The sequence below is a fragment of the Equus asinus genome, chromosome 23 (assembly GCF_041296235.1).
Source record: "Equus asinus isolate D_3611 breed Donkey chromosome 23, EquAss-T2T_v2, whole genome shotgun sequence".
In the NCBI taxonomy this organism is placed as follows: Eukaryota; Metazoa; Chordata; class Mammalia; order Perissodactyla; family Equidae; genus Equus; species Equus asinus.
The window spans coordinates 29302092-29446270 of NC_091812.1; positions in this window are offsets into that span (position 1 = coordinate 29302092).

The window sequence follows — 144179 nt, forward strand, 5'->3', positions numbered from 1 at the left end:
AATTATTACTATAATCTCACTTAATGTCATAGAATCCACACTTCTTTCAAATGTAAACTGAATGTCTGCATATATAAATATTCTTATCCTGTTTGTATTCAAAAAGTAAACAGGAAATTGTGGCTTTTTATTTTTATTTTTGCTTTTTGATGAGGAACATTGGCCCTGAGCTAACATCTGTTGCCAATCTTCGTCTTTTTTTTCCTGCCCAAAGCCCCAGGACATAGTTGTATCTCCTAGCTGTAGGTCATTCTAGTTCTTTGGGGTGGGATGCCACCACAGCATGGCTTGATGAGCAGCGTGTAGGTCTGAGCCCAGGATCCGAAGTGGCGAACCCCAGGCTGCCAAAGCAGAGCACATGAACTTAACCACGCAGCCACAGGTTCAGCCCCGTGTGTCATTTTTCAAATGCCATTAAATGAGTGAAGCTAGTCTTTTTATTCACAAAAGCTTGGTTTTCACAACTGCAGACACTGGATAAACTCTATTAATTTAATACTGGATTCTGGAATTCCACTATGCCTCTGCCTTGCTAGTTCTCTCCGAAGCAGCAGAAGCAGCCATTTCAATGAGAGGCTGTCATTGCCTGTTAGTGACATCTCTCTCTTATTCCCTATTTTTCAGTCCTTGTTATTATGGACTGAATTATGTTCCCCCCAAATTCATATGTTGAAACCCTAAACCCAATGGGACTGTATTTTGAGACAGGGCCTTTAACGTGGTAATTAAGGTGAAAAGAAATTATAAGGGAGGGCTTCTAAGCAGATAGGACTGGTATCTTTATAAGAAAAGGGAGAGAAGCAGACAACTCTCTCCCTCCTTGAGCACTGAGGAAAGGCCATGTGAGGACAAAGCAAGAATGCAGCTTTCTAACAAATCAGAAAGAGAAATCTCACCAGAAGCCAATCTAGAAAGTGCCTTGATCTTGGACCTCTGCTCTCTAGAAGGGTGAGAAAATATATTTCTCTTGTTTAAGCCACCTGTTCTGTGATATTCTGTTATGGCAGCCTAAGCAGAACGAGCATGTATATCCACTTTTTCATAACTTTTGTGATGTGTAGACATGGTCTTTTATTTTTCTCTTTATGTTAATCTTCTCAGAAGTGCTATTTCTTGCTGCCTGGTAGTGTATTTACCATTCTACTTTCCACAGAAAGAAAATCCAAACTAATGAAATTAGAAATGACACTAAATTCTAATAACCATATTGGAAAATAAAGAAGAGAATAACTAGCCGTCAAAAAACAAACTTATGAAATCTCTATCAAAACTCCAATGTCACTTTTGGCAAAAATAGAAATATCCATCTTAAAATTCATATGGAATTTCAAGGGATCCTGAATAGCCAACACAATCTTGAAAAAGAAGAATAAAGTTGGAGGTCTCACAATTCCTGATTTCAAATTTATTACAGCTGATACACTAGTTACACTAACACAATGTTATACGTAAATTTTATCTCAATGAAAAATAGAAGGTGTAGCTGTCAAAATTTCAAATATGTTTCTATATATACGTAGAGTAACTGAATTACAAAATTTTTGTGACAAAGATGATGTTGAATGCAAAATAATAATAATCAGCATGGTAATGTATGCTTTCTTTCTTTGCTACCCACACATATTAGATTTTAGAAATGTTTGAAGTTTTGGGTTTTCCAGTGGCATAAGATTTTTGTGTGTATGCAAAGAATTCTTTAAATTTTGATTGCATTTTTTCAAACTCTATTGAAAATCTTCAAAGTATTTAACAAATAGAGAATCAAAATATTTAGGCTTTTAACAAATTGTAATGATTGAAATAAATCCTGCTGACAGAAGTCATTAAAACATATTTGTACAAATGCATCAGAGAAACTAAACAAAATAAATGATGAAACTTCAGATCGTGTACATGATTTAACTTTGAGATTCCATTATTGTGTTTTGGGATATCTTGACTTGTGAGAAGAGTCTTTGGATGGCACTTCTATTTTTAATTGGATAAATCCATTTATTCTTCACTAAATGAATTTAAATTGATGAAGCTTACAATTTTGCAGCATCTAAACTTGGTGACATTCAAAGATCACAAAAAAAGAGACAATTTTTTGTATAAGTTTTGTCTTATAAAATATTTGTTGAAGATACCTGGAGGCAAAATGATAGTATCTGTTAAAAATTACTTGGACTTAAATACTTACACGTTTATAATATCCACAAGAAGAGATGAGAGTATTTTCCCATTTAGCAGAATTTGCTCAGAATCTATAAAAAGAGTAGTTGTCAATTAAAAATATTATGGCTTAGAGCTAATGAGTTGATTTATATGTCAACATTTTCAAATTATCAACCACAAAAATGCAACATTAAAGAAAATTTCAATGAATTTTATGAAAAAATAAAAACAAAACAGCTTTAACGTACATTCTTTAGATAAACATCAGTGACAAAGTCTTAAAGAGAGATACAGCTAAGATACTAATAAAAATGTATAAATATATACAAGAAAAAATCATTACAATGTTACAGTAACCAAAACAGTGTGATACTGGCATAAAGATAGACATACACATAAAGGGAATAGAATAGAGAATACAGAAATATACCCATGTCTACAAGGCCAAATGATTTTCAACAAAGGTGCCAAGACTATTCAATGGAAAAAGGAAAGCCTTCAACAAATGGTATTGGGAAAACTGAATATTCACATACAAGAGAATGAAGTTTGATGGGCACTTACCTTACAACACAGAAAAAAAATTAACTCAAAATAGATAAAGACCTAAATGTAAGAGCTAAAACTATAAAACTCTTAGAAAAAACATAGGGGCAAGGCTTCATAACACTGGGCTTTGAAATAGTTTCTTGGATATGACATTAAAAACACAGGCAACAAAAATTTAAACAGATAAATTGGATTACATCAAAATTAAAAACTGTGCATCAATGAACACAATCAACAGCATGAAAAGGCAACTTGCAGAATGAAAGAAAATATTTGCATAGCATATATCTGATAAAGGATTAATATCCAGAATACCTAAAGAACTCCTACAACTCAACAACAAAATAATCTTATTAAAAAATGGGCAAAGATTTTGAACAGAGGTACATCTTCAAGAAAGATATACAAATAGCCAAGAAGCATATGAAAAGATGCTCACCATTACTATTAGGAAAATCAATCAAAACCACAATGAGATACCACCTCACACCCACTAGGATGACTGCTATCAAAAAAAAAACAAAAATAACAATTGTTGTCAAGGTTGTTAAGAAAAGGAAACCCTTGTGCACTGTTTGTGGGAATGTAAAAAGGTGATGTCACTACGAAAACAGTATAGCGTTTCCTCAAAAAATTAAAAACAGAATTACCATATGATTTAGCAATTGCACTTCTGGGTTTACACCTGTTGTTGGCTGAATTGTGTCCTCCCAAAATTTACATATTGAATTCCTAATCCTTAGTACCTCAGAATGTGATTGTGTTGATATAGAGAGTCTTTAAAGAGGTAATTGAGCTAAAATGAGTTTGGCCCTAATCTGACTGGTGTCTTTATACGAAGAGGAAAGTAGGACATAGACCTACACAGAAGGAAGACCATGTAACAACACATGGAGAAGAAGGTGACCTACAAGCCAAGGAGAAGAGCCTCAGAAGAAACCAATTGCTTTGGTCTGAATGTTTGTGTCCTCCTAGTACTCACATGTTAGAGTTCCAATGCCAACGTGATGGTGTGAGGAGGTGGGGCCTTTGGGAGGTGAAGAGGTTGAGGATGGAGACCTCGTAAATGGAATCAGTGCTCTTATAAAAGAGATCTCACAGAGTTCCCAGCCCCTTCTAGTATGTGAGGACACAGTGAGAAATATGTGACCCAGAAGAGGGCCCTCACCTGACTGTGTTGGTGCTCTGATATGGGACTTCCACCTCCAGAACTATGAGAAATAAATTTCTGTTGTTGCTGGCACTCTGATCTCAGACTTTCAGCCTTGAGAACTGTGAGAAATAAATTTCTGCTGTTTGTAAGCTACCCAGCCTGTGGTATTTTGCCATAGCAGCCTAAAAGGACTAAGACACCAACCCTATAGCATTACTCACAATAGCCAAAAGGTGGAAACAACCCGAGTGTCCATTGACAAATGAATGGATGAACAAAATGGCATATTATTCAGCCTTAAAAAAGGAAGCAAATTCTGACACATGCTACAATATGGATGAACCAGAAGAATACTGTGCTAAGTGAAATAGGCCAGTCACAAAAAGGTAAATGCTGTATGATTCCACTTATATGAGGTACCTAGAGCAAATTCATAGAGGCAGAAAGTAGAACGGTGCTTGCTAGGGGCTGGAGGTGCGAGGGGAGTGGGGAGTTGTTCAATGGCTATAGAATTTCAGTTTTGCAAGATGAAAGTTCTGGAGACTGATTGCACAGCAATGTGAATTTACTTAACACTACTGAATTGTATTCTCAAAAATGGTTGAGATGAAAGATTTTATGTTGTGTGTTTTTTTACCACTATCAAAAAAAATAGATTTATGCAATGTGATGATCCTGTTTAGCTGTTAGTGGCTGCTATTGTTTTGAAAATATAGCAGTATAAGTATTGATTTGGCTGTAGTATTAGAGATATAAAAATTGGAGTTTCCAGGTAAAGCACAAGATAACCAGTAAAATTTGAATTTCAGATAAAAAGTAGATAATTCTTAGTTTACATGTTTCCCAAATATTTCAAGGCATATACTTATAATAAAAATAATATTTGTTGTTTATCTGAAATTTAAACTTAATTAGGTACTCTGTATTTTTATTTGCTAAATCTGGCAACTCTAATAAAAATATCTGTTTTCATGATATTTTGCCATAGAAGAGTACATTCTATTCTGTTTAAAAGAAATATAGTAACTTATACTTGAACCTTTTGAATTTTAAAGTGAGGGGCTTTTTGGGATGTCAGATTTACCAGTGACACTTTAATGCTGTAGGTGGCCCTGGTAAAAGAATTTCTCTCGGAAATAGCAATTATAACTTCCAGTTTTTACTCAGTTTCTTGCTCACTCTCCTGTGGCAATTCAAATATTTCAACATTTAAACCTACTTGTTTTTGAAATACAATTTTTTTTTGCTAGGAGTAATATCTTGAAAGTATTTCCTGAGATGTAAAGCAATTGCTTTACACACACGCATACCCACGCGCACACACATGCATACACACTTATTTCTGTGACCAAATAAATCTATTAAATATTGAATCAAATCAATTAAACTTTGAAAAATTCTACATTAACTGATTCCTATTCACTATCATCTTAATTCAGATTAGTGAATTAAACAAAATAGTCATATACAAATAAGGGACAGCAGAAAGCACATGCAATTCGTAATCAGAAAGTCTGTGTTTGAATCTTGGCTTTGCTATTTTTTGGCCTGGCGATCTTAGACAAGTCATAGAGCCTCTTTAGTAACATTAGAATATTAATAATACCTACTTCTCAGGATTATTGTGAAAATTGAAAATGAGTGTAAAAATTATATATCAACCTATCTCGTGATGTGAAAACATGTGGAAAGCTATTAGGACACAAGGAGTTTGAGGGGCATAAAGGAGGATGGGCTTGACTGTCTGAGCCTTTGGAGACTGGGAAGAAGTAGGGATAGGTACTTAGGAAGCAAAGAAAAGAAGTAGGCTTTAAAAGGTAGAAATGCATTAGAGGGACAATGAAGACCAATCATGGGCTTCCTATAAATATTTTGGTCTTTCTCATTTTGGACAAAACAAGTTAACAGAGAAACAGAGCCAGCTGTTTAGAGTAAAGGAGTTAAGTAGAGGAGAGATTTTGGATTATTTTTCTCTTCTTATTTTACAGATTAATGCACTGAATATACTCTGGAACACAAGGGAGAAAAAGGAAATAACGTATATTTAACAACTAATAGGAGCTGGATACTTTATTAAGTTTTTAACACATATACTTATTCAATACCTAAAATGATATGGCTATTGTTATCTCCCTTTTGCAGCTGAGGAAACTCAGGGGTAGTGTGGTTAAGGAGCCTAAGATCACACAGCTCATTAAGCGGCGCAACATAGATCCAAACCCAGACTATCTAAATTTAAAGTGAGTGTTTTTATGTATGACACACGTAGCCTTCCTGAATGTTCTTTCTTCCTGTTGTAACCAAAGAAATAATAGGTGTACACATTGTACATGAGCCTAAAATATCACAAAGCTCACTTTTGCCTAGCCTTGCAAAACATAGAAAGATAACACACACACAAATATACCTAAATATATGTGTATATAATACATAATGTATCCAAGAACATACATATTCCCATATAAACACACGTGTATATATGCACAATATATAATATTAATGTATTCTTATTATATTTTGGATTATATATTATATACCAAAACATATATAATTATATGTAATATGTATTTATTTATATATTATATATATTATTATTATTATTCGGCATACATATATATATGAATGCTTGTGAAAATGACTGATTTCGTGGTTGACAAAGGCTGAAATACTGACATGGTTGAAAACTAATGTTTGTTTTCCATACATACTAAATTCAGAAGAACTGTATCCATATGAGGAGAAAGAATTTATGAATCTCATCTTCACACTTAACCAACTTGCATTAGTAAATTAGAGGACAACCAAATTTAAATGAAAAAATACTATTAAAAAACAGTTTTAAACATTGCGTTTTGGGTGCCATATTGAATATCTTACCCATGTAATGAAGCTAATACACCAACTAAGGTAGATGTATTTATTGAGAAGAGGATGGGCTATTTGATAAGCACCATTGAAACAGCAATGTATCAACTGGGGAGGAATAAAAATGGATCCTTGCCTTACACTATTTACAAAAATTAATACCAGTTGAATTAAAGAACTGGTTCTTTTTTTTTTTTTTTGAGGAAGATGAGCCCTGAGCTAACTGCTGCCAATCCTCCTCTTTTTGCTGAGTAAGACTGGCCCTGAGCTAACATCCATGCCCATCTTCCTCTACTTTATATGTGGGACACCTACCGCAGCACGGCTTGCCAAGCGGTGCCATGTCCACACCTGGGATCCAAACCAGTGAACGCCAGGCCGCCAAAGTGGAACGGGTGCACTTAACCACTGCGCCACCCCAAATAGCCAAAGGATTCCTGAGAAAAAAGAACCAAGCTGGAGGTATCACATTCCCTGATTTCAAAATATACTACAAAGCCATAGTAACCAAAACAGCATGGTACTGGCATAAAAACAGACACACAGAACAATGGAACAGAATCGAGAGCCCAGAAATAAACCCACACACTTATGGACAGCTAATATTCGACAAGGGAACCAAGAGCATACGATGGAGAAAGGAGAGTCTCTTTAATAATGGTGTTGGGAAAACTGGACAGCCACATGCAAAAGAATGAAAGTAGACCATTCCCTTATACCATGCACAAAAATCAACTCAAAATGGATTAAAGACTCGAATATAAGACCCAAAACCAGGAACTTTCTAGAAGAAAACATAGGCAGTACGCTCTTTGATATCGGTCTTAGCAGCATATTTTCAAGTACCATGTCTGACCAGGCAAGGGAAACAAAAGAAAAAATGAACAAATGGGACTACATCAAACTAAAAAGCTTTTGCACAGCAAAGGAAACCATCAATAAAATGAAAAGACAACCTAACAATTGGGAGAAGATATTTGCAAACCATATATCAGATAAGGGGTTAATATCCAAAATATACAAAGAACTCATACATCTCAACAACAAGAAAACCAAAAACTGAATTAAAAATGGACCTTGCATTATGTTAAGCGAAATAAGCCAGACAGAGAAAGACGAACTCTATATGACTCCACTCATAGGTGGAAGTTAACATATAGACAAGGAGAAGGAGAACTGATCGGTGGTTACCAGGGGAAAGGGGGGGTGGGGGGAGGGCACAAAGGGTGAAGTGGTGTACCCACAACATGACTAAAAATAATGTACAACTGAAATTTCACAAGACTGTAAACTAGCATAATCTTAATAAAAAAATAAATGGGCAAAAGATCTGAACAGAGATTTCTCCAAAGAAGATATATGGATGGCCAACAAGCATATGAAAAGATGCTCAACATCATTAGCTACCAGGGAAATGCAAATCAAAACTACAATGAGGTATCACCTCACTCCGGTCAGAATGGCTATAATTAACAAGACAGGAAACAACAAGTGTCGGAGAGGATGTGGAGAGAAGGGAACCCTCGTACACTGCTGGTGGGAGTGCAAACTGGTGCAACCACTATGGAAAGCAGTATGGAGTATCCTCAGAAAATTAAGGATAGATCTACCATATGATCCAGCTATCCCACTGCTGGATATTTATCCAAAGAACTTGAAAATGCAAAGGCATAAAGATACATGCACCCCTATGTTCATTGCAGCATTATTCACCATAGCTAAGACTTGGAAGCAACCTAGGTGCCCATGAAGGGACGAATGGATAAAGAAGATGTGGTATATGTACACAATGGAAGACTACTCAGTCATAAGAAATGATGAAATCTGGCCATTTGTGACAACATGGATGACTTTGAGGGTATTATGCTAAGTGAAATAAGTCAGAGGGAGAAAGTCAAATACCGTATGATCTCACTCATAGGTTGAAGATAAAAACAATGACAAACAAACACATAGCAGTGGAGATTGGATGGGTGATTACCACAGGGGAGGAGGGGAGGGCAAAAGGGGTGATTAGGCTCACATGTCAGGGGATGGACTATAATTAGTTTTGGGGTGGGGAACATGACGTAATCTACACAGAATTCGAAATATATTACCATGTACATCTGACAGCTATATGTTGTTATAATCCAATGTTACTGCAATTAAAAAAATAATAAAAAATTAGAAAAAAGGAACTGGTTCTTTTCTTGTAATATTGCAAGAAAATCTAGGTAGTTAATGGACAATACTAGAAACTAAAAGTATCTGGAAACTCAGAATTTACCAAATAAAGTATAAACTATTTGCACGGCAAAAAAATAACAGGCAAGATCATCAGACACATGATGTATCTTGGAAAAAATGACATTGCAAATAGCAGGTAATGAGTTCATTTCAGTATCAGACAAAAAGGCAAGAACAAAAGAGAAAACACACAGCATAAAAATGGACAAACCATATGAATACACAGTATACCAGGAGCAAATCCAAATGACTAACACACTTAAGAAAAGGAAAATTCACTAGTTATTAGGAAAATAGAAATTCGTATAGCAATGATTTAACCTGAGAAAATGTGCAGGTGCTCTAAAACCTAATGCTGGTATGAATATTAGACGGAAGATACTGTCTCAGGTGGCTGACTGACCTAAATGTAATTTAACCTGGTTTAGCCTTCTGTTTCCAAGGTCTCAGTATATTAATCTGTAAAATGAGAATCTGAAAATATCTACTAAAAAATGCTATTCCTTTCCTAGAGACCTATTCTGTAGAAGCAATGTAGCAATCTGTAAGAACTTATGTATAAAGACATTTATTGCAGAGTTATTTAGGGTAATGAAAAACAAAAAGAAAAACAGTAACAAAAACCAAGCTCTGTATATGTGTGTATGAGTACGTATATTAATGTGTATATGATTAAAATGTGGAGAAAAATACATATGGACACACCCTAAAGTTTTAATATTGGATTATGTAAGGGGGAGGGGGCTGAGGATGGGTGACTGTCATCAGGAAAATGAAAGGGAAGAAGAGAGAAAGGTGTCCATGCTCAAACAATGTAATTCCACTCATAAGGAAGAAAAAAAAGCAAAAGGTAAAAATCCTCCTTGTTAGAGCATTGGAAACTAAAGGTTTGGGTGTTTTTTGTTTTTTCTTTTTTTTTAACCTATTTTAGATCAAGTAGAAAAAATAACATATCACTATTTAGAAGACTCCTATTTAAGACGTGAAAACTAAAAATCAAATTAATAAAACCACATCATAAATTGGATAATTTTTTAAGTACAGCTGTATATAAAAGCAATAAACTCTACTTTTTTTCAAAGCTTATTAAAAATAAGTCCAAAAATAGTGAATAAAATAAATGAAAAAATGGTTTTTGAAATTCAGTTAGCCATCCCTATCTTCTCATAATAATACTGTATTTGAAATTTCGTGAAAGCCAGCAAACTGTTCCTAGCTAATAATTAGCTAATTGATAGTGAATGATCTATAAATCTGTTCTTTTAAATTAGGTTGTGATCCACCTTAAAGGAAAACTAGAAATTTTCAGTAAAGTTGCTTTTAAAGTTAAACTGTCTTTTTTTTTTTTGGAGTTTGCTTGGCTTCACTTTAAACTGCTGGACGCTGATCCTTTTTATGTCCATATTTAAGGAAGTGCTGAAGGTCACAAGGCTCAAAGCCAACCCCATCAGGCATCCTGCCAAGATAATCTGTGAAGAGGTCAGAGGTGGGAAAGACACAGAGAAGAGCCAAATGTTGCCAGTCCAGTTCAAGGGATTTCTCGCTCTCTTCATTAGGGGACCTCTTTTCAGTGGAAAGGGAAAGTGTTGTGCTAAGAAGAGAGTGGAATTCTCCCTAGTTTGTGTAGATTTATTTTTTCACGAGATTGAAGTATTTATATTCTTTACATGGAAGATAATGTTTTGTTGAAGGTAAAACATTTATTTGGGTTTTACTGGTGCTCGACTGAATTATGCATCCCTTCAATTCCTACGTTGAAATCTTAACCTCCAATGTGACTCGGTTTGGAGATAGGGCCTGTGAGGAGGTGGGAAAGATTAAATAAGGTCATAGTGTGGGGCCCTAATCCAATAGGAATGGTGCCCTTTTAAGAAGAGGAAAAGATATCAGAGCTCTCTCCATCTTGTAAAGACATGGAGAGAAAGTGGCCATATGCAAGCCAGGAAGAGATCTCTCAGCAGAAACTAAACACTGCAGGAACGTTGATCTCGGACTTTCCAGCCACTAGAACTATGAGAAAATAAATGTCTGCTGTTTAAGCCACTCAGGCTATGGTATTTTGTAAAGGCAGCCTGAGCAAACTAAGACAACTAATAAAACAATGTGTCTGTTTTCTCTTTCATTTGTGGTCCCCTGATTCTTTTGATACCTAACAAAGGTGACGAATATTCATTTGAGTCAACAATTTCAATGTAACCATTATTTTTCTAATTTAACGAGTACCCTCTATATCAAATTCAGCATGTTTGAAAGCCACTATGATTTTATATTGCAATTTCTTCTCAAATTTTTTGTGAGTATTTGAAAAATAAGAATTTGGCATTTTCTATTTTTTACACTTAAAAATTACATTTACACAGTTTTTCCAGTGTGGAATTTGAGATGTGACAGTTAAAGCGGAGTTGACACGAAATCCAGCATCTCCTTTATGTTTAAAGACAGATGTTTGAGTTAGTCTCTGAGATTCAGGATTTCAAACTTAGAAGTATAAGGAGTTGTTGAACCTCAACTCCAAGATTTTTATTATACAAATGAAACCATTGACTCCAGGGAATTTAAATGACTTACCCTCAGTTATAAAGTTTGTCAGTGGTGTGAAAGGGAAAAATTTGCTGGCAAAGTGGCTGTGAAAGAATAAATGAGAATTGAAACAGAAACCACAGCTTGCAAAATGTACCCTGAATCACAAAGTGGATAAAGGGTGCCAGAGCAAATCATGATGTTTATCACATGCTATCTAAAAACGCTCAGTCTTTTAGCACCAGTTTATTTAGATCCATGTGGTTTAGATAAGACCACATACAAACTGATCAACAGCGATTCCACATGGATTCATAAATCCTAAAGACAAAGACCTCTGACGGTTCCAGTAACTCCCTAGGTTACACAATCTGACCAGTCCCTCCCCTCCCAAGGTCATCCTTTGACTCCAGCACCCAAAACCCAGAAGCACTCTTTCTCTAACTTCACCCACTTCTTTTTGAAGTATCCTACGATTCCCCATGGTGTGTGGTCTCTTTTGCTGCAGCGAATAATAACTTACTTTTTTTGACCACTGATGTGTTCCTGGTGTCTTTTTATGGATGGAAATTAAGAATAGTTGAACCAAGAATGAGAAATTATAGAATTCTTTAGATTCTGTTCCAGAAAAACTCCCTCTTCCTCTCCAGGATTTTATCCTGCGGAAAGTCTATGACCTTTTCCATATCTGATTTCTGGTTAAAATAAATCTTATCTTTCTATTTTGGCCTTTATTATTAATTTATTTATTTTCTATTTTGAAGATTACAAAGGGAGAACATCTTAAAGTATATCACTTTCTGAACTCAGCACCTATGGCAAAAATTGCATATAAGCAAAATACCCTAGAAAAGCTACATTAATTTGTGATTAAAAATATATGCATTGTAGGGGCTGGCCTGGTGGCACAGCAGTTGAGTTCTTAGTCCCACTTCAGCAGCCCAGGGTTTGCCATTTCAGATTCCGGGTGTGGACCTACACACCACTTGTCAAGCCATGCTGTGGTAGGCGTTTCACATATAAAGTAGGGGAAGATGGGCACGTATGTTAGCTCAGGGCCAGTCTTCCTCAGCAAAAAGAGGAGGACTGGCGGCAGATGGTAGCTCAGGGCTGATCTTCCTAAAAAAAAAAAATATATATATATATATACATACACATTTTTTGATATGCAAATTTATTTAATACAATAAATTTATACATGATTTAATTATATAACCTTATACTATAATATAATGCACCAATATTGTACATTGTACATATTCATGTTATAGTTTTATAGATCTATTTAAATTGTTATCCTTTTTCTATTTGTTTTCCATGAGCTTCCATAGGTGTATTCTTGTTAAGTGAAATTCACAGATGATATAACTGTATTGTAATACTGATAGTCTACATCCTTCTGATGAATTTCTATACAGTCATACATCTTTGTTTAATGATGGGGATATGTTCTGAGAAATACGTCGCTAGATGATTTTGTCGTTGTGTGAACATCACAGAGTGTACTTACACAAACCTAAATGGTATAGCCTACTACACATCTAGGCTGTATGATACTAATCTTGTGGGACCACTGTCGTATATGCGCTCCATTGTTGACCAAAACGTTGTTATGCAGCACATGACCTTATAAGTTTTTGTTTTATTTGAATTCATAATATTTCCTAGGCAATATGCACAGCTATACCCTAACACAATGCATTAGGAACAATTTTAAATATTTATTAAAAAGTCATGCTAAGTGAAAGTGTGGAAGATCTATAAAAGCCACCATGCTGGATAAGTCCAGTCACTACTGGCATCTAACCGCCTTAAAGAACTCCAAACATACATTTTCAAATTACCTTGGAATCACACAAAAATCAGAAATACTTAAAATATACAATAATTCCATAAGTGAGAGCACTGTATTTTTCTCAGAATGTGAATATCGGAAGAGCATTTTAGTATACACTGGATTATGCAATGAAAATATACAACAATATAATAGAATGACATCTAATATTTGAGTCAAAGTAGTATTTAAATTTGCCTATTTCAAATTTTTGCACTATTATCTCGGGCAAGTTGCCTGAATACTCTGAGATAATATTGGCTCATTACATTAATAGATGCCCTGTATTCTTTTCAGGTTCAGTGGGGATGATGCAGACATGGAGTTATTCTATAAGCTATATTAAGAAGCTATTTATATATTCAGTTAAAATCAGAAGTTCTAAAGTCATAGAGCAAAGTAATAAGTACATTTTAAAAAGTCAAAATATTACATAGTAGAAGTTACCTTTTCCTTGAACATAAATATTTTTTGTCATGTGTTAACTATGACGTCAGCTTAAATATTGCTTGGCAAGATGTAGTGAGAAACACATCTTTACCACACGGAAGCTAAATGACCTTAGTAAAATCACTTAGCCTCTCCCAGCCTTAGTTTTGTCATTTGCAAGTTCGGGATAGAGAAGAAAAGAGCAGAAAACTGCAATCGGATGAGGCTACTGGTCATAGTGACAGAGGTGGTAAAAGACTGCCTGATCCCTTCTACTCTCCCTTCAATTGCCGGGTGTGTCAGTGTGCCCCTCTTCTCTTTCTGTGCCTTCCCTCTTCTCGCCATGAATTATCCTCTACTCTCCATGCCAAAACAAAACAAAAAATCAAGTTAACTTCCCAGGCCTCTGGACAAATTCTCATCATTCTTTCAATACAGTTCAGCCTAGGCATACTTATGTTCCCTTATGACAGGCTCTGTTCCACTTGATAAAGAATTATCAGCCTTTCCTTGCTATACAAATTAAAGGTATAAAAACAGAGAATATAAAGAGATGGCTTAACGTTAAAAAATATAATCTTCCCTAAATTTTCAATACTTGCCGTCTCATCAAATGTTCTTGTTTATTATTTGGAAGATTACAAGACGCTGTAACTATATATCTTCACGATAAACTTATCTATTTTCATTCAAATGAGACTTTCTTACTACTCAATGCAATATTGACTTTTGGAAGCCAAACAAAAGTGACAAACCAGGGTTAGCACACATTATGTTGTCCTCTTAACTGAGAGTCAAATAAATCTTCTGCATTGGTGTTGATATAGTAAATATCCTTACATTGCCATGTTTTGCTCAGAAATCAGATGCATTACTACTACAGATGACAGAATATCCTTTGCTACATCTCAACCTTCAGTATGAAATTACAAATTATAAAACAATTGTTTTTAGGGTTTTTCTTTATCATGGCTAGTATGAATTACCTTTGTATTTTCTAAAATAAACTTTGATAGGAAAGACTAAAACATTGTCTTAATAGCTTGTCTATTGTAACAGATAGGAAAACATACCCAATTAAACAAGAATTGAGAAGCATAAGCACTGAGTTGACATAAATAAAGCCAGAGAATATTTAATTACGTGGTAAATTCATAGTATGTAGGCAATATTGGAAATTATGAGAGAGAAATCCCAAAACATTTTTCCCCTTTTGGTGGCAGAATTTTTAAGTTGTGAATTAATGAGATTGTTTTTAGCTTTCCATCATATTGCCTTATTTTAAATCTCCATAAATCATGTCTAAATTTTTCTAGCCAAGAATGAATGAAATGACAAAAGCTTTTAATAATTCATAAAACGGTAAAAGAAACAACCGAAGATTGTATTCATCCAGGAAAGACGGAAACTCTGTGATTGCTTTTTTTGATTGATATCCACGTTTTCATAGTAATTATAAAGTAAAACATATGGCTAGTTCACATGGATTATTTAGTTTCGAGTACTTTCCAGAGACTCTGATTTTTTGCAGACATGTAGAACTATAGTTCAGATTTGTATTGGGAAAAATCTAATTATACCAAATATTTTGATTGGCACGAGTGGTTGAGTTTTAATAAATGTGACTTGTTTATATTGATAGTCTACTACAAATGAAGATTTCTTTAGGATTCACTTACTTCTGGTCTCAAATGAAACTCCAGAGATGTTTGTATAATCATTAGTTTTAAATCTTAACAGTAGGCTATGTCATGTTTGGCTTCAGACCTACAGGGAGGCAATCAAGAAGTTTAATTGGGGGCCTGCCTCATGGCCGATTGGCTAAGTTTGCACGGTCTGCTTTGGTGGACCAGGATTTCACTGGTTCAGCTTCTGGGCGCAGACCTAGCACTGCTCATCAAGCCACGCTGAGGTGGTGTCCTACATAGCAGAACTAGAAGGACCTACAACTAGAATACACACCTATGTATTGGGGGGCTTTGCGGAAAAGTAGAGAGAAAAGTAAAAAAAAATGTTGGCAACAAATGTTAGCTCAGGTGCCAATCTTTTGTTTTTTAAAAAAGAAGTTTAACTGATTTTAAGGAAAACTGTGTGAAAGCTTTAGATGTCACTCTCCTAATCCAGGTTTCTGTGTCAATGGTTTCCTAATTATAACTGAATTAAATCCTAAATCTCAGCCTCCACTGAAAGTTTTTCACTTTGGGGACAGTTATGGGCTAAATTGTGTCCCTTCGAAATTCATATGTTAAAGCCCTAAACTCAATGTGACTGTATTTAGAGATAAGAACTTTAAGGAGGTAGTTAAGGTTAAATGATGTCATAACGTTGGGACCCTAATCCTATAGCACTGTGCCCTTGTAAGAAGAAATAGAGACAGCAGAGCTCTCTCTCTCCACGTGCACATGAGGACACAGCAAGAACGTGGCGTCAACAAGGCAGGAAGAAAGGTCTCACCAGAAACCAAATCTAGTGGCGACCCTGATCTTGGATTCCTAGCCTCCAGAGCTGTGAGAATACAAATTTTGGTTGTTTAAGCCACGCAGTCTGTGGCATTTTGTTATGGAAGCCCAAGCAGACTAATACAGGGACCTAGTCTCTCTTTCAAGTCTTATCTCCTCCTATTGTAACTACATTCATTTCAGTATCTTTCACTTATAGTCTTACTTCTTATCTCCCACATTTGACTGCTAGAATTTTACCTCAGCTTTAACACCTATGTCAAATCCACCCTGAAAATACTTTTGTTTCCTCTTTCCCATATATCCCCCTCCCCCCAAAGCATATAATCTCTCCTGCATTAACATCTCCCATATCTCCAGTGTAGACAGATATGCTGACTCACATTTTATCTATTTGGACATTTGTGTCATCTTCTATATTAGATTAGTTGAACACATAAATTAGTTAACTCTTTGGGAGGGTGTACTAAGTGCCAATTTATGATTACCTTCTAGGTGTTTTTGTTAGATAGAAGTTAGAGAAACGAAAATTATTACTACTATTATTAGGTAGAAATTAGAGAAAGGCAAATTTCAACTAATATAAGTGCGTTTTTTCTCACAGTCATAAGAGCTAAAAAGTAAGCAATAGTATCTCATCATCACAGTAGTTTTCCAATGGAAATCATTTATAGGGAACAATGGAATCAGATTACCTCCATATTTCTTTTTAACTACTGTATACAGGACCTTGAATACAGAAAGTATTAAACAATATTTAATTCTATTTATTCGAGCTTGGTGTGTATCAGGCTAGATAACTAGTATAATCCATATGCAATTATCAGCAAATAGCAAGATATGTAACTAAACACAGGTCAGCAACACAAACTAATTTATATCTCACTACACTGTATGGCTTCCTTTATGCTGGAATCCATTATGTAGAACTCACGTGAGCTCACTATTGAATTTGTGGGGATAAGAATCAATTCTCTCATTTAGAAAGAGGAAGCTATGTAAAATTTTGCCCCAGATTCCTTACTTAAAATAGTTCCCAGGAAAGAACATTTTCTTTCTAAATTTTCTTCTCACTCCAGCTGCCTAAATATCTTTTTTCCCCTTGCTATCATTTTATGAATTGTCTGCCCTTAATATAAGATTTCATGAAAAAATAGGATATATAGATATATCCAGAGATATCTCTATCTCTAGATATATCTATATTCTAATAGAAATTTAGGAATTCAAAATAAAACATTAGTAGGTCAAAAACTACTGACTTGAAGATAGTTTTTATGATATTTCTTTTACAAGTTATGTTGATAACTTAGATATGTTTCAGGTAACCTACTGGACACATTATTTTAAGTTAATTACTAATTATTCTTATCTTTTAAAGCATATGTGAAAAATAGAGCTATTTTTTTCTTAGATGAGGTTTGCATCTATAGTAGAAAATTTGTTTTGACACAGTCTATATTTCACAATGTACATCAAATCAAATTGAGTTTCTTCCTAATTAACCTAGAGCCTGAGAATTTTCTGATTATTATAGTGTAAAATTGTACATTTATTTACTCCAGCCTTTGGAAGATTAAATATCAATGCCTTTTGTCATGTAACATGTCTGCCTCCTGGAGAAGAACTATACTTCTCCACCAAGTTGAATTAGACTTTTCCATGTGACTAACTTTGACCAATAAAATATGAGCAAAAGGATAGCATGCCAGTTCTGAGCAGAAGCTTTAATCGTCATTGCATTTGTCTGTCAGTTTCTTATTCCTGCCCTTTCCCTGAAAGAATAGCATATACTGAGAGAGGCTGCTCCTTTATTTTTGGTTCCATAATGAGAAAACATGAAGAGCAGACTCACAGTTCCAAATCAGAAAATCCAAGTCTGACACACAGCCTTAAGTAGAACCATAGCTGACCTGAAGACCATTTTGTAAGACAGACAGAAGTTTGCTGTTGTAAGCCATTGAAATTTGGGATTATTTGACTAATACAAAGAGTTCATATGTTATAATGACCCATTTTTAAATACCTACCAAAGACAATTTTCACTACTCAAGATGTGACAAATAATTGGGATTCAAGAGACATCCAAGTCTAGCTTATACTGATGAATTTATCTCTGGTTAGAATATTTAAAAATTTAACAAGTTTTTTTTAGGCTTACATCCTTTAAAATTTCCCCCAGACACGCACACACACAGGCCAGGACTGTGTCAGCAATGTGTGTGGCCATTGGGGTGGGGCTTGTCAGCTGCAGAAGACTTGTGCTTCTCAACCAGTCACATCGGAGATTTGTTCCACCTTCCAAAGCCTGAAACAATTGGATACTCCTTTGCCTGGGGCCAGCCCCACTCAGCTGCAATCCTGAGAGAGCTGTCAGCAGCCTTGCAGGCTGGAGGTCTACATCAATTATAAGCCCCTGAGCCTAGTAACCAGCCACACTGAGGGCCTACTCACTTAACAGAAAAACTGCAACAGGAATGTTCTATTAGACCTTGTAGCCAACTGTGCTGGGGCTCCTCATGCCCAATAAAGTGATGAAAGGTCCATAGTAACCACACATAGTTGAGCATTACAACCAGCTGGCCAGGGAGCAGCCTAGCCTCCCTGGGCACCTGCAGCAAGAGCAATCCTGTCACAACAGAGGGACACATATAGCCCACACAGAGGTGACCCCTGGAATGTTTGGAATGGGTGACAAGAGGGAAGCACACTGCTGGGCCTCATAAGGCATCTCTTACGTAAGGCCACTTCTCCAAAATCAGGAGACATAGCTGACCTACATTGTACATAGATATAAGCACAGAGAAAGAGACAAAATGAGGAAGTAAAGGAATGCATTCCAAGTAAGAAAACAAGACAAAATGTCAGAAAAAGAACTAAATGAAACAGAAATAAACAATCTACTTGACAAAGAGTTCAAATAAAAAGTCACAAGGACGCTCACTGATCTTGGGAGAAGAATGGATGAGCCCAGTGAGAAATTCAACAAAGAATTGGAAAATATAAAAAAGAACCAACCAGAAATGAAGAATACAATACTGGAAATGAAAATCCACTAGAGGGACTCAATAGCAGAGTAGACGATATAGAAAAATGGATCAGCAAGCTGGACAAAAGACTAGAGGAAATCACTCAAGCTGAACAGACAAAAGAAAAAAGAATTGAAAAGAATGAGATCAGTCTAAGTCTAAGAGACCTCTGGGACAACATCAAGTGCACTAACATTCGTATTATAGGTGTCCTAGAAGAAGAGAGACAAAGGGGCAGAGAATCTATCTGAAGAAATAATAGCTGAAAACGTTCCTATTCTATGGAAGGAAACAGACATCCAGGCACGGGAAACAGAGAGAGTACAAAATAAGGTAACCCCAAAGAGGCCCACAGCAAGATGCATCATAATTAAAATGTCAAGAATTAAGATAAAGGGGCAACAAGTTACACACAAAGGAAACCTTATAAAGCTATCAGCTGACTTCTCAGCAGAAACCTTACAGGCTAGAAGGGAGTGTCACAATATATTTAAAGTGCTGAAAGGAAAAACACTACAGCCAAGAATACTCTACCCAGTAAGGTTATCATTCAGAACGGAAGGAGAGAGAAAGAGTTTCCCAGGCAAGCAAAAATTATAGGAGTTTATCACAAAGAAGCCACCCTTACAAGAAATGCTAAAGGGACTTACTTAACTGGGAAATAAAAGACCACAAATTGGAATAAGAAAAATATGACAAAAAAAAGCAATAAAATGACTGGTAAAGGCAAAAATACAGTAAAAGTAGCAGATCAACCACCTATAAAGATAATATGAAGGTCAAAAGTACTAAAGTTACTTATTTCCATGATAAGAGGGTGATGGATACATATATAAAGAAAAAGAGGTTAGATATGATATCAAAAACATAAACTGTGGGAGGAGGGGAGTAAAAGAGTACAGCTTTTAGAAAGAGGTCAGACTGAAGAGACCACCAACTTAATATAGATTGCTATATATGTAGGTTATTATATATGAACCTCATGGTAATCACAAACCAGAAACCTATAAGACACAAAAAATTAAGAGAAAGGAACCCAAACATAATACTAAAGAAAATCATCAAACCACAAGAGAAGAGAGCAAGAGAAGAAGAAAGGAACAGAGAAGAACTATTAAAACACTCAGAAAAAAAAGTAATAAAATGGCAATAAGTACATATTTGTCAATGGCTACTTTAAGTGTCAATGGACTAAATGTTCCAATCAAAAGAGATGGTGTGGCTGATTGGATAAAATTTGCCCCAGAGACTTACACTTCTTAATAAATAGATTAGATATCTTTTTCTCTATTCTTCCCACTAAGTGCAAATAAAAACCTAGACATTATATTCAAAACACCCATAGGAAGACTCTGAAAGATGGAGAGAAGGAGATAGACTGTTTGGGAACTTCAGAAACTGAGGAACAACAGTGGAGAGAGTACACTGGGTTTTCTTTTTGCCTCATGTATCTCAGACTTGAAGCTGAAGAAACTGGCAACAAGGAAATATCAATGAGCACAGAAAAAAAAAAAAAAGCCTGACAAAAGCCTACTCTCTCTAGTCAAAGGAATAGGAAAGGGACAGCCTAGCAAGACAGAAAACTTTTAGACAATAACTGCTTTATTCCAGCAAAACACTACAGAAAAAACTGTGGCTCCACTCCAAACACACCAGCTAAGGCTGAGAGGGGAACCTAGACTTCCACACCTGCAAGGCTGTAATGAGGCAACTCAACATCTCCACTGGGATGATGTCAGAGAATGCCAAATAGGGAGTTGGGAATTTCATCCCTGCTGGATGGTAACAAAGAGTCAGCCTTGCCCCCTCCCCACTAGACTAACATCAAAGGAGGCCTAGACGAGAGTCAGAATGTTTACCATTGGTCAATTGTAACGAAGCCACTCTCACCATGATGCCAGTGGAGCCCACAGGAGGACTTGGAACTTCTACCCTGCCCAGTAGTAACAAAGACCCCTTCTTACCCTTGAATACCACTTCATATATAACAGTATAGGCTAGTTGAAAGTCAAAAGACAGAAGAAAGATATTCAATGCAAAGGCTTATCAAAGGTGAGTAAGAGTGGCTATATAAATATGAGATAAAGTAGATTTCAGAGCCAAAAAATTACCAGAGATGGAGATGGATATTATATAATGATAAAAGAGTCAATCCTCCCCACCAAGAAGACACAGCCATCATAATTGTGTATGCACCAAACTGTTGAGCTGCAAAATATGTGAAATAAAATCTGAAAGAACTGGGAAAAAAAAAACAAATCATAATTGGTGACTTCAACATTCGTTTCTCAAATACAAATAGAATGAAAATCAGCAATTATTTAGAATTTAACACCACCATTAATCAACAGTATCTAACAGACATTTATAGAACATTTCACCCAACAATAGCAGAAAACACATTCTTTTCAAGAGCCCATGGAACATACACCAACATAATCCATATTTGGGGCCATAAAATAAACCTCAACAAATTTTAAACATGAAATCATATAGAGTGTGCTCTCTGACCACAATGGAATAAAACTAAAAATCAGTAACAGAAAAATAACAAGAAAATTTCCAAACACTTGAAAATTAAATCACACAATTTTAATAATCCGTTAATCAAAAGAGAGGTCTTAAAGGAAATAAAAAAATGAATCGAGCTGAATGAAAACACAGCAAATCAAATGTTCTGAGTTACAGCTAAAGCAGTGTTGAGAGGGAAATTTATAGCATTAAATGAATACATTAGAAAAGAATAAGTTTCAAGACAATAATCCAAGCATCTACCTCAAGAACATAGAAAAGAAGAGTAAAAGAAACCTGATGAAAACAGAAAAAGGAAATAATAAAGATGAGAAGAAATCAATTAAATTGAAAACGAAAAACCAGTAGAGAAAATTAATGAAACTATGAGCTGGTTCTTTGAAAAGTCCAAAAAAATGGACAAATCTCTAGGAATACTGACAAAGGAAAAAAACAGATGATGCAAATTACAATATCAGAAATACGAGATTTTGTTACAGGCAGTCTAGACTTCAGAAGGATAATAAGGGCATACTCCAAATAACTCTACTTACCTGGTGTGACAATTTATACAAAATGGACCAATTTCTCAAAAAACACAAATAGCCACAACCCATCCAATATAAAATAGATAAATTGAATAGGCCTATAACTATTAAGAAAATTGAGGGGCCAGCCCTGTGGCTGAGTGGTTAAGTTCACGTGCTCTGCTTCAGCGGCCCAAGGTTTTGCCATTTCAGATCCTGGGCACGGACATGGCACTGTTCATTAGGCCATGCTGAGGCAGTGTCCCACATGCCACAACTAGAAGGACCCACAACTAAAATATACAACTATGTACTGGGGGTATTTGGGGAGAAAAAGCAGAAAAATAAAAAAGAAGATTGACAACAGTTGTTAGCTCAGGTGCCAATCTTTAAAAAAAAGAAAAGAAAAGAAAAGAAAATTGAATTTGTAATTTAAAAACTCACAGAAGAGAAATTTCAATGCCCAGATAGTTTCATTGGAAAATTCTACAAACATTTAAGAAATAATTAACACCAATTCTATCCAATCTCTTGAAGAAAATAAAGGAGGATGGAACACTTCCCTATTCATTTTATGAAGTTAGCATTATCTTGATAACAAAACCAGATAGAAAACCAGAAAAAAAGAAAAAAGAAAACTAAAGATAAATAGCTCTCATAAATATAGACACAAAAATCCTTAAAATGTTAGAAAATAGAATTAAGTAAATATAAAAATATTATACGGCATGACCAAATACCCTGGGATATAGTCAAGATCAATGTTTGAAAATCAATCAATGTAATCCACCATACTAACAGATTAAAGAAGAAAAATCACATGATCATGTCATTCAATCTAGAAAAAAACCCGGCAAAATTCACCACCCATTCATGATAAAAGCTCTCAGAAAAGTAGAAATAGAGGGGAAATTTCTCAATTGGTCTGAAAAAAAAAATACAGCTATCATACTTAATGGTGAAAGACTGAATGCTTTCCTCCTAAGATTGGGAACAAGGTAAGAATACCTACTCTTACCACTGTCATTCAACACAGTGCTAGAAGTTCTAACAAGTGCAATAAAGCAAGAAACAGAAATTTGCCCCATATTGAACCTTTATTGTCATCTCGTTAGTCTTGTTCCAATGGGTTTCATGAAAACATGGTATGAGAGTGCTAACAAAAGTCATCGCACTTAAGAGTTTTCAACTATCTTCACCTGTTTTATTCCTAACATGTTCAACACTATTTGAAGTAAATATTTAGTGTTATGATGCTTTGAAGTTACGAGAAGAGATTATTCAGATCCTTCTGCTGTTGTTGTTTAAGGCAGTGTCAGCCTCAAGCCTCAAGGCGCATTCCCTAGCCTAAGAAATAAAAGGTGGTCTACTAGAGAGTGACCCATAGAGAGGGGAAGAAAAAGAAGGATGGATGGAATCAAGAGAAATTTATAGACCCATTCAGAGGCCAACCTCCTAAGAATTTAAAGGCCACCAATGAGAAGTGTAAAGGAAAGGTTGGATTCTATTTTGGAAGTTGAGCATCTTTTGGAATCCAGGCTTGTTTATGATCAGCTATAATTTTTACTTGATTATGGATTATCTCTGCATACCCTTCTAGATGCTGCTGAGAACAATGCAAGGTTAGAAAAATAAAACTGTTAGAAATATTGAAATGGGAGCTAAATTTTGCTGCTTTCCATTCTTTCATTCGAAAGAAAGCTTTAATCCCATAGCTTCAAACTTGGACAGTCTGACTCAGCTTTCTTTCTTTTGACTGAAGTCATGACGTTCTCTTCAGTGCACGCCTGAAAGTGGGAGCAATATTCTTTCATTCAGCTAAGCATTTTCCTGGGCCAAAGGTATACTGTGTAAATAAAACGAGCTCTGCTTATAACATGTAAAAAGAGTTTTATACAAAACTATTCTGCCAAAATCTGGAATGTCCATTTTTTTCTTATTGTACATTTGCACCCAGACAGCAACTTAGATCTTTAGCGTGATTTGAATATATTTAGAAATCACATTTATAAATCCTCATTGTAATTTATATGCTTATTGACTGAGTGTAAGTTCAAGCTGGAGAACAAAATTATTTGGTACTTTACATCAATTATCCAAGGCAAATAAGAAAAATATATGTTTGCATTAGATAATGCCCAAAGCAATAAGAAAATGATGACTTGTTAACTAAAGTCCCCTTAGAGTCTTAAAAAAAAGTCTTCATTAAAGGGCAATTTTGGGTTACAGTTAGATATATATGTATGTTTATATAAGGAGAGAAAGAGAGAACACAAACATTTTAAGTGTAAAATGGTAACATTTAAAGAATCTTGGTGAAATCTTGGTGAAGGGTATATGGGAATTCTCTTGTACGATATTTGCAATTTTTCATTGTTTAAATTTTAAGTTTAAAATTATTTATAAATTTTTAAAAAGTGATGTTTTGAAAATGAAACTTTATGAAAGCTCTCCCAAATTAAGATTTATCGAGGGGCAAAGGTGATAGTGGGCATCACCCGTGGTGTACAAATATATAAGTAGAATAATACTTATGTTATTAATGCTATTAACATGTAGACAGCTTCATGAAGATTGAACTTTCCATCATTTTAATGATAGGGGCAATCTTTCATATAGATTATAGAAAACAATAGAATTATTTATCAGAATGGCAATAATGTCATGCTTTAAAGGTAATATACATGTAACAAAAGTAGCACTGCATTGGCATTCCATCCTTTCCCATCCATCCAAGTTAAGAGAATACATGAATCACTTTGGCATAGCATCGAGTCATTTTGTTTGCTGCAATGGCTTATTTATGTGTACATAAGTAATATTATTTTTGTAGGGAGAAAATGGGTATGTCGATAAATAAAAGTGAGGTTATAAAACACATAATATATAACTGACATTGATTTTAAGGAACCAGGTACCTATAATGATGCAGGGTTGGTGAGCCGAGGAGTCGAAAGAAAGATTTCTTGGACTCTCAAGGTCTGGCAGTAGTGCTCTTTTATTTAGAGAATAGTATGGAATAGCATGGGGACAGGACCTATGGGCAGTGAAGAGCTGCAGGCATGGGGACAGGACCCATGGGCAGTCAAAGCTGCTGCTACCCCGAGTTGAGGGTTAGGGCTAAATTTATAAGGCACAGGTACGTGACTTATTTTTACTGGAAAAAGAAAAGATGATGTAAAAAGTCATTAAATGATTTCAGTGCAGATGGGGTCTGGTTATTGTGTGGTCATATAACTTTAGATACGAATCTGGTCAGACACATCGGCGTGTAGGCCAGGTCACCTTGGGCTTCTCTACCTGGGACAGCCTTAATCCACATCATATAATATGCTCTGAAAATGGCAAAGCTCATTTTCTCAACCAATTCAGGAAAATTAAAAATGAAAATAACGATTTATTCTATCAGATTTGTCCATCTTAAAATCCAAATATAAGCCAAACAAGGAAAACCAAGATTTAAGGGTTGGGCTTCTTTAGTAGATTCTGGTTTTTAAGGAATATTTATTAACTAGCAAATGAATGAATATTGATGATGTTTCTTCAACTTGAACATAGGCCACTAATTTTATTTTTGGATCCTGGAGAGTAATGAGAAATGAAGGAAATGTTTCCTATTTATTTTAGTTGGTTTTCTTTTTACCACAACTTCCTACTGTATTCAGGAAATTAAGACTATTAAACCCTGAGAAGGTCAAAAGATATTGTAATTAAAAGAATTATCAGAATTAAATAAGTGCTTTCTACAGAACAGCTACTTCATTATGTGAGGTTTAGCTCCTGAATGGAACAGATAGACACGAAACCTGAAATCTGCAAGAAAGAATCATTTCAATAGTGTTTCAGTCTCTTATATACTTATTCAGCTTTGGGGATTTTATTTTAATATTTAACAATTTTCTTCTTGTTCGAGAATTCATCCTACCAGCAATTAAAACCACCACTCTTTGTGTTTAGCAGAAGCCATTTCCATGTTAAATAGGTTAAATTATTTCCACTCCAGACTTTAACTCTAACATGTAGTTTTGTACCAAGCTTAAAATAACCTAAAACAAACTGGACCACCACTCCAGCCTTGATTTATGTTTAGAGCTTTAAACAAAAAGTTTGCATCTGTTACCCTTAAAGTCTGTAATTAGTAGTTGAACCACACAAAGAATCAACATGATGTCATGTCTAGACAACATGTAAATTAATATGAAAGCAATTGATTTACAAACTCTATACTAATACAAATTAATCTGAATTAAGTTTAATCCCCAGTTATTAACTGATTAAGTGTGTCTGTTGATAGCGACAGAGTGGTGATTTTCATCTGGGAATTTTAGGGACACAACTTAATCACTGATTCTGTGAGGAGAGACAGTTAAAGCATAGACCATAATCAGTGATGCTCCATGACTGTTCCCTGAGCAGAAGAGCTGGAGAAGCAAAACTGAAATACACAATTTAAAAACATGTAGGAAGCTTTCCTTAAGTGTCATAATTAACTTTTGGCAAAGGGGATGTTTCAGGCGTGTTGACTCTGGCTGTGACTGGCACACCATCCCTCTTAGAAAGTGCATTCATCTGTTCTGAGGGAGAATTTGCTCTTGCTTTGAGCAAACATGAAATCAAAATTGCCAATATGTTCTTTCTTTTTTAGCAGAATTATTATGACTTAGTGTGGACAGGAAAACACAGTATTACTAAGTACTGATCTCTGTGAAAGATGCTTGGGCTTTGGGCTAACAATATTCCCAAGATTGGAGCAAATCAACAGGTGCTTATTCTCAAACCAGAGTAGTTATTAGTTGATCATCTCATATGTACTGAGAGTGCCAGAAGAAGTGTTGTATTTGTCCCATTTACTAAGATATATATTTATTTGTCTTTAAATAATATGGGCCCTCCTCAAGTTGCTTTTTTTATCATTATTTTTGTTTTGTCTTGCTTCTTTTTTTAAGGAATATTTGTTCAAGTAAAATTAGCTTCCACGCATTTTAGAGTGTCAAAAACTCAACATGAATACCATCAGAATACAACAAAAATGTTCGTTTTGCTTCCATTAGCCAGTTCCCATAATTGCATTAATAATATTTTTCAGATAATTGGAAACCAAGAACAATCCTATCAAATTATGAAAAATGTTTTACTCTGTTTGAACATGACTCGTTTTGGTCATGTTCACTTAGCTTGTCAGAAACCTCTATAGCTTATGTCGGAACAAAATTCAGGAGTGTTTTATGACTATAATATACATAAGTTTGATAATTAAAAAGCAACTATGTTATATCAAAACGAGGGTCGTTGTATTTATATAGACTCTTTTATAGACATTCGACTCATTGTCATAATAACTGAGGCTGTCATGACCATGGTCTGTGCCTCTCATGAAGCCCTAAACAATTCTGACAGGCTGCAGCTCATTAAGGGACAGTCATTTTGTTGAAATGTCTATCAGTTCGCCAGGATGCACCAAGATGAATAGGTTCAAAACAATAGGCCCATTTGTTAGAGCAGTAGCTTCTCTAATACATGATGAGACAATCAAGCCAAGCTGCCTTCGGCACAAAGACATAATTAATCAAATGGACAAATGGTTCAAAAATTGCTCTAGTATATTCTGTAGTGGACAGAGGTTTCCATGGAAACATTGGCGTTTGCATCACAGTTAATGACCTTTCTGTACAATGAAGTCTCCCCCTTCGCACACACGTCTTTACTCCCTCTCCACTACGCCTGCTCACCTCACTCCTCCAACCATTAAAAAAAACCAACCTGGAGAAAAACAAACAAAATGGAGAGAGTGAGGAAGCATAAAGGAGAAACTTGAGTATCTGATTTCCCTATCAGAAAATCAAATAGTTCTATTTCGTCATTTATGAAACTCATTGTGAATTTTTTATTGCATTTTCAGTAGTTAAAAAAAACACATATGTAGAAAACCAGGCTTAAATCATGACTTCTAATGCTATTAAGTAATTACAGTGACTTCACTGAAGTATTTACAGATACGTCTTAGGTTACCATAATGATTTAAAATGTATTCGAAGAAAACTTAAATTGTAACATGTCTAAAATGTTAGGTGAAAATTTAGTAAAGCCTTGCAAGAAACGAAGATTTTAAATTTATCCTCAGTCTCCGGAAAAGGATTATGTAAATAGTTCTTAAGTATGAGTATGACTGCTTTTTACCTTGTGTTTGGAAGCACCATTGATTAATATTTAATCAAGCTAAGGGCAACCACTACTTCGGTACCAAATAAAACATATTCCCTATAGCTAACTGAATCTATTCTTCTTTGAAAGTAGTTCGTTGTTGCTCTATGATGGCTTTTGAGATTTTAAGCATTGCTCTCTATCTTCCCCCCAAAAGAGAGCTTCTCAAAGTATTCTCTCCAATCACAAAAAGGATAATCTTCAGAGATGAGGTGTCCTGATCAAATATCTTCCATCTTCCATCTTGATAGTTTAAGAAGCAAAAAAAAAAAATGGCTAAGTTCATGCCTATTCTGGGGTCTTGTGCAGTACTTGACACAAAAGTTTGGTTCTTTGCGAAAGATATGGCAGGGCAGTTTATTGAAGTATTTGTTTTTTTTTTCTTTAGTTGTACTTTTCTGTTTTCACTTTCTCTAAAAATCTTTTTTTATGTCTTTGTATGGGGAGTTGGATGGCTTTGTAATGTCCCTTGAAGACATGTTCCCCTCTTGGTATTTAAGTCCTTGTTTCTAAAAGCTTGTGTCAATGGAATCTTGCTGGTGGGAAGCATGAAGAAAGAATTATGAGGCTTTGGAGTGAGGTTAGGGTGGGGGACAAACACAGCAAGAGAGCTGGTGAGATTTTCCAAGACTGTAAAGAAGAGAGAATTCCCCTAGTCTTGAAAAAATAAAGGGCCAAGACCCTGATTCTGGGTGTGATGGTTGGTTTTATATGTCAACTTGACTGGGCTAAGGGATGCCCAGAGACATGGTAAAACATCATTTGTGACTGTGTCTCTAAGGATGTTTCTGGAAGAGATTAGCATTTGAATTGGACTGGGTAAAGAAGAGTGCCCTCACCAATGCAGGTGGGCATTATCCACTGTTGAGGACTTCAATATAACAAAAAGACTGATGAAGGGCAAATTTGCTCTTTTTGCTTGAGCTGAGACATCCATCTTCTGCCCTTGGATATTAGAACTCCTGGTTCTCAGACCTACTGGTTCTCAGGTCTTCTGACTAGGACTGAATCACACCACTGACTTTCCTGGTTCTCCAACTCCTACATAACAAGTCATGGGACTTCTCAGCCTCCATAATTGTGTGAGAGAATTTCTATAATAAATCTCTCTGTTTGTTTCTCTCTATATACAGGATAAACAGAGAGATATAGATATATAGATCTCTCTCTCTATATATCCTATTTGTTTTGTTTCTTTGGAGAACCCTGAATAATACACTGGGCAACACGCAGAGAAAACTTCCAAACTCAGAGAAGATTGACTACATGGTGCACTTAGGGAGGTTGGAACTGAGATTCTGAATCTTTGGCCCAGAGTTCTTTTCCCAAGCTCATGTTGGAAGCCTACTTTCAAAGAGCTATGCAAAGTTGAACCCTGAGCATGTCTGCAGCTACCAAGATAGAGGGAAGCCCACAGACATTTGCTTCACTTTCTTTCATCAAATTGGTATTCCATATTCTTGTGCCATCCTAGAATCAACTGAAATGGAATTTCATTACTTGACAATACAAAAAAATTTGATATTTCTTGCACATTTGGATACGTAGAGTACATTTTATCCTCATCCCAAGGTTTGGCTATAGATAAGAAAGAATGAAAACACCATTCTTATGCCTTATTAAGGTAGAGGGAAGAACGAGGACACAGATTCATGTTCAATTAAACCATCTGGTTGGGTCTTAAGCCATGGAATATTTCTTGAAAACATTTTATTGAATTATAAGATATTCATAGAAAAAATGCACTAGGAGTAGAAATAACCTATAACCAATATCCAGCTCAAGAAACAGAACACTACCTGCATCCCAGAAGCTCTCAAGTTCACTCTGCCAATTATTACTCCACCAAGAATAACCACTATCTAGAGTTCTACTACTGGAGTTTAGTTTTCCCTGTTTTGAGGTGTGGATCCTAATTTTTGTGATAATACGTCCTCTAAGTATACATTCAGGCTGGACTGACTACATAAATACAAAATTAATAAAAACAGAAATAAATAAAAAGAACAAGAAAGTAAATAAATTAGAATGGTTATTTGAAATCAAGAGGGGCCATATCAGAGGGCATATGATGATGATATGTTTTATTAATGGTGATATTGATCTTGATTACTTAAAATAAGGTTGTGTCTGCAGGTTTATTCATTGCAAAGTTACTCCTTTCCCTTTGTAAGCACTAAACATTTTAAGGAAGATAATCTAAAAGGAGACTATATAAAAATCTTTCTTCTTATACTTTGCCCACCAATTTTAGCATTTTCACCAATGAATCTTGACTACAGCAATTACCACTGTGGTGTTCTAATGGTGGTTTTCTATTTCCCTCATCCACTCTACGTGTATTAATTTAAATTCTTTCATTAGGAGGAGTAGTCCCTTCTCAACTTTTTATTTATTTATTTAATCCCTTATTTATATCAGTATGGACTCATGGATATTTTATATGATTTAATTTTATTTCTTCTCCAGTTGTATCATTTAAATTTCTTTAGAAAAAGTTTTTTAGGGCTTTCCCTAGTGTTTACAATATGCATTTTTAAATTATACAAGTGCATCTTCAAATAACAATGCACTGCTTTATGTGTACTGCAAATACACCATAACCTGTTATCCCAAATCCTCCCTTTTCTCTTATGATGTTGCTATTATTTATTTCACTTATCCATATGCTAAAAACATCCAAAATGTTACTATTATTGCTCCAAACAGATAGTTGCCTTTTAGATCATTTAAGAATAAGACACATAAAAGAATTTTTCTTACCTTCGTTTATTCCTTCTCTGATGTTCTCTTTTCTTTTATGTAAAATCAAATGTCTGATCGCTATCATTTTCCTTCTGCTTGAAAGTCTTCTTTTAACATTCTTGAAGGGCAAGTGTGCTGACTGGGAATTCTCCCAGTTTTTGTTTGTCTGTAAAAGTATTTCTTTTTCACATTTGAAGGATAATCTCAATGGAAACAGAATTCACTGATGCAGGGTTTTTTTCAGCATTTTAGAGATTTCATTCCACTCTCGCTTGCATGTTTGTTTGTCTTTTTAATGAGACATCTGCTGTAATTCTTATCTTTGTCCTTCTGCATGGAATGCATTCTCCAATCCCTGGATTTCCTCTATATTGTCTCTTTATCTTTGGTTTTCTGCAGTTTGACTCTATGATATGTCTATGTGTAATGTTTTGAGTATGTACCCTGCACTTTGCAAAACTTTCTTTTTCTGTGGTTTGGTATCTGTCATTAATTTGGAAAGTTCTCAGGCATTACTTCCACAAATATTTCTTGTGCTCCACCCTCTCTTTCTTCTCTTTCTGATAGTCGAATTACATGCATGTCGCAACTTTTGTTATTGCTCCACAGTTCTTGGATGTTCGATTCTATTCTATGCTATACTATGCTATGCTATTCTATCCTATCCTACCCTATCCCATTCCATTCCATCCCATCCTGTCCTATCTTGTCTCTACTCTCCCTTTATTGTCTCTTTACATTGCGGTTTGAGAAGTTTCTATTTATTTATGTTCTAAGTTATTGATTCTTTCCTCAGCCATGCCAAGTCTATCAATGGGCCCATCAAAGGCAGTCTTCATTTCTAAGACAGTGTTTTTTCATTTCTAGCATTTCCGTTTTTTTTTTCTTATAGTTTCCATCTCTCTGCTGACATTCCATCTGCTCTTGCATGTTGTCTACTTTTTCCTTGAAAGCCTTTACTATATTAGTAATTCTTACTTAAAATTTCCTGTGAGATAATTCCAACATCTTTTTTATACTTAAGTCCAGTTCTGATGCTTTCTTTTTTTTTCAGATGGTGTTTATTCTTGCCTATAAATTTTGTTGAGATAAGACATGTTGTATATGGTAATAGTTACTGAGGTAAATAGGCCGTTACTATGAGGATTTGAGTTAATCTGGTTAGGAGTTGGGATTCATTTAATGTTTATTTTAGCTATAGGCCCCAGAGGCTTTGAATTACTCCAGCAATCTTGTTTTTCTCCCTTCTTGGCCTTCAGTTTCCCATCATACTGTTCTCTAGAGAAAGCCTCTGTCTTGCCACTCTTTTTCTGTAATCCATTGTTATTATTTCTGGAGGCTAGTTAGTATTGTGGCAGATTATTGAGGAAAAGAAGTGTGCTCTATCTTCTGGTTAAGTGCCATTCTTCTAATGGGCCTGTGTCTCAGGGCTTTGGCCTATGAAGTATTTCTGCCCCTCCTCCAGGAGTAGAGTTCTCATCCTTCCTGTCTCCTAGTTCTCTCTCCAGTCCCAGTGTTTTCAATAGATTTCCTTGAAAACCTCTTTCCTTTTTTCTCTCCCTTAGGTGAAATGGGAAGGCAGGTTCAGGCTAGGGTGGGGTGCATTTACTTTCTCCAAACTGGGGTAAGTTTTAAGAATTGCTCTCTGCTGGCATCCTTCATCCTGGAGATTAGGTCTTTGTTAGGGGGAAGGGTCTGGGAGGGTTTCACAATGGTTGCTTTTTCTGTCTCCCTGTCAGGGTCACTTGAGGAGCTTTCTCAAACCCTCCAATGAAAATCTCGTGGTGTTCCTAGAGGAAAAGCCTGAGAAAGTGTGGGGTCCCCTCTGACAACAGCCTCTAGGAGCTTCTCACCTTCACTAGTCTATGCACAGCCTCTCACAATTACTAATCCTCATTAAATGAGGGATCCTTGACTGGTAGTTTCTGCTCCAGGAAAGCAAATCTCAAGTGCTTTATCTCTCTGGATGAGCGTGTCTCTCCACACGTGGGGAATGTAGTTTATCCTGCGACCTCAGTTCTCTGATGGCTAAGAAAGTCATTTATTTTCAGTTTGTCTAGCTTTTTTCTTACTGTCAGGATAAAAGTAATGGTTTCCAACCACTTTACATGTTGGGCTGAAAACCGAAGTCCTCAGATTCAAGGATATTTATTTTATTCTTGGGTTACAATCCAATACTATTATTTATTTTGTTGGTCAGATTATTTCAGCCTTAGTCATTGAGAGCCCTTTTTTAATTTGGCTCCTGTGCCCTTTTGACATGCCCCCCTTCTTTCTCCAACAGTGGGAAATCTTACTCTCATCTACCATTTATTTATTTGTTCAAGCCTAGTATTTATATAAAGCAGTTAGATAATATGTCCCATACATGCATGTGAAACAAGTTTACCAACTAGATTACAGTGTTTCTCTACAGTTTTTTTTTTTTTTTTTTTTGTCGTAAGCCTTAAATTATCTAGTTAAACACTATTTTCCAGAGTGACTTTGGTTGGCTTTTTCTTCCCCACTCACTTCAGCGTGTTTATTTCATTCACCTGTAAGTTTCTTAGTGACAGTCTGCCTTCCATCTTGGGTGATTTCTGTAGACCTATCTTCAAGCATATAGATTCTTGGGCTGTGCCCAGTTTACTATTAAGCTCATTGAAGACATTCTTCATCTCTGGTACTGTGTTTTGCATTTTTGGTGTTTCCATAGGAATCTTATAATTTCTATATCTCTGTTAAATTTAGCCGCCTATCTTACATGTTGTCTACTTCTTCCTTTACAGCCCTTAACATATTAATCGTAGATAATTTAAATTCCCTCTCAGATTCTTCCAACATGTGTGTCATAACTGTTTGATTCTAATGATTGCTCTGTTTCTTAGGAATGTGCTCTTTTTTTCTTGTCTTTTTGTATGCTTTCTAATTTATTTTTGAAAGGTGAACATCTTGTATAGGACAGAAGAGATTAAGGTAAATAGTTTTTTTTTTTTAAAGATTGGCACCTGAGCTAACAACTGTGGCCAATCTTTTTTTTTTTTCCTGCTTTATCTCCCCAAATCCCCCCGGTACATAGTTGTATATCTTAGTTGCAGGTCCTTCTAGTTGTGGGATGTGGGACGCCGCCTCAACGTGGCCTGACGAGCAGTGCCACGTCCGCGCTCAGGATCCGAACCCTGGGCCGCTGCAGCGGAGCGCGCAAACTTAACCACTCCACCATGGGGCTGGCCCCTAAAGTAAATAGTTTTTATACTTGAAAATAGGCATGCTTTTCTTCCTGTTACGCCTTTTGGGGGGAGAATTCATTTAACCTATTAAGCCTGGTTTTCAGGTTTGTTGTTGCTATAGCTACTCTCCGTGTACCATAGGTTTCAAGTTCTTCTAATGGTAACTTGTGTTTAGGGTGGGGCTTTCAGAGGGCTATATACATTTTTAAATTTTTATTATTTTATTTAGTCCTCCCTTTATACTGGGCCCCAGTGAAAGTTTTTCTTTTGCAAATCATCTGTTACTTGATGCTTCTTTTCCTGGAGTGTGTGCATTGTGGGATGGGGCAGAGTGGGAAAGGACAGGCACAGTTGTTGTCTAATGTTTTGATTAAGTCTGTCTTACGTGCTGTGGCCCTGGTTCTCAGTCCTGTAGCCTGCTTCATAGTTCTGAGTCCAGTACATCTTTATGCTCATCTTCGAGGATTTGAAATTTCTTTTTTCCTGTTTGCATTTCCTAGCTGCAGTGGGTTTTCATCAGTGCCTTAATTGCCAAGTGTGTACTGACTTTCCCCATTACAGGTTAAGGTTTTTTCCATTTTGTAAGGAAGAGAGAGAAGAAATATCTCATTTGAACTTGTAACTCTCCCACAGCAGCTGCCAATTCCTTGCTTCTGTCCTGCACCACAAGGGACATTTTCTTAGAAATCTACCAAAATTTTCTGAGTCCACAGCTGGCAGACTCCCACAATATTTGCAGTTCCCAGGGCCTTCACCCTTTTACCAGTGCACACTCAATCACCACTGATTTGCTAATAACCCCAGCTAAACTCTTCCTGTTGTCCAGCTGCAGCTTGTCCTGGTAACCCACTGTTCATGTCTTGTGTTTCCCTGAAGACTCCAGTTTTTTCTTAGATTTTTGGACCAGTTGGCCGTCTTACAACCTCAGTACTCCAATGGATTCAAGAAAAGTTGTGAATTTGCTGTTGTGTGTATATATTTTTCTATCATTGTGAATTTTGAGCCGTGCAAATGTATTATGCATTTACACATTTTAAAAAGAATGAAATGCAAGACAAAGTGGTACCTACTCAAAACTCTTGCAAGTGAGAAGTAATCTGTTCAAAAAGATGTAGTAATAGGTCTTGATAGGTTATTAATATATGTGACTTTATGCTTAACTTTATAGGAAAAGCCAATACTAAAATTCACCATACCTCAGCTTAAACTCTAAAAACTTCACTTTTGCTACAAATGAAAATAACAAATAATCAGTGAGTCATATATTCAGATTAGAAGAAATGCATCAATACAATTGTTTCTATGTGCTTACAGAATTTTATGATGCCCTCTGCTTTCAAAATTTGAATTAAGCTGAACTTCTGCACTGAAACTTCACTTTTATTTATGACATAGTTATGCACTAATAGCCTTCCTACTTTTTGTGGTAATCTTATTCTCCTGGCCATATAAATTGTTCTGTTTATTTTTTGATTTTTATTACTTGAAAGATTCTTTCATTGAACTTTGTAACTATTTTATTTACAACAAATTTGCTTTCCTTCTAGGAATTTATTTCTCTCAATATACATTCACAGACACCTGGATGCTTTCATCAAAACCAGTTCATATGTATGTATATAATATTTGTAAACATGTGTAATATATCGTATAGTTTTTCTACTTGTGATACATTTTAGCTGCTCTGAAGTTATCATATATATTTTTTATACATTTATACATCCTTTAATAAAATTTATCATGTGTACAACCTCAACGTATATGGTGGAAATTTGGCAGATTTCTCTTACTTAACAAATTAAAAATGTAAATAAGCAGAGCTAGGCATAAAGGAAGTGGTTGGTCCACATTTACTCATTGTAGTGGTTGAGAGCTAAAATTAGAATGCAAACATTTGATGAATAAAGTTTTCTGCAGTTTTCTTCTTATTGGGGAACTGAGTGACACATATTCTGAAAGGCATCCTTTTCTCAGCATTACCAATTACCTTCTGTCTTAGACCAATGCATTTAATTCAGAATAAAAGATTTTATTAGGATCGTGCCATCCAGGATACTGTTTAGTTCCTGAAGGAAAGAAGTAAATGCACAAGATGGAACAGTTCCTGCCTGATGGGAGTTTACAACCAAGTACGCCAAGTTTCCAATAGTAACAAACTGCGAATCAGGTTGCTTGTGTTTCCTTATGATTTTCTGACTTCAAAAATTGCCTGGAGTGGGGCAAGATTCTTCTCACTGAGCTGAAGATGCTGTATTCTCAGTCAGTTTAAGAGTTGGTGAAAATTACATTATTGTCGTTAAGAAAAAGGTGAGCCTATTTCTGGAAGCCATGGAATATTCTACAGTTGCCTTCACCCTGACTCTCGGACATCAAGCACAGAGAAGTCACAGAGCTCTCCAGCCCATGAGGAAACAGCCATCTAGGACCTTTCAGGATGGAATTCCTTTGTGTCTGAGGCAGAAACTGAGTTAAACATTACTGAGAGATCGTGTAAAGAGAAAATTTAAAAAGTACAAACATTGCTTTATTGAATCCTTAGATTTTGTGAAGTATAAGACAAGGCAAAAAAAAAAAAACCAAAAAATAAAACAGAAGAAAAGGAATATTCACAGAGGGATAGAGAGAGGACAAAAACAGCTCAGAGACGTCAAGGAGAAAGGAGTTTCAATTAGAAGACAATATTCAATACTGCAAACAGAGCAGAACAGTTGGGATAGATGAGAATGAGGACTAGAAAAGGATCTGCAGATTTTAGTGAGATGGTAGAGTGTAGGGCCTGGGACTTGCTTTCTCAGTAGAAAGCCCCAGACCCATTGCAACTGTGTGTCCTTCTGGATCCCGTCTGGGCAGGCATCCCAGCTACCAAGATTTCTAACGATTTGGGCCTGGCCAGCCCAGATCCTCCCTTGTCCCATGAGAAGATCACTGCATCTTACAGGGACACAGAGCCCCTCCACGTGAGCTGCTTTTCCTGGGAACACTGGTCACACCAAGGTCAGCCCTTTGGCAAGCATGCAGCCTTTGTTCCTCTGCCTACTTAAGCAAGCTTTTCTTGGGGGGCAGTTGCGGGTGCACACTTCTGTCCAGCCAGCTGCCACTGGACACTCTCCCTGTAAGTAAGTCCCAATAAATCTATATGTCTCATCCACAGTCTCCAGGTCATTTCTTCAGTCTCTCGGCATGATATCTCGCCAGGCCATCCTAGCCCAGCTGGTCTTGCAGCCTTACATAGAGATTCCAAGTTGTAAATGAGTGTATCACGTTCTCTTTCAATTTAATAAAAAGGAGGAAGGTGAGTTATGTTAGGATTGAGTAAGGTTGACTAAAAAGTATTTTTTTCCCACAAGTTAGTGAAAGAACAGTGAGAAGCAGTAGAAAGTGTGAGCCTTTGATCCAGGCTGCCTGAGTTAAACCTCAGCTCTGCTCCCTACAAGATGTGTGACCTCAGGCTAGTTTATTGAACCTCTTTGCCACTCACTTTTCTCATCTGCTAAATTGGGATAATATTAGCATCTATCTCACAGTACTGTTGTGAGGATTACATAATAAAAAATACAGTAGGTCCCTGACTTATGAGGATTCGACAAGATTTTTTGACATGATGATAGTGTGAAAGTGACATGCGTTCAGTAGAAATCGGACTTCGAATTCTGAATGTTGATCTCTCCTTGGCTGCAGATGTGCGCTATGATACCCTCTCATGATGCTGGGCAGCTGTAGTGAGCCACAGCTCCTAGTCAGCCTTGCGATCACCAGGGTAAACAACCAATTCACTGACAACCATTCTGTAACCCACACGACCACTCTGCTTTCGCTTTTCAGTACAGTGTTCAATAAATTACATCAGCTATTCAATATTTTATTAAAAAATAGGCTTTGTGTTAAATGATTTTTGCCAAACTGTAGGCTAATGGAAATGTTCTGAGCACACTAAAGTTAGACTAGGCTGAGCTGTGATGTTCGGTTGGTCAGGTGTATTAAATACATTTTCAGCTTTATGATATTTTCAATTTACGACCAGTTTATTGAGATGTAACTCCATTGTAAGTTGAGGAAGATCTGTACTATCAATAAGTCTTTGCTCTATCAGGTTTCTTAGATGAAACCCTCTGAGTCATGTGTACTACAGAATTCAGAATTTGAAGTAATAAGGATCATATACCATATGTCACATAAAACCCCTTGTGGGTTTGGGGAAGCCCATATGAATATTTCAGCAGTAAAATATATGAATCGTAAGAATAATGAAATAAAAATATAAATAGCTTCTTGTGAATTTATTTCAGGTATTGGTGACACAGAAGATCTGGTCAGGAGAGGATTTTACCACCAATCGAAGTTCTGAAAAAAATATGCAGTTTTCAGAGATTTTTGGATATAGATTTACCTATAAAAGATCATCACCATCGTCATCATTATCATTGTCATCACCTGAAATTAGATGTGAGGGGATGATGTCAGCTGTCAAGTTTACTTTTCACAAGGAGAAAAGCCACTTCTTACATAGACACTTGCAAGCATTTTGAGCAGTCATAATGATGCAGAGACCCCTTGTTTTGGTAAGTGTTATTTTCTTGTCTTAGAATGCTAGCCAAGACCTCCAGGACAAGGTGAATAATTATTTGTAATAGCAGTATCTTTGTCTTCTTTTAGATCTTAAAGGGAGTGTTTCTACATTTCTTTATTAAATATACAATATAACAATGTAATTTCCCTGGTTAAAGTACCAGAAGTCTTGATGGAAATTCAGTGTATTGGTTAACTTGTCTTATTTGACTCACAAACTATTCATTCAAGTACCTTTTTTCTATTAGCAGCTCTATATAATTTTGACAAATTTACAGATGAGTTTTCTGAATTATTCAATACGAGGAACTAAGTAGACTTCTGATTTCTGGTTCCACATGTAAGGAGTTTGGAAGTTGCCACTCCATCTTAACAACAAATAAAATGCTGAATGGATTGAAAAATCAACAAACGTTCTTGCATCCATAAGATAGAGGAGGACACAGGGTAAACCACTGATGGCAAGATTGGAGAGACAGACAGGTGACGACAGGGAGTCACAGATTACCAGATCAGAGACTCCTGAGTGGAACAGTCATGGGAACAAGTGCTGGGGTTCAAAAATCTGAACCGTAATTGTGGAATTGCTAGAGGCTTAGTCTGGACAAGTCTGAGAGTTAAAATCTCCAGGGAAATAGTTATGGGGTGGGGGTGGGGGGGCACAAAATATTGTGAGATTCACTTCCAGGAGATTGACCAGATTCCTACAGTACATATTGGAAAAAATTCCCCTCATGTTTCTGGCAGGGGAAGAGGAAAAGAATCATTTTGAAACACTCCAGAGCACTCTGTTCTTCCTAACAAGGCCTGCTTTGGGGGGAAGGTAGTTAACCAAAGGCTAAGCTGCTGGGGTATTATCTGAGCCTAACTGACCTGGGGGGTGGGAAATACCCAACTCCAGTCCACTCTAGCCATCCTTTCCCATCTAAGGGGGTAAAAAACTGAGAAACACTTGTGAATTCACAATCCAAGAAGCACAGGCTCACTGTAAGTGTGAGATCTGACTAGAGAATTATAGAATGCTTTCCCTCCACACCTCACCACCATATTACCAAAAGCCTATTTATAGCAGTTTCTTTTACTTGTTCCATCATGGGCAGCTATCAAGAAAAATTACAGGGCATGTTAAAAAACACAATTTAAAGAGACAGAGTAAGAATCAGAACCAGACATGGGAGAAATGTTGGAATTATCAGACTGGGAATTTAAAGCAACTATAACTTACATGCTGAGGACTCTATAGATAAAGTAGACAGCATGCAAGAACAGATGGGCAATGTCAGCAGAGAAATGGAAATCCTAAGAAAAAAACAAAAAGAAATTATAGAGATTAAAAACTACTGTAACAGAAGTGAAGAATGCTTTGATGGGCTTGTTAGTAGACTGGACACGGCTGAGGAAAGAATCTCTGAGCTTAAGGATATTTCAATAGAAACCTCTCAAACTGAAAGGCAAAGAGAAAAAAGACTGAAAAAGGCCCACAAAAAACAGAATATCCAAGGACGGTGGGATAACTACAAGAAGTATAACATACAAGTAATGGGAATACCAGAAGGAGAAGAAAGAGAGAGAGGAACAGAAGAAATATTTGAAACAATGACTGAAGATTTCCCCAAATTAATGTCAGACACAAAATAACAGATCTAGGAAGTTCAAAGAACATGAAGCAGGAAAAATGCCCCCAAACCACACCAATCTTATCATATTCAAACTATACAAAAGCAAAGATATAGAAAAAATCCTGAAAGAAGCCAGAGGAAGAAAAAAATCTTATCTATAGAGGAGTAAAGATAAGAATTACATCCAGCTTCTCAGAATCCATGCAAGTTAGAAGAGAATGGAGTGAAATATTAAGTGAAGTGTTAAAAGAAAAAAATTCCACCCATCTATAATTCTGTACCCTACAAAATTATCTTTCAAAAGTAAAGGAAAAATAAAGACTTTCTGAGACAAAAAAAAAAAATTAAAGGAATTTGGTGCCATTAGACCTGCCTTGCAAGAATGTATGGGGCCAGCCCTGTGGTGCAGCCATTAAGTGTGCACGTTCCGATTCGGCAGCCCCGGGTTCACTGGTTCGGATCCCGGGTGTGGACATGGCACTGCTTGGCAGGTCATGCTGTGGTAGGCATCCCACATATAAAGTAGAGGAAGATGGGCATGGATGTTAGCTCAGGGCCAGTCTTCCTCAGCAAAAAGAGGAGGATTGGCAGCAGTTAGCTCAGGGCTATCTTCCTCAATAAGAAAAAAGGAATGTTAAAGGTGTTCTTTAGAGAACTTGGTATTTCCCTAAAGGAGTTTAAAGCAATATCCACAGAAAAATCTGCACACAAATGTTTATAGCAGCTTTATTCATAATTCCCAAAACTTGGAGGCAACCAAGATGTTCTTCAGTAGATGAATGGATAAATAAACTGTGGTACATCCAGACACTGAAATATTATTTAGAGCTAAAAAGAACGGGCTATCAAGCCATGAGAAGATACGAATGAAACCTTAAACACATGTTACTAAACGAAATAAGCCAATCTGAAAAAGTTACATCCTGTAGGATTTCAGCTATTTGGCATCTGGAAAAAGGGAAAACTATGGAGAAAGTAAAAAGATCAGTAGTTGCCCAGGGCTGAGGAGGAGGGAGGGATGAATAAGCGGAGAACAGAGGGTTTTTTGGCCATGAAACTAAACTGCATGATACTACAATGGTTGAAATATGTCATTATACATTTGTCCAAATCCACAGAACACACAGTGAATCATAATGTAAACTATGGACTTTGGGTAATAATGATGTATCAATGTAGATTCATTGATTGTAACAAGTGTACCACTCCAGTGGGCAAATGTTGATAATGGGAGAGTGGGCAGGAGGTATATGGGAAATCTCTGTACCTTCTGCTCAATTTTGCTGTGAACCTAAAACTGCTCTAAATAATAAAGTCTAACTTAAAAAAAAAGCACACAGTATAAAAGAAAAAAAGTCATAAATTCAACTTTTTCAAGATCAGAAATTGTTCTGAAAAATATATTAAGAGAATAAAAAGCTAACCACATTCTGGGAGAAAATATTTGCAAACCATACATCCAAAGAGGAGTCATATCTAGAATATGTAAAGAATCCTTCTAATACAATCCTAAGATGAACAACCAAATTTAAAATGGTCAGAAGATTTATAGTTATATAGAAGATAAATAAGCATATTAAAAATATGCTCAATGGCATTAGTCATTAGGGAAACACAATTTTAAATCATGTGATAAGACTATGTGATTACTAGAATGATTAAAGTTTAAAAGACAGGTGATACTATGTAGCAGAGAGAATGTAGGTGTACAGAAACTCTAAAATATTGACAAAATATAAAATAGAACATATTTTTGAAAATATTTTTCCACTTTTGGAAAACATTTTGACAGCTTAAGTTATACATATACTTAACATCTTAGCAGGTAATTCCAAGAAATATACAACATATATCTATCCAATATCTTGTATCTGAATGTTCAAAGAACTTTATTTACAATAGCCAAAAACTGGGTATAACCCAAATGTTCATCAAGTAGTTAATGGGTAAACAAACTGTAGCAAAACTATACAATGGACTACTACTCAACAGTAAAGGAATAAAGAAAAAAACGAATGATCTACTGATATACACAATCTCACAAATGAATTTTAAAGCATTATGTTAAATAAAGAAAGCCAGGTACAAAAGACCACATATTGTATAATTCCATTAATATAACATTCTAGAAAAGATAAAACTTTAGTGACAAAAAACAGATTAATTGTTGCGTGGCTAGTAGTTAAGAAGAGGGAATTGACTGCATCAGGACGTGAAGGAACTTTTTGGGGTGATGGGAATTTTGTATATCACACTTGTGGTGGTTGTTACACAACTTTACACATTTGTTAAAACTCATAAAATTATACAGTTAAAATTGGTGAATTTTATTGCACACAAATTATACTTCAATAAAACTAACTCTTTCCCAACTCAATAAAAAATACAGATGTTTTCAAGCAAACAAGCTGAGAGAATTCCTCTTCTGCCTAACTATACTACAAGAAATGTTATGGAGGCTGGCCAAGTGGCATACTGGTTTAGTTCATGTGCTTTGCTTCAGCAGCCCAGGGTTCACAGGTTCAGATCCCAGGTATGGACCTATACACTGCTCATCAAGCCGTGCTGTGGTGGTGTCCCATATATAAAACAGAAGGAGATTGGCACAGATTTTATGCAGGGCTAATCTTACTTAAGCAAAAAGAGGAAGATTGGCAAAAGATGTTAGTGCAGGGCCAATCTTCCTGAGCAAAAAAAAAAAAAAGAAAAGAAAAGAAAAGAAATGTTAAAGGAAGTTTTCAGACAAATGATACCAAATGGACATTCAGATTTTCACAGAGTAATGAATATAGATGGAAATGGTAAATGTATGGATAAATCTATATTATATTTACAATTTTTTTACTTCTTTCAAAGATTCTTATTTATTTAAAGCAAAAGTAGTAAAATTTGCTTGGGGGTTATAACACTTGAAGAAGGAAAATTATGACAGTAGTACACAGATGAAATAGAAAAATGGAAGGTTCTTATATTTTTTATTGTGTTATTATAATATTTGAAAGTAGACTATGATGAGTAAAAGATAAATTTTGTAAGCTCTGTAGCTACCTCTAGTGTCAACAGTAGGGGCAAAATGGAAAACCAAAAAATTCTCAACACAAAATGAAGCTGGGGAAGAGAAAAAAGGAACAAAGTACAGATGGGGCCAAATAAACAACACAATGGAATACAAAGCCTATCATTGATAATTAGATTAAATGTAAATTATCTAAACTCATCAATCAAAAGGCAGAGATTGTTATAATAAATAAAAAATAAACTCCAACTGTATGCTGTCTACAACTATATACTTTATGTGAAGTCAGAGATAAGTTAAAATCTAAAGGATGGAGAAAGATATCATGCAAACAGTAATAAAAAACTGAGTATAAAAAAAGTACTTAGTACAAAGAATATTATGAGACCTTTCAAAATGAAAAAGGGAAAAGTTAACAAAAATAAATAACAATCCTTAAATGTATGCATCTTATAGGAGATCTTCAAAATTAATGGTACAAATACTGACAGAATTTAAAGAATAGATAAATTCACAATTATGAGATTTGAAATAGACTTCACCTATTAATTTGTAGAAATATTAAGTAAAAATCAGTAAGAATATTGAGGAATTTAGAAATACTGTTAACCAAATTAACATTTTAGAACGTTATAATCAACAATAACAAAATATACATTCTATTTAAATGGACATAGAATGTTTACTAAGAGAGGCCAAAATGAGAATAAATTTGAATAGATAAAAATCAGACAGTGTTATCTGGCTACAACGGAATTCAATAGAAATAAATAATATAAAGATATTTGGTAAATCTCCAATAACTTGGGAATTAAAGAAGTACTTCTAATTAACTTAAGAAGAAAGAAGTTAAGAAGAAATCATAGAGCATATTGGAAAATACTTTGAACTGAATGAATATAAAAACTTGTCAAATCAAAGTGCAGTTAAAGCAATCTTTATAGGGGAATATATAGCTTTAAATCCTCACATTACAAAGGGAAAAAATCTAAATTCAATGTTTTTGGAGTCTTCTTTTGGTAATGGTTGGTTAACTCTTATTGGACCAAGACTTCCACAGATAAAAACTATAGGCTATGGAGGAATATGTACAAAGAAACAACTATCTAAGGGCACTGGAGACTGAGCAAAGAGGGTAGACGTTATAGGTGATTCAACACTTGGTAGAAGGGAGTAATACTTGGTAAGGTTCTTGGTTTCACCACTTTTAGTCTGAGGGCAAACACCAATAGAACAATGTTGTGCAGTTAAAATACAGAAGTTAGAAGACTTTCTTACTGAATTTATGAGCCAGAGTGCAGAGTTTGGGACAATTAAACAGCTGAAGAGTCTTGAGGAGGTGGAGTGGATGTGGGAGAAGGATCTCTAAAAAGATAGATAAAGTAGAAACACCACATTATGCTTAAGTATCTGGCTGAACTCTAACTAAAATACATGAATAAGACTGTAAGCAGACAAGCTAAGGCTAAAAAAACTCAATTGAAATTTCAGATGCCATGTACCACATGGAAAAAACTGCAGGTTGAGTTTTGTCAAGAAAGACTGCTTGCTGAAGAATAAATTAATTTTCTTTGGAGGAATATAACATAATCCATAATCTCTATAATGTGTAATTCATAATTTCCAGGATACTAATCCAAATTACTCAAATTTCAAAGAAACAGAAAAATGTCACACTCAAGAAAACAACAATCAATGGAGACAAAACTAGAGATAACCAAGATGTTGGAATTAGCAGAACGGATTTTAAAGCAGCTATTATAATTATCTCTAAGGATATGGAAATAAGTTGTTAATGAATGAAAAGATAGGAAATTTCAGTAAAGAAATAGAAGAACAAATATGAAACTGAAGAGTAAAAAATACAATATCTGAAATTAAAGTTTTACGTAATGGGATTAACAACATATTGGAAAAGACTGAAGACAGAATGAATGAACTTTAAAATAGACCAATGTAGATAACCTACACTGGATAACAAAGACAATAAAATGGAAACAGTGAACAGATTCAGGGACCTGTGCAATAATCTAAAGTGGTCTAACATAAGTGAAATTGTAGTTGCAAGAGAGAAAAAAGACAAAAGGACAAAATAAATGTATGAAGAAATTTGGCTTAAAATTTTTCTAATTTGGCAAAAGACATAAATTTACAGATTCAAGAACCTTGTTGGAATCCAAGGGTGATAAATACAAAGAGAGTAGCACCTAGGCACAGACAGTCGAACTGATGAAAAGTAAGGATAAATAGAAACTTTTGAAAGCAGCCAGAGAAAAACAACATATTACATGCTGAAGAAGAACAAAATCTACCGGAGTTCTCTTAAGGTAACTCTTATATCTGCACTACGTAACACAGCGCTTAAGACATATTAGAAATTTGGTAAATACTTACTGAACAAATAAAAGATTTATTGACATGTCCAAATGAAGCAATACTTAGTTGAGTCAGCATAGACAGTGGAAATAGCAGTAGACTTGGGGTAGAAGAGCCTCATTTAAAGTTTGCACCAACCATCAACTAGCTGAGTAATTCTGAACAAGTTCCTTAGTCTCTATAAACCTAATCTGCTCATCTTTAAAACTGAAATAATTACTCCACAAGGTGATTGTGAAGATTACATAGAAGAATCATGTGGAAATGGTTAGTTTTTGACATATAGAAAGTATATTGTAAATTTAGTTGAATCTAAATATTTCTTAATGGGATTTCATGTTTCAAATGTTTCTCATAAAGATATACTGTTTAATTTCTGCAAGAAAAGGCCATATTTTATTTTTTTCCATGTAAATGCTTCATTGACTGTAAAGAAACGCCCAACACAAAGGCACATAGCCTGTTTGCATCTGTAAAATTACAGTAGTCCCCCATTATCCATGGGAGATATGTTCCATGACCCCCAGTGGATGCCTGAAACTGTGGATAGTACCAAACCCTATACATAAACTATGTTTTTCCCTAAACATACATACCCATGATAAAGTTTAACTTATAAATTAAGCATGGTAAGAGAATAACAAAAATAATTAACAATAAAATAGAACAATTATAACAGTAAACTGTAATAAAACTTACTGTAGATCTTAGCAACCTCAGCATACAATTTTTTTCTTTCTATATTTAGTCGAGAACTTTCACCTTTTCACTTAAAGGAAGCACTTACAGCTTCTCTTTGGCATATATGAATTGTCAGCATCACTACTCTTGTGTTTGGGGCTGTTATTATGTAAAAGAAGTGTTACTTGAACACAAAAACTGCTATACTGTGACTGTTGATCTGATAACCCAGACAGTTACTAGTTGACTAACCAGCGAGTAAACAATGTGGACCTTGGACAAAGACATGATTCATGTCCTGGGTGGAACCATGTGGAATGATGCAAGATTTCATCACACTACTCAGAACACATGATTTAAAACTTATGAATTGTTTATTTCTGGAAATTTCCACTTAATATTTTCAGGCTGTGGTTGACCTCGGATAACTGAAACTTAGGAAAGCAAAACCACAGCTAAGGGAATACTACTGTACTTAAATCTTGTGCATATATCTTCTTGATCTCTGGCATGATGATAGAAATTTTAGTTGAAGGCTTCTAGTTATTGACCTCTTACAATTGTCCATCTACCAGAATTTCCTTAAATAGACTAACTTTTTTTTTAAGATTTTATTTTTTCCTTTTTCTCCCCAAAGACCCCCAGTACATAGCTGTATATTCTTTGTTGTGGGTCCTTCCAGTTGTGGCATGTGGGGCACTGCCTCAGCGTGGTTTGATGAGCAGTGCCATGTCCACGCCCAGGATTCAAACCAACGAAACACTGAGCCACCTGCAGCAGAGCGCGCGAACTTAACCACTCGGCCACAGGGCCAGCCCCATAAATACACTAACTTTTAAAAATATGGTTATAGTAAGTTTTCTAATAAATAAATTGAAATTAAAGAATATTCTTTAAAATTCTTCATGAGAATTTTATTTTATATTTACCATTTCACCTCAAAAAACATCACTATCTAAAATCTACCTCCAAATAGCTACTAATATTTTTAACACTTGTACCACAGTAATGTTTGGTGGTTTAATAGTTTTAAATGTATATTGCAATGCTTACGCTCACTCCCATTACATGCATCATCAAAATTTACTGAAAGTATATCAAATTCACACAAATGTAATTTTTTTGTCTAGTAAAATTAAGCTTACCAAAGGTAGGCTGATACCAATATATTTTTGTTTATATTTTAGCTTACAAAAGACAACATGTTTTCTGTGCTATTAAAGGAAAACTGGAATATGCTTTCCTTTGTCTATAAATTAATATTTCCAAACAAGATTTCTGATGTGACAATGTTTCTGAAACAAACTATGACCTCCTACAAAACTGAGGAGATGGTCAAAAGAACAAAATATTACTTAATCATCAATAACAACAAGTTAGGTTGGGATTATTATCTTAATACTGTGAAGAAAAATTTTCATTAAGTCACAGAATTGTATGTGTGAAGTACAAACAGGGAATTATCTTTATAAAATGGGAGAAAATTGCAACCATTTTTCAAATGTAACCTTGACATTTTGAAAAGTGCAGTAATGGATCTGTCCCCATGGAGACAAATATTTTACCCTTCATTTCTGCAACCAAAATTCAGTACATTATACCCAGATCTGATCCAGTCTTTATAGTCTGTCGTTGCAGTTTATATGATTATAAAGATATGTCTGAGTTAATAGTAAAGAATAACATTGAATGTCTTCCTTCTCCACTCTTCCAATTGATACTACGTGTTATCTTTTTTCTTTTAACCTTGGGTTTTTAAAGAAAAAAATCTGTTTTTATTCAATAAAATTGAAGATTCAGTATGAAGGAAAAGTTTGTGAGCACTCAAAAGCAAACACAAGGCCTGGAACTGAGAATTGTATCCCATACCTCCATTCTCTCAGTAGACATATTTATAGAAATAAATATTACTTAAACATCCAGAGATTGTCTTCATTTTACCCCTGAAGAATGATAAATGGAACCAATGTTTAGATTCACAAAAATTCACATATTTGTCACTATGTGCCATTGTTTTCCTTCTTTCTCCTATTTATGATCTTAACTGAGATAATATATGCAAATGTGCTTTACCCAATGTCTAAAATAAATTAGTTGTCCATATGTTTTCATTTGTTTTTTTTATTGGTTCATTGGTTTCATTAATTCATTCACTTTTCCTTTTATGCTTTGAAAAGATATTAATTAAAAAATTCTAATCAACTTCCTAAATCTCTAGAAAGAAAACCAATCTTTGCGATGAGTCTCATCATTGACTTACTTTTATTGGTAATTTCGTAGGTGTGACACCAAAATTCTGCCTCTGTGTGTGTGTGTGTATGTGTTGAGGGATAGGAGAACTTAGAAGTTTTGTCATCACCATGCCAATATGCTTGACCTAAGCACTATCTTTTCTTATATTTCAATGTTGTTGTTTGAGTGTCTGAGGACCTGGCCTTTTAAGGCACTATAGAACACTCTAAGATTTCACTGAAAACACTGAGTAATTTCACTTCAACATTCCATAGCAAGATATCTGAACAGCAAAATCACATAGTTAACCCAATCTACTTCAACAGCTTATTCATTTCAGGGTCTTGTGTTTCCTTAATCACTTTATATTTTTACTCTCCACATGAAATTTTGCCTGTGTGCGGCTTAATCTTCATAGCGGACGTATCAAACACCATGAACACAATTCATTTACAAAGGGATTCATAATTCATTTCATGCATTATTGTTTTTAACTTTATTTTTCCTCATGGAAATTTTTCACATCTAAAATTATGTAATGCATTTGCTTATTTACTTGCTGTCTCTCTTCTACACTAGAACATATGGCTTACGAGACCAAGAACTCTGTCTCTTCGCTGCTATATCCTCACTCAGAACAGAACCAGGCACGTATTAGAGGCACAAAAAATATTTGTTGAATGAATGAGCAAACAAATCAAAGCATGGTGGATGTCTTTCTGTACTTGCTCAATCTTATGGAGGGTCAGAAATGTGCAGTATCAGGTGGAACAGGATGGCTAGAATGGGCTGGAGTTGAATATTTTGCTCCTCCAGGTCAGTTAGGCTCTGTTAAAATACCAGGAGATTAGGCTGAGGTTAAATAGTTTCTCCCGAGGCAGAACTTGTTAAGAATAGAATGCACTGGTGTATTACAAAATTGTTCCTTTTCCTCTCCCCTCTCAGAAGCATGAGAGGATTTTTCTCCAACAGTCATTGTGAGAACCTGCTAGAGCTTCTGGATATAAAACTCACAAAAGTGTGGGGTCCCCCCTGCAACTGGGTCCCCCTAGAGATTTTGTCTCTCAGACTTGTACACAGTGAGCTTCCAGAAAGTTGTCAATTATTCTTCTGGTTTCCCCACGCTGGTACTCTTCCTGCAAAGCTCTCTGCTGGGGGATTTCTGCTCTGGTAATTTATGATTCTCTGTATTCAACTGTCTGTCTGTCCAATTTTGAGGATAGTGCTTTTCCCTGTGATTTCACTTCTTCTGCAGATATAAGAAGAATTGTTGAGTTTTCAGTTTGTTCACCTTTTTACTTGTTAGGACAGAGTAGCAACTTTCAAGCTTCTTACACATTGCACTGGAAATTGGAAGGCCAACTCTGTGTTCTTCATCCTATTTAAGAAATCTTTGCCAGACCAAAAATCATTAAAATCCTCTCCTATATCTTTTTCTAAAAGTTTTAAAGTTTGGGGTTTACAGATAGCTCTATGATTCATTTTGAGTTCGTTTTTGTATATGATGAGGAAGAAATTTGAGATTCGTTTCATTATTTATATGTGGCTATCCAATATTTCCAACACCATTTGTTGAAAAGATTTTCTTTATCCTATTGAATTGCCTTGGTGAGCATGCCAAAAGCCAATTGGCTATATGCATGTGCTTCTATTTCTGATCTCTCCACTCTGTTCCATTTGCTTATGTCTTACCTTTATGCCAATGCTACACTGTCATAATCATTGACCTTTATGATTAATCTTGAATTAAATGGTGCAAATCCTCCAAATTTGCTGTTATTTTTCAAAATTATTTTGGCTGTTTTAAGTTCTCTGCATTTTCACAGGTTTGGAATGTACTTTTCAGTTTCTATAATGTGTTGGCTGGCAATTTGATTGAGATTGATTTAATCTATAGATAAACTTGGGGACACAGTACATCTTAACCTTGATACCCTTGGCCCATTTGACACTTCTTTTGAAGCTTTGTTAGGGCAGGTCTAGAACAGCCTTTACTCTAGGCTAATGTAGCACTGCTACTAAGCATTTTGTGTGTCTCTCCTGAATATCCCAGTTATCCAAATGACTCCTAGACCTGTATGATCTCTGAATTTATCCAGCTTAGGGCTCCCCAGAAGTTTTCACCTGGCTAGTCTGATGGAATTTAATTCTATGTGTGCACAATTTAATATGCAGCCAGAAACTCGAAAGGATCTCTCTGCCTAACTCCATACTCTACCGTACTCTGTTTTGCCATATACCAGCTGACTCAGGCTTCCCCCAAAACCGTTTCTGTTTTCTCAATCCAATAAGACAACACTGTTCTCCTTGGGTTTTTCCTCAGTGCTATGATCCAGAAAGAGCTTTTTGACAGAAAACGAGATAATCATAGCTCTAACCTCTTTTTTTTTGCCTTAGGTGTGACACTACTGTGCTGTGTTTTCCAGCTCTGGAAACATCTCTTTCATTTATGCTTGTTATCCAGTTTTCAATAGCAAAAGGCAATGTCTGGTTCCAGTTATTCCAATGTGGCCAGAATTTGAACTTGTAAACCTTTTAAATAGAATTTTCTTCTTTGCTTTTTGCTTAAATGATGATACATACAAACATTTGTATCCGTGGTGGCTTTGTAAAAGACTCATATGTGGAGAATTTGTCCCTTTTGTTCTTTGTTTTTCTTTTTCCCCACAGAAGCAGAAATTTTATTTAATCATATTCTTTACTGCATGGCACCGCATCATCATTCTGTTAGTGAATAGTGCTAGGCACTCTAACAGCACAGCATCTTGTTAGCATAGCAGCCTAAATGATTATATCTCACCATGTCACAGTCCAGTGTAAGCCAGGTAGTCTCTGCATAGAGGCTTTTCTCTGACTGATTACTCAGGTATCCAGGATCTTTTCATCTTGTGATGCTGCTGAATTCACAAGAGGAGGAAAAGAGAACAAGAGGGTGCTCATGCATCAGGTTTAATGATCATGCCTAAAAGCACTATGTTTCACTTCTGCTACCTGCCATTGTGCAGAACTCACTCACATGGTTCCAAGCTACTTTCATGGAATCTGGAAGATATAGGCTTCCTTTGTGTTCAGTAGGAGGAAATGGTTTTGGTAAATAATGTGTCAGTCTTTGCCACAAATGCTAATCCATGCAAGATTTCTCTATTATTTTATTTTACGTAGTTTATCTCTGATTCTTAGGCCCATTACTAACCCATCACCATATTTTGATATGAGTTTTATTCAAAAAATTGAGAGCTATTTACACATCTATGTATATTTTAAAATTTATTTAAATTATGGTGTGCCTAAGATTTATTTTTGCTTGATATTATGTTTTAACACATATTTCTGTTGCCATATGTATCTCTACAGAATACTAGAGACTTTTAAAATTTTCAATTACTTAGTATCATAATCTGAGATTCTGATTCAATAACTATAAGATGAGGTATGAACACTCAATAAAAAAAAAAAAATTAAAATGCTAAAATAAGCAAACATGAAATAAAATAAAACAAAATTTTAAAAAAGCATAAAAACTTCCAATAGTAACTGCGATTCATGGTCATGGCAGAGAACCAGTGATCTGGTCTTTACAACTGAGTTATTAGAATGTATATTAAGAACTGTCACTGCTATTATGTAATCAAAGGACCCAAATTCTGCTAATTTTGCCACTTATATCTTCCTTTTCCCCAAATTATAAGGATCTGATCATGATCAGAGATTGGTATTTTATGTCAGAATTATCTTCTGTCTTATTATAAATAATCACCTTCAGCACTGAAATAAAAACAGAAGAGCAACTTTGACAACTGTACTTCCATCATCCAGATAACTGTTAACATGTGGAGTCATAGAAGATGTTACTATCACTATATTGAGCAGTGACTCTCAACCACTCCTTGGGGGCACGCTTCTCTATTCTACTGATGTGACTGATGATTATGTACTAAGAATACGAAAGGCAAGGATGCATAAGACAAGATTGAAAAACATTAGCATAAAAGGAACTGCTCTTCAAGATTAGTGTGAATAGCAAGAAGACATATGGATTTGGTGCAAGGGAGGTAGAATTTGACTGGCGAAGCTCTTTAGTTCTCTCTAATGATATGTGCAATGGAGTTTAGCATAATTTTTAGTTTAATTTAGTTTCCAAATGTTATCTTTATTAAAATACCAAAAAATCAGAGTAGCACAAAATGTAGAAAATAGTCTAGGTACTTAGCTATGTTTTAACTTCTATATATGTATTTCTGCTACTGAAGGCTATACACTATATTCCTTCAATATATGAAGAGGGAGAGACTAAGCCCTAGGAACATGAGTTGTAACACCAGAATCAGACCATAGCAATGCTATTAACTAAAAGTGTGGAGGAATAATCCTAATCGAGACTATCTTCTACCTTTCTACTCTCTGGGGGCCACAACTCTCAGCCTAGAGTCTTATGCACTAAAACGTCAAGTGCGTAAGGTCAAATAATTTTGATAATTCTATAGTTTTTCTATTTTTGGATGGCTGTCAATCAGGAAAATACTTCCTTAGCTTATCTGTACACAGATTAAATCCCTGACCTGGGAATGAGGTAAACCATTGACCCAATAGCAGTATCAATTTTTATCTGAGTACCCACAGACTGTATGTGTGCATGAAATGGGGGAGTGCCTGGTTAAATTATTCCATATTCTCTGTTATGGGTTGAATTGTGTCCCTGTCTGGAAAAACAAAAAAAAAAGAAAGAAAAATTGTTAGAGTCATAATCCTCGGCAGCTCAGAAAGTGACTCTATTTGGAGACAGGGTCTTTAAAGAGTTAATCAAGTTAAAATGGGTCATTAGAACGGGCTCTAATCCCATATAACTGGTATCCATATAAAAAGGGGAAATTTAGACATAGAGACAGACACGCATAGAGGGAAGATGATGTGAAGAGACAAAGGGAGAAGATGGCTATCGACAAGCTGAGGAGAGAGGCCTGGAACAGATTCTTTCTTCATAGCCCTCAGAAGGAATCAATACTGCCAACACCTTGATTTCAGACTTCTAGCCGGAACTGTGAGACAGTACATTTCTCTTTTTTAAGCCATGCAATTTGTGGTACTTTGTTATGGCAGCACTAGCAAACTAATTAGACAGCACAGGAAGTCCAAAGTGAGTTCACTCACTCTTTCCTACTCCCTTTGATACTAGGAAAATTTACATTCGTGACCTTTGATGTAGTAATGTGATGGCTTTGGGTGTAGTAGGCATGATGGATGAAATTTTGTCATGTGTGGGCTCTCAGTCACTGAGGTATCTTGCTATATACTTCTTAATTATCTAAATACTTCTCAGTGAAGTAGTCTGTGCTGGAGTGTAGGTTCTAGGGTGGTCTACTTAAGGCACTTAGGAGTCACAAAGGCAGAAGTCTCAGTATATCCAGTTTGAAAATTAAGTCACTGGAAAGGCCAAGTCTGAATAGTAAACCCAGGAAGGTCACTGAGTATTGGCTACCCCCGAAGTCATGCAGGTCTCTGGGTTTGTGATGGTGGGAATTGGAATTGGGTGGTGGTGGGGAGTGGTTCCAGAGCAAAGTGATTATCCATTTTGTCTCCTTGGGTTAAGTTTGATTAAGAAATGCACCTTTTGTGTTAGGTTAACATTTGAAAGCATATGAAAGTTTAGACATCCTCCAATAAACACTAGAGAAGTACAAAGATAATATTGAGTCTGTTGCCAAGAACATCAAAATTAGAATTGAGAGGCTTGAGATTACAGTTTGTAGGACTGGGGACTGCCCATTTAAGAGACATTGAGACCCAGGCCTATTGCCAAAGGAAAAGGAAAAATTGCCACCTGTATTATAACTATCATCAAGAAAGGGAGCATTGAGAGATGCTATCAAGTCTTGTTTATGCTTACGCATTAGGTGTATCATTTCAGCAGGCAACACCAGTCAGAAGAACCTAGTATGTAAAAGAACTTAGGGAAAGCAACTATGACTCCTGATTATATTCACTCAAATATATTTTCAAAAAACGTTGTGACCTTTCCAGCCTGGAGATACTATAAATGCCCAAGAGACTGTAGCAACCCATTCTAGGGTGATCACCAGAACCCACCGAATGAGAGCCAGAGAAGTTGCAGTCGTGAGGCTTATGAATAACTTTCTAAAACCTTCTGAAAGTTTTTCCTGAGACAGAGCACCCAGTATCCTGGAAAAAAATCTCATGGCTTGTATTCTGGTTAAATTTTGATCCAAGAATGGAGCATTTATCAACTAGTTTGAAATGTCAGAATATAAATGTGAAGAAGACAGTGTAACAAAGGTCAATGATATAAATTTTCTTCCATTTCTATAGTTTCTTACATAATATCAGAAGCTACTGTGAGCTGTAAAAGGACTGTAGCAATAGCAAAGTGACAGGACAAGAGCTTGGTTTGAAGTTGAGTGGTGGACACAAGATTCTGAAATAAGGTCAAGATTGTTTGGGAGTGGGAACAAGGAGGGCAGGAATGGAGAAACTGAGGCAAGTTCAGGGGATTGTTGTAATCAACCTTTTTCTTTTCTAATTCATTGACTGCCTAGATATTTGGGATTTACTTAAAGAATCAGAGATAGGACAGACATTTAGATGGGATAAAATTCCATAGGCTATGTAGCTTTTCTTGTATTCCTAGCATTGTGATTAGATGAGAAAGTAGTTGGAATTAATGCTTTGCTAAAGAGTAGTAGGTTCTGCTCAGGGAGAGTAGTTAATAAATACTCTCATCCACGAATATACAATGAGAATTAAGAACTTAGGAATTTTCTGAAAGACATAGAAGTACAGGCTGGGATGCAGTCTTCCAGGATTGAGTTCATTGATTCAGTCTGGCTACTATTGTGCAGGTGATGGACAGAGGTTGGATGGAGACACTTAAGAAAGATTTTGTATAGTGTTCTTCTGAATCAGGATGTAAATTGAGGACACTCTCAGCAATTTGATGTAGTGATGGCTAAGAGGTCAGGCTGGAAGCAAGTCGGCCTGGGTTTGAAACTTAGCTGTGGAACTTACTATATAAGCGTTAACATAAATTCCAAGGAATTTTGTCATAAATTTTGTCATAAATTTTTGTCATAATTTTCTGTTGAATGAATATAATGCAACATTTATTTATTCTATGTTGATGAACATGAATTTTTTCCAGATTTTACAGAAACTAATGACATGAACACTAATATATTTATGGATATATGGACACTTTTATATTTAGAAGAGGAATTGCGATAGAGGGCATGTGTAGTTGATGGACATGACTCCAGTGCAGGATTAAAGAAAGCCTTCATTAAACTATGGCATTGGGTTGCAACATCCTATCTCTGTCACTTCTGACTTTGACATAATGTCTTCTTTACCTAATTTCTCTGATTCTCAATCCGCAGACATGGACTTGCCTATGATCCTTCCTTTCCTGGTAATTCTCTCTTTTCATACAAGCATACCCTAATGACAAAATCCTTGCCTGTGTTCCTGATATTTTATTGTTCATCTGATCAAGTCCCACTTAACTTTCATTCTTTTATGCCAGCCCCTGATGCACTTCCTATAGGAAGTTAGTAGTCCCAACTGTTCCCCAGTATTCATTTTTCTTTGGCCATCTCATATGTGTCTCCTCTTATTATTGTGTCTAGGTGTTTTGTTTGTTTGTTTGTTTTAACTGTGTCCTGGCTAGCATCTGAGAACCTCAAGTTCAGGCTTATAACTAATTCATTTTAGTATTCCAGCAGCATGTAGGCAGAACAGATATCACATAGTGATGATAAATACTACTTATGAATACATTAATAATTGAACATATACCTCAATTCGTATTAACTGGGTCTGTTGTTTAAGCATTGAGTGTCCTCTTTTTCTCCATATAATTCACAAATTATTTCCTGTTTGTCTCGTATTTTATTCCTCTATACATACGGCTCACTATTTTATCAATATTCTTAAAAATTATTCTGTTGACTAGTTGTTGATATGTATGCATGTGTGGATGGGAAGGCATTAGTATTAAGATATGTATTTGCTTTAGAGATCCTTGCATGAAATAAAGCAATTCTTTCAGCTTCATGGTACTTTACTTTGGCTAAGCTGTATTGCACCTCCTCGCTCATTCAAATGTTAGTTTTTAGTCTTTTTGTTTGTTACTAATATTTAAGCCCTTTTTGTTGTATATGTTACCAAGGTATCTATACTTGTAATTTAAATGCAATTAAGATATCAACATAATTTTCAGTCAAACTCACGCATGTATTTTACTTAGTTAAGATCTCTAGTGAGGGTATGTTATCAGGGATAGATCCGAAACTGAAACTGACAGGAGTAAAATTAAAGTCCTCCCACCTCTCCAGAATCCCAAATGGGAGCAAAAACTAAGTCTCAAATTAACTAAAAATGTATAAATAAGCAGTCCATTGTCTCTTTCTGGATAATCAATTAAGAAGAGTAAATAACAAATAATTATTGGATGGGCAGAAAGCAAGGGTTATGGAATAAAGTATGAGTACAGCAAGCTAGGATCTTTGTTTTGTCATTACTTTTAGAATGAATCAACATTATTGCAGATATTTACCAGTTTAGAGTAGAGGAATATCCTAAACTCAGGTTTCTGTAAAAAAATTACATTACTTGAGAAATCATGTGTCTTTAACATTTGCTTTTGAAAGTATGATAATTTGATATTTTTCTCCCTAAAAGACACATTTATGAACTTAATATCATTATTTATTAATTTAAAAGTTGGTAAGGACTCATTTTCTGTGCTTGAAGGTTGTTTTTATTGCCTCAAGTATTATTTTGACAATTATGAATGCCAAAGATTTTGAGAAAAGCACTTTTGCACAATCCATTGGAAAAAAATGGATCCACTAATACACAAAGCAAATTCTAGACTTGATGTTTCAAGTATCTTCATAGATATGTGGCTTGATTTTTATTTTCCTCTTCAAAATACTGATAATGATCCCTATCTGCCGTCTTTACAAGGTTATTCTCAGACTCAGGTGACATGGGTATAAAAGCAATTCAAAAAATATAAGAGTTTTGAAATTAAGAACCTTCCTGCTAAAGGGTACTCTAATGGTCTTTCAAGAATTCATATAATTAAATCAAGTGCTTAATTTTCTAAGTCTTGGTAATACCCATAAGGAGAATAAGCACAATTGGTAACTTATAACGTGAAATTTCTACAGGACAACTGGAATAAAAAATGGTAGTTTTGTAGGGTAATCTAGAGGTTTCCATTTCATTCTACCTTGTTAAAACAAATTAGCACCTGTGAATCATGTTTCACTTGGGTATTTTCTTTCTTTCTTTCTCTCTCTCTTTTTTTTTTTTTTGAGGAAGATTGGCCCTGAGCTAACTACTGCCAATCTCCCTCTTTTTGCTGAGGAAGCCTGGCCCTGAGCTAACATCCATGCCCATCTTCCTCTATTTTATACGTGGGACGCCTACCACAGCATGGCTTTTGCCAAGCGGTGCCATGTCCGCACCGGGGATCTGAACCGGTGAACCCCAGGCCTCCGAGAAGGGGAACATGCGAACTTAACCGTTGCGCCACCGGGCCGGCCCCCATCACTTGGGTATTTTCTTAATGTTTCTTTGGTTTGGAAAAATTTCTCTGCTGTCTATGACTAACTATTTGTTATTTGTAATTTGGGAAATGTTCTTTTATCAACTTTAAGAATAGTTTAGGAAGCAAAGATTTTTTTTTTCTGGGTGAAATATAATCCAGTTACTACGTAAATCTGCTTTTAAAAAACAAATTTTGGTTAAATCATATGTACCTCAATATTTAAGATCCACTGTTCTAAGATTCAGAATGCTAAGTTAGGGAATATTGATTAACACATGAGGCATACAAACATATATCAGCATGTACCATGTGGATAGATAGACGGATAGATAAAGAGGTGCAAATTACATGCATACATGTCCATAAACAAGTATGTATATGCATACATACATACATGTTTGTAAAAAGATCTAAACTTACCTTGTTAAAATGTATTCTTAAAACTACACTGATCATTCATGGCCAATAACATAAAGCCCAGTGACTTTCTCTTGTTGTCTCACAGAGCCATGGAAATATTGTCCTTACACGGACTTTCCACATTTAGCTGAGTCCTTGCCTGCTAATCTTCCATCATTTTTTGGCCATGAATAGCTAAGTGTGCATTTCTCTTGCTCCCAGTTATGTTTTTGAAGGCACATTACAGGGTTCTCAGATGTATGTAAATGGTGTCCAACATAAAACTTGCTCTCAGAATGTTAAACAGAAACTCTGTGACTTATGGCAAAAATATTCCATATCCTTTCTCCTTTCTGTTCTTTGAGAGTATAATAGTAACAGTATAGTGGAAGAAAGTATACATATTTGAATACCAGCTCATTATTTCATTATTTATCAGCAGAGATTATAATGCTTACCTAGAGATGACAAGCAATCAAATTGATCCAGAACACCCCATTCTCAAGATAGTATTAGTGTATTATCTGCTGGACAGCAAATAATATCGGCTTGGTGGACTCAGAGTGCAATGACTTTTCACTTATCTCTTGGCTAAACAGGTGAATTCTTGATCTTTCAGCTTACACTATATTATGGCTATCTTCTCCTGGAAGTCTGAGATTCCGTTACGGTAGCAAGGCAGACTCACAAGGTTTTAGGACTTTAGAGCTTCTCCAACACTTTTCCTTTCCTTTAGTTCCATAAATCCCTGTGGAATTTGGTTATGAGTCATTCACACTTCAGTAAAAATTCACTCGATAATCATCTAACAAAGAACACTTATATTCCAGACACCGGGTGAGAGAGGTCATATTTTGGAAATAGTTTGAAAAATTCTTCCAAATTTTACTTCTTAGGTTTGAGACAGATCTTAAAAGGAAGAAACGGGATAAGCAGCATTTTTGTACAGACCTTTTAAGCAGTACTGTCCACCTTGCCACCACTGTTGGGCAGCAGATAAACTTTTAGTTTGTTGACAGATTTCTGAACCATCAAAACAACTGCACTCTGCGAGTCCTCTACTCTCTCATGTCTTGTCCACAAACTCTGTTAATATTTTCTCCTTTTAAATTCATGCTTCATTTTCAAATTTGATGTGCATTATTGCCTTCCCATTTATGACTTCAACTTCTTGACTTTTTTTGCCTCCTTATAGGCTTTGTGTCCCCCAATCACTTCCGGAAAACCCCTTCTTGCTCTAATCTTACACTTGGGAATCTATACTTATATTTGCTAACCCTCTTCTCCACTTTGAATTCACAAGTTGGATTCACACTGCTGAGAAAAAGTTACAGAAGTGGGAGACTCAGATGGCCAGGTTTGAGGTTTTCAGGCAAAGAGAATTAGTCTGCCTTGCTTTGCCATCATCACAAGCTGTGTTATAGAGAACTCAAGGATCTCATCTTGATCTTTTGCCCAGGGTGGAAAGCCTGTAGCATGTATAGTCTGTCGACCAATTTTGTATTGCCTTTTCATAACAAATGGAATTCAGAACACTCAAGAAATTATATTTCACATATGGCAGTCATTCTGACTCTGAAATTAAAATACACAACTGCGATCTCTTGGTAAGAAAGATAATAAGTATCAGAGCACTGCATTCGCCGTGTGATGGTTCTAGGCTCAAGCCGTAATCAATTTACATCTTGGGAGAGTTCCATCTACAAATTTGAAACTTATTTTATGTTATTGGGGTTTTTTTAACTTTTATGTTACTTTCTCAAGCTTTAAGTGTATACGCTCCATTCCTTGAACTAAGTACTTCCTGAATATCCAAGATCATTTTGATTTTGGTTTTTATCCCAACTGTAACACACTTCTCTAATTTTAAAATAATATTTTATGAAAATGATTTTTATCTTCTGCATAACAATATTGAGAGAAAGAGAAGATATAAATGATGTCCACAAAGCCTTATGCTGGATCTCAACAGCATAAGAGTGTAGATCTTGTGAATAAAACTGCAACTTTTGCAAGCCAAAGCAATTGTTTGTAATGAAAAGAACACACTGGGCCAGACAACTCCTGGGAAATAGTTCAAAGCCAGGTCACAACAAAGGAAAAAAATGAGATCTTGACTCTCCCCAGAAGAACACCTGGCTTCCAGTACATTCTGGGGGAGTTGAAACCCAGTGAGCATTATTGAAGCTGAATTATTCTCTGTTAGCCACTTTACAGCTTTAAACAGACCATCTGAAAACTTTCAGCTCTACATTGGGTTAATTAAATCATAATTAAGATTCAAAACAGAACATTAGAAACTGGAAAACCTACTAAACTAATATTTTTATCCACGTTTATGGGTAAACTATGGTTTGTATATGTATATGTGATGGCCACTGAACATCTGTAAAAATAATAAGGTAGATTTGTACATTCTGATATACAAAAAGGTCTCTAAATCACATGATCATTTAGTAAACAAGACATGGGACACTGTTAATGTGTTGTGTGTTATAATGCCATCATTAAATATAAAAAATATTTTTATATACACATTGTATCAGTCAGAATTCTCCAGGGAGACAGAATAATAGGATATATACAGATACGACATTTACTTCAAGGAAATGGCTCACATGGTTGTGGGGGGTGGCAAGTCTGAAATCTACATGGCAGGCTAGCAAGCTGGAAACTCACTTATGAATTGAAACTTACTCCTTAGGCAGAATTTCTTTTTTGAAATCTCAGTTTTTGATCTCAAAGCCTTCTACTGATTAGATGAGGCCCACCCACACTGTTGAAGGAAATCTCCTTTACTCAAAGTCAACTGATTGTAGATGCTAACCACATCTATAAAATACCCTACCAATAACACCTAGATTAATGTTTGACTAATAACAGAGTACCATAGCTTAGGCAAGTTGACACATAAATCTAACCATCACAGGGAGGGAATTGTACAAAAGAGTGAATACCAGGAGCTGGGAAGTCAGTGGGGTCTCTTTAGGGTCTGCCCATCACAGAAGGTAATTAATTTTGTGTTTGTTTATTTTTAAATTATTTTTTACCAGGTAAGAAATGTGTGGAATCCACTGATGGGCAACATTTCTCAGATAATTGTTACTGAAAATAGAGATGTACGGCCTCAGATAATAAACTGGTAATTCTGAGGATAAACTGGAAATCCATAAATAAGCTCGTTTTTTCATTTTAACATTCAGATTTTCACTTTAATATATATTTTTTTTTTGAGGAAGATCAGCCCCGAGCTAACATCTGCTGCCAATCCTCCTCTTTTTGCTGAGGAAGACTGGCCCTGAGCTAACATTCGTGCCCATCTTCCTCTACTCTTTTATCTTCCTCTACTTTTTTATATGTGGGACACCTGCCACAGCATGGCTTGATGAGCAGTGCCATGTCTGCATACGGGATCCGAACCGGCGGATCCCAGGCTGCTGAAGCAGAATGTGCGAACTTAAGCGCTGCGTCACCAGGCCGGACCCTGACAGTCAGATTTTGAATCAAGTTAGGAGTGCTCTGCTGTCACACCACCATCTCTCAGGACAAAGGTCAAAAGCACAGAAATAACCAAAGATTATTTCATACCATACCCATTCCCTAAGGCTTTTATTCATTTTATGCCAAGATCGATCTAGATGTGTAAGTGCTCACGATGGAAAAAGAAGATGCGACACAACAGCAGGTGAAATGATTCACAAACGTTGCATCATCCTGAAGTCAGAGTCAATGAGGAAACCTCAGTTTCTTGTTCTTAGTCCAATGTCAGAACCTGTAGCCCAAGGTCACAGCACACGAGTAGGGCTACAAGATCGCAGAAGAGTCTTTCCTAAGATTAATGGCAGGGCTGAGCCAAAGATGACTGAAGGGGCACCCTCTGGCATGCTCGTTTATCAGGGATTTACTTGTTGGCTAATGATAGCAATAACAGTTTGTATCTGACAGACACAACTGGATATGTCCAGCTGGAAACTCTATTTTGGGAGTTGGATTATACAGAATCTATACAATTTCCTCTTCTATTGCTCCAGTTGTCATCACAGTCTCTGTCAGTGAAGTTTGTACTTTTATTTTATTTTTTAAAGGAAAGGCAGTTGTTTTTTGTCAAAGGTAAATGGTAACACAATTGAAAATCATATCAAAATAACTTTTACTTTTTCTGCATTCTTTAGAAAGATATTTTTCATATGCAAATGTAATTTTCAGATTGCTATAATCATAGCAGAGATAGAATTTATTTTACTTAAACTCTTACTGCTAACACTATCCCATGGCCTCTATTTCCTAATAGTAATTTGTGATTGTTTTAGTTATTACAAAAATATATTCTCATAGAAAATGTATAAAATACTGGTAAACCGAATAAACTTTGTCACTCTTCATCTCACCACCATGCTATAATTACTCTCAGCAATATTTTTCCTGTGATCTTTATATTACAAATTCACATATGCACATATGCATATTCGTATATACACACATGTGCATACATCCATATGCAATGAAATTGTATTGGGTTTTCCTTTCCTCTATTGTGAATGCTGTATTGTGATAACATTTATTTCATTATTTATCCTTTACAAATATAATTTTAAATGGCTGAATGCTATTTCATTGCAAAGTTTTATTTAACTAACCACCTGATATCAGATATTTAAACTTTTTTTCAACCTATTGAACAGTATTGTGATGAAGACTTTATTACATATTTGTGTTTATTCCTAGAAATAAATTATTAATAGTAAGATGCTGGGTCAAAGAATATGTATATTTGCTATGGCCTGAATGTTTATGTTCCATCAAATTTACATGTTGAAACTTCATACTCAATGTGGTGGTCTTAGGAGGTGGGGCCCCTGGGAGGTGATTAGGTCATGAGGGGCAGAGCCCTCATGGATGAGACTAGTGACCTTGTAAAAGAGACTAGGGAGAGCTCCCTTTCCCCTTCTGTCATATTTATGTGGATCTATTTCTAGAACCTGTGCTCTATTCCTTTTATCTATGTGTCTATCCCTTCACCAATACCATACTGACTTGATTACTGTGGATTTATAGTAAGTTTTAAAATTGACAGTGTAATTCTTCCAACTTTATTCTTGTCTTTCAGAATTCTTTTAGCTTTTCTATTTCCCTTGCTTTTCCTTATAAATTTTAGAATTAGCTGGTTTATATCTGAAAAAAATCCTGCTTGGATTTCGATAGGAATCGCATTAAATCTATAGAACAATTTGGAAAGAATTAGCATCTTTAATGAGTTGAGTCTTCCAATCAATGAACATGGTAGGGCTCATCATTATTTAGATCTTCATTTATTTCTTTCATCACAATTTTTAGTTTTCAACATATAGATCCCATACATGCATTGTTATATTTATATCTAAGTATTTCAATTTGGGGAGGTTATTGTGTTTTATAGTATTTTATGATATTTTCCTTTTTTATAATAATTTTATATTCTAAGTTTACATAGTGCTTAGAAATAAGATTAGTTTTCAATGTGTTGACCTTGTAACTTAGGGCCTTGCTAAACTCGTTAGTTCTAGGAATTGCTTTATAGATTCTTTGGGATTTTTCTACATAGATAATCATGTTGCTGTGAATGGGGGCAGTTTTATTTCTTTTTTTTTTCCCTCTATTCTACGTGCTTTTTATTTCCCTTCTTGGCTTATTGCCCTGGCTAAGGCAAGAAATACATTTAATAAAACAATGTATCTGAACTTCCATTTCCAGGATAAAAGTGGATACACTTTTTCTTATTCCTCTTACTAAGTACACTAAAATCTATGGACACTGTATATGTAAAACAATCATAAGAATATTCTGAAAGGTATAGAAAAGGTAAACTGGTTAACGACTTTGGGACCTAAAGAAAGACCTGGCAGTGGATTTCCTGGGCTTTTTGTCTAATATATCCCAGATTATGTGTTGGGAAAACTGGAAACCTAGAGACACAATTAGGCACAAAGTTCCAGGAAAGCCTACTCTTTCTAGCCAAAAGGCCAGGAAAAGGGAAGACCTAACAAGATAGAAAACTTTTAGATTATCATTGCCCTACTATTGCCAAATACCAGGGACTCCACTCCCACCCCCATCAGCAAAAGCCGTACATTTTAGGGGGAACCTAAATTTTTACCCTGTCCCACTGTAATATGGCATCCCTCTTCTTCCTTCAGGGTAACTATAAAAGGCCCAGTGGAGAGACAAAACTTTCATCCCAGCCTGGAGGTAAGAAACTCCCTCACACACACACACACCAAGGTGTCAGTGGAGATCATGTTGGGAGCAGTAATGAGGTGCCCTTCCCAGCTGAGGTGATGTAAGCAGATGGCCTCATAGGCAGCCTGCACTTCCACTTTGGCGCTTTTCCCCACAGGGGGCTCAAAGGAAGCTAAGTGAGGAACTGGACATCAACCCCATCTAGGATTAAGGAGGTTATGCCACCCCTTTTCCTCAATACTATACTGTCAGAAGGTGTCTGCTAAAGCAAAAGATGGAAGCAAGAACCAGAGTCTCAGAACACAATACCCAAAGTGTCCAGGATACAATCTTTTAACAGGTGAATGGTTAAACAAATGATGGTACACTGATACCAGGGGATACCATTCAGCAATATAAAAGAACAAACTATTGATAAAAGCCTCTACTTGGATGGATCTCACGGCATGATGCTGAGTAAGAAAATGCTAATCTCAAAAGGCCACATATTGTGTGTTCCCTTTATGTAGTATTATCAAAAGACAAAACTATAGAGATAGAAAACAGATCAGTGGTTTCCAAGGTTATAAATGGTGGAGGACAGGGCAGTGGGTATCACTATGAATGAGTAGCACCAGGGAGATCTTTGTTATGAAGGAATATTCCTGTATCTTGATTGTAATGATGGTTAAACAAACCTACATATGGGATGAAAAGGCACAGAACTAATCATACATATTATTTCAATGTCAGTTTCCTGGTTTTCACACAGCACTAAAAATTACATTAGATATAATCATCAAGAGAAATTGGGTGAAAGGTACATGAAACCTCTTTTCTATCTTTACAACTTCCTGTGAATTTCTAATTATTTCAAAATAAAAAATTAAAAAAATCAAACAAGCAAGCAAAAAACCCAAGGTATCTACAAATAAATGTTAATGGAAAATAGAAAATATTTTAAAATTAAAGATAAAAACTATTCATAATTGTTTAGGTAAAGCAATATATAGAGGAATCTATAGCCTTAAATACATATGAAAGAAAAGAATGGTTGAAAATTGATGAGCTGAGAATTTGCCTCAGGAAGTTAGAAAAAGATGAGCAAAACAAGTCTGAAGAAAAGTTGAAAAACGTTAATAAACAAATGAAATAAAGAAACAAATACGTAGTAAAAAAGGATCAGCTGCATATGATTACCCGTATAGGGCTTATTAAGATTGATTGCTGGATCCCACCTACAGAATTTCTGTTTCTGTAGCTCCCAAGTGCCAAATTATGGTTCTTTTACAAAAATAGCGCAGTTGAGAAAACTCTGGAGAGCTTACAAAAGAAAGAAAGAGCAGGAATAATTAAAAATCACATCAGTAATGAAAAAGAAAACATTACTACAGATGCTACAGATGCTATAAACAAACATAATGAGGACATTTTTACAAACAAGATTTACCAACATTTTGAAGATTTAAATAAAGTGAGTAAATTCCCCCAAAACCTGTAATTTGCCAAATCTGACTCTAGAAAATTTAGAAAACTTGAATAGTTCAAAGTCATTTAAAATTTTAATCAGTATCAAATATCTTCTCATAAAAATAGATAGATCAAAAACTATATATTATAGAAATTAGAAAGATATTTTCACAGTAGGAGGGTATCTATTGTAAAATTTTTGCACTTTGCTATACATTTGAAGTTTATCCTAATTAAAATGTTAGGATAAAAATCTTTGTATACACACACACATAACACACACTCAAGTCCCTTTTTTGAGAAATCAACAAACCATTAAGTAAAAAATATTTCCAATCTTGCTCAAAGTTTTCCAAAGGATAGAAACTGAGGGCACATCCCCTACCTTATTTTTACTACATTTGCATATCCTTGATACAAAAATCTCTCAAAGAGAATATTTAAAATAAAACTTGTTGGCCAAATTCACTTATTCATGAGCTGAGATGTACAATCATTGAGTGATATATCAACCACCCAAAGCTGAATTATGTGTGTCTATAGATAGATAGAAAGATAATTAAATGATATAGATACACAAACAGATAACTTCGGTAATCAAGCTCATTTTGACATTAAAAAAATCAACTATTGTATTTCACTGCCTTAAATAGACTAAAGATAAAAATCATATAATCATCTTAATAGCTGCAATAAAAGCACCTGATAAAATTTGACATCAATTCTTAGTTAAAAAGAAAACTGGTAGAAAACCAAAATTGAAATGTACTCCCTCAACCCAAAAAAAGGACTCACAAAACTAATAAACCAAAAAAAAAAGTCCTACTGTCAAACATAATATTGTTCCTCTTGAGATCAGGAACAAGACCAGAATGTCTGTTATAACCACTTCCATTTAACTTATTATTAATGATACAGTCAGCACAATAGAGAGAAAAAATGTTCAAGTGATAAAAAATGAACATGAAAATATCACTATGCACAGATGACATAGTTGATATGTTAAAAATATTAAAGAATACATAGTAAATTAATTAAAATTAGGAAGAGAGTTTAACAAGTTTGCTAGATACAAAATTAATATATAAATAAAGCAATTATTTTTCTACATACCAGAACAAACATAACATCAAATTTAAATTTTGATGGGATTTACAATTGCATTAAAAACTACCTATTTATTTATCAACTATCTAGGAATAAATATAACAAATGTGTGCAAAATAATTAGAAATTTATTGTGGTACAGTAAAGATGACCTAAATAAATGAGGCCTTAATTATATAGGGCAAGAGTTCTCACAGAATCAGCATCACCAGGAAACTTGTTGTTTCTTTGGTCCCACTCCAGGGGTTGGGGTTCAGCAATCTGTTTCCACAAGCCCTATACAGATGATTCTGATACATACTGGAATTTGAGAACTACTCATCTGTAGGTGTGAAGACTCATGTGCACCAAGATACATGATCACAAAAGTTTATGGCATCGGTATTTGTTGTCCCAAACTGAAAACTACACAGATGCCAGTCAACAGTAAATTGTGGTGTACTATAAAATGGTAGGCTATAAAGGAATAAAAATGAATAAATGACAGATAGATAAAACAGTATGGATGAATATAACATACATATTATTAAATGAATAAAGGAAAATACAAAATAATGTATTCAATTTGTTTCTTTTTACATAAAGTTTGAAAAGAGGCAAGACTGAGCTATATTGTTTAAAGATGTACACACAGGTGATAGGACTGAAAAAAAAGGGCATGACGTTTTCCCCCAGCTTTTTCTGTGTTATTTTTAATTTAAAAAAATCTAAAATTAAAGCTAAGAAATATGGAAGGCTGATAAGGAAATTCTAATGCTTACTTATTCTTTCTGAGAATGGTTTTACTTTGTTCCTTCATTTAGAACATATTCCTTTGGTTCTCTTTGCTTGACTCTGTGTTGATTTCCATGCATCAGGTGGAGCAACCACCTCTCCAGTCTTAAAGGAGTGGTTTTGCGTAGGAGATGAACCTGGTACTTCAACCCTGCCCTAGCTATTGGTCATCTCTCAAACCTTTGTGATTGTGCAAGTAGCTTATCATATTTTTCCTAGCTCCTAGCAGTTGAGGGTGTGACAAGACGTCTCAGCACCCCAAAGCGGGGGGACTCAGTCAGTACCTGGATTCAGGCTGATTAGAAGCCAGACCCTCCAGTAGCAGCTTTTAAAGTATGCAATTATATACAGTCCTCTGGGACCGCCAGGGTAAGGCCCACTGATCACCAGAGCCAGGTGTCGATGAAAATAATCCATAACCAATATGTAAATGAAAATTTGGGAGAGTTTATTCTGAGCTAGAATCTGAGGACCATGGCCTGGGGCCTTTCTTCCAGAAGGAAGAAAGGGCACTGAAGAAGTGAGGTGTACAGAGTGGTTATATACCCCCAAACAGGATGTTTCACAAAGGATTGAAATGTCCCTCCCACAATAGTCACGATTGCCCTGTCGGCACAGCACTTGATGGACACAGCAGGTAGTGGGTCTGCTATCTTGGCGGGCGTAGCAGGAGGCAAGTCTATTGTCTCGAGCTGAGTGGTCACTGGTGAGCCCAGCAATCAGTTCCCAGCATAAGGAAAGATGCTTAATCCTTAAGGAAATGCCAACATTTGGAGGGGGAGGGAAGTTGCACCTTTATCTCAAGGGCCTTTGTTCTTGCCACGGGGAATGTCTAAAGCAGATTTACAGTGCATGCTCAACACAATAGTCAGGCCCTTTTGGAAGAACAAGGTCAGGCCGAGTTAGGTTTACACCAAATGGCTTCCTCATATGCTCCAATATATCCTATTGCTTGCCATTTCTATTTGTCACGGGCAATCTGGAGGCGTCCTCCGGTAGGCAGTCACAAAGTTGGGGCTCCAGATGAGTGTATAAGCTCTGTTCTGGGAGAAACCTATAAGCTAGTCAGAGAGAGAGAACAAAGATGGTGTCTACTGGCCTAAGTTCCCTGAGGGCAACATCCTAGGGTTCTAGATGTATGCCAAACCTGAAGCCTGCCTCTCAGGCCAAAGCTTCAGGACAAGCAAATAGTCTTCTTTCACAGAAAGACCGGGAGAGTGTTTCAGTCTGCTGTCTGTGCAGTGCCCTGGGGCTGGTAGCCTGCCAAGGACTGTCTCTCCAATTGTTACAATGCCATGGGACCAGAACGCAAGCACCCCTGGCCATCAGAGCGAGGCAATCAAGGAGGGTACCCAGGGCAACAGCTACAAAAACTGGGGCACCAAACAAAGCTCTCTTTTAGCAGATACTGGTTTTCTGGATCAGAGCAAAGGGAGAGCTCAAAGATGGCAGCAGCCAGCTGTAGCGAGCCTGAAGGAGAGCATAAAGATGGCGTGCCCAGGGCAGGGTTGGGGTGTGTGGGGAGGGGAGGAGACCTAGAATAAAAAAACGGATGACACCCACTGGCCAGAAGAAGGCAGAGGGAGAGTGAACGTGGTGTCTGCCAGTCTCTCTCTCCAGAGAGTGTTCCAGCAGGCTCCTAGACATGTGTTAAATTAGATGCTGGGCCCTCAGCCAATGCTTTCATATATGCAAAGGAGCCTCTTTCACCTAACCTCAGCCCAACCTAAGGGCTATGCCTGAGCTGAGCCCTGGGGTGGAAGAGTCTGAGCATGGAAGCCCTTTAAGAGCCATTTCTCAGACCCTTCTGGTCTTGCGGGTCCCATGGACATGAGCCCTGTTGCTTTTCAAAGCTAGGTCTTCTGGGGGCTTGTCTCTCAGGTGCCAGTCTTAAAAGAGATGCCCGATGTGAGGTTCAAACCCTTCACTCCTCAGAGAGAAGCTCCGGGTTTTGAGTTCCCTCCCGATTGTGGATCGCCAGGAATGGAGTTTATGGTGAGACTGTGTCCCAGCCTCTCCTACCCTCTTTGATGCGTAGTGCTTCTCGTTTCCCAGTGTAGTTGTTGCTCAGCCAGCCTACAGGTTTTTTTCCAGAGGAAATGTTTCCATGTGTAGACTCAGCGTGTCCGTGGGAGGAGATGAGTTCAGGATTTTCCTACTCTGCCATCTTGAACCTTAAGAGACATTCTAAAACAAGAGAATAAAACAAAATGGAAGAGAAAAAAATATTTAAAGAAATAGTAGAAAATACCATAGCATACCAGTATAACCTTAGTTATTCTGAAACTAGTCACTAAGAGTTAAACAGGACAAAAGGTCTCAATAATGGAAAAAATAAGGGTAGTAAAAACTAAGAACAAGAAAAGTAGAAAATCCTAAAAGCTTCCAGAAAGAGTGGGAAAGTATAGCTGCAAATGGACAAGAATCAGATTGATCTGGTAAATTTATTATTGACAACCCAGTGGCATAAAGACATTAGGCCAATTTTCTCAGTGTTCTGAGGAAAAATAACTTTGAATCTGGATATATCAAAAGCGTCCTTCGAATTTAAGTGAGAAATAAGATAGTGTCAGACATCCGAGGGCACAGAATATTCACTGCCCACCAATGACAGGGAAGATGCCTGAAACAATGGCTAAACTCAGACTTCCTCTAAAAGATAACAGAATAAATGAGCGAATCAATCAATCAATAAATAATGTGAGCGCTTCCACTTTGAACAAACATTGAACTGCATGCACTTCTCAGAAGAAGAGGTTTACAAATGGCCCGGTTGTTTGGAGTGAAGTTTCTAGTGAACTTCTGCAATGTTTGCTTTTGAGCATTCCATTCATTGCATTTATTTACTGTGAGCTTTGTGTTCTTATCTGTGCATTTACTTCCATGTGTTTTTGGCAATGATATTCTCTGATCCGATCATTGTCACTGTCTGTTTTATATCTTGTGAGATATATATCTTCTAAATTTCTTGTATGCTGATGTTGCTTTTGGTATTTTCTATTGTTTTTATGTATATTTACCTTTTCAAGTTTTGGGGGGGACTTTGGGTGGAAGGAGAAGTAAATACATGTGCTTAGTCCATTATCTCATGCACTATCCTGAATGCATATAGTATAGTGCTATGGAAGATTTTATTCAAAAAATGGATTCAGGGGCCAGCCCAGTGGTGCAGTGGTTAAGTTTGCACGTCCCACTTTGGGGGCCAGGGTTCACCGGTTCAGATCCCAGGTGCAGACATATGCACCACTTGTCAAGCCATGCTGTGACAGGCGTCCCACATATAAAGTAGAGGAAGATGGGCATGGATGTTAGCTCAGGGCCAGTCTTCCTCAGCAAAAAAAAAAAAAAAAAAAAAGAGGAGGATTGGTAGCAGATGTTAACTCAGGGTTAATCCTCCTCAAAAAAAAAAAAATGGATTCAAGATCAGCTGCTAATCCAACCTTTTATAGTAACTTCAATGTAAAGTTGAGGAAATTGGAGGCCAGGGTAGGTAGATGGTTTGCCCTGGTAAGATGCAGTATATTGAAACAGAATCAATGTGAAACTTTAGTTCTATAAAGTCCTGGTGCCAAAAACTTTCCACTGGATAATGCTAGATAAAAGGTGTTTACAAAAGTAAAAAGATAACCATTAATAAAATGTTAGGAAAGCAAATGAAAGTTTTCTGTAAGTATAAAAACCCTACTATTGCAGCTGGCCTGGCGGTGTAGTGGTTAAGTTCGCGCCTTCTGCTTTGGCAGCTTGGGGTTCACGGGTTCAGATCCTGGGCACAGACCTACACACCACTTATCAAGCCATGCTGTGGCAGACGTCCCACACATAAAATAGAGGAAGATGGCCCAGATCATAGCTCAGGGCCAGTCTTCCTCAAAGCAAAAAAGAGGAAGATTGGCAGCAGATGTTAGCTCAGGGCAAATCTTCCTCATCAAAACTCAAAAAACCCTACTATGTATAATTTTCCAAAGGTGCAACTGATTTCTTCCTATACTTTGGTTGCTAAGGCTTACGATTCTGCATATAGAAATAATGAAATTATGAAAAATATAATTTATGTATTTGCCGAATCTCTTGAATAGAAAACTAAATCCACTGCAGCCCATTTTATAATTCATTGCCACATTCAGTGGTTGATAGCAATTACAGCCAGCATTGACTGGTCACTTTGAGTTCCCATCCAGACACACTGTTAAGCACTTAAAAGATATTTGTAAATGATTTTACAGATGAAGATACTGAGGCCACTACATGTTAAAAAAAAATTGTACAAGAGCTCATAGATATGAATGGGCAAGGGCAGATTCAGAGGCCTGGGTTGTGAGCAACTAAGCTACATTTCACCCGTGTTCTGATTTAATCAGCGGTGTCCTGATAAATGTTTAGTACAGACACCTCTGAGGTTGGGGAAATTAAAAAACCCTGCATTGAAGCTTTAGTTGATTCCTGTGCTGTAAATATCCCCACCATGGTTGGTTGTAACTAAGGTCAATGGGAGAGGTGTTGGGAATCAAGGGCACACCATTATATAGTGCTTCCACCAGGCCAGTGTAATAGACATAAATCAACTCCAGCACATTGGCAGTGGTAAATTGTAGAAAAATAATCAGGAAATTATGAGTTTTGAGCTTTTATTACCTCTGTTTTTAACATGTTATTTAGTTGTATTTCTTCAATTTACTTTTTAATAGTGGTTGTATTTAACAACCAGCTCCCAAAATTTCTGAGAATTTAACAATTGCCTTTTGTTAGCTGGTATGAGTCAGCTCCAATACACTATGGGAACTAAACATGAGTGTTTTTGTTCTACCTGTAGTTTTGGGGTGCAAACAATACTCTTAAATTGGTTTTGATTAGCAAAATACTCACACGTTCTTTTTATTTATTTATTTTTATTGAGGTAACATTGGTTTACAACATTATATAAATTTCAGGCATACAGCATTATATGTCGATATTTGTGTAGACTACATCATGTTAACCACCCAAAAACTAATTTCCATCCATCACTGTACACATGTCCTCTGTCACTCCTTTTGCCCTCCTACCTCTCCCCTTCCCTTCTGGTAACTACCCAATCTAATCTGTGTATCTCTATGCTTATTTGTTGTTGTTGTTGTTGTTGTTTTTATCTTCTACCTATGAGTGAGATCATAAGGGATTTGACTTTCTCCATCTGACTTATTTCACTCAGCATAATACCCTCAAGGTCCATCCATGTTGTCAGAAATGGTGAGATTTTATCTTTTTTATAGCTGAGTAGTACTCCATTGTGTATATATACCACATCTCTTTTATCCATTTATCCCTTGATGGGCACTTAGATTGCTTCCAAGTCTTGGCTATTGTGAATAATGCCACAATGAACATAGGGTGCATATGTCTTTACACGTTTATGTTTTCGTATTCTTTGGATAAATACCCAGCAGTGGAATAGCTGGATCATATGGTAGTTCTATTCTTAATTTTTTGAGGAATCTCTCTATTTTTTTCCATAGTGGCTGCACTAGTTTACATTCCCACCAGCAGTTTATGAGAGTTTCCTTTTCTCCGCATCCTCTTCAACCCTTGTTATTTCCTGTATTTTTAATTACAGCCATTCTGGTGGGCATAAGGTGCTATCTCATTGTAGTTATGATTTGCCTTTCCCTAATATTTAGCGATGTTGACTATCTTTTCACGTGCTTGTTGGCCATCTGTATATCTTCTTTGGAAGAATGTTCAGATCTTTCACCCATTTTTTAATTGGGTTGTTAGTTCTTTTGTTGTTGAGATGTATGAGTTCTTTGTATATTTTGGATATTAACCTCTTATCAACTATGTGGTTTGCAAACATCTTTTCCTTATTTTTAAGTTATCTTTTAATTTTGTTGATGGTTTCCTTTGCTGTGCAGATGCTTTTTAGTTTGATGTAGTCCCATTTGTTTATTATTTCTTTTGTTCCCCTTACCTGGTTAGATGTGGTATTTGAAAATATGCTGCTATTAGACTGATGTCCAAGAGTGTACTGCTTATGGCTTCTTCTGGGTCTTTTATGGTTTTAGATTGGTTTTAACCGTAGTCTTCAATCCATTTTTAGTTAGTTTTTGTGTATGGTGTAACATAATGGTCTACTTTCATTCTTTTGCATGTAGCTGTCCAGTTTTCCCAACACCATTTGTTGAAGAGACTTTCCTTTCTCCATTGTATGTTCTTGGCTCCCTTTTTGAAAATCATATGTCCATAGCTGTGTGGGTTTATTTCTGGAATCTCAGTTCTGTTCCATTGATCTGTGTGTCTGTTTTTGTGTTAGTGAGACGCTGTTTTTATTACTCTAGGTTTGTAGTATGTATTGAAATCAGGGAGTGTGATATCTCCAGCTTCGTTCTTTTTTCTCATAATTCCTTTGGCTATTTGGGGTCTTTTGTTGTTCTATACAAATTTTAGGATTCTTTGTTTTATTTCTGTGAAAAATGTCATTGGAACTTTGATAGGGATTGCATTGAATCTGTAGATTGCTTTACGAAGCATGGACACTTTAACTATTGACAAATAAAAATGGCAAGCAATAGGATATATTGGAGTATATGAGGAAGTCATTTGGTAGAAACCTAATTCAGCCTGACTTCTTTTTTTCCCTCCAAAAGGGCCTGACTGGCTATTGAGCACGCATTGCATATCTGCTTAGACATTTCCTATGGCCAGAACAAAGGCCCTTGAGATAAAGATGCAACTTCCCCCCGATATTAGCATTTTTCCTTAGGCTAGGAACTGATTGCTGCACTCACCTCCCAGCTCACCTGTGACCACTCAGCTGGAGACAACAGACTGCCACCCTGCTGTGTTCACCAAGACAGAAGACCTACCTGCTATTTCCATCAATCGCTGTGCCGACAGAGTAGTCTCACAACCATTGTAAAAGGGACATTCCAATCATATGTGAAACATCCTCTTTGAGGGTATATAACGACCCTGTATACACCCCCCCCCCCCACACCTCTTTGGAGTGCTCTGTTCCTTTGTGGAAAGACTCTCCCGGGTTATAATCCTCAGATTTAAGCTCAGAATAAACTCACCCAAATTTTCATTTATAGATTGGATATGGATTATTTTCGTCGACACTATGTTGATTCTTCCAATCCAAGGGCATGGAATATCTTTCTGTTTCTTTTGTGTCTTTTTTGATTTCTTTCAACAATGTTTTATAGATTTCAGTTTACAGATCTTTCACCTCTTTGGTTAAATTTATTCCTAGATATTTTATTCTTTTCATTGAGATTGTAAATGGGATTGTATTCGTAATTTCTCTTTCTGCTGCATCATTGTTAGTGTATACAAATACAACTGACTTTTGTATGTTGATTTTATATCCTGCAACTTTACTGTCTTCATTTATTATTTCTAACAGTCTTTTGGTGGGTTCTTTAGGGTTTTCTATATAAAATCATATCATCTGCAAATAGTGACAGTTTTACTTCTTCCTTTACAGTTTGGATAACTTTTATTTCTTTTTCTTGCCTGATTTCTCTGGCTAGGACATCCAATACGATGTTAAATAAGAGTGGTGAAATAGGGCATCCTTGTCTGGTTCCTGTTCTTAGAGGGATGGCTTTCAGTATTTCAACTTTGAATATGATATTAGCTATGGGTTTCTCATTAATAGCCTTTATTATGTTGAGGTAGTTTCAGAGTTTTTATTATAAATGGATGCTCTATCTTGTCAAATGCTTTCTCTGCATCTATTGAGATGATCATAATACTTGCACATTCTGTTGTTTAATTTTTTTGCAGGGTAGCAGCGTTGTTATTTAGTTGATATTTTTTTTAAAAAAATTCTTGTTTTGAGGTATGATGGGTTACTTTTCTAATTCCTTAAAGACAAGAGCCATAGCCAATTGTAGTGCATTGCACAGCATAGGGAATTAATGATATTGAAGTATTATGTATCATCACATATGCCCACACATATATGTGGAAAGGCCATCTCTCTCTATCTACCTGTGTGTATTCATATTTAGACGTAGAAAATAGAAAACAATAAATTTGGGAGAGTAAGTTAAATTAAAAATTATAGTTCTATAAAGAGCATTATTAGAAAGTACTTGAAGGCTTTGTATTTATGATACTCTATGTATCTGTATTAACTAAAGGGTGAAACCTGATTCACGCAAAGTTAAAGCTGACTCTTTATCCATGGAAAGTTTAGCAGTGACAATAAACACAAGATGGTCTCTGGTTGAAGCCTCTGCTAAGAACATTTCTCTTTCAGACACAGAATTCAAGACAAGGTCATTGATTGTGTTCCATAAACATCCTTTTCTATTATGCATGTCTTCTGCATTTTTGCCTTGAGATGTTTTTCATTCATGGTAGCACGTATCACTTATCTGTCTGTACTTTTTGTAGAATATGTTATTTTACCATTGAACAGTTCAAGATAAATGACTGATTTACTAGAAGGTAAGTAAAACTCTTGAATTTTTCTTATATTCAAGAAATTATTTGGCTCAAAGCTATTAAAGGTAAGTGACATTGTAATGTTAGGAAAGAACCTTAGCTCCAAATTTCTATTGATGCTGTATTCTTACTTAATTTGATTTTATATATATATATATATATATACACACACACATATATATATATCTCACATATATATATGTTTCAAGGCTATCATGCAAGACTGATAATGTGCCTAATGCAATTGCCATACTGAACAGTTGAAAAGTTTAGACAAATAATTTTAATTCACTTTTTGGGTTTGCATGTTTCATAATAAAGACTGATAAATTCTTTGTCCCTATATATGATTCTGATATATTTTGCCACTGTAGAAAGAATAGAAAACCCTAGACATCAAGCAGTTATCTTCATTTCACTACGTAATCTACAAGTCTGTTTCTGCAAGGAAAGAACTTGCAGGGAAATTGATTTGGGTTAAGTCAGATGAAAAGCATGCCTCTGAAATGGTACATTCTTTATCACCAGAGGTATCCAAGTATAACTTGGATGACTACATATTGATTCTATAGTAGAGTCGACTCAAGCATCAGATGAGTAGGAAAAAAAGGATGAGGGAGCTGAGCGATCTAAATTGTCTTTAATATCTCTTATCTGTTTCGAAACTGGAACTGCCTCCTGTTCTCCTGATTTCATACAATAAAACAGCTTAATCATTGAGTTCCTGTCTCACATAACAAAATAGTACCATTTTTCCCCCACTGGCCTAAGCATTTGTCAATCATATATATTTATTTTTACATCTGCTTTAATTATGTTACATCAAAGTCTGAAAGAAAAGAGCTTGATGTAGTGGAAACACGTACAACCAGCAGTTGTGATACCTGATTTATTCCAACTACTATCAGAAACTCGGTGGTGCTGAGAAAGCTATTGGGCTTCAGTGTCCTCTATCCAAGAGAGGACTAATCTTGCGATCTCAACGTTTGCTAGGAGTTCTAAAAGTATGTGATTATAATATCTGCTCTTTATCTCAATTATCTCCAAGACATAAAATGGGTTATACTTTTTCCATTCTACTCTCATCTCTTACTATCAAAATTCACTTGAAGAAAAGTATTCTTATGTGAACCTCATTTGCTGAAATTTGGGTTGAAGTTAAAAATCTATTTTTATTGATTTGGTGCACTAGCCAATTTGAGTACTAGAATCATGCTCCTGGAAAAGATTGCCAAGAAAAGCTTAAAACCAAGTATGTCCTGCTAATTTTTTTCCAAAGTAGTAGAAATGTAGTTGCAAGGATAATGTTTTGTGGATTGTGCTATTCATCCTCTCTATTTTGCTGATGTCACACTGAGGTGTCAATTAAGGATGATATGTGCAAATCATTTAAAGCCCTAAAGAGAAAAAGGAAAAGGTTACAAAATATAAGGTCATGCCCAGGCAATTAAGGAAGCAATAAATGGAAATTATAAATGGCACACTAACCAAGCCCATAAGAAGAGGTATGGGCTTTAAATCTCAGAGCCTCTTTTTTAGGTGGGCTGCGTGGATCCTGGCTTGCAAGCAGAATGTGTGATAAATTGAGCAATGTCTTTTAGAAACACAAGCATCAGATTCTGTGTGAGTTTCCTGTTATATTGTTTTGGTGTTGATAAAGTTTATTAGCCTGGAAGTACCATTTTCAAGAATGTTCTATTATTGAAAAAAAAAAAAGTGACTTTGCTACTTACAGACTTTTTCCCAAGAATCAAACATATTGTATATAGGATATGTAGCAAATGTAAATACATACTTCTGTAAATAACAATTATGTACTCACATATGGCATTGTAATTTTCTGAGCTATATTATTGATATCAAAACTCAGTACAAATATTATATGTTGAAAGCAATAATACCAGAATATAAATTCATGTTGCTTCTAAGCATACTCTTGTCTAGCTTTACCTTCTAAGAATCTCACATATTTTAAGGTTTATTTATTAATTCATTCTCTCCTGATATCTACATACGGAAAAGAGATGTGGGCGAAAAGTATCAAGTATGCTATTTTCAGAGGGCCAGAGGAAAACCAGAATGTAGGTAATCATTCAATCACTGCTGAGTTTTATATTGTTATCAGTAGCCTAATGCCGTATTTGCCAGAGTAAAACCAGATGATCCTGACAATGTCATGATTTTAGTTTGATGACATTCTTACTAGAACTCTCATCTCTGCCCAAAACACAGTGTGACACCTGGAGGGGCTCAGAGCATTAGCGCAGCATCGAGATTGATACTGCCTGTTAACACAGTGGTGTGGGAGTGCTGGTGACCTGTAAAGCTTGAAAGGGGAAGCAATTTGCCTTCATTGCACTTTAATAAGCAAGTCAGACTTTCAAAGCAGGTATCACATAAGGGGACCAGAGCAGAGCAGGATTTAACAGTGAATATGAAGGGTGTATGATTTTTTTTGGAGGTTACAGTGTTTTTTCTTCTGCCTGGAATATGATCCTTATCATTCTTCACACAGAAGGCCATCCTTCTGAACCCAGCTTCTACATCACTTAGATAACTCTGACTCCCTGGTCTAGGCTGACTGCTCCTTGTATAGGCTCTCAGAGAGCCCTGTTCTTCCCTGCCATACCGCTTATAACACTCTCTTTTACTGGATGTCTATTTTTCCATTTCCCTACTAAACTTGAATTTTCAAGACTACATGGGCTCAGTTTATGGATCTCCTGTTCTTGGCAAATGCTTGGCTCATTGTGGGCATGGTGGAAATATCTGTCACTGCCTCCCTCCCCCATCCTCAAATGAAGAGCTGAGAATATAGTTTGTTAGTAGAGATAGGGTGTTATCAGATGGTCTCATATAAATAAGTAGGGCTGATATTCTGAAAAAGAAAGAGGATAATTAATTTGTAGCCTGATTTTAAATTCCAGGTTTGGACCTGAGAAAATACAGCTGATGATGACAATAATAACATATTTGTGTATATGTTATAGTTTACACAACACATTTATAAGTGGTGAGACCTTCAAACATGCACATATTTTGATTAGGGACCATTTTAGGGGAGCTAGTTGAGAGGGGTGGACTAGTCTTCTGACTGCAGCCAACAATTGGGTCTAGCTGGTTCAGGTAACTCCCTTCCATGGCAGCTTAAATGTTTACCATAACTCAAAGATTTAGAAAGACAGAAAGGGACTAGTTGAGATGAATTAAATTCACATTATGGGATAATATATGTACACTATAATGATATTTTTAATTGGGTATAAATATATTTACAGCAGCAAAACTGAATTATACGATTTGATTGTGATGTTAACTTTATTTCTTTTCTACTAGAATCTTGGAAAAATTTTAGTTACAAAGAGGATTATTGAAGATCACTGGAGAAGGCAATGATTAATCCAAAGTAATGTGCTTTTAATCATTTGTTGTTGTTGTTTTGTGTATTTTTTTAGAATTTGTCAAATAGTATGAAGATGCTGGAAATAATTCTACTTATACAATTATTTTTATTGCCTTTGGAAAACTTGCCAGTGTATATTGCTATGGTTGACTTTTGGTTAGGGTCTGGAATGGCGGGTTTCTGACTTTATTATTAACATTCAATTTCATAAATCACTTGGAACCTTTGAGAAGACACCCAGGAATTGACTTCTATCACATGATAGAAATGAAATACACTGAGAGATTCCTGTTGGGCTATAATGTAAAATCTATACTAAATGATTTCTCAAATTCTTTAAAATGCTTTTAAAAAGAAATTGTCTCCTCAAAAAAGTTCTGCCCACCAAAGTAACCAGGTCTGATCATTTAATATGCTTGAGGGAGGGTAGATGGGCCCTGGGCAGCAGTACAGTCATGCAACGCATGATGACGTTTCGGTCAATGATAGACCACATATTTGATGGTGGCCCCATAAGATTAGTACCGTATGGCCTATGTGTGTAGTAGGCTGTACCATCCAGGTTTGTGTAAGTTCACTCTGTGACATTCGAACAATGACGAAATTGCCTAATGATGCATCTCTCAGAATTTATCCCTGTCACTAAGCAATGCATGGTTGTACTTTTTAAATTTGCTTGAAGAAATTTTAGTCTTCCATTTGGCTATTATACATAGCTAAAAAGAGATATGATTTTATTGTTGTTGCTGTTTGTTTTGCTTTTAACCTCACCAGGTGGATGAAGGTAGCTCAGATGCTTCAGGGTGTTTCAGCCATTTCCATAGTCTTGAATGTCTTCAGTGGGATTAAGGAACTCTGAAGGGCCTGATTTAAGCCTGAGGTACATGAAAAGGCAGTGGTAGAGTGGGAATCAAGAAAAGTGAGATCAGTCCTGGTTCTGCCACTTCCTACTTGTGTGACTTTGGACAAGTCACTTAACCTTTCTGAGCTTCATTTTCTCCCTTTGCAAAATGGATATAAAATGACTGTTCTATATGCGTGGGTCAAATGCCATATTTATTAAAGTGCTTTGGATGTTGCAAGTGGGATACACATTTAAGGCTGATTACTGTCATTATTATAATGAAAAAGTAGACAACTGGCACAGGAACAGAAGAAGAGAAAAAATATCAAGGAAGTGGGAAACAATGAGCCCCAGAAAGATACAACTAGAAAAATGATAGAATAGAAATCAAAGTGTTCAACACGGGCTGGCTCACCTCTTGGCCTACCTCAGATCTGCAGTTGCCTGTGCAGTAACCAACAGTGTCTATCACATTGAAACATGGGGAACTAAGTATGAGGTATTTGCAGGCTCCTAAATTCAGTAGCTGAAGCTCTGAATCATGGCAGCCCCAGCAATACGGCTTAAGAACAAGAAAAGCAAAACAAAACAAAAACAGATGTGCCACTGTTGAATATACCAAAATTCCCTCTCTTGGCACAATTGAAAGCGTAAAGGGTTTTGAGTCAGATCTGGTTGAATGATCTTGAACAAATTATATAATCTTATTGAGTATCAATTTCCTTAAGTTTAAAATGAGTCTAACATCCATACCTCACAGAACTGATGAAAGATTCAGTGGTACACCTAGCTCCAGCACAGTATCAGCAGCGTAAATATTCTCAGTTTGGTGTTTCTTCCCTGTCACAAGACCCACTGCTATTCTCATGGCTTCTCTCTCCTTGTGCCTTTATCTCACCATTATTCTTCTGTTTCCCTAGTATTAAAGAATCCTGCATATCTTACTCCTGTCCCCCTTTTCTTGGTGCATCTTCCATTAATAGATCTTCCATAGAGCTCAACTCCCCTAAAATTTAAGTTCCCTACTTACTAGTCAATAGGAGGCAGATGTTCAACCTCAGAGAGTTGATGAAGCTTCCAACTTAATATTTGCAAAACGCCATTTCCCCAGAAAATTTTAAACTCCAATTTAAAGACACACAGGAAACTCTTTATGCACCCATGTCCTTCCAGACACAAAATCCAAGCTTTCCTTTGCTGTTAAGTGGTTGTCTAAGAGTAAAGTGTGCCTCTTTTCCCAAAGCACTTCCAGACTACAAACTGCTATTTTAGTGGAAGCTTTTTCCCAAATCAAGAGTGTCCAGCTTCTGCCCCAGTAAAATGTTTCACTCTTTTCCATAGACAAGTTTTGCAAAGTAAAAAATCAACTGTGTTAATGTTGATCTGTAGTCATCACCTATCAAGATCTTTAATCCTTTAGTCTTGTATGCTGAAGACAAAGTTATTGAATAACAATAACCTGTAAACATATACATAATGCTGGAAGACCATGGCATAGGCAAAGAAATGATGATCTATATCTATTAGAGAGAAATTTCAGGGTGGAGGAATCGATTTCTTAATATAGCACTCTGGAACTTGTGATTTACAATGAGATGATGGATCATTGATTTATCTAACATGATTTTCATCACCAGAAAAAGGCCAGCACTATTGCTGCAAGGGACAGAAAGCCTTGTACCTGTGTCTCCCCACCGGGCCCCATGCCCATTAATTGTTAAACTGTATTTTTTTTATGATGCCTTATGGAACCAGGATCACTATTTTCAGCCATCTATCCACATGCTTCTTGTTCATATATGTCTTCATTCTCTCCATCACCAACATACTGATTCTTTCAATAATAATTTACTGAGGTCTCTGAATGGCAGGTGCTCTAATAAGTAATAGGATTCCTAGACACAGGAAGAAGTGGTCCCTTTCCTAGTATGTCAAGGGGCAAGGAGTCTATGGGGCCAATGAAATGCACCTCTCCCTTTTAGACCACAATTTGGATACCTGGAAGCCTGAATTCCCTCTCTGAGCAGCTCTGAGACCCCTTCCAGGACCCATATAATCGACTTTGACCTTCTCAGGGCTGACAGGACAGCAGTGTGCCTATCTCTAGGCCTGAGGGATGGCCAAGTCATAGGTGTTTGGGGAAGGGTAGTTGCTGTAAAAAAGTTTGGATGTACAATTTGGGGTCTCCACAGTCCCCATCCATGCAGGTAAGGCGAGGAAGGACAGAGGTTGAGGTGGAAAGAGAAGGGAAATGGACAGCAGGCCAGAAGCCTCCATTTGTATATTTTCTCCAAGTCCTGCCAAAAGTAGGAACAAGCCTGGTAGGAGATGCTACTAATAAAAGAGGTGGCTCAAATACATTTTCCTATGTTAATAGATTATAACACGTGAGAAAACTTGCTCTTTTCCCATCTTGATGTTGTCGAAAGAATGTCATATAAGTGAGACAAAAATGGCCTCTACAGGCCCTATGTTGCTTATTTCTTCAGAGCAGGCTGAGATCCATTATCTCAAAAGCCTGCTGGAGGCAAACTCAAATTTTTACACATCCAATTGTTTTAAATATAGCCTTAAAAAGCAGATTTTTAGCCATTTAGAGCCTGCCTGCTTTGCATATCCCAGGAAACTGCACCCAACTTCTGATAGGGACAGATAAAACACTGGATCTATAGAAAAACCCAAGGTGCAACTGCCCTTTGGAGCCCTCTGACTAGAGATACCTCCATGCAGCTGAGGGACACCTAGACAGGTCACTCCCCTCTCTGATCTCCCTCTCCCAAAGGAGTTCCCTTGTCCTTCTCCCTTTCTGGATGGTGGCCCCAGAGGGCACCATAACCTCTGGGGGTGCTTCTGCTATGAAGGACTTCCCCCACCTTCAAACCTGTCAGTGTTGCTCAAATAAAGCTTGTAAGGGCTACTGCTACCTCATGTCATATCTTTTTCCTTAATCAGTCCCCAAATTCTTGAACTCATCTACAAGGAAAAAATATGTTATCTTTTTAGGTATGGAACAGCAGTTGGCAAACTATGACCAAATCTGGCCCACTACTTGTTTTTGTACAGACTGCAAGCCAAAAATGGTTTTTTCAACTTAAATACTTGAAAAATATTAAAATAAAAATATTTTGTGACCTGTAAAAACTATATGAAATTTAAATTTCAATGTTTGTAAATAAAGTTTTATTGGAACATAGCCACACGCGTTCATTTACATCTTGTCTATGGCCATTTTTGTACCGCAGTGACAGAGTTGAGTAGTTTCAAGAGAGACCATATGGCCCACAAAACCTAAAGGATTTATCTTACCCTTTACAGAAAAAAGTTTTACTGAATTCTAAAATTAAAAAAAAGATGGTTTCTGGATCACTATTTTCTTATCTGACACATGCAGTTTCTATAGTAAAAAAAGAGAAATATCCTGCACAACTTTGTGAATATTTTTCTTTTCTCTTTTTCCCAAGTTTTATTGAGAAATAATTGACATACATCACTGTATAAGTTTAAGGCATACAGAATGATGGTTTGATTTACATATATTGTGAAATAGTACCACAGTAGTTTCAGCTAACATCCATCGTCTCACATAGACAAAATAAAATGAAAAGACAAAAGGAAAAAAAATTCTCCTTGTGATGAGAACTCTCAGGATTTACTCTCTCACCAGCTTTCTTGCAAGTCATACAGAAGTCTTAAGTATATCATCATGTTGTCCATTATATCCCTAGTACTTATTTATCTTATAACTGGAAGTTTGTACCTTTTGATCACCTCCCTCCAATTACCCCTTCCCCACCTCTGCCTCTGGTAACCAAAAGTCTGATCTCTTTTTCTGTGAAACATTTTTCTTAAGATATACAAAGTACCATCTCAAAGACCTGAGGAAAAATGTTGTGCACAGTCTTCAACCAATTAAAATCTGTTAACTTTTCTACAGGTCTCAGGGAAGATAAGAGGAATCCATTGTATTTGCCACACTCTCAGAGAAGGATGTGATATGCCCAATCGCCAAAGCAACTGTCAGAAAAATTGGCTCAACTTCTATTTAAATTCTCTAAAATAGGATTTCGTTTGAGTAGAATTTAGAATTTAGTCCCAAAGAAGAAAAATAAATAGCAGGTGACTGAGTAAATAAAGTTCTGTAAAGGATGTTTGCATGGTGAAAGTTTAACTCCTATTTTGGCTTAATATTCATTAATTATAGGTTTCACATTTTAGATCATATTTTGTACAAATAGAGTAATATTCAGTCAGTTTAATACGTCTCTGTAGAAAAGTATGGAGAGTTGGCTGGAGGACAAGTAGGCAAAATGGAAACATATATAAAACCTTATTAGACTTTTTTTTTTTTTTTTTTTTTTAGGAAGATTAGCCCTGAGCTAACTACTGCCAATCCTCCTCTTTTTCCTGAGGAAGACTGGTCCTGAGCAAACATCCATGCCTATGTTCCTCTACTTTATACGTGGGACGCCTACCACAGCATGGCTTTTTGCGAAGCAGTGCCATGTCCGCACCCGGGATCCCAACTGGCAAACCCCAGGCCGCCCAAGAAGCGGAACGTGCGCACTTAACCGCTGTGCCACCAGGCTGGCCCCTAGACTTATTTTAAAAAGCAAACAAACATAAAAAATCTTCTCTGTAGCAAATTATAAAGCTACTTTAAAGCAGAAGTATTACAACCCTCTTGAACTTATATTTCTATACAAAACTTTGGTTTCGTATAGAAACCAAAATCACCACGTTGTGATGTTGAAATCATGTATTTCATATACAAGATCTCATTGTGTATATGAAATCACCATATCAAAGACCAGGGACAATTGTTTTCACATACTTCAGAGTGAGATAGCACAGTCTTATTGTCTAGAAAGATTCATTTAGTTCGTGCATACATCCTCTTAACTTTTTACCTTATTAATAAAGCTTGATGGTGCCAAGAACTGGATGGGAGCTGAGAATATAAGGAAATGGGAGACTATTATGGTCCTCGAGGGTTTGGCAGTCTTTTTGTTTTTCCTTCTTACTATAGGAGATATCAGTTTTTCTGGAAGATGTTTGGTTTTTGTTAGAAGAAATTTCTCTTCCATTCTGCATGGAAAGAAAAAAGCTAACAATGGGTTTGTAACACACTCTCCCCTTTTCTCGATACCTGAGGACTCATTGATCTCTGCCACATATCTTTGTAAAATATCATTGGCATTTAGTCTTGAGAAGAAAAGGTGAGTTCTTAGGTAGGGACATTTTATCAGAATGTATCTGGTCTGATTAGGATGCTTATTGTAAACAAATGGGAATTTATAGATTTATAAAGTGTAGTAGCTAGAGAGTAGAAGTTAGTAATATAAATTCTCTATTTACGTAATAAATGGAATATAAAAATTAAGAAACCTCAAACTTAAAGGGTTTCTTCTGAGCTGACATTTAATTCACATTTTTTAAGTATTCCTCTGTTACTCTAAAACCAAAATATATTCCAGTAGGGAAAAGACCCAGGCATGATCTTCTTATATTTTCTTTAATTAATCAATTGTTGGGTTTTTCTCCCGTTGATGTCTAAAGATCTTATATATTTGGGGTGGCTATCCTCTTTCAGTTAAGTGTTTCAAATATCTTTTCTCAATCTGTACTGTTTCGTGTTACTTTCTTTAATATTTTTTTATTAACCGAAGTTCTTTGTTTTAATGTAATCAAAGTAGTCAAATTAATCTCTCTTTTCATTTATGGTTAGCATTTTCCTCTGTTACCATATGATTCCATATTTTCTTCTAAGAGTTTTAAGGTTTTACTTTCTCCTCCTCCAACTATTTTATTTTTGAAATATTCATATCTACGAAAAAGCTAAGAGAATAGTACAAGGACCATCCATATACTCTTGACCTAGATTCACTGATTGACTCTCTCTCCTTAGACTTATACGTTTGTGTTCGTATGTGAATACTTTTGTGAACTCATACATATGCATATTTATCCATATATATATATATTTATTTATTCGTATCTATATATTTAAGAAGAGCTTTTCCCCCCTCTTCTTTCTTTTCCCACTTTGTGTAGTATTACTGCAAACAAAGACTTTTTTTATTCAATATTATATAATCTATTAAAGCCATCATTCTTTTTGTCCCAAATTTGGCCAGTGGGAGTCTTTTCAAGTTGGTTTCTGTGTTCTTTCAACATGTCCTGATTAATCTTTTTTTTTTTGGTCACAGAAAAGGTGTTTCAGGCTCACTTTGTACTTCCCCTGCCTCAGATTTAGAACAAACAATTTCTCTAACAGGCTCTATTTTCCTTTACTAAGGAGTGATATTTAAACACAAATATATGGGCGTCAGATATATTCATTGCACTCATGTATCACTGCTTCTAAGCCCTTTTTGTGGAAAGAGCAGGAAAATAATTATTAAGAAAATATTTGTGGTGGATATCCTTGAGAATACCCTCAGCAATCTTTGCCTACTGGTATTCACACCTTTGTTTAATCTCTTCCTGTTGAGTATGAGCTAGATTTAGTGACTCATTTCTAGCAAACAGAATGTGGCAGAAGTAATAGGATGTTGTTTCCAGGAGTAGGTTATAAAAAGACTGTGGCTTCTGGCTTGGATGATTTCTCTGGCTCTCTTGCTTACTCCCATAGAGCTAAGACAGGTGCCATGTTATGTGCTACCTTATGGAGAAGCTCACATGACAAGGAAGAAAGAGAGATCTTCAGCCAACAGCCAGCAAATAACTCAGGCCTTCAGGAAACAGCCTGTGAGGAACCATGGGACTGGGCTTGGAAACACATTGTTTACAGTCAAACTTTCAGATGAGATTGGATCTCTAACAGCTCTACTGCAAATTCCTGTGAGACCTTAAGCCAGAGGCATCATCTAAGCTATACCTGTATTACACAGATACTGTGAGAAAATGAGATAATTCTTTCACACAGCAATAAAATACGGAATTTAGGAATTTCTGGGTACCCATAAGATAATGGTGGCCTCCAAAGTGGAATCTTTTCATACATTCTCCCCCAAAAAAATTCCATACAGATCAACCAAGAGACTAAATAAAATCATGCATGACCCATGCTTATAACATAATTAGAAAACAAAGAATACTATGAACATCAAATTTCTTCTTAATATAAAAATGAACACTCATTCCCGTAAAATCAGAATAACCTTGAGAGTGAGGAGATGATGCAGAAAAGGAGTCAGGGAAGCAGATAGGCTATGCATGATGGGATAAGTTTACAAACATTCCAAGAAAGAGGAAGTATGACTCTAGTGACAAAATACATGAGATCACTGGCTACATATGAACTGAAATGAAAGAGCTTGACAGTGCATGGGAACAGAGATGGGAGTCATGGGTAGGCACCAATTTTGAGAGATTAGTGTTTGTCACAGAGGTGGAAATACTTCTTGGACACTTACTCATCAAAGGGATTGGTGGGGAGGGGTGGAGCAAAAGGTGGAAATTAAGGATACTGCAGAACTAAAAGACCATCAGATAATCAGAAGATACTGTAACCTTTAATGCATGAGAAACAGCATTGTTGAGTAAAGAAATTGTCCTTAACTATACCAAGATGGGTGAGCAGAGGGAAATTTAGTATATACACTTATTAAAATATATCTTTAAAGAATTAAACACAATTCCCTTAGAATAAATCACAATTAAGAGTATAATAATTTGAAAACGAGAAAATTAATAATTTGAAAAAGAATAAAATAGAAAATTGAAGAAAAAAAGGAAGTTATTGGAAAAAATTACCAAAATAGTCATTAGTTACCTAATTAAGGAAAAAAATGTGAGAAAGCACAAATTTTTATGTTTTTATAATACCAATGTCAAAGGTAAAATAAGAAATGAAACATGAATTAATTAAAAAAATTCATCAAAATTTGATTTTAATAATTATAGACATAACTTAAAAATTTTGTTGAATAATGTCCAAGATAATATAATTGACCAAAATGTGACCCATTTGAAATAGAAATATTAAGCTGATAAACATCCAGGAAAGGAATTAAAATATTAAAAAATTAACTGACGAAATAGTAACCCCAAATGACTTCACATGTATTTCTACCAAATTTTCAAAGAAGGAAGTACCAAAATAATACAAAGATATTCTAGAGCATGAAAAATAAAGGGAAACATCCAAATGATTTTTATGAAACAAGAATAGTATTGCTACTTACCAGTGATAAATGTAGTATACATACACACAAAGAAACTAAAATTACTGAGACATACTGTTGCAAAAATCTTGAATAAAACACTAGAAAATAGAGGTAAGAAACTAATACATCATGACAAAGTAGAATGCATTCCAGTGAATGCAAGAATGGTTCAATTCTTGGGAAAATCATTAGGAAAATCACCAAGTGAATTCAACCTATTAACAGATCTGAGGAGAAAAATCATATAATTATCACCATGGGTGTTGAAAAGGGAATTTGGAAAAAATCAATCTTCAATCATTATTTTAAAAGTTTATAAGAATTAATAGATATTTCCTTAACCTTATAAAATATAGAAACTTTAAATCTAAAGCCAGCGTCCTATTTAACTTGGAAAAAAATAAAAGTATTTCCACTAAAGTCAGAAATAAGACAATTATGCACATTTTTCCCCATAGTCTTTTGTGGCCAAGCAAATATGCTGGGACAAGCAAACATAAACCTGTCTTCAAAGCTAGTAAGGTGGCTGGAATCTGTAGGACGAGATAATGGAGAAGGCCCCTCAAAAGAAGGAGCCTTAGAAATCTACATAGAGAATTCTTAGAACTTTGATTCAATCCTAAACTGCACATGTGCAGAGAGAAACTTAAAGAAGCTTAACAGAAAACAGCTACTAGGGGAGTGGGACTGAGACTAGAACAGAGATTTCACAGGTAACATCCTTTTGGGGAGATGAGGCATTTTATTGCAGCTATAGCAGAAAGACCTGGATGAACATCCTATGGATGCAATTCGGACTAGAATAATCTACAACTTGAGGTAAGAAATTATGCTATAGGACTAAAGGGAATATTGAAATGGGCCTGCCCTAAGAAAGCCTAAAGGTAAACCTTGACAAGATCACAGTTATCTGCCAAAAATCTCACCATCTGCCAGACATATTTCAACACGCTTAGAGGAAAAGAATATGATCAAAATCTATAATGCATAATTCATTAAGTCTCACAGAAAGCAAGAAAAAGCTTTAGACACATGAAGAAGCAAGAAAAAAGGGTGCATATTCAAGAAAATACAATTGTCAACAAGAAACCACAGAGGACTCAGGTGTTGGAATTAATAGAAAAAGAGTTTATAATAACCATTAAAAATACATTTAATGGTCTGTTGGTAAAGATGTAAACGTTGGGGTAATTTAAGCAGGGAAATAAATCCCCTTTGGAAGAAGTATATGAAAATTCTAGAACTAAAAAATATAATATGTGAAATGAATTTGTTAGAAGTGCCTAGTGACAGACAAGTCACAGCAGAATAAGTGATTGTGAACTCAAGAAAGGGAAATATAATGTACACAACTGGTTGCATTAGAGAAAAAATAATGAAAAAAGTTTAAAAAGAGGAGTCTGTGACATGTAAGAAAATATCAAATGGTCCAATATACAAGAAATTGGAGTACCAGAAAGATAGTACAGACAGAATGTGCAGAAGAAATATTTGAAGAAATAATTGCTCAATTTTTTTCTAAAATAAATGAAAGACAACAATGCAGAGATTCAGAAGGCTTAGCAAACCCTAAGCAAGGTAAATAAAAAGACAGCAGCTAGCGACATCATAGTCAAACTAACGACAAGGAGAGAATTTAAAAAAGAAGAAAATATTAAAAGCAATGTCAATAAGAAAAGACTCATATTGAGGAGAAAATAATTAGAATGACAGCTAAAATCCCATCAGAAAAAACAATTAGAACACAGAGACAATGTGATGTCTTAATTAAAGTACTGAAAGAAAAACAGGTAAACTCAGAATTCTGTACTGACTGAAAATAAGTTTCAATAATAAAGATGAAATAAAAACATTTTCAATAACTGTGCAAAGTTAAGGACAATATGGTAACATCTAGAGGAATTTCTTAAAATTAATAGAGATATAGCCAAAATGTCATTAGAGATATAAAATTAATATTAAAAATACTCGATTTCAAAAGGAGGCAGAAAAACTACACATGCAAAAGAGAATAACAGAAATAAATAGCAATCTTATCAACAAACTAAATGGTATTTGGCATTAAACACTCCAGTGACAGAAATTATAACACTAGATGAAAAAGAAACTCAACTATATGTTGCCATCTATAACAGAGACATTTCAAATGTAAGTAAAAATTTGTTTGAAAGTAAAAGAATGGATCAAAATGTACCATGCAACTGATAATAATGAGGAAGATGAGGTAGCTACATTACTATGAAACAAAGTAGACTTCAAGATAATAAGCATTGCCCAAGATATATTTTCTAGTGAAAAGGGGATGATTTATTAAGAAGAAATAACAATCTTAATTGTGCATAACCAATAAATAGTTCAAAATAAACAAATAAAAAATTGACAGAACTGAAAGAAGAACTAGACAAAACCAAAATCATACTTGGAGGTTTTAATACTTTTTTGTAACCCGAAGTAAAATGAAACAAAACATGAGTAACAATATAAAATGTAATATGAACAAGACTAAGTAAATTGACGAACTTCACATTTATAAACTACTACATCCAATAACTTCAAAGTGTGCATTATTTTAATGTTCACATGGAATTTTTATCAAAAATAGACCGTATGTTGTATTATAAAAAGTCTCAATAAATTCAAAGTGATTGCACTCATGCAGAGTCTGTATTCTGAAGACAAGACATTTTCACTAGTACTCAATAAAAATAGATAACTCTAAAAATCTCCAACTCTTTGGAAACCAAACAATATTCAACTAATAACCAAGAGATCAAAGAAAAACACACAAAGAATATTAGAACATTTGGAACTACACATTAATAAAAACAGCATATCAAATTATGGTGGATACATCTAAAACAGTGCTGAGAGAAATGTATACTTTAAATGGATATATCATAAAAGAGGATACATTAAAATCAATAAACCAAGCTTTCACCTCAGAAGAGCAAATTAAAGCCAAAAGCTACAAAAAGAAAAAATATATATATTTATTTACCCTATTTTCTCCAGCATTATTGAGATACATTTGACATATGACATTGTATAAGTTTAAGGTATACAATGTAATGATTTGATATATGTCTGTGTTGTGAAATGATTGCCATAATAAGTTTAGTTAACACATCCATATTCTCACAAAGTTACAATTTTTTTTGTGTTTTGAAACCTTTAAGATTTACTCTCTTAGAACCTCTCAAATATACAATAAAGCATTGTTAACTATCATTACTATGCTGTACATGACATCCCCAGCATTTATTCATCTTATAACCTGAAGTTTTCACCTTTTGACCACCCACACCCATTTCCCCCATCCCCCAACCCTCCACCTCTGGCAACCAACCATTGGTTCCCCATTTCCATGAGTTCAGTGCTTTTAGATTCCACATATAAGTGAGATCATATAGTATTTGCCTTTCTGTGTCTGACTTATTTTACTTATTTCACTTGCTCCAAAGTTTCATCCATATTGTGGCAGATGTCAGGATTTCCTTCTCTTTTATAGCTGAGTAATATTCCATTATATATAATATATGAGATAAAAGATATGATATATATATTTGGTTTGCATTCCTCTGATGATTAGTGACCATCTTTTCATGTACCTGTTGGCAATTTGAATATCTTCTTTGGAACTATATCTATTCAGGTCCTTTGCCCATTCTGTAGGTTGCATTGTCATTTTGTTGATCCTTTCTTTTGCTGTGTAGCTTTTTAGTTTGATGCAGTCCCACTTGTTTATTTTTGCCAGAAGGGGCCACCAGCTTGTCTCTGCAATTGGACAGAACCACTGGCTAGAATCTCTACTCGGGCACCACTGCAAGGAGTAATGTGGTCTGCCAAGATCTCAGTGCTGGTTGCTGTAGGCTCACCCCTCTTCTCTGTCTCAATTTGATCTCCAATGATCAAGCCCTACAGATTGTCCCTATGATCCCTGTCAGGCACCACCAGATTGAGCCTCCTGGGAAATGTCCCACAATGCTGGGGGAGCATTTTTGGGGCTCTCTTTTTCCTACTGGAGAAACCATGGGTGTGGGAATACAACGCTGTCCTGTGCTGGCTTGGAGGAGGGATGCTGTGATCAGAGTGTAGCTGTTCCTTTTACCTTTCTAATGTGGTCCTTCTTGGTATCTGTGGTCCAAGGGGGTGTTTCAGCCTCACCTCCACATTCTGTGATTTTTACTATGGTGTCTCGTCTATGGATAGTTGCTAGTTGGTCTTCTCATGAGGCCAAGTGAAGTTGGGAACAACCTGTGCTGCCATCTTCATGATGTCATTCCACCGTAAAGACATTAGTGGAAACCAATAAAATGAAAAGCTAATAAGCAATAGTGAAAATGGAGTAAAAACTTGATTTTTGAAAAAGATTAATAAAGTTCATAAATGCTTGCAAAACTAATCAGGGAAATATGAGAGAAAGCAGAATTTGACAATAACAGAGTGAAAAAAAGAGACATCATTACACTTCATGCATATATAAAAGAAAAATGTCAATATAAAATAAAATTTTGCCAAAATATTCAATGAATTAGAATTCGAATTAGAAAAAATACATAAATTCCTTGCAATGTACAACTTTATCAAACTAACAAAAGTAATAGAAGAGCTCAATAGTCTTATATCTGTTAAAAATTTTAATCTATATTTTAAAATTTCATGTACAAAGCTCAATTCCCAGATAGCTTTAATAGTTTATTTTATGAAATATTTAAGGAATATAATGAAAGTAAACTTACACAAATACTTTCAAAGAATAGAGTATACACTTCCTAAAATGTGTATGAGACATGATGCAGATAATACAACATGAAAGGGATATTAAAGAGAGAAAATTTCAAACCAATATCATGAATGTAGATGCAAAGATTTTAACCATAAATTAAGGAAATAAATCCAGCAATATATAAAGTAGATAATATGTCTTGTATGATTGTGTTTATCCCAGCAAAGTACCAAGAGTTTAACGTCAGAAAATGAATTAATATAATTCACAACGGTAAGAGAAAAAAAAGAATAAATTAAATCTGTATGGCATATAGAAAAAAACATTGGTGAATATCTTCACAACCTTAGATAAGTAAAGTTTGTTTTGGGTAACATACAAATAAATCCATTCGTAAAAGAAAAAAATGATAAATTAGATTTCACTAAAATTTAAAACTTATGATCATCAAAAGAAATTGTTTAGAAGGTCAAAGAGCCCTGGCAGAAGTCTCCTTGGGTGATAACAAACTTTTGTCTTGATTTGAGTGATCATCGCAGGTCAATACATTTGTCAAAATTTATAGAGCTGTACACTTACGTTTAAAAAAGTTGTAATTATGTAAATTATAATTTAATAAAATACTGTTAAGATAAAATAAATTTCAAAATATCTTTTGTACTTAAAAATATACCTGTTAAAAATCATAATGGCAGAGAAAATCCAACTTTCAATAGCACTGGAAAAAGATAAAATTAATCAACCCAAATATGCAAAACATTTTTTGTAATGTTGTTGAATAAATGGAAAAGAATCTTGTTCCTGGTTAGGCTGTCTCAATTATTAAGTTGCTGATTTTCTCTAAGTTAATTGTAAATTTTATGTAAGCTCAATGTATATTCCAACCATTTGAAGTAGTTGAGTTATTATTAGGGTCATATAGAAAAATAAACATTTCAGAATTGGCATAACAACACTGTAAAAAAAGAGTAATGAAGTGAGAATAGTTTTATCAGATATTTAAACATAGTAATAACCTTCTTTAGTTAAAAAGCGTCATACTGGTGCATAAACTCAGACCAATGAGAAAAACAGGATAGTAGTTCTAGAAATAGATTTAAGCATATAAGGAAATTTGCTATACAATAAGAGCAACAGGCTAATATAATGGTGAAAAAAAGGATTTTAGAAATGAATAGTATTTGTATAACTTAATAGCCACTTGGAGAAATATAGACATCAATCCACATATCACACTACAGAAAACCCCAAGAATAAGATCTAAAGTTTTAAAAATGCAAGTACTGGAAAAACTAGGGGTGAAATAACTTGTACTCAGTATTGAAAAGACCATTCTAATTATGATTAAAATTTTCATAGAATTAAAATTGATAAATTCAGTTACTTAAAAATAAAATAGCATGAGAAAAACACAAGAAGCATAGCTAAAAATAAAAGACACTAATTCTGCAAACATTTCATGAATTAAAAAAATTGGTAAAAAAATTAGAAAAAATGTTCAAGAGTATGTACACACATGTATTCTTTGCAATTGTATGTAGTATATTCACCAATTAGACTATATGCTGTGCTATAGCAATAAGAAAAATGAAGTGTCAAAAATTTCTTTTCTGAAGAACATTAATAAAATTGATAAATGCTTATCTCATTTATCAAATCTCAATAAATTTCTGAGATTGAATTTATACAGAATAAATTTTCAAATGAAAACAGAATTAAATTGAAACCAATAACCATAAGGCACCAAGAAAATCTCCAAGTATTTAGAAATTAATAACACAATTCTAAATAGCTAATGGGTCACAGAAGAAATCAGAAAGGAAATTATACAATTTTTTCAATTGAATAGTAGCAAAAATATAAAATGAGACAAAATGTGTAGATATATTTAAATAGTGCTTAGAGAGGTATTTGTAATGTTAAAAACTCACATTAGAACAGAAGAAAAATCTAAAATAAATGACCTGAGAATCCATGTTGAAAAGAAAAACACAAAATGAAGCTAACTCAATGTAAGTAGAAGAAAAGAAATAAAAAGATCAGAACAAATATTAGTAAAACATGAATAGTGACAAATAAAAGAGAAACTTAACAAAGCCAGAAATTGGTTCCTTAAAAGGTTTCTGAAAAATGGATAAATCCTGGGTCAAAGGATCAAGAAAAGAGAGAGAATATAAGTCTCCCACATTAGGAATGAAAGAGACCTAATCACTACTCATTCTGCAAATGTTAAAAGCTGATAAGAGAACATCATATTATGCCTGCAGATCTGACAATTTAGATGAAATATTGAAATTTCTTGAAAAATATGAACTACCCAACTTAACTCTGGAAGAAAGAATCTGATTTGCCCCATAGCTATTAAATGCATTCAATTTCACAATAAAATCTTTCCCAAAGAGAGCTCTAGAATTGAAATTCTACCAAATATTTCAAGAAGAAATAACAGCAATTTTACACAAAATATTTCTGAATATAGATGAGGAGAAAACACTTTGCTAATTTATGAGGTTAGCCTTGTGCATACAATTATATCTCAATAAAATTTATAAGAAAGATAAAATTATATATGTAAATATATACTTTATACTAATATTTATATATTTAATATACATATGTATTAAAGATTTGTCCCTGTTCATATATAATAAATAATTATATATATAATGTTTACATATATAAATGTGTTTTATATATACATATATGTATATTTATACAAAATGCATAAGGAGCACAAGGGAAAAATACAGGCTCTTAAACATTCTCTGGACACATAGACCAATGGAAAAGAAGAGAGAGTGCAGAAATAAACCCATGCATATATAGTCAACTAATTTTTGACAAGAGCACCTAGAATACACAATGGGGAAAGAATTGTCTCTTCATGGTGGGGAGAACTGGAAAACCACATGCAAAAAAGTGAAGTTGGACCCTTATCTATACACCATATAGAAAAATCAACTCAAAATACATTAAAGACTTAAATATAAGACCTGAAACTGTAAAACTCCTAGAAGAAAACATAGGGAAAAATTTTCACTAGTCTTGGCAATGATTTTTGGATACTACCCAAAAAGCACAGGCAACAAAATAAAAAATAAACAAATGAGACTACATCAAACTGAAAAAGATTCTGAACAGCAAAAGAAACAGTTGACAAAATATAAAGGCAACCTATAAAATGGGAAAAAATATTTGCAAACCATATGTCTGATAAGGGGTTAATGTACGTCTCCAAAGAAGCCGTACAAATGGCCAATAGGTACATGAAAAGGAGTTGAACATCACTAATCATTAGGGAAATTCAAATTAAAACCACACTGAGATATCACGTCATACCTGTTAGAATGACTATTATCAAAAAGAAAGAGGTAATAAGTGTCTGTAAGGGTGTGAAGGAAAGAGAACCCTTGCGCACTGTTGGTAGGAAAGTAAATTGATATAGCCACTATGGAAAACATATGGAGCTTCCTCAAAAAATTAAAAATGGAACTACCATATGATTCAGCAATCTTGCTTCTGCGTATCTATCCAAACAAAACAAGAACAGGATATCAGAGATAGCTGCACTCCCATATTCACTGCAGCATTAGTCACAATAGCCAAGACATGGAAACAATCTAAATGTTCATTGACAGATGAATGGATAAAGAAAATATGGTATATATAGAGAAAAAATAGAATTTATTCAGCCATAGAAAAGGAAATCCTGCCATTTGTGACAACATGCATGTGACTTTAGGGCAAGCGAAATAAATCAGACAGAGAAAGGTAAATATTGTATGATCTCATTTATATGTGGAATCTAAAAAAGCTGAACTTACAGAAACAGAGTAGAAAGGTGGTTGCCAGTGGTTGAGGGGTGCCTATAGTTAACAATATTGTATTGTACACTTAGAATTTGCTAAGAGGGTGGATCTTATGTTATATTATTACACACACACACACACACACAGAAAATAGCAATAATAATAGTAAAATGGCAGGAGGAAACCTTGGAAGGTGATGGATATGTTTATGGCCTTGAGGGTGATGATGATTTCACAGGCACATACTTATCCACAAACTCATCAAGTTGTAAACATTAAGTACATTCAGCTTTTTATGTGTCAGTTTGAGTGCAAATATATTATTTGTTAAGGATACTACTTTAAAATATTTTCACTCATATCAATAGGAGTTAGATTCTTTAGGAATGGAACACAAAACAAGTATGCTTTTAGGAAGTGTTCTTTCTTAGAATGAGTATAGCAGAGGGTATCCTTCCTCAGAGATTCCAGACAGTCATTTAGTCCTGTGTGACCTGAGAACCAGCATCATCAGCATTGGCATTACATGGGGACTTAGTATCCAATCTTAGGCTCAGCCCTAACCTAGTGAATCAGATTCTGATTTTTAACAAGATCTCCAGGTAAATAATGTGCTCAATAATTTTGAAAAGCACTGATTTAGCCTACCACGGCAGAAAGAGAAATGACAGCAAGGAGCAGGAAACCCATCTTCCAGAATATTCTCAGTTGCCAAGGACTGTTATATATCTTTAAACTCTACTCACTCCACTCTATTCCAATTCTGCTATACAAGACAGTCTGTATTCACTCTGCCAGGACCCTTGCAATAAATTCTTCACTGTTCGCCTTTTTCCACCGTCCTCCACTCTTGGATTTAAAATCTCCCAATCTTAGCCTGTCTAGGAATGGGGAATGAATAAAGGCGGATTGTACTGGGCTCATTTTGAAAATTTTTAGAGACTTTGAATATGTTAATTATTGCTAAAGGAAAATAAAAATTAAAGGATTCAAGAAGAGATCTAATATTTCCAAATGCTGTCAATTAAGTGTACCACTGATGAAGATGAATAATGTTATTTCAGGGACGATGTGTAGAAACGAAGAAAAACTATTGTGGCAGAAGGAAAGATCAATAGAATCCAAATTATAAAAATACAAATAATGAGATAAGCTTTTTAGTGAAAAGGAAACCTCAGAAAAAATATAAAAAAGAAAAAGAAAATGATATGTTAATAATATCCAAAGGGGTTTTCAAGGAAATAAATAAGGATTATATATATATATACTAATTAATGAGGAGAAGATAATGAAATCCACAAAGACTTTGAAATGACTAGGATATTGACCTGCTTTCTAAAATTATCTTTTACAAAAGCAAAAAAACCACCAAAAAAAAAACCCAAAAAATAAAGCATAGGTAGGAAGTTGAAGCAATTAGCATGTAATGAAGATCTTGTTAAACACAAGGAAGACGGGGTCATTTTACAAATCAACTATTTTGTTTTTCCACCATACAGTCCAGAATACTGAGAAATAAAAATAATATTGATTTTGTGTCACATTTTCAAGACAGAATAGGGAGACATAATCTGTTCAGTGAGCTTGCTTCCCAATGATGAGCACAGCTTTGTTTATTTTCACAGGTAACTGGAGACCATAAAAGAGAAAAGCTATGAGCAAACAAGGCTCTGTTTTCTTAAAAGGAGAGCAGCAGTTATCTCAACTCTTAGTAAAATAAGGAGACAAATCTTAAGATAAATACTGGAAGACATCTAGAGGATAAATGAATTATGAAAAGCAAGCAGTATGATTTTACAAAGAAGAAAATCATGCCAGGCAAATTTAATTGCTTTTTTTTTCTTGTGGATCAAGTTATGAGATTAATAGATGAAAGCAGCAATAGATGTGGTATATCTTGATTTCAGCGAAGCAAAAGGATGGCGTATCTTATAAAATTTTACTCAAAGAATTAGTTTAAATTAGGTTGGAAACGAACATTTTTACATAGAGTGAAAATTGGTTGAAGTATCACATAAAAGGGTTCAGAGTAAATGGCAGTTTTTCTAGGAGGGAGGAGGTGTCTAGAGGCCTGCTACCAGGGTTAGTGAGTGGTAGGTCCAGTTCTTTTAAACAGGCTTGTTAATGACGGGAATAAGGAAGTAAACACCATGCTAATTAAATTCACAGCACCAACTTGGGAAATATTGCACACATCCCCAAGACCGGAAAAGCAATAATGAGCCCTGAAGAGGTTTGATATGTGGTCAAAACTTCGTTTTGATTTATCCAACTTGGAAAAGTCACTGGGGAAAAAATCTTAGGCTACGTAGGAGACCACAGAACAAGATGCCCCCAAAAGTTGCAGCGCTAATTGATATCCATTTAATAAGCAAACAAAATTCAGAGGCCTCATCATTTGAGTCAAGATATTACAAAGTTTAGCTGGTTTGAAAATGCATGATCTAAGTCCTTTATATTCTTATAGTCAAAGCAAGGCTTAATATTTGTTGAGTCTCTGGTCTATTAGAATATAGAGATTTGTTTTAGGCATCTCATTTCCAGGAAGAGGTAAGAAAAAATAAAGGTGATCAGGAACACAATAACAAAAATATTGGCAAGGGGTCAGCAGTAGAGAAACCCCATTAGGATGGTTTACTTAACATCTTATCTCCATTGGAAGTTTGCTTCTTTTGTTAACAAAATTCCATTCCTTTCAACGGACTGATTTTGTCTAGTACCACCCTTTGAGAAAAAGATTTATGAATAAAGATGTTTGTCAAACAATTACTTATAGCAAAAAATACTGGAAGTAATTTAATGTCAAAAACAGATAACATTACAACAATATAAAAGATAATTTTTCAGCCATAGGAAATATTTTCAAAGCATTGCTACAACGCTGAAATGAAACATCAAATGAAAATAAAGACATCAATAATCAAGAAAAAAAAAAGAAAGCAGCAAGACTCATACATTAAATTACTCAGAGAAAGCAAAGCCATGGAGGCTGCCCCCTCCCATAGTTATTTTTAAACCAGATTCAAAGAAAGAATGTAAATATGGATGCATTAAGAGTGCATTATGTAAGCCCATATTGATGGCATGCAACAACAGGAACTTTATAATATCAAGGTTGATAATATAAACTTTTATATTTATAAACGTAAATATAGAAATTTATTTATAAACTTAAATATAAAAGTTGATAAAGCTGAAACTTATTTGTTCCATTGTCCCCTTGAAATACCACTAGAAATCTGAGATTTCTCCCCAGTCATAGAACTCCTTTTTTTCTAAACATATAGCAATGTTTCCATGCCTGGTACTTAGAATGGATAAGTGTTTCTGAGGTTAAAGAGTTTTATGACCAAACTTATTGATACACTCTTTCTTAAAGTTGTAAGTTATATAGATAGTTTTTTTAAAAAGTAGATTTTTAAAACTTTTCCAACCCAATCATTAGCTTAAAATACATGTCAATTTCTTTGTTAATAGAAGGAATGCTCACTTAACATAGTGTTATTTCATACACTTTAAATCATTCAAAAGTGAGATATTGTCCATGACTCATACAAAGGCACTGTATTTAAAATGAGCAGAATACATCACATGTAGCAGAATTAAGGATTTAAGTCTGGAGATCAAAACTTCTTTGTACGTCCTCTATGATCCTTTCTTTACCAAGCTGCACAAAACAGTACTGCTCATCTACTGTATAATTTGGGGATGTTCATCTTGTTTTACCAAAGGGGATCTTGATCTTTCCTCCAGTTTGTCCACATCCCTTATAAGAATGTCAGCAGGAATTTTACTGTTTCTAGACTAATGGCATAGGAAAAGAAATATTACAACAGCTACTCTGCACGTGATAATCATTTTGAAAAACCGCAGTTTAGATACTCTCATTCAGCTTTCATTGCAATCTGTACTGTATCAAACGAGAAGAATATCTTTAGAGTTGTATTAACTTTTCAAAAAAAAAAGTACAGTGAAAATAAAGGGAATGCCTTGATTTATTTCTTATCACAGCAGGTGTGGAGTAGATGGAGTAGTTGTTTATTCTCATATGTCACATATTTATATTCATATATTTATATTTGACAGAATTAGCCCCAACTATCCTGAAGCTGTTTATTACTTTTCTAGATTTCTCCAGATTTTCGACATTTTACTACTATCATGATCTAGGACCCACCCACTGGTTTCATTCAATTAACAAGTAAGAGTATGAAGATGCTTGTTCAGTTCTTCAAATATTGAGATCAAATAGTTTTAGGAAACTTCCAAAATCCTCCTGCTCTGAAGTCTACCTAGTGGTACTTGTTTATTAGCTTCTTTGATGTATTACTATAGAAACTATCCATCTAGGTCTAAACAGCCTTTTTCTTTTATATTTCTGATCACTCAGTTTATGTACATGGACTTTATAAGTTGGCAATGGTTGAGGTTTTGATACAAACAATACCCTTATTTCATGATACAATTAAAACATCTTAATTCCATTTTCACAAATTCTACTCATTAAAATACAAAGTAAAACTAATGTAATCCTGGAACTCATTTTAATGAAAATTAAAAGTGACTTGTATTCAAAAATTGTTCATAACTTCAGAAGTTAATTTTTAAAAAACTGATAGCACTCAACACTGAAAAACTAAACTTCTTCTTTTAAAAAGATTAGAACTATAAGTGAATGAAGTAAGTAAAACCATTCATCTTTTTTAGCCAGATGACAAATGAAAATATCTAATAAAACTGTGCCTTATATACTAAAGATTAGGACAGATATAAATATTACTTTTAGCTTCCACTAATGAATAATCATCAAGGAAAATTTTAGAATATAAATAAAAATGCTGATATTCAATATGGTAAATATACATAACCATGTAAAGAATAGGCATTATCTGAATTCCAAAGTGATGTCTGATAACTAATTCCAAAATGGAACACAGGATTTCTTTTCTTAAAACAGAGAGCTTTTCTTAGAATGTATTCCCAATGGGATGTTTTATATAGATATGTAATGGAATGCATAAAGAATAACTTACATAGCCTGCTATTCCCTAAACTCTTCTCATATTCTTCATGTAGAGAGTAGTGCCATACTTTGAACAAATTTTAGCATTCTTATTTAACACCATCTTTTGTTTCTTTAGTGCCAGCTCATTAACAAGTTATATAATTTTGACCCACACCACATTTTTCTAAGTTAAACCTTTAATCTAATACCATCAATTTTAATTACACGATTTCCTTATTTTACAGCAAAATTTCTTTAATACAGTCATGCATCAATTAATGATGGAGATCTGTTCTAAGAAATACATTGTTAGGCAACTTTGTTATTGTGCAAACATCAGAGTACTTACACAAACCTAGATGGTATAGCCTACTACACATCTAGGCTCTATGCTACTAATCTTATGTGACTGCTGTGGTAGATACAGTCCGTCAGTGACCAAAACCTTATGTGGTGCATGACTGTACAGTGTCCGCTGAGGGTAAATAGAGTCAACTCACTACAGTTGACAAACATATACCAACTAGCTCTAAGGTGGTGGAATAGTATCATAAAATCGTCATCACTATTGTGATCATCATCTTCAATATTTTCATAAATGTTTACTGAGTATTTACTATCTTTTGGAAAGTGTCATTACTGTTTAAGATGTCTTATCTCTAATTCTCACAATAATGTGTGAAGCAATTGCTTTTATTGTCTGCAATTATAATTTTGAAAAGTAAATATGATCAAATAAATGATCACATCATCAAAGATTATGGTCATCTGGATTATAATTTGTGAGCTAAGACTTTAGAAAGGCCCATACTATTAACTACTTGGATATTCCGACTGGTAATCAGACCATCTATACCATAATCTCTTCAAAACAAAAATACTAAATTAAGATCACTATGTACCATTCCATAATATAATGGGTATTAGAAGCACAACCAAGCTCTATCCCATTTACGTCGCTACTTACATGATACTTGTAATCAGACAAAGGCTACGACATGAATTCTATGAAGGAATTTGTACACACACAATCCTTCACTAAAGCACATATCCAAAATTAAAGAGACTAAAGGGAAAACTAAATAATTAACTAAATATACTAAATTAAATAAACAAGATCTTTAGTTTTACAATCATAGAAATAATTAAAATTATCTGCAATTTGTAATAAAATGAAGTTATTTCTCTATTGATGATTTCTAGTCATTTTCAAATGATGCTTATAATAATCCTCCACTATCATAACATTTAACTAACTATATAATCCATGCCAGTCCATGGATAGTATTTTCTTACCTTATATATTATACATTCATTATAAATATATTTAACAGTATACATGAAAAATATGTTTGATATTATACAAAATCAAAATATCCTTCAGGAAACTATAATCCCTAAAACAATTTGCTCACAATTATTCAAGGATAATTGCTAATGGTCCATGTGACTTATTTCTCCGCATGTTAAATAGGACCGTGTTTGTTTTCATTTAAGTAGCATAAGATTCAATTTGATTATTATTTCAGCATACTACAGTATCAATTACAGAAGTAATACTTATTTGTAGGTACATAAAACCAACATTTTATTTCAGTTCAGTTGTGGATATCACACGAGGCCATTTCATCTGCATAGACACATAAAACATAAAATATTGGTATATTATACCATATGTTATGAAGCCAAGATAATTTATTAATCACAGATAAATGGGGAAGGCATTACTCTAAACGGCATATACTCAGGGACCATACATTGGAGAAAACCAGATATGATTAGAAATGAACGTGGATTTGACCCAATAATCAAACGTTTATGAATATCTGATAAACTTATCTTTTAAATCTGGCATATTTTGTCTGAGATGGTTATGCAGTGTTAAATTATGAGGCCGAAACTTTAATGGAGGTATTTCTAAGAATTGCTTAGTCTCACACTGAATATATAACAGAATCTAAGTCATAATGAACGAACACCTCATTATTAGTATTATTATTGTTATTATTATAGCATAATCATTATAGCTGATATTTTTTATGTGTTTACTGCCAGGCACTTTGCTAACAATTTAAAAAGATTTCTTCATGTCCTCCTTTGAATAACTACAAAATCAGCACTACTAGCATCTTATTTATAAATGAGAAAATAGGGCTTAGATATATATGAAGCAATTTGCTCAAAGGCACACAGTTAATCACATGTTATAGAGAAGGTTATAAATCTAAACCAGTAGGAATAAAAATCCCATAATTTCCCTACTCATTTAAAAAAGTTTTTTCAAACAAAATTACTTTAAAATTATCTGAAGTTTATAGAAGAACTTAAAGAATAATACAAAGTATTCCCATATCACTTACACTCAAATCAGTCAATTTTTTGCCATACTTATTTGATCCCATTTACTTTATCCCTAAATACTTTTCCATGCTTTTTAAGAACAAGAGCATTTTTTTAACAAAAACACAGTACAATTATCAAATTCAGGATATTTTACATTTATACAATATTATTATTTCATATGCAATACATGTTGAAATTCCTTAATCATCAGAGTACTGTCAGTTATGGCTATTATAATTTTTAGTGAGCTAAGATCCAATATAAGGCCACACATAGCAATTACTTGTGCTTCTTTATTCTTCCACTCGGAAGACTTATGACATGAATATTTTTGAAGAGTACAGGCACATTATTTTATAGAATGTCTCTCAATTTGGGTTTTTCTAATGTTTCTTTATTATTACACTCAGGTTATCCATTTTTGGTGGGAATACTCCATAAGTGATGCTGTGTCCTTCTCAGTGTATCATGTTAGGGGGTACCTGATGCAAGTCTGAGCATGATTAGTCATGCTTACTTTGATTACTTGATTAAATTGGATTTTATCACATTTTCTTTCACTATAAAGTTACTGTATTCTCATTTGTAATTAAAAATAATATATATATATATTTTTATATCCTGTTCCTTTTCAAATTCTTACCCAGTATCTGATTATCTTTGCATCATTTGGTGATTTCTGTTTCAATAAATTATTACTATAACTGTTTCAAAAAGGATGATCTTATATTATTCCTTCTACATTTATTAGTTGTCATTCTTTATAAAAGTAGCATTTCCTTTTTCACAAATAAATTATCAATATGGACTCAGGGTCAACTGTTTAAAATTCATTTTCGTCATTACTTATTTTAGATGCTCAGACCTTCCAAGATTTGGCCATTGTGAGTCCCTTCAAAGGACTCCTTCACATTTTTAATGTCTGTCCACTATTTTTTTTTTAAAAAGTCCTATCTTACTTTGTTGTATAACAGGATGGTCCAGCGAAATTCGGTACTTCCTTAAACCCAGCCTTGGATTCAGCCATTTTTCCAAGGTGCACTGATTGCTTTTACTTGGAAAAGGTATTCAGAAACCAAGGTTTGGATGCGAGGTATCCTAATTGCCGGCCGAGTATTACAGTCCCAGAGCCCAAACTCTTAATGTAAGATATACAATCAACTCTGGGAAAAATAGAAAAGGTGTGTAAAATAAAGTTTCTATGTGTAAGCTTATAATATGTTCATTCAACGAATATTTATGGGCATTGGACAAAGTATAAGGCAGAGAATAGATTTTAAAACAGAATTCTAGATATAATATAATTTCGTACAGTTCCTCCTGTAAGGAGTTTAGAAGTCGCCACTTGTCCCAACAGCAATAGAAAGCTAAATACTGTGAAAAATCAATAAACCTTCTTGGCTCCATAGGAGAGGGGAGGACACAGGGAAAATCACTGCTGTCGAGATTAGAGAGACAGACGGGGACTACAGGGAGTCGAGGCTTACTGGAGCAGAGACTCAGCAGCAGAAACTGCTGTGGGAACCAGCACCAACACAGGAAAACCTGAACTGTAATTGACAACCGCTGGAGGCTCTGTGTGGACAAGTCTAAGAGTTAAAAATGCCAGGGGGACCCAGTCATAAGGGGGCCTCCTGCAATATAGTGAGATTTACATCCAGGAGCTTACCCAGGTTCCCACAGTAAATATCAGAGAAAAATCCCCTTATGCTTCACACAGGGAGAGGGAAAAAGGAAACATTTTGAAATACACCAGAGCACTTTGTTCTTAATAAGGCCTGCCCTCAGGAGAAACTATAACCAGAGTCTAACCTGCTGGGGTATTATCAGAGCCTAGCTAACGTGAGGGAAAGGAAATACAGTCATACTCCATTTTATCACCCTTCACAGATACTGTGTTTTTTTTACAAGACCCTCCCAAGCTAAAAGATTACAACTTACTGAAGGCTCAGATGATGGTTATAATTTTTCAGCAATATAGTATTTTTAATTAAGGTATGTATATTGGCTTTTTTTATATATAAGGCTATTGCACACTTAGTAGACTACAGTATTGTATAAACATAACTTCTATGTGCACAGGAAACCAAAAGTTTCATGTGACTCTCTTTATTGCAATATTTGCTTTATTATGGTGGTCTGGAACTGAACCCACAGTATCTCCAAGCTACCCCTATATCCAAATTCAGTCCACTCCAGCCATCTTCTCTCACCTAAATGGGGAGAATAAACCTGAGAAACACTTGTGAAGTTCACAGTTCAGAGGCATAGGCTCAGTAAAAGACTAGGACCTAATCACAGGACTACAGAACAATTTTCCTCCCCGACACCTCACCACCACACTGCTAATGGCCTACTTAATGAAGTTGTTTTCACCCTATACTTCATGTTCAGCTATTAAGAAAAAATTACAAGGCATACTAAAAGAAAAAAACACAATTTGAAGAGACAGAGAAAGCATCAGAATCAGACATGGCAAGGATGTTGGAATTGTCAGACCAGGAACTTAAAACAACTGTAATTAATATTCTAAGGGCTCTAATGAATAAAGTAAACAGTATGCAAGAACAGATGGACAATGTAAGCAGAGAGATGGAAATCTTAAGAAAGAAACAAAAAGAAAGGGAAGAATCTTTGAGTTTGAGGATATTGTGATATAATATTTCATTCTTTTTAAAAAGGAAATTCATACAAATGGTAACATAAGATAATTTTGTTTTTTAACTGAGTTTCACACAAAGTTAGAAAATCAGAAAATATAACTTTCCGGAATGAAATATCTTGATATTTTTATGTTGAAAATGGTGTAACCATTTAGTTTTAAGGGAAGAAATACCAAATTGTGCCAGACAAGTTGGTGAAGATACAATAGAGGAGATGGGACTAAATCGATTCTTAATGAAAAAGTTATGATCTTCATTATTAGAGTGAAAGAGTTGTTATTCTAGATTGAGAAACATGAACAAACACAGATACATATGGCATGTCTAGAGGGAAAACGTTATTTTGGAAAAAATAGATAATCTATTTTTGTCTAATTAATTTAGGTAGATTGAGTCCAATCTTCAGATTATGAAGTGTCTTGAAAACCCAAAGTTTATTACTTAGGAAAGAAGAATCTATTTATAAATTCTTTAGCAGAAGAGTAAAATAATGAAATTATTAAGGCATCAAATACATTCATCTTTTTTTTTTTTTTTGAGGAAGATTAGCCCTGAGCTAACATCCACCACCAGTCCTCCTCTTCTTGCTGAGGAAGACCAGCCGTGAACTAACATCCGTGCCCATCTTCCTCTATTTTATATGTGGGACGCCTGCCAGAGCATGGTTTGACAAGCGGTACATATGTCTGCGCCTGGGATCTGAACTGGTAAACCTCAGACCGCTGAAGCAGAACATGCGAACTTAACCACTGCACCACCGAGCTGGCCCCAATACTTTAATCTTTTCTTGTTTTGCTGTATGTCTGTTTTCAAAATCTTCCTTTTCCAGATGTGGAAATAAGTCTTGACTTGCTTTTTGTTATTCAAGTGGAAAAAGGTAGAGCTAGAGGAAAACTACTGAACTTCCAAGTCCCTAGTCTTAATCACTGTTGTGCCTCCCCACCAGAATCCCTTCTCCCTCCCATCCATGCTGTTTCCACGAATGCCCACCCACACTGTATTTCCCAGCCTTCCTTGCAGTTAGGACAGACCACATGACCAAGTCCTCATTAATATATTGTGAATGGTCTTTGCCAACTGAGCCTGGACATGAAGACTTCTATTATACAAAGGACCATAGGCTACCGGGGATGCAGAAAACTTAGAAGGAAACTGGATCCCAGAATGAACCTGTGGAGCTGAATCGCTCACTAGCCTAGAAGATTTCCCACATTGTGGGTCTCTTTGTCATTGCAGCCTAGCCTTACTTACTGCATTATGTGAAAATCTTCCCCTTCTTGAAGGTCATTTATCCTTTATCACTTGTTATGATGACAAATGAGAAGTTGTGCCAGATAGAAGCTACACTGGTCTGTGAATCTTTAAAAAAAAAAAAAAGGAAGAAGCATTATGCCATAAAATTTACTCATTTTAAATGTATAATTTAAAGATTTTTAATAAATTTACTGAGTTGTGCAACCAACATTATCTAATTTTAGAACATCTCTATTACTCCAAAAATATTCATCCTCTCTAGATAAGGGTTTGCTTTCTCTGTTCACAGTGGTTTCATCAGAACTATCATCTGAAGCTTTAATAATGCCTGATCTAGTAGCATAATATTCTAACATTGCCTCAAACCAGGGGTCTCATTTTATGGCAAAGATATGACAATGGATGCATAAAGTGGAATCCACTGCTCTTCATACCTCACTATTCAGAATCGTCTAGCCTAACAGGATGGGAGAAATAGTTTAAGTCTCAGCTAACGTGTCAGCTTGGGGATAACATCATACAGGGTTGGAGTCCTATTCTCTATTTGTGTTGAATCAAAGGCCAATGTACAGTGTCTTTTCTCTAACAAATAGAACATGGATCTAGAAAGAATGAGGTAGAAATAAGATTGGCATCTCTCACAGTCTCACTATTACTTCTAAGGAATTACTTGTAGAATGTGTGTGCTCCAGCCCTTGACTTCAGATAGTGCTAGATATATAAACTGGTTTGTTTTTCTTTTTCTTTTGGTGGGTGAAGGGAGGAGAGAGAGCAGTTGGCTAAAGGACCTGTCCATCCACTAGTGGACAAACAAAAGTTTCCACAGATCTTGAAGCTCCAACTATCGTCTGACCACTTTGGCACTTAGTGCCACTGGAATAGCAGGCAAAAATAGGTGTTACTATACTTACAGAGATGGTAGACTGACTGCTATAAACAGCTATGGATATGGATATGCACTATAGGCAAGGAGAAATTTGTCTGAAACCTAGGTGATTGCCTGGATGATCCGAATGTTTCGTTGTCTAATGATCATGGAGTATGGGTAATATTCTTAAGAATGGAAAGTTAACTAAAAGTTCAGACCCCTCATGGATAAAAGTTTGAGCTACCTCATTGTTCATGGGCTGCATTCTACCAAAGTACTTGTTGGAGGTAAAGAATGCCCGGTATGATTGGTTGAGAAAGAAAGTGAAAAATATAATGAATATAATGAGGGCTTTGGATCAATTAAGCTACAGTGGCTGGGACTACTGCTTGTTTTATTAACCCTCACCTTGAATAGTTGTAGAAGGATTCCTGTTTATTATTTTGAAGGGGGTTTAGATGAACTGGATTTAATGGAGGGCACATGGGATCTGAGTGGTGCAAGGAGTGGACTGTATTAGAAAGATACTCTTGAACTTTCCATCAAATACTCTCCTCCTGATCTTATTACAAACTATGCTGTGGTGACCTGTTGTATTTTGTCAGTCAGCTTCACACAATGAAATGTGACAGTGCGTTAATGTAGGCTTGGGCTGTGCATATCTCATTTCCTGTTCCAGGACTGGGCATTTACATATGTGTAATCCAGAAGTGCAGAGGATTTGGTACCTTCTGGGGCATCTCTCAGTAAGTGAATAAGGGAGCTAACTGATAGGCAGAAGTCTCTCAAGATACATTTCAGACAGTCCATGACATCAAACATCCAGTTGCCTGTAGAGGTGGCCAATATACTAAGGCTTCTTTATAATGGTTTCTTTTTCTCTGTTTTGCTCCTTCTGTCCCAGATTCCTACTCTGGATTTCACTCTTAAATAAAGTACTTGAATTTAAACATTTGGCTTAGGCCCAGATTTCTAAGGAACACAATCTAAGTCAAACATAACAGGCTTAAGTGGGTGCCTAGGTAAATGTGCGTGGGAGTTTTATCACAGAATGCAGAATAGATTAGAGAAAAACAGCTAAGAGTTCTTGAGCTTCCCAAAACTGAGAAGGCTGGTGGCCAAGATTTTCCAGCCTCTCAAGGAGTATTGAATTACTAAGAAAGCTAGCCCCAGTGTGAAGGTTGGAAAGTAATGGAACATCTCTATGGACCTGACAACTGAAGACCATGGCTAAGCCATGAGTATTAACAGCATATGCAGCTCAAAGCAAGGACCAAGAAATACAAGTTATTCCTAAATTGTGACCAGCAAGAACAGAGAACAGCATATAGACCAGATGCTACTCTGCCTGTGTCTTCCAAACCCACACCATAAGACTTTATATCAATTCCAGACAGGTATACAAACTGGATGGATTTTGAATTTTACTAAAAGAGACAGAGACTTAAACTACTAAGTTACCATATATTAGCAAGACATAATTCCTTAATCAGTGGAAATAACTGTTCAAGAGCAAGATTAATTCCAGATGGATAACTATTGTTTTAAATTCTACACAGGGATTTATAAACTGTTTGGAAATATAAATTTTCATTTCACTAAAACTAGAAAACCAAATCAAATGGTGCATTTTTAGGGCAGATTTTTAAGTGTTCTAGACAAAGATATGCTAACAAAAGAACATTCTATCAGTGTATAAAGCTGTATTTAATGAGGCATAATATTATACATCTTGTGTTTTGTTTGTTAGGTGAACGAACAATGAGGTACTCATCTAGGAAGTATACAGAAGACTCTTTAGCTTTCCTTTTCTCGTTACTTTAATGTATAGTTTTAACTGTGAAATTATTTTTGTATCAATTGCAAAGAAAACTCTTGGGCTGAATTGTGCTTTTTCAACTTAAATTCAAAACTACATTTTCAAAAATTACCCTCCCTGTAAGGTTTAGGGTTAGAGCTGGCCAACAGAGCAACTCATATGAAATTTGGAAGTGAAGGCTCTTACTAGCAGAAGTTCATGGGTCATTTAGAGTGACGGGCAATGACAGCTGAACCCAATGGTTCCCTCTTGCCCTCATACTTCTCCGCTGTACCTCCAGATCATCTTCCTGACTGATGGCCCTGCTGACTGCCAGGGTCCCCAGGCTCAGCAAGAGATGCTTGTCTGTGGAGCCACAGAGGTGGTAGCTGCACAGAGGAAATGGGCTTTGCAGTCCCATTTTGAAGGCTGGATGTGCTTGGATCCTCAGAATTCCCTGTAACTTCTGACTTGTTCACTTATGGCAGGGATTCAGTAGGAGTGATTATTGATACTTTCTCCGATCTTCTGACATCCTCTTTCCATATTTTCATTTCCCAGCTTCTCTCACATTTTGTAGAAGGGCTAATCCATACAATAAGTTCTCCATTCACATCATACTCTTTGTACTTCTGCTTCCCTGAGTGAACCCTGACTCATACAACTCCAAACTAATCCCATTTTCAATGACACGGACATTTGTTGGACATTTCTTTTGACCTATGTGCTGGCTTAAGCATTGCTAATTCAGAGATCTTCAAGATTAGTAGGAATAATTTAATCATGCTTCAATAGTAACTAGACATTTAAGTAGGTGACTTCAATCCAAAATTCATTTCAGAATTTAAAGGTATCGATGATCCAAACCTTAAGCAATCCTAATAAGCATAATAACATTTCTTTGCTCCTAGGAGAGCCCTTAGCAGTGAGTCTGCTTCCTAAGTCCACTGAGCTATAGCTTTGGGGAGTACAAAGAGTGGTGACCGTAAGTCTGAGCCTGCTTTTACTGGTAGAACAACTCTCACTATTTTATCTGCATCTGTTATGAAGAAAAATATATTACCATGGATCTCTTAAACCCAGACTAGACATTTGAACTGTCATTTTCACCTCTGATTTCCATCAAGGTTCACAAAGCTTTTAAAGGCTCTCAGTAATGTATCCTGTATATCAAGATCCACAAAAGGCGACATTTCTGTTCTACAGGGGTGAGAGGCAGAGCTCTGGACTCTTTGTAGTCCACGACCAGGGAGTTCAAAAGCACCAACAAAGGACTTTTATGCAGCCAAGGACTTTTTTCTATGACTTTTATTCTGAGCAAAATGTATTCAGCCAAGGAAGAATGGGAAATAGTGGTCTTAAAATAATTTCCACGGCAGAAGCTGGATTTGAAATGATATAATGAACTAATGTGCAGTAAAGGGATGGAAAAAATTAGCTCAGACAAGACATTTGATAGAGTTGGCAGAAAATAATTGATCTACGTTTTATGTGATTCTTTTAAAAAAGGACTATATGGATAAGTTAATAAAGTCTTTGATAGCTATATTCCAGAATAGAGATGCATGATAAATATTGATATATCATCTTGTGATATGTCATATAGACTTGATTAGAATTCAGATGTTTATTCTCTTTATGAGCCCAGGACTACGCTTTTGTTCATAATGGAAATTTTCATTTTTCATTTAGATATGCAATTTTAGTACAGACATTTCGTTTATCTATTGGTTATTTATAACTTTTATGATTTCACAGAGATGTTGACAAAATTTACAGAGTATAGGCACAATGAAACTGTAACATGCATAAAACATTGGAACAGGAACTGAATTAGATCAGGACTGGAAAACCTGGAAGAATATGTTTATTTGCTGTGTCCAAACGTTGGAGCTATTCTTTGGGCACTCAGTTTACACGCTTCAGGTAATTTATTTAGCTGTGATGTGAAATTGCATTGACCTATCCATACTCTGAATTAGGAACAGAGTTAATGGTTATGAAATTTTCCTTAGCTCTAAGGAGAATCACTTACAGAGGATGGAAGTCAATTGCCCGGGAAACCACATAGAGTTCACCGTTACTGTCCCATCTCAGGCTACTTCCTGAGATGAGGGCCCTTCATGTCCCGGTGGTATGGACGGTATCTTTGGGCTACTACTTCTGCTTCAAACGGAATGTACTTTTTAACCCAATGACTTCACAGCTCTTAAATGATTGATTTCAGTACTAGCAGTTTTAAATTGTCTCCTGCCTGGAGCTTTGCCCCAGTTTTGGTATCCATTTGATCTAGTGCCCTAAATGCAGCTTCTTTGGGACTTCATGACCTATCTCTCTCAGACTCTATCTGATCTTAGTGTCCAACTCTTGTCTCTGTCCTTAAATGTGACTATCTACTATCCTGAATTGCAAAGTTGGAAAGAATAACCATCCATTCATGTTCATTTTATCCACAGGAATTTATCCTTTGGTGTCCTCAACTTGGCCTAAGTGTATTGTTTCCAATCCTCCAACCAAGTTATTCTTCTAAGTACTGGTGTTATGAAATGTTACATAGTTTTAGAAAGGCATTCAGTAATGCATCCTGTATAATAAGATATGTATTATTATTATCCACATTATCATCCTTAATAATAACAGTTATCATTATGATTACTCCAACTTTTCAAGCAGGGCTGTGCTAATAGGGACTGAGTCATGTTGTATAACACCTGGAGTTGTGTAGTGCAGACCACACAGCAGCATCCATAATATAGCTGGCGCTTTAAATATAATTCCTTATTTAATCCCCACAATAGCACTACAAGATTGCTGCTTTTACTCTCATTTTCTAAAGGTTGGAACTAAAGTTCATTAAAATTTAATCATATGCCCAAAATCATACAGCTAATAAGTTGCAAAATGGAGTTTTTATTAATCCTCACAATAGCACTCTAAGATTGTTACTTTTACTCTCATTTTATAAAGGTTGGAACTAAAGTTCATTAAAATTTAATCATATGCCCAAAATCATACAGCTAATAAGTTGTAAAATGGAGTTTTTATTTAGGCTTTTGTCATTACATCTTGCCTTCACATCAATTTTGAGAATCACATATAGTACATAGTGATTTAATATTTAAGGGATAGAGCTATTGGCCAATGTCAAGTCTTTCTTTTGAATATTTCCCATATTTCACATATTTTCTTAAATCATTAAATATTCAGGGGAGGGGTAGTAAAAAAATGCGACAATCTAGTAAACTTTATACAAGGCAGGAAGTAATTTGGGTTTGTCTCTAAAGGCAATTTGTTTAGTCCTTATATTTGGGAAATGCTGGAGTTATCTCTATTATAATGTCACCATCACTGAGAGGGAGGATTATTTTCAAGATTACAGGCATATGGGCTCAGCTAATAAACAATTGATTACACTGGTGTTTCTTAGACACTCTTCTTTTCCCTTCCAGAAATGGTAAAGAGCACATTCCATGACTACACTTGACACAGTCATTCACTGGCGGTTCATAGAGAAAGGAACATAGTATCAAAACATATTTTGCGATTTTTAAAACACTCTTTTTGGGAGAATACTCAGCTTGTTAACAATAAACTGATATCATTCCCATTTTTAAAAAATTCTTTTAAAGACCAATATGATAAATTCAAATGAAATAAAATTAAAAAGTCTATTTTAGATAGTAATTTGCAATGTACTATGGTTATGTAAGATATTATCATCAGGGGAAGCTAGATGAAATGCACAGGGGAACTCTATAATTTTTGTGACTCTTATGAGTCAAACTATTAAATTATAAAGAGTTATAAAAATGTGAAAAAGTTATAAAAATAATTTGTACTCCTTGTTTTAATTCATTTTCTTTTTGAAATCAGACATGGTTCTCTCCAGGTCTTCACTAATTGAAATGTCGTTCATTAATCACAATACAATTAATTCTATAACAGTGGTTAAATTTATCCATATAGGAGCTAATTCTAGGAAACGAAGCTTTAGTGGCAATCACAGTTAACATGATAGTATCTAGAGGAGAAATGAAAAAAGAAAACGGAAGAGAGTTTCTGCTTGTGAAAGAGGATTCTGAGGAACCATGAAAAACATTTAAAAATATATTTTGGATTGTCTGAACTTGGAGTAAATTGTGCAATCACTTTCCCTGCCCAACAAATATTTATGGACAACTATATAGCAACATAAAAAAAGTTTAGAAATACAAATTAAGTTTCAGTTGGAATGAAACCATGGGGCCGAAAGGCGTTTCTTCATTTTCTTCCCTGTCATCATCATCACCATCCTTGTCACCATTTGGCACATGCTTTTAATCAAGCATGGTTCTAGTATTAACAAGTTGTATAGAACTATCCATATTTGATATGAATATTTAAGAATAGTAGAAACAACTCAACTGATTGGTAAATCACTAATATAGTTAGTACCTGTAGTATTTTAATTTAGAAAAAATATCAATGTAAAATAATATTTTCAAATTTACACCATACTATAAAGTGATAGGATAACACTAGAGTTTTGACATTTATTTATTTATTTATTGCTATTTTTTAAATATTTTATTGAGGTCATAATGGTTTGTAACATTGTGAGATTTCAGGTGTACATTATTATTTATCAGTATTCTGTACAGACTGCGTTGTGCTCACCAGTAATAGTCTAATTCTTATCCATCACCATATACATGTGCCCCTTTACACATTTCGCCCCCCCAACCCCCTTCCTCTCTGGTAACCATTAATCTATCCTCTTTGTCTGTGTGTTAGTTTATCTTCCACATATAAGTGAAATCATACAGTGTTTGTCTTTCTCTGTCTGGCTTATTTTGCTTAACATCATACCCCCGGGGGCCATCCATATTGTTGCGAATAGGATGATTGTGTCTTTTTTATGGCCAAGTAATATTCCATTGTATATATATACCACATATTCTTTATACATTCATCAGTTGATGGGCACTTGGGTGGCTTTCACGTCTTGGCTATTGTGAATAATGCTGCAATGAACATAGGGGTGCATGTCTCTTTGAATTGTTGACTTTAAGTTTTTTGGATAAATACCCAGTAGTGGAATAGCTGGATCATATGGTATTTCTATTTTTAATTTTTTGAGAAATCATAGTGCCTGCACCATTTTGGATTCCCACTAGCAATGTATGAGGGTTTGCTTTTCTCCTTCTCCACATCCTCTCCAACATTTGTTAATTTTTGTCTTGGTAGTTACAGCCATTCTAACAAGTGTAAGGTGACATCTCATTGTAGTTTTGATTTGCATTACAATAGTGATTAGTGATTTGAACATCTTTTCACGTGCCTATCTGCCATCTGTATGTCTTCTTTGGAAAAATGTCTGTTCATATCCTCTGCCCATTTTTTGATCGGGTTGTTGGTTTTTTTGTTGTTGAGTTGTATGAGTTCTTTATATATTTTGAAGATTAACCCTTTGTCAGATATATAATTTACAAATATTTTTCCCAGTTGGTGGGTTGTCTTTTCATTTTGTTCCTGGTTTCCTTTGCCTTGCAGAAGCTCTTTAGTCTGATGTAGCACCTTTTGTTTATTTTTTCTTTTGTTTCCCATGCCTGAGTAGACAAGGTATTCAAAAAGATGCTGCTAAGACTGATGTCAAAGAGTGTAACACCCATGTTTTCTTCTGGGGGTTTTATGGTTTCAGATCTTATCTTCAAGTCTGCAAACAGTGAGAGCTTCACTTCTTCCTTTCTAATTTGGATACCTTTTATTTCTATTTCTTGCCTAATTGCTCTGCCAAAACCTCAGTACTGTGTTGAAGAAGCGTGGTGAGAGTGGGCACCCTTGTCTTGTTCCTGTTCTCAAAGAGATGGCTTTCAGTTTTTCCCCATTGAGTATAATGTTAGCTGTTGGTTTGTCATATGTGGCCTTTATTATGTTAAGGTATTGTCCTTCTATACCCATTTTATCTAGAGTTTTTATCATAAATGGATGTTGGAGCTTGTCAAATGATTTCTCTGCATCTATTGAGATGATTGTGTTATTTTTATTCCTCATTTTGTTAATGTAATGTACGAGATTGATTGATTTGTGGATGTTGAACCATTCCTGCATCCCTGGCATAAATCCTACTTGATCATGGTACATAATTCTTTTAACGTATTGCTGTATTTGGTTTGCCAACATTTTCTTGAGGATTTTTGCATCTATGTTCATTAGTGATATTGGCCTGTAATTTTCCTTTTCTGTGTGATTTTGACATTTATTTTTGAGTTCCAGTTATGTTCCTGGTAGTCTACTGAAATGTGGTGGTGCCAAAAAGATCTGATGAAGCTTATAGTTTAGTAGGAGGAAAAGAGTGGTCAAAATATAATTTAAATACACAGTCACAAACTGTGATAAGAATTATAATGCAAAAGTACAAAGCTATGTAAGTCGACAAATGTGGGTCCTTGCCTGAGCCCTACCATTAACTAGCAGTGAGACATTTGGAGAATTACACACTATTATGGGCCAACAATTTCTCACCTGCAAATTCTATTTTGCAAACATTTTGGTTATATGTATGCATAAATAGATTTCTTATCTATAATTGATTTTCATATGTATTTTAAAGAAACATCTAAATTGTAATTTAGGTAATTATTTGGAAAAGACCAGGGTTAACATTCGTTATTTAATGACATTTTTAGTATGATGTAAAAAATGACCATAAGACTTTAGTATGAATGCAATCCTAAAGCCATATATTAAAGGAAAATGTGTTTATCAAAAGTTTGTCCCGCTACTTTATATTTTCACTGCATTTTTAAGGTCAAAATGCAATTTTCTTATTGAGGCTAAGATAAATTATACCATGGATAGATTTTCAAAGTAAGATTTCTTTATGTTATTTTGAGGATTGAACTCTTTATGTTTAACCATATTTTAGGAATATTAGTTTAAAAGGAGCTTTACATGAATCTTTTATTTTTCTTCTGGGTTATGAGGTCACAGCTAATATATATTAATTGCTTTGGTGCTGAACATTGTGTGCTGTTTCTTACCCAATTGTGCTATGTGAAGCAGGGGCTTTTTATGAGTTCCAATTTACAGCCAAAGAAACTGAGACTTAGCTGCTAACTTCCTTAACCAAGATGTCAGTTACAGAAAGGGAAAATCTGAACCCAGGCAATGTGCCTGCAGAGTTTGCACACCTTCTACCAACCAAGTCTGCCATCTTTAGCAAACATTTAAGAGTGGCCTTACCTTTTGGATACTACCTAATGTAGACTTTTCCTTCGCCAACCCACTAGTAAGTTTGGAAGACATTTTTTGACAGTTTTAATGTGGTAAAATATACTGACCTGCCTTCCAGTGTTTTCAAATGTTTGTCTCTTTCGTTAGTCTAAGAATGGGATTATCAGGGACTTGTTAAAATGGCAGGCAACCTATAGGACTCTTTTAAAGAGCTGTGACCCAGTTTTATAAGTGTGCAATGTGTTGTTAAGGTTTAAGGTCAAAACAAGGGTTTCCTTCCTTAAATTTGCAAATCTCTGTTAATGAACTTCAATTACAGTCTTTACTTGGTTGCTTCTCTATATATATTAGAGCTTGAAGGAAACTCTTCGTCCTGAAAAATTTAGAGTTGGAGGAATCTCTTGTCATTTGGTTCAACACCCTGCTTTGTAACAAGAGCATTTGAGTTGAAATCCATCCATCTAAATAACTTCCAATTTCAGATGAAAATTAGAGAGAAATGTGCTAACAGAAAACATTGTTTCTTAAAAAGAGTTACTTTGAATACTGTTAAATTCTAGGCAGTGTTTACCGTAAATGCAGTATTTGAAGTATTAATTGCATAGAAGAGAGGAATTAAGAGACTAACTTCTAGAAAGAAACCTTTCACTGTATTACTATCTTATACAAAATGCTTTTTTTAATCTTAATGGGATGTGTAAAGAGAGTAATGTTTATAATTTTTCACTTTTTTTTAAATAAATTCACTTTAAATGTTTCTAAAATGTTTATAAATTGTATTGTTTTAGGGAAATGGGTTTTCTCTTAACATTTTTAGGATTGAGCACAGAACAATTATAGTCAACTTGTTCTCAATCCTGGCTACACCTTAAGATCACATGGAGGATTTAAAGGAAAAAAATATTAATGCTGTGATCTCCTCCCAGGCAAAAATAAATCAGAATCTCTAGGGTGAAACTCTGTCAACACTATTATTTGAATGTGCCTTCCCTTCGCCTAGGTGATTTTAACGATTCATACTTTATTCTCTTCTCTCATTTGCTGACCTCCAACATGATGTCTTTCTATGCCTGTAAGAATATTTACAAATTCTTCCCAATGGCCTTTTCTTTTTACAAAATTTATCTTTGTACATTTAAATATACTTATACCTCGATCCTTGATAAACTGAATTTTGACATTTTCTTAATAATACCTTGATCCTTAGTTAAAATAAAAATTTCCTTCATTTGTCCTTTCCCAGTCTTTTAAATCTTCCTCTATTTACATGCATTTGATTGTCTATCTTTGTGATTTAATTTCCAATTAAATAAGCTTTTAGGTTCAATTTCCAACACATTTGTATATACCTTTCTAATAATATGAATCATTGAGTAGATTATCAACAACTATCTGCCGAACTGAATTGAATTTGGAGATTTGATGATGTATACAGCATGAAATAAATGTGGAGAAAAATACAATATCTCTTCCTTACCAAAGCATTCTTTAGTTTCCGGTTCAGTTAAGTCCTACCCATATCATCCTTTTGTTGAAATTTCTTCAGGCATAAGTCTGTTTTTGAAATAACTTTTGGAGATCTATATATACATATATATAAAATTCCTCTCTTCTTGTATCTCAAGACTCACCCTAAGTTTCATCTTCTCTGTAAAGCTTTTCCTAACACCATTCTGTCTTGACTCCACTTCCAGAATCAACCTCCTTTGTGCTCCCACAGTATATTGTAGAAATTAGTCCTTTTTTTTTTTTTTTTTTTTAACAAAGAATGCCTCCTGCCTGAGGGGGGGGATTACACTTATTCGTCTTTGTACATTGAGAACCTGGACCTGGTTATCATGAAGAAAGGTTTGTTTAAAACGATGGAAGATTCCGTGGTGAACCTCCTACCTATACTGTTGATCTCATTCAATTTCATAGCTGTGTTAGCAATCAGAACCTAACTTCTCTCTCTACCTTGTCTGAATTAGAAGATACAGATTAGACCCTGTAGCACATAGGACTTTTAATTTGAGGCTGTTGTGCTGGATTTCTAATTATTTTGTCAACTTTCAGTTGTTTTACAGATTTTTTTCTTTTGAAAGATGACTTTTGGGGATGGGAAAATATATATAGTTCCACTCATAGTCCAAACAAGTAATCATTAGAAACCTAGCTTCATAAGGGAAATCCATATGCATATAGGATAAATGATTTGTTTCACAGGGTGACATTCCTCTTGGAATTTCCGGTGGGTTTTTTTTGTCTTCATTTGATATTTTGTCAATGCTAAGTCAAGCCCTAAATTCTACTTTACATTTCTCTTCCTCAAAAAACTTGTTCCTTTCCTTCTACCTCTGTGCTGTGCACAAATTTACATGAATTCTAAGGCATATTTTACTTCAGAAAGTTTGTAAAATTTCTGCTACTTATTAACTATAAATACCATCTACTTTTTCCTTTAGTGATTTATTTTTATCACACTAAAACGCAGTGCCTTTGCTTCATATGTATTATTTGAAAAAGAAACTGCCTATTTATAGTTAACTCTGTCATAGGATTGGTGTCAATATAAATAATTATCTTATATACAATTTTTAACGTTGAGCAACTATTTTTTTTATTGCTACTGATTTTTTCTTCTTACCTTTTTGTGATGTTCCTCAAAATCATTATGAGAGGAGTCTTAGAAACAAAACTGAGCTGCAAACTGTGTCTTTCAAACCTTCGCAAACTCACCTTTTTATTTCGTCTTGTGCCGTTATGTAAAATTTGTCCTAGCATTTTGCTCAGCAAGATGGCAATTATTAACAATATATTTCTCTAAACTATTGCCGCAAAGCTATTATTCACGCAGGGTTACAACCGAGTTAATTTTGGGAGAGAGCTGTTCAAAGAGGCCCAGAGCTGTGGCGCTTATGAACACCGCCTTTTCTCTTATTTCTAATTAGTGTGAAATGGTTCCAAACAGGAGTCAGCCCCGCGGAAGTCTGCGCCGCACAAAGCCAGGCTCGTTAACGGACACAGGGAACAGTTTTGTTTTGCTGAATAAACAACTGCGTCATAAACCCTTTTCAAAAGGAATACAATCTCATTTACCACGCTCCTTAAATGTTGAACGTTGTTTATACGCCTCTGAGTCTTTTTTATTAGAATTTAAAAGGCCTATTATTATGACTCAATATAGTTGATGATATGTTTGCAAGGCTCCCCGCAGAAGGACTGTGGACTTTCCTAGTAAGACATTTTCCCTTCTCCTTTTATTTTAAAAGAACTTTCATCTTTTGTTGTGTGTTTAAGATGCACCACTGCCCTTCTAAATTTCACATTATACCATTAGAACAATTTTACTATCAATAATTACAATATTGTAAGAAAATCTGTTTATCACTCTTTCTCAAAATTTAGTTTACATTGTGTTACAGATTACTGTTTTCTTCCAATATAAATTCCCAACCCATGGTGTTAGTAATTTGTATGTGTAATTGTTTAAAACCATGTAAATACAGCCCACAAATAGAGATCTTCCAACATTTGCATTAGAAGAGTCATTGGACAATTGCATCTGATTGAGAATGTATCTCAGAATACCTTTAGTATTCACTATAGAAAAACCCAAGACCTGGCTGTACAAAATCATCTAAGTCCTGGTCTTGAGTTTGCGCTGGATCACACAGCAATATGTATACAATTATGCTAAATTTCTGTTTCTTCTTGAGAAATTTAAATATGTCTCACATTTTCTGCATCCTTTCAAAATGTCAAGCATATTTTAAGTACACAAAGTGGGTATTCAATAAGTGCTTTTGAATGCATTTATGAATGGATGTCAGCAATACTGCTCTCTGCATACAAAGTAATAGGAAGAGCTAAATTGCTGTAAATTAATGCCTTTGAAATATACTTATGTGAAGTAAGACGTATTATTATATTATGTTTAATGTCTAACCATCGAGTATCATTCATTGTTGTACTATTAGATACAAAGCCATTTTAGGTTCAGATCGGAGAATACTTGAAAGATTATAAAATTATAATCCCTTATTGCTTTGATGTTGAAATCGTGCATTCATATTTAGGTAAGAATCACAAAATTTAATTCTAAACCTGTTTTTCATTCTGAAATCAGTGGAAAAAATTATTTAACCAGTGAAATGCTAACTGCTATGGAGAGTAAGTCTCACTGAAGTGGTGTGGATAAAAGAAAAAAGTGCCCAAGACAACGTCAATGTCTACGGCCAGGTGACGATGAGCATTCAGAAACCAAAGAGCAGATTTGGTACTTTTTTCCCCTCTTCTGATTTAACTTTCATGATCTTAAATTCTAAGACATGTTCTGTTTTTATCTTTGCTAGCAATATCATAATCTTTTCCTTACTGCGTATTCACAAAAACCAAAGAGATGTTTTAAGGAGATACGTAGATCGATAGATAGCTATAGGTAAAGTTGTAGATAAAGATTATTTTAAGAAGATATTATTTTTATGCATACATATATATGCATGTATGTTATGAACTGGAATATTATTTAACATTAATTTGCAGTAATTATTTCCCTTAATAGTCTTGCTGTCTAGTTTATTATTCCTCTATTTCATCTGTATGCACTGAGGAGAGACTAAATGTTGCTTAAAGAGCAGAGTATCAGCAAGAACATGACCTGAGAGTTTTTCACCTTTCACGTTGGTATTTCCCACAGCAAAATCTCCCCAATTCCTCCAGTGTCCTGTTTTTCTGCCCCTGAAATCTCGGTAACTTCAGCACTCCACTCAGAGTTCTACAAAAGATTGTCTTCTTATTAAAGCATGTCACATTAAGGATGGGCAAATCAATTTTTAAAAAATAGGAAAGTATACATGAGTTTCAAACTTAAATGTATGTTGAAACCACTAAACAGAAATAGCAATTCTTTCCAGATCTTAAGTTTTCATATATTTGCTTGACACTAACATCTCTACTTATTTCAGGTAAAGACCCATCTTCTAACCTAATCAACTCGGCTTTCATTGAAACAAGTTGAGATGAATTTGCAGAGTTAGTTCTTTTATATTGTGCATTCATGAATATATATATATATAGTGTTTTGACCAGGATAGAAGACTTTTCTCATTTTTTTGTTATTTGTTTTTGTTTTTGTTTAGTTTCCTGCCCCCTTGTGGATTTTTATTATTGCTTCATTACTAAAATCAGTATATGAGGGGGAAAAAACGAGATCCAGTTTTTATCTGGAGTGTCTTTTTGAAACACTGAAAGTGGAGCAAACTAAGAATAAATCAAAGTTGCAGCTAAATAACCACACAAGAAAACGGAATTTATTCTTTTCACCTTCTGATTTCGTCTTATATACAAGCAGTATTTTAAAGTTTAATTTTTGGTGCTGAATGATTAATGAGTATTATATCCTTTTTTCAATACAGATACCATACAGATTTTTGCAAGATATCAGTTTACTACAGCTAAAATTCGATGTCAATATATTATAATCTGATAGTAATCTGGAAAAAAAATAAGAAGACAAATAATTTGTTGCTTCCTTTACAGCATTGGGGTACACCTGGAGTTCCCTTCCTATTACTGTGAAAGTGTTAATTTATTAAAATTCTACATTAAAAGGGCAATCCCGGGTGAAAGTCAAGCACTACATATCTTAACATTGTCACAGTGTAGGGGTCATAGATGAGCGAGATGCAGTGAGGACTCACCACCTAATGCTCCACCCTGTACCAGAGGATTCCCTTACCTGTAGTTAGCCTAATTAAACTGGATAGGGGACTGTTCTTAATTGGTTCCCTGCTCTATTAAGTAATGCAGATTTTTTTTTCCTGGTTGTATAAGGTATCTTCTCTCTTTGGTCATACTCTGTATACCTGGAAATTATGCATTTCTGTACTCTATACTTTTGTTTATTCACTTCCTCTGATATTAGGAATATTTTCACCAGTTACTTATCACATTCAGTAATGTGATAAATCACATAATTTAGATGAAATTGATCTGAGTGAAGAACATTATTTAGCTTATTTAATTTCCAGATTGTTTTATTGTCAGCTTTTAAAATGGGCAATGGTACTAATGGAGTTTTAATATTTATTGAGCGCCTGCTTTGAGCCATGCATTATGCTGAGCATTATCTCATCCATTTCCTCGGGTAAGCCGCTATTTCTGGTGGTAGGTACTACGATTCCCATTTTATCCCTGAGACATCTGAGACCCACTGAAATCAGACTTGCAATATCTTAACCTGGGACTATCCAACTCCATGAAATCCATTTACACCATGTTGTTTACATGTAACACATTGTTACAGTATCTTTCCCACAATTCAAGCCAAAGATCGATCCTGAACCACATAACAGTTTCTAATGAAAATAACAGTGACAAAAACTTCAAATCAATAATTTCTCACTGTTATCACATTTTAAAAAATCATGTAATTTCACTTTTTATATATGCCACTGTTGTTTTGTTTTTTTGTTGTTTTCATTAGAAACGAGTTGTTTTGTTTTGTTGATTTTATATTTCTTTGCTTTGCTTTCTTTTTTTGTTTATTTTTGGTAGCCTAAAGATGACACCCTGGCCTATAACCAAATATTCTGATAATTTGACCTTCAATACCTACCTTCCTTCTTCTTTCCCTCTCTCCCTTGCTCCCTCCCTCCTTCCCTCCCTCCTTTCCTCCCTCCTTCCCTCCCTCCTTCACTCCATCGCTTCACTCCATCCCTTCATCCCTCTTCTTCCTTCTTTCCTTCCTTCCTATTACTGGAAAACCTGTAGTGATGGTCCAGTCCAATCCTCTGCTTCAGGTCTTGAGCTGCCTTTTATCAGTACTGAGATTCGAATTTGAATTTTCTGATTCTGAGGCAAGCATTCAATCTACCGAGGCTGCTTTGTTTTGTATTTTTGTTTACCTTGCTTTGGCTTGATTGTTGCAAATGTTTGATCGTTCTGTTTTATTTATTTTTCATAGAACAGAGATGATTCTTTCAAAAATCAATTTACATAGTGCTGACAGTTGGTATAGATCATAAACTGTCCTTTCATATAAATTCAAATTTCCAAGCCTCTCAGACTTCAAAGAGATTACTGTATTTCAATATCATTGCGTAGCTTAAGAAAATTTTTAGAGGTAATTCTGTGTTACAGAACTCAAAATCAGGCAAGTAATGTTCATCAGCAATTTCTCTGTTACCTTTACAGAATGTTATTTATTCTTAATGGTGGGGTCTGTTTGTTCTCAAATGCTCTGATACTTTGTCATAATGGAACATTTTCATTTTAGCTGCAAAACAAATGAAATTTTCAGATTGCTGCAATAAACTTCTATCTGCCAATATTTAAAAGATCACCATGATATTGCATTATTCATCATCCACTCTGGTAATGATTCTGTAGGGTTAACATCCTTAAATGGTGTGATGCGTGGTCCTGTTGCCTGGCTTATGTGTCTATGATGTTGGTGATTATGTTCCAGTAAGAAAATGTAAATTTAGGATTCCGGTCACTTTCCGTATTTCTTCACTAACTTCAAAAAATTAGAAAAGATAACTTCAGAGGAATTTTCCAATATATTGATAGTGCAATAACACTGTATATTATTACAAATGTCTACCATTACAAATAGGAAAGCAGTATCTTGACTGCTATTTGAGCAAAAGAATGGCATCAAATCTTATCATATTGTAATACTAATAAGTAAAATTTAGGGAAGGATGGCAAACAAAACTAATATGCCAGAGTTGCAATTTATTTAAAAATCATATTTTGAAAAGTCTATTCCATGCCTTCAAATTTGAAGTCGTCAGCCAAATATGTTATATTTCACAAAAGATGCATGAAACACCTTTGACAACTGAAAGGCTCAATATAGTTGTTGCTTCTCTAGGCCTATTGGTTTTAAATATGTGATATTCTGAATAAATTGAATATTCACGAAAGCTCCTTTTCAATGAGCTATTTGAATTTCATTTCATAACTGCCTAGATTGTTTTCTGTTGTTTATAATCATAAAACAAAACTCCATTGACATAATTGCTATTTTCCTCAAAATATTGTTTAAAGCACAAAACTTCATTTCCCTAAAAATAGTCACACAAGCAATTAGAATTGGAGTTAGGATTTTAATCCCTGCTGTCTAACATCTTAACCATTACACATGCTGCTTATTCAAGCTGGTTGCTTGTAAACTGACTTCCTGTTATGCCCACTTCCTTTGGCTTACCTATGTGGCAGTGAGTATACTTTGGGTACGAGTTTTCATCACAAGCAAGAAACTGTTCATCTTGAAAATACTATTCATCCTAAAGATTTAGATGCCAAAACAGAAGCACAACTGAATTGTTTTAAGCCATTGAGTTGCACAAGCATTAACAGGCTGCTTTCATGTGTTTCTGAGGTCAGACTGAGAAATAACATTTCACTTTTCAATCGGCAAAAGAAGGTAATAAGACAAACTTCCAAAAACCAATTAATGAACAAATATTAAGAATAGTTAGAATGTTTCTTGGCAATGTGATATAAAAAAATACTATAAGAATTGCACCCAGTATTCGAGTACTTACACTGTGCCAGGCACTAAGTGTTCTATCAATTGTCCATAGTGACTTCTTATAACTCAATGAGGTAAGTACATTACTATACAGTTTTCATACAAAGAAGTTGTGGTTTGGAATGTAGTTAGTGCTATGGTCTGGATGTTTGTGTCCCATCAAAATTCACATGTTGATATCCTAATGCCCAATGCAATGATAGTAGAAAGTGGGGCCTTTGGAAGGTGATTAGGTCATAAGGGTGGAGCCCTCATGAATAAGATTAATACTCTTATAAAAAGAGACCCCACAGGGCTCCCTAGCCCCTTTCACCATGCAGGGACGCAGAAACAAGGTGCTGGCTATGAACCAGGAAGAGGACCCTCACCAAAATGTGACCATGCTAGTGGACATTGGACCATTGCTCTTGGGCTTCCCAGCTTCCAGAACCACATGAAATTCTGTTGTTTATAAGCTACCCAGTTAAAGTATTTTGCTGTAGCATCCGGAATAGACTAAGACAGATAGCACTCCCAATATCGGTTACCTAGTAAGTTACTGAGATGGAATTTGAACTACTGAATAGGTTCAGGGCTTATCTGATTAACCACCATGCTCTCCTCATAGAAAGAAATAGAAGTATATTTTATTGTATTAGAATGTACTTGCGCATGTGTATTTAATGAGTTATTTACTATGGTTACTTTTAACACTGTTTTCTACGTGAAAAAACTGATGCATGAAAAGATTAAATAACTTGCTCAGTGGATCTACATAGCTCTGTAAAAAGAAAAAAGCTGAAAGTTTTGCTCCCTGCCAATCCATAAATCCTTCTCAATTAAAATCTACTAAATACTTAAAACATTAATTTAGCACTTATTATATGCCAAGAACTGTGTTGAACCAATCCTTTAAAATCTTTTAGTCAGAGAGATTTTGTCATTGTTAGAACTAAACACAATCATTACCTTTTTGGAGTCTTAGTTTGCAGAGAGTTGTCAGATTCTCAGACTTCTATAATTTTACCCTGACAATTACTTTTGCGACCAAAATAGAGGTGCTTATTTGATCAAGTATTTTGTAAATAAAATATGAATAATAAAATAAATGCCAGTTTTCAATGAAATAAATTAAATAATTTGTTTTAAAAATGACCCAAAAAATCACTAAAAGTGAATTGCAAAACTGGATTAAATGCAGCTTGTACTTCATTTTTAGGATGCCATGTTCTCTGCTCCCTCTAAAATGATAGCAAGGAATGTGGGTAGAATATAGTACAAAATTTAAAACAAAAATCAACTAATGAATTTTAAAAACTCTCTGCTTTATCGTTGCAACTTGTTTGTGATGAGCATGTGATCTGATGACATTAAAAAAATTCTATTTAAATGTAAACACAACTTTGATTCTGGATAAACCTCATGTCAAATCAACTCAAAACCAAGAATTAAATAAGGTAACAATATCATTTTAGATAGTCATCTAAATAGTTATTCAGTCTTAAATGCCTTAATATCATATGTAGATAAAGGGGAAAATGTTGATCTCATGTTCTTTGCTTGGTTATTTGTTTTTGATCTAGGCAAGACTCTTAGACCTCCAAGTAAAGTGTTAATTAAAGCCAGTTTTTATTATGCCCAGAGGAAAAAATAGAAAGGAAAAGAACATAACTTCTGAGTAATAAATTATTAAGTATGGAATGTGGCGTCAGAGAAGTAAAAATTTGAAGGCGCTCCAGGATGCTCACCCTGGTCAGTATCTCTAAACCTTATGTTTTCCACCCAGAGGAAAATGTAAAAGCCTTAGTAGGCTTTGGTTGACCAGTAGTCTGATTTCACTTTCTGTTGTCCTGAGGACTTCTTGTGGTGGTTGGGATTATTCTAGGTCAATAGGATGGTACTATAGCAAGTTTGGTCTGGGTGAAACAGATCAAGATAACTTCCCACCAAGTACTTTGTTGATGTCACAAGGGGGAAAAGAAACAGGAGTCAACTGCATATGATAACGTAATTTTACATTGTGAAAAGTCTAACATATACATATTACATGGATATGACTAATTGCTTATGGCACAGGGCAGGTTATTGCTAGAGATTTGGAACACTGTGCAATAATTATTACACACCTCATTCAATGGTAAGCACACGTTTAACTCTTCATCTAAAAAAAGATAATATCAAAGTAAAAATTGCCAGAACATTTTTACCAAAAATGGCATATTTTCTGAAGAGTTGTTTTTTTTTACAGTAATAGAGGATAAAATCACTTTATGTGCTTGGTCTCTGGTGTCCCTTTCACCTTTCCCTCCCTCGAGAACTCTTCTTTTCTCCTTTCTCCCTTGCACTTCTTTAATTTACAGTATTGCTGGGTGTGCCATCCTCAAGAAATGTGAAATGGAGCAAGAGGCTGTAACGGGGGAGGGAAGAAATCTAACAGCTAAACAGGTGCACACAGAAAATAAATAAAAAACAAGAAATCAGGCCCCATGGCTGCTATAAAAGGAGCATTTGCTGAATAACTAATTTGGTAGCCCTTGTGCCCTATGAATTTTTGTTCTGATTTACCCAATCATACTAACAAACTCGAATTACTCTCTATAAGTAACATGAGAAGAAAGCAATTTCTAACCAGCAAATTATTAAAGGAAAGAAGTGATTCTGTTTTTCTTTGTTTTTGCTTATTTTGTTTTACTTTCCAACTATAATGGAGGACATATTCATGCTTAAAGAACACTTGAATCATGTTGCATTTTTTAATGGTGCTACATAATTAAATGTAATATGGCGATTGCTAGAATGTTAACTGATTATTTTTATGTAATAATAATAAACATAATATTCTCGTTTTTATTCATTTACTAAAGATTTATTGAACACATACTGTATGTAGTCCTACCTACTATGACCGTGTCAATTCATACTGGGGCTCCAGCCATTTGGAAATATTTACAACATTTCAGAACAGTTATTTTATATAATATATTCACAAAGTAATATCTTCCTTTGCTTTTTTTGGCTGGGAAAGATTTGCCCTGAACTAACATCTGTTGCCAATCTTCCCCTTTCTTTTCTTTTCTTTCTCCCTAAAGCCCCAGTGCATAGCTCTATATTCTAGTTGTAAGTCCTTCTAGTTCTTCTGTGTGAGCCGCCACCACAGTGTGACGACTGACAGACAAGCGGCATGGTTTCGCATCCAGAAACTGAACCTGGACTGCCGAAGCAGAGCATGCTGAATTTTAACCAGTAGACCATCAGGGTTGGCTCAGTAGTATCTTCCATTTTGTTCTAGCATCCTACTCCATCATTTTACTATTCACTTTCTAAGCACATGAACCTTATATAGTTAAAGCAGATTAAATTTACATGTAGTTTTGTTTCACAATTACTGTCAAGTTTTGGCTAAGTATGTTCTAACTTTTAGTCATCATAAAAACCCAATTAGCTATCCCCACTTTAGAGATGATGAAACGGACATTTAACTAAGTAACTTGCCTAAGGTCACATCACTAATACATGCATTCGAACTCAGATAGTTATACTTAAAAGAACTGTTGACCACTATTGTACATATCATCTGAATGCCAAATTAACTAAAGGTGTTTTTATATATAAAAAAACAAAATATACCATTTACACAAAACCTTTCTAATTTGCATTTTACCTAGCATCTATTTTTCTTCTTTTAATTTTCAAGAGGAAAGGGGTAGAATAAAATAATTTTAGGAAGTGTTTCCTTTAGAATGACAGTACCACTTTTCGGTGGATTTCTTAAGAAAATACATGCTATAGATAACAAAACTCAAAACCAAATGAGCTACATATCAAATGCACTTCAGGGTACTTATTTATCTATTTAATTATATGACATGTTTGGGTTTTTTCCTTTAAATAATTTAGCCTCACCTCTTCACCACATATTTCTTTTTTCTTTTTGCCTGGTTTCTTTACTTTTTCTCCTTATTTCATATTAGGGCCTTTCCACCACTTTCCTTTTATCCTACTCATAAGGCAAAACTTTATCGTAGCATGAACTCCACTGTCCACCTTCCCAGAGCTTTCATGGAGCATCTTGTAGTTGCCTGGTGGAGTGTCAAAACAGATTTATTAATTCCACCATAAATTCCTAATCACCAGTCTCAAATGATACTCAACTTACCATTAATTCTACTATTGTTTTTTAGGTCAACTCATATAGATACCTCCCCAACATTTTCGAATCCCCTCTATTTTCTTAAAATCTCTGACTGCTCTCTTTCCTCATTCATGCCTACTCTGGGGCAAACACTATGATTTGCCATTTAATTTTCATAATCACTTTGAAACATTACCTCAAATGTTTCAAAGGCATCTGACCCTTAAAATGCTCAAATCCAAGCTCAGCATCAGCCACTTTTTCAATATTCTTTATCTCAGTGATTGGCATCATCATAGATCCAGCTGATCAAATTAGAAATTTTGCTGGCATACTTAACACTCCTCCTTCACACTTTATACCCAATATATATCAACTACTAACGATTTTATTTCCTTAATCTCTCTCAAATATGTCTAAATCTTGCTAACTCTGCTACCATCAGCTTAGGCCATGCTACCATCATCTTTCACCTGGTCTATTGAAAAATTGATGTTTTAGTTTTCTATGCTGTATAACAAATTACCATAAAATTAGCAGCTTAAAACAATATGCATTTATTATCTTGTAGCTTCTGTAGATCAGAAGTTCAGATAGGGTCCTCTGCTGTGTGTCTCACAAGGTTCGAATCAGGGTATTGGCCAGGCTGTGTTCTCATCTGGAGCTCAGGGGCTTATTCCAATCTCATTGTGGCTGCTGGCAGAATTCAGTTCCTTGTGACTACAGAAATAAGGACTCTGTTATCTTGCTAGCAATTGGTCAGGGAATACTCTCCATTCCTAGAGCCTACCCTCTGGTTCTTGCCATGTGGCTGTCTCCATAAGCAGTTCACAATATGAATGCTTGTTTCTTTTTTTTTTTAAAAGATTGACACCTGAGCTAACATCTATTGCCAGTCTTCTTTTTTTCTTCTTCTTCTCCCCAAAGCCCCCAGTACATAGTTCTATATTCTAGTCGTGAGTGCCTGTGGCTGTGATATGTAGGACACCACTTCAGCATGGCCTGATGAGTGATGCCATGTCCATGCCCAGGATCTGAACCGGTGAAACCCTGGGCCCCCAAAGCAGAGTGCTCGAACTTAACCACTAGGCCACAGGCCGGCCCCAAATCCTTATTTCTTTAAGGTCAGCGGGATAATCTTTCCTGCTTTGAATCTCTTCTTTCAGGAACAGACTGATCCCTTTTTAAAGGGTTTTTTAAAAGGACTCTTGATTAGTTCAGGATCAGGCTTTCTCTCCCTTCTTGATCTCAAAGTCAACTGATTAGAGACCTTAATTACATCTGCAAAATGTAACCTTTGCTATATAGCATAACCCAATCATGGAAGTTCAATCCCATCATATTCATAAATCTTACCTATATTCTGGTCCTGTCTACCTCTCTGGCTATAACTTCTACCAGATTCTCTTCATTCTCCGCATTTCAATTAAAATGGTTCTCTCTTGGTCCCTTTATTTACCATGTTCCTTCTCACTACGGGGATTTTGCCTACCCTGATGTCATTGCATAGACCTTTTTTCCCTCCCTTTTCATCCAATTATTCTGCCTCATTCTCCAGATCTCAGATAAAGTATCACTTCTTTAGGTTAATTCCTCCTTTTGTAGGCACTCTTTGTAACATGTGCCTTTTTCACAGCATTTTTCAAAGATGAAATATCTCTGTGTTGTGAAGTGAATATTTTTGTCTGTTCTACTAAGCTTCTTAAGGAAGGGACTAATGTGAGTTTTCACAGCCTTGCATATCCCCTGTGTTTGTAACAGTAGCTTGCACAAACCTAATCAATATATGTTAACTGACTAACTAAATGAATGAAAGTTTATCACATGATGTTATTTACATTTGGTGTTGAAAAGAAATATAATATTCTTTCTAAAGGGATTAATCATATTTATGCATGCTTATCTATAAATTATATTTTGAAGGATAATAAATGATGTTTACCCTTTAATAGAGTATATATAGGAGTATTGTAAAAGTAAAGGTATTTTGAAATTGTCCTTTCCATGAAAAACATGGTTCAGATTCTGAACAATTTAGAACAAATTGTTTAATCTTCCACAGTCACGGGGAGCAAATTATTTAGAGGCACATGAAAATATTTGCTGAGAAGATGTTTTAATTATAAGGTTTTTAAAAAGAACTGTACTTGTCCATGCTGTGAAGATTTGAGAGACATCTTAGTATTAAAAGCTGAAGATGTAATAAAATCTAATTGAACAGACCATAGCAAAAAATAAAGCTGCAGAAACTGACATAGAACAATACAAATCTGTTTGAGTTAAAAAAAATGTAATTAATCAGATTGATTTTACTTTTAATGTGCTTAACTCTTCTTTATGAAACTGCAGAGGTACTATTCCAAGCTAAAATTAGAATATTAATTTGAATAGGAGAAGGCATGTATAGGGGAAAAAAATGTTGAAAAATGTAATGCCTACCAAGTAGACAGTTGTTTTGTTGAATAACACACATCTAGAGCCAGCCTTGATGGTCTAGCGGTTGTAGTTTGGTGCTTTCACTGCTTTGGCAGCCTGGGTTCCTTTCTCGGTTGCAGAACCACACCACCCATCTGTCAGTTGCGATACTGTGGCAGTGGCTCACATAGAAGAACTAGAAGGACTTACAACTAAGATATATGGGCATGCACCGGGGCTTTGGGGAGAAAAAAACGTGGGTTAAAAAAAAAAAGACATCTTCCAATTTGCTGTATTTTGCAGGTTGAATTTTCTTAATTCTGCCTAAGTTTTCAGATTCAGTATTCTAAGAAGCAAATTCAAGACTCATCTCTGCACCCAAGCATTCTGAAAGATATGACCCTCAATACCTTCTGCTCTCAAAGTTGTCAAACCAGAAAAGCCCTAGAGGAGGAAGCACTCTCAATAGTTACTCATATTATTTCTTATTCTAGAAATGTATTTCACCAATTATAAACTAAGATACTTACTTATATTGATGGATGTGTTAAATGATGTGATTATTTCTTGGGGAATAAACAATATTTTTGAAGCAAAAAACTCTCTCTCATGTTCTTAGGACATGTTGAATTCAAAATTGGAAGTCTATTATTAGATATATACACATGTAGGATTGTTATATCTTCCTGATGAATTGATGTTTTATCATTATGTAATGTTTCTCTTTATCCCTGATAATATTACTTGTTTTGATGTCAACTTCCTGTAATATTAATATACTGACTACAGCTTTCCTTTGATTAGAATTTTCATGGTATACCTTCTTTCTGTTCTTTTACTTTTCACCTATCCATGTCTTTATATTTAAAGTAGGTTTATTACAGATGTACATAAGTGAGTCTTGCTGTTTTATCAAATCTATCAATCTCTGCCTTTTAATTGGGGTATTCAGATCATGTCTACTTCATGTAATTATTGATATGGTTGGATTTAAATCTACCACTTGGCTAGCAGTTTTCTGCTTGTCTGATCTTTTTTGTTCCCTTTTTCTTCTGTAGCTTTTACTTTTGGGTTATTTGAGCATTTTAAAATAATTCCATGATTGTCTTATTAGTTACATATCTTTTTAATTTTTTAGTGGTTGCTTAAAGGTTTACAATATACATCTTTAACTTATCAAGGTCAATTTTCAAATAATACTCTACCACTTCACATGTAGTATAAGAAGCTTACAATGGTACTCTTTAATTTCTTCCCTTCCATCCTTTGTTATTCATGTCAGATTTTATTTCTACCCTTGTTATAAAGCAAACAAAACATTCATACTCTTGTTTGCTTTAGAGACTGTTAATTAACTTTTACATAAATTAAAAACAATAAAGTCATATATTTACTCTTATTTCACAAATTCTGATAGCTTCATTTCTTGTTTAACTCAAAATTTCCTGCTGGTTTCATACTTCTGCCTGCAGAACTTTTTTTTTTTTTTTTTTGATATTTCTTGTAGTACTCGTCTGCTGGCAATAAATTTTCTTAGCTTTGGCTTGTTCTGTGAAAGTCTTTATGTAACTTTCATTTTTATTTTACACAAAAAGAGGTTCAGAAGCAGCATGGTTCCAAGGATGATTAAACCAGTGATTCAATAGCATCATCCAGAATCCAGTTTCTTTCTGTCTTTATGCTCTTCCATCCTGGAAATGTTGGTTCTTGTCTTGCCCTCTCATAATCATAGTATGACAGGATCAGCCCAGAGAATCTCGTAGTTAACTGTCTGAACACCTGAAAAGAAAATGTCTTTTGATTTCTTTCCTAGAACACCAAGAGAAGATTTTTCCCTTTGCACGGTGGCTTGAATTACATACCCACTATTCAAATAATCATTAACAAGGGGATTGTTACTAACAACATTCCCCTGCTAAGTCTGTACAGGAGTCCAGATCCTCCTAACACACAAGGCTACCCCAACAAAAGTGCAGTTCTGAAAGTGTGGGAATTAGCTGTTGGGTAGTCAACCATCAAAGATAGCTTAGACCTAACCTCACTTTTTAGATTTCAACTTGGTAAAAAGTAAGTTTTATATAATTTGTTGGTTTGTTTTTCATCTTATAGAAGGAAATTTCTGAGAGAAGACTGATCTTAAGGCAATTTTTATTCAGTCACTAAGAAAGTGAATTCTCCTATAGATCAATGATGCATTTAGACCCTCTCACACAACGTTTCAGGGATGTGTGGGGAGTTTTCCTGAGATGTTTTCCCTTTGGAAGCCACAGGCAAGCAAGATAAGATGTCACCTCCAATTATCTCCTTTGTTTTCACAAAGAACACCTTCTACAGCAAAAAGATTTTTGTAACAAAAGAAAATGAACAAAATTTTAATATCGTTTTTTTGGGGGCGGGTGAGGAAGATTGGCCTTGCGCCAACATCTGTTGCCAGCCTTCCTCCTTTTGCTTGAGGAAGATTGTTGCCGAGCTAACATCTGTGCCAATCTTCCTCTATTTTGTATGAAGGATGCTGCCACAGCATGGCTTGATGGGCAGTGTGTAGGTCTGCACCCAGGATCCCAAACCAGGGACCCTGGCCCACTGAAGCAGAGAACGCAAACTTAACCACTATGCCACTGGTCTGGTTCCAATTACCATACCTTGAAGGAGAGTCAGCCTAAGATAAAATGAGAAGCTCATGCAGGGATATATGTAAAACTCTTGCTTTTTGGCAAGTTTGAATGTATCTATGCTTAGAAATCCATTATCAAATTAGTTTTTTGTCAACTTTTATAATGTTTGAAATCAACAAATATACATCTTCTTCCCTTGAGATTATAATATCTGAAACTTTATCTCAGAAAGAAAATGGCAGAAGTGCTTATTAACACATTTGACGTATCTTCAAACATCACAGAATCATAAACTGTTGCATGAGATAAAAAATAAACCTGTTCTACTGATATGGTTTTAGTTACAAAGCATACTCACTCAAATACATGCACAGCCTCTGTTAAATGCTTTTTTACAAAAGTAATTGACAATCTCCTGAGGAAAACCAGTTCAAATCCTAAGTTTCTTATGGGGAGTTGTGTTTGCTTTCTCTAGCTTCAAGCCATATGCACACTGTGCCCTCTGCAGTGCCATGCTGGAGCTGGTCTAGATGTGCTTGGAAAAGCCATTTATGTGCATCACTTCTCAGCTCAGTGTTCAGTGACTTCATATTGGTAGCTTGAAATCAGCCATGGTAGGAATATTTGTGTCACAAAAGTCAGCAAACACTACAAACCAGGCTGTTTCCTTCAAAGAACCAGCTTACCAGCATATCACTCTGCCTCTGGGGTAACGTAACAAATTAAACTCTGTCTTCCACAAAGATCACTAAAATATTTGATAACAGCTATTATTTCCATCCACCCTTCCTCCACTTCCCTGCCATCTCTTCTTTTCCAGGCTAAACATCCTTGTTTTTGTAACTGTTTCATCTAAATTCATTGTTTTATGTATTCTCATCATCTTGGTCTCACTCCCAGGAAAAAACAAAACAAAACAAAACAAAACAAAATGTCAATTTGTTTAACTCTACTAAAATATGGTACCCAGAACTGAATGCCATTCTCTAGATGTCCCTGGTAGACTGGTACAATCATACTAGTATCCTTATTTTATTACTTTTATAAAATCAAATTGAGTCTTACAGACAGCTGTCTCTATCATTAATTCATATTAAATGTAGAGCTGTAGCTTCTTGAACAATATGAAAAATTCGCTATATTTAGAACACATATTTAATCCAGCTTTTGGCAAACTGTTTTCTGTAAGAGGCCACATAATAATTATTGTAGATTTTAGCCATATGTTCTCTGTTGCAACTACACAACAATGCTGTTGTAGCATGAAAACAGCCAGCGGTAATAGGTCAAAGAATGAGCAGGGTTGTGTTCTAATAAAACTTTATTTATAAAAACATGTGGCAGCTAGATTTGGTCCAAGGGTCAGAGTTTGCCCACTTCTATCTTGTCCATCAGAGTTGATAGCGTCACACTACTTGTCTTAAACCAGTGCTCCAAGGTGCACAACTCCTTTTAGATTAAGTACTCTTAATTTGGGTTCCATGAACTATAGATAAATTTCAGTGGGTTTATGAACTCTGAAAATTCTACCTAAATGTTTTGGCCATGTATGTCTTTTGGAAAGAGTATACATAAATAAAATCAGATATTCAAGGTAGTCTATAACCCACTTATCACCACCACTACCTCTCAGAGAAGTGCGTGAGTCTCTGTCTTGGATAGATATGGCAATGCCAGAGTAGTTAGGATGCTTAACCTGTTGAAGTTATTGTCAGGAAGAATTAGCAAACAGAGAGGGAAAGTAGCAAAGACATACATAGAATAAAATACATAATCAAAAAAACCCATATTCAAATAAATATAATCAGTAAAACACATAATAAAATAAAATTCTGGATTGCTGTGAATTGCTTTGATGTTACAGTAGCCTAGAAGGGAATAAAGTAGATAGATTCATTCAATAGTAAATATTTATTAAGAGCCAGTTATGAATCAGGCTCCATTCTGGGGTAGAGATTTCGGGAAAAGTTCCAGAGGATCAAAGATACCAGAATTAGAACAACAGTGGTGTCATTGATCACTTGTTACACACATGAGTCTTTTTGTTGTGCCCATATATTTTTATATAAATCATAATTTAGACAAATATATCATAAGTTTGACAAAGTCTGTACAATATTGAAAAGTAGGTGCAAAGCTATATAAATACTAAAATCACAAAAATGGAAGTTATTATATGTGTATGTATAGCTATCTGTATATATAGATATATAATCACAAAACATATTTCTAGGAAATTGTTAGTGTAGGCACACCCCTAACATTGGTGAGTGTCAGGATACAGACAGCATCTGATGGCTGGGGCTTTAATAAAAAGAAAAAAATTGAATTAGTCCTATGCAATGAAGTATGGCTCAGTCTTTAAGACTTTAAAGTTAATGTTTAAAGAAAAAAGATAACTTTATTCCCAATAAATTTTCCACTCTTCATTCAGTAACGATTACTCATATTGTGATATTTTGCATTGGAAATTTATGGTTGTTATGAAAATATGTGATTTTTCTGCTTTCTATTCTTTGTTTTTTTTTATTGCTATCTGCTTAGAGAAATAAGCACTGTATCAGTAAAAAATTATTCAGGTCTTTTGAAATTAATTTTTTTCTTTGTTAAAAACATAAAATCCTAGCTTCTGCCTTAGGCTTACAATACCCAGGGATTTTATCTTCAATCATCAAACATCTACAGAAACACATGGCAAGATAAATTACAAAATATTCTTCCAGATTTGGGATAATTCGAAAGTGTGGGTGGCTGTAAAATGTAAAATATCCATGGATACTTTTATAAAAAGACCTCACAAAACATAAACGTTTATAATTAAGGCTAAATCAAGTCAAGTAGCCAAATGTACTTAATCCCATTGTGATCTAAGTATGGTGAAAACTCGCAGTGACTAAAATCATGTAATTCATTCCTTCCTTCTTATCCATCTGTAGTGTGACTATTAAAAGTGCTGTATTTTCTTTTACAGTAACTTACTCGCTACTCTTGGGAAAAGAAATGTTGAATGTATGTGCACAGTCAAAAGCTTTTTATCTGACCTAATAACCTCGGAAACCAGCACTGGTGAAGGAAAGTTATACCACGCGTGTAGGTGTTTTTCACCTGATTTGAGCAGAATGGGGTTTATGGAAGAATGCTGCAGCCACATATATTCGCTATATATGAATACATACCCTCCCAGTGACTGGGAGGGAAGTTTTAATTCCCACCACATAATGGTCCATTTGCCTCGAGTGTTTCAGAATGGTTCAATAATCACTAGCCATGTGTGTAGTTTGTTGAATTATTTAAGCTTATTTCCAGGGGGAAAAAAAGACAGGGAGGAAGGCAACTGATTCAATGCAAATGAAAAGCTTTTGAAGCTCCCTATGGTGAAGATGTGATTACAGTCAGACGGTTAATAACCTAGACTTAGAAAAATCTGAAGGTTTTAAAACTGTCTGGCCAGTCAGTAAATGAGGTTTTTCCACACTATCGACCAACTGCCATGCGTTGTAATGGTTTCAGATCTGTTTGGAGCTGGAGTGGACCCACAAATGAAGCAAGAATACCACCCCCTGTACTTTTGATGATTAAGAAAAGTAGTTTGTAAACCTCAACGGTTTTCCTTTGGATTTAGGATTGAGTCTTCAGCGCAGACGGTTGATAAAGCCGCGCACAATGAGTGCCGCTCTCTGAAAATGGGGAGAAAGAACTTCAATTGTTGATTTGCAGAGTCCCTATACGTGGGGATGGGGTCTGTCCGCTACCCTTCCACCCACGGACATTCTACGCACGTTGTATAACAGGGGGAAACTGCTGCCGGAAGAATTTCTGGGCAGCAGTATTCTTTCTGGTTATTAGATCAAATTGACATAGAAATTTGGAGACTTAAGATTTTAATTTAGCTGCTACTCAAAATCCATTTGACATTATCTGTAGAAAAAATATTTTTCCTTTTTAAACGTTCATTTACTATTCATGGGGTACAAAATTCTCTTTGTCTACAAATCTCTTTGCACAGAGGATAGATATTTTTGTGAGTTTCAGGAAGATTCTTTGATAATCAGATGTGTGTTAAATGTTTGAATTCAGGTGACTCTTTGCACCATTTATATGGTGGTCATGGAGAAGTTTGAACTGCTTTGAAGAAATTAAAATAATGTCAACTATTTTACTGAGTTGAGTAAAGATGACTACAAAATGTGCTCTGAGTTCTGTGGATGAAATTTTCTCCCTAGACTCAAAATCTGGTTCAAAGGAACTGCTTCCTAAAATTTTGTGTATTGGTTATTGTATCGTTGTTTATGAGGATGAGAGAAAAAACTAATTTTTAATATTTTACCTTATAAGAGGTTTGGATGCTCTTCAGTAATGATTTCCTTATTAGAATTGTCTTAGTTATTAAAACTACGGGGTTTGCCCTCAGGGCCAATGAGGTTGCAGTAGTCTTATTTTTGGTGTGTGTGTGTGCGTGTGTGTTTCTTTCATCAAAAAAAAGTAGAGGATAAAGGGATATTAACTTTTCCAATCATCTGAGGGAAACTTCTTGCTTCCAAAGCTAAGCATGGTGAACTTTCTTCTGCATTAGCAAAGGTGTAAGATTTAGCTAGTTTTATATTCAACCTCACAGAGAAATTTCACTGTTCATGTCTCTTTTAAAATGTAAAATCCCATTATTGGTGCAAAAAGAATCCTTAAAGTAGATGATCAATTTTATAGCAAATGCACTATCTTTAAATATTCTCTCTCGTGTGCCCGAACCAGATCAATTAACATTAAGATACTTATCTTGGCAAAAAGACCCACCTTTTAAAAATGTTTTGTTACAGCTCAGTTATTGATGGAGTTTACACCTTAAATTTCATCAGTAGTTTTGCTCTATGCTGCACTACAGCACGAAATCTCCCTGCTCCTCATTATGAATGAAGATTTTTGTCAAATGAGACATGGAAACAGTTACTTTTCTTATAATTGTGTTTTTGCTTTTCCCTCTATAAATAGTTGTAAAGAAAAGAGGAAGAGGTACTAACGTATAGTATCATTTGAAACTATATGAAGCTTAATTGATTTTACATTAAAAATATTAGAATTAAATTTTTAATTTTTTCGTCTTTTCTTGAGAAGCCACACAAGAAAAGAAAACATTTGTGTGTGGCTGTTTGAGTACATGTACACATAGTAATATTAACTAAAACAAAGAGAGAAATTCTTTTACTGTACAGCGCAGCTGAAAATAGAATTTTGCTTTCATAATATTTGGTGAATTCTGTTCCCTATTTTTAACATTTGGCTTCAAACTATCAAATTTTATATCAGGAGTCAAAATATTTAATTGGCATTAACAGCTCAAATTGTTCAATTTGACATAGCTACTATTTCATTTTGGAAACAGCCACATAAATAGCCTTTCCTCCTCCAATGTCATTAATATTTGATCTACGTCAACACAAGTGAATTGAAAAGAAATGGATCATTTATGAAATTATGCACTCGCAGTCTGCTCCAAAGTAATAAAGTACTCCAAAGCAAACAGGAAGTAGCGTCCACACCCATGAATGAAAAATTAACACTCTCTCTATACCAGTCAGAGGTCTACATTAATGGCAGTCATTGGATAAAAATATATTTCTTTACATGACTGCAAATACCAACATTAGAATCTGTGTGAAAGGCCAGGGATTTTGCTTTGGAAAAACTGTGAATGCAAGCTTTTAACATAAAATTGTATCCTTGTCATTTGTAAAGTGTTTCTGTTCTATATATAAATAAATTAGGCAAATGTGATTATTTCTCAGGAAGACAAAAATGTAGGGCATAAAAATGTTAAAGAGTCTGGTGTCATCGTATGAACTATTTTCTGATAATACCCAAATCAGCAAATTGGCTACCTTCAAAAAGAAACCACAGTTTTCAAAGTTTGCCAGGCTACGTTTGGATATAGCAAAATGAAAGAATACTTAAAAACTAATATAAGCTAAATGTGATTGAACTAAACACAGTAATATAATACAGAGTGTTTTCTTCTCCATATGAGATTTTGGCACAGGGTGTTTTCTCATAATTAGTTTGTGGCCTTTTGTGAAATATTGGGTAAAGAATTCCCATCAATGATATAAGCTACGATATGTCATAAATACTGCAAGAATGTTACTTCGGTAAAATTGGATAAGGCCCATATGAGCAGTAGCAAAAAACACAAAATAAAAAAATTCACCAATATAATTCTTACAAACTATATATCAAAGGGAAAAACTTATATAATCTTATAATTACATATTTAATATGTGAACTGAAGCCTCCTACCACTTAAATTAGTTCAATACCTTTTCAATGACTGTGCAATTTTAATATACTATGTAAATAGAATTCAGTCCAAAACATCACATGACCAATTTTCCGCCTGTACTGTTTCCCAGTAAAAGAAATGAATAGAAAAATTTGATTGCAAAATATCCTATAATTTGGCAATCAATAACAGATTTGCATGACTACCTCCTCTGAGATTTTGAAGTTGCCGGTCCCCGGCAGGACAACAAGTTTTGTGTGGAAGATGGATTGCTGTCAGATATCAGCTTCAGCTCATCCAGAAATTTCACGTGGTTAAAAGACAAAACAAAAGCTATGTCTCCTTAACTCGGTATCCTATTGGTGTGAGAATTGAAGGTGGGAGGGGAGAGAAGAGGATTTTAATTGATTCTTAGAATCCAGAGGGTTGAAAAGGTCAGTTTGCAGAGTAATCAAAAATGTGCACACCAAATCTTAACCCGTGAATGAAAGAAACCTGGGTACCACTAGCACACGCTTTTTTTTTTTTTTTTTTTACAGGGTGAAAGAACAGTTTCTATATTTAAGAAAATAGAGCACTTCAGAAGCGGACATGCTTCGAGTATTGAAATGGATTATTTGCTTTGTTCGTTTGGGAAAGTCCCTATCAATAACAGGGGTGGCTTAACTGCATTGCACTGAAAGACTAGATTGTTCATTAATAAAGAAAGGAGGAAGCTAGAATTATAAATCCCCAGGGACTCCTAGGGAGTTTTATATCAGGCAGTAATTAAATAATAGTTCATGTTGCTTTCTTTCACTGGGAATTACATCCTCTTCACCTCTTCTCTGCTAAGGCAGAGACATCCATTACGACGAGTAGCCACAACACTTGTCAGATGCAATCAGCTCCAAACAGCTGAAGGCCAACTGACGTGTACTCTCTTAAAGCAGGATTTCTTCTCCCCCCAAAGCCCACTGTCCTTTCACGTGCATGCAACAGTCAGAAGGGATCACATCACCTAATGAAGAAAAACAGAAGCATATGGTAGGAAGGGGCCTCAGCAGGAGATGGCTGAAATGCCAAGGCTTGCACATAAACAAAATGTATGCAAAAATGTGTGTTCATAGAAGCTGTCAGCCACAGCTTCAGGAAATAATAAGCCTGCAAAGGAAGACAGAGTTTTACTGTGACCACAGTTACCTAGGAGTCTGTATTTTTTAGTTTAATTTTTTATTACTCTATAAAGTGGTGCCCCAGATCGGGCTAGTCCCAGAGAGTTAATTATGCATAAGCAGTTGCAAAGTTTGATTTTGCG